Genomic DNA, 135,870 nt, shown 5'->3' on the forward strand with positions numbered 1-135,870 from the left:
AGTGGAGCGGCCCTGAAACCAGGAACTTCCGTCTTCTTAGCAAGCAATCGACCGTTCCACCAGATCAAGGGATGCCAAATGCACGAATTGAGCTAGCTGACATTACGAAGTCGCCGACATATCATGAGTGAGGCGCTTGTTATCGGGGTCGTATGCTGCGAATTAATTAACGAGGCAACACTGTCAATAAGCCTTGCCTTGAACAACATTGTATTTAACAAGGTCAAGGGAATCTAAGCAGCGGATAGCACGTGCAGCTTGGCGTAGCCCGTCAGCACACAAAGCGCTACGTGCCATCTGCCAACTTCCCTCGCTCACCGGCAAACTGCTGACCGCATGCAGCATCGATCTCCCTTCCAAAATAGTGCCTGTAAAGCAAGCGCATGGCATGGAATTTGTTTTGAGGCCCATTGTTACATAGCGGTGGAAGGTGCGTGGCACGGGTTTCCCTACTAGACCCACTGTTTTATCCGAACATTGCCTATTTGCACAATATATATCTAATACATGTCCATACAATGCACCATGCAGCAATAGCTTGAAAGGGCAGTGGAATTATGAGCTGCATGCACGGTATCGTCTATGCCATAAGTTTCGTATGAAGTAATCAGACAGCGTAGTATAAACAGCCGCGAACCGCTTCTTTGTCAACTGATCACCTGCGGGAATGCGAGATGGAGGAGTTGTCAAGTATTTCCTGCAAAAATATCAGTACAGTGCGTGCCACTGAATACTTTGAAAACAGGCTGATCAGGTGTCAAGCTGAGGGGAAGCCATTATTTTTCATGCAGCATCCATTGTTTGCCTGGAATGGCGTAGCTTGCGCGTACCTCGAACAGCTCAAGTCGTTTGTTCTCAGCGCGCCGCAAGGAGGGTGATACACCTTTTGCTGCATCCATTCAAAAGACATCATTTGATCATACTATCAGCTGGTCATCTCAGGATGCTGGAGCGCGCATTCTTGTTGATAAAGCGAATCGGGAGTATCCCCTTTCAACACTAGGCTGCAGTGGGAACATCTGGTTGCGCGGCAAGAAAACACTGTCGTGCTAGCAACGGTGCAGCAGAAGTTCCACCAGAGGCTATTCGTCGATGCCAGACCCTCATTGTATGCTATCAGAGATATATGGTACAAATGTCTCGTTTCTATTCTGCGCTCCCGTAGAAGTGCTGCAAGGGCTTTTGCATGTTCAGCGGAGTCGTTCTGGCCTGAACCCCAGCATACAAAGCAGAACAAAACTAGTACACTCAAAGTTTACCAGAATCAGCTGTACCAACTCAAGGCATGATGCAGAGCAATTAAAGAGTCTATACCTATCACAAAGATGGTGCCAGGGTGCCTTCCGTTATAAAAGGCTCACTTCGCTATCAGATATGCTCGAGTCGCGCTGTCTATGTTACACTAGCACGCTCATCGACTACATCGGTGCCCAATCCATATATGTTCCGCCCGTACGCCAGTCCATCCAAGTGCTGGGCATTTACCTTCAAGCAACAAGTAGGCAATCCAGACACGACGCCCTGTTAACGCAATTCGTTCATCGAGGAGATCGAGAACCTCGGGGAAAGGATACATGCGATTTGCTGGGACCTGCACAATCCAAACAGCTGAACGGGCAGCTCTAGGCATGCCTCTGATCTGGTAATAAACAGTTCGTGAAAACTGTGTATTGGCCTTCAATTGTTTCGTGCCAAAAATATCCAGCTTGGAAATCGCACGCTACAGCCCCTCTCTCCAGAAAGGAATTCTCGGTTCGCTATTAATCAAATCCCGCAGAATCCAGCCAATGCAGTGTAAACATATAGTAGACTTGCATCACCTGATCAACCAAGTAATGCAATGCTAATTATCACAATGCACAGTGCAAACGTACCAGGATATTGCGCTCTTCGGTGAAGGGGGAATGCAGGGAAAACGCCAAATTAACCTAAGAGATGAAGCATTCATCAGTTAGACGGCACAGTCACTAGGTGTGTACAGTGAGGGAACCAAAGAAGCAAACCGTATCATTTAACTCCTACAACTGGAAGAAAAGAAACCGTTGCCGAAGCCCAATGCAAAAGCAAACAGTGTACCGTAAAGTCAAGCCCTTACTACTATCAATCAAATAGTAAGCTCTAGCAGTGAATCGGAGAGCTCGTTTAAACCATTTGCCTACGATTGATGCATCCATGTGTAATTGCAACCCCAGATCCATCAAAACGAAACGATCGCCTTTTCGGTCATACCCTTCTTTACTCTAAGCCAACTGGCTAAATGGCTTTCAGCTCCACGTGCACATAAATGCGTGTGAGATGCTGCCCTGTGCATTCGTATGTGTGCGCAGATCATGCACAGACATCAGACCTGTGGGTGCTCCTCGTTCAATTTCTTAATTCCAGGCAGAACCCCCGAGGTAGAGATACTCAGACGCCGTGCTGAAATACCAAAAGCCCGAGGGTCCGCTAGCAACTTGATGGCATCGAATACGCGGGGGTTCATCAGGGGTTCTCCCATGCCTGCGATAACGGCTAGCAAACAGCTCCGGAAGCTTAATTTGGGGGTCTCACGATGTGCTCTATTCTGAATGTTGCGATTTCAGCTGGGACGAATGTGTTACAAGATAACCGAAAGGGGATTCGAACTCCCTAAACAATTTTCACAGCCGGGCCTCCTTCATCCCACTGACCGAAATCCCATATATCATCCATATATTGATGAGAGCTTGTCTGTCATTGAACTGTCTATGGAGCTCCAGCTGTTAGCAGGCTTGCTTACCCATGAAAGAAATTGAACCTGGGTGCACACCTTTAGATTGAAAGTACAGCACCTGGTCAGTGATTTCATCGACAGTCAACTGTCGCTTAAAGCCAATTTTTCCTGCAAGACAACACATGCACAAGTTACTGGTGGAGAGCAAATTCAAGAGACGCTGTACAAGCTAAAGAAACTGCAGACCTACGGACTTTACGTAGATTAGTAGTCTGATTTATGCAGAGCCCAATCAAGTCGTAGCCACTTGAAGTGATCAACTTACAAAAAAACCTGTTTTTACCATTTTAGACTTGCCTGCCCAGAATTTTAAGCAGCGTGGACGAATTGCAAAAAACTTTTGTGTGTGTATCGCGGCGCTTACCAGTAGCACAAAAGCTGCAATTGAAAGAGCATCCAGCCTGAACATTCAACACAGGAGCTGCGATGGAAAGAGCATCTAGCCGAGGCACATCGGTCCTGTTGCAGCCTCATTTTCTGGCAGTTTTTGTTCAATAACCCGCAAATATTTACAGCAACTAACTCGAGTACCTGCCCACTCTGCACTAATCCTGACTGGGTGTACTAATTGTGTCTTCAGTCATTAATAATCCGTGGAAGAGAGTTGGCATGCGGGAGGCTATTCGGGGTGGCGTCTACTGCGTATACAATGGATGGGGGCTACATCCCACCTGTGACGAAATGCACAGAGAGGTATGAGTGGAGAACTTGAGGGCCACTGCTTCAATTCTGACTCCATCTTTGCACTCAAAAAGCACCTTTGTGGCCCTCGGGGCCTCAGATATGGAGGCACATTTTAGTGTTAGCAAATCTGAGCCAAACTCCCTCTCGATTGTGCTTTGTGCCTGAATCCCAAGGACCTTAAGGTCGGCTACTGCAGTGACTTTCCTTCTATACACCTGCTGAAAAAGCTGATTTAGCCGATAATTTGGGGCTCCAGCCCTTAGCAAGGCGGCCTTAAGAAGACGGAAGCGTCCAGAGCACTCCATAGAAAATACGCCAAAAGGGTCGTACTACCCACCATCGAGCTGGTTTCGAGATGATATTCCCGGGAACTGTGAAAGCAAAGCATCGCCAAAAGGCTTATTCAGTATATAAACTACGCCCCAAAGGCTCTCTGTCAAAGAACGATCAGTTCATTGCAGATTCGTCAGCTCTCCCCACGGGTTCAGCGTCGTACGCCACAGTAGTGATGCAAGCGACCTGCGTCCCGGCATTATAAGCTATAATTACATTCCTTCAGTTCATTTTTCAAAGGTATTTGTTGGTGGGGGATCCAGAAACCTTGGAATCAAACAGTTACCTTTCATTTACCTTTTGCCATTACCACCGCGGACCCATCTCTGAATGCAGGCGTTACCTAACAAGAATCACTGAAAGCCACCACGCAGTCTAGCAGTGAACAATTTATAAGTCGCTGCGCTTCATGAATTTACGTGGCACTTGTATTGCAAATATGCCTAGCCCTCGTGTTGAGTGGCACCATAATCCACCAGTTCTGCTAGCGTGTGTCAATACTTACACAGTTCCTCTTTTAGGCAACTCAAAATTGCCAACAATGCCTCCACTACACTAAGGTAGGTGCGCGTGTTCCTATTTACTTTCTAGCCACGTGCAGTACCGACTACAGACTGATTAACTGCCAAAGTAAGGATATATTCGCGACAAGTCTGAATGTTCGAAATGTCGTGGCTCGTCCCTGCAGAGCCATGCGAGTAATAAATGATCCCAACCAGGGGTACAGCTTTATCATGTTACTACTCCACACTAAAATACAGGCCAGTAGAATCATGCATGCCTGCATGTATATTGCAGGGGGATCGTACACTCATTGCACTAATGAACTGCACAGGAATGCGATTTGCATTTCCATGGTGTCTGCGTACATGAACAACCGTGTGTACAGTCATTATGCCAATTGGCACACTCCCAATTTCAACGAATGGGAAAATATCAGTCGTCTTGGGCTTCATCCGGCTTCAGCGGCCCTCTTGATCAGATGCAGTGTTATCAGACGCATTGGAGCTCAAACTTACTCTATTCGCAACAGGGTTCATAAATTTGACAACAGCCCTTACGTGAACAAAACCGAAATCGGTGTAAAGGGGGTAAGTATACATTCTGTCACCTGAAAACCGATACACATGAAAAGGGCATAGGTCGCATATAAAACAGGGACAGTTATGTCAGCAAGTGTTGCAAGCCACGTAACAAAGACATGATGCACTAAAAAATCCACCGACCCGAGAAAAAATTCGTGAATTCTTGAAGGGGAACGCGGAATTGCGTGGCTAGCGTGAGTTTGTCATCAGACGCCTTCATCTTCTTGACAAATAACGGCTGCAACAAGAAATGCACACCACATTGCTACTTGGTGCCATGAGACGCAGGGCAGCAAACAGCAGTTGAGCTTGCATGCCTTGACAGCACGCAGTGCGGGCCGGGTCGTACATCACAGGAAAATTCCACTAGGGCTATGTAATTCCCTGTATCCAGTGTAAGCTTTTCTGTAGGCACCATAAACATACACAAAAACAGTGCCTACTAAACAGCTTTTCCACGCAAAGATATACACATACATATTGAGGATGAGGGGACTTAAATTATTCGGATTGGTGGGGGCATTCAGCGATTTGCGTACGAGTCAGATGAGCAAGCTCATAGGCAAGCTTTTGACCAGCTTCCTGCAAAAAATCGAACAGCAGATAGAGAAAGCAGCACTCAGATGAAGTAAGAACCAGGGTTGCGGTTTCGTGACCATGAAGGGGGGAGCGTAGCTACATCCAGCATAACCCGGACCCAGATAGTTGATATTGCAAGTACCTCAGGATCAACCTTGATTGTCTTTGTGCCAAGTGCTTTAAGCCCGAACCAGAGGAGGGCCGCCAGCAAGGCTGACCCAACAAAAATGTGTTCGATCATCGAGGGAGAAACAAGCTGTTGAATTGGTAAAGCTGGCACGGATCCATTCTCCTCATAGACAAAAATTCCATCAAACCCATTTGCGTTATTGTTGAAAGGATCCTTAGACGAGAAAGCAAAATTTGCAAAACTTACATCTATGCAAAGGAGGGCGATTGCAGTGTGTAAATAAGTCATAATATCAGAGCGAAATGCGGGAAGGACACGAAAGGTGTTTGGATAGCTGAATATTAAAAATATCGAAAAATCGGAGCGAAACTCAGATCCCTGGTTAAAATGTGATTTCGTTTGTGGGAGAATCACAAAAGGCATCCCGATGCCTTCACCCGGCTGCTCAATGGTTTCAGACTTCGCGATATCACACGACCAACACAGCGCTTCCCTTATCTCCAAGGCTTGAAAGTGCAAATTCGTTGATTAATAGAGCAGCCGCAGCGTATTTGAGCCTTAGGTTGTGCCTATATTCGAATATAGCAAAGGGGAAGATTCCCCTCAAGCAGGGATAATGACTGTTCGTGTGGCACGCGGTGGTATGTGGGGGGTCTGGAACATTGACATTGCACTCTATGTAGAAGATTATTCTGCACTTCAAGGCGTGCTTGATGAAATTCCACTCTTCATAATACCTGCGTCCACTTGCAACTGTTCTTCATTCAGTTCAATTATGCAGTGCAAGTTTTCTCTTGAGGTCTGCAATGGCACAAATGATTAGTTTGTATACCATGTACGCCTTTGCGTGCTCATTTCACAACTAGCTCGTGTTTTTAATCTATTTGAACCCATCCAGAAGCTGTGTTCAGCGTTGGCGACCACTTAGCTCTTGTAGCTAGCGTATTACCAAGTTGTCTAGGGACACGTGCATTCCATGGCAGGTCATGCTGCACCTAAACAGGTAAACTTAAAGTAGTTTACCTTCAAGTAAATTTTAATTCCGTTAGGTAATCGTTTGAATAGTCTACTTGGTGATTTGTGCCTTAGCTTCGAGGCACATATGTCACTGGTGTGTGCGTGTGACTCAAGTTACTGCGTGTAACCCTACGCAAAGAATAAAACTGGTCGAAGGGTGCAGTCCTTGCTTACACGCTGCACTTTTTTAATTGATACCGGGGACCCCATGGGCTGAGGGCAAGGTAAGAGGAGAGCTTTTTGGCAGGGTACCTCATGCTATCGATTACAGTGCATTTTTGTTTGCGTTATCCGTGTAACGGATGGACTTTTGGATATCTTATGACATGGTACATCTCACCTAATCCAAGAAACGTATCCGTTTTTGTTTTCAAATAGGGCTTTTGTAGTGGATTAAGTTGCAGTAAAACACTTTCGACCACACTGGTCATATTAATTCCAGAATTGGTAAATAACAGGTTATTTCGCTTTTTTGTCCCTATGTTTGATTCAGTGAAGAATGCTCTTGGTTCAGACAGGCCCCTTTCTTAAGGCGTAAAGTTCATGTAAACTACTCCAAAATTACTTAGATAGATGCAGCGTAGACCACTATGCAGTGCACGCGCCTCTACACAACCAATTAACACATGAACTCAAAAGAGTTCAGTGGTAGCCGAGAATGAACGCAGCTTCCGATTTGGCTCAGCACAATGCTCCTTCCACGTGCGCTGGATGTTATGCGTACTAGCTGGGAATGGTCGGAGTGTTTAGAAGGTGCAGCCACGCTCCCCCTAGCTGCGCGTCTCCCCACAAGTCGGGAACTCTGAGGGGTTTGGACAGGAGAAGAAAGAAGGTCATTTGAGGCATTTGAATGCTCTACATCAAATTCTTGTTGATTTCGGAGTCACAAACGCTCCTGCGAACACTTTTATTGGGGGTGTTACAGTTGGTAGCACCGCACGGCTTCAAGCAACTGCTCCCTGCTCATCCACTGGCTGTGGATGCAGTCCAAGCGCCTCCCTACAACACTTGCCTAGAGATTATAAAATTACTTGATAATTCAGTTCCCGTATTTTCTCTGGCAACAGTCCGGAAAACACCCCCTTGCAATAGAAGTAGACGGTGTCGCAAGGCCTGTGGGGGCAGCAGAGGCCGCAAGCCGCTGTAAGCGCAGTAACTTCATAGCTTGGAAATGCATGATTTATCATCCTATAAAATATGTGCGGGTGGGTTGACGATGCTATGCCAACCAGAAAAGTATAGCGCCCATTAGGATAGGCATGTACGTGAAGGCTTTTTCCGCCAGTTGGAGATACGTGCCCCGCTCTGACCATGCATATAAAGAGAAAAGATTGATCTGTGCAGTAATTTATCGGGAAAGCGCTGTACCTGTATGTCTATCTATGCAGAGGAAGTCGTTTGTATGGGGGAACCATTACAGTTTAAGCTTGCTGTCAGGTCCGACCCCTAAGTTTCTGCCGAGTTAAGCTCAAGCGCAAACTTTGGGAGGTTTAAAAAAGCTAAGGCGGGTAGATATCTCATTGAATCTGTGTCTAGAGCGAGATGAAGCTTTAGTTTGCAGCAGTCACAACGTATATGACCAGCCGCTTTATCACTAGTCTTCTGTCTAGCCGACGTGTCCTGTTGGGTGGCCGTAGGATTGGCAGCAAACGGGCGAAAAAAATACCAACTGGTCGAGATTCCACAAATGATAAACTGCATTTGATTTCAAGACCAAATGAGCTTAGCGCCTGCATTCTGGGCGAAAAAGGAAGAGCCCAATCGTTATTTAGAACCTATGGATGCTGGGGGGGTGTCGATCGGCCCTAGCCTACAATCTCTGATGAATGGGGAGGGAAAACATGATGCGATTTGCGTTGCTGAGCAACTCCAAAGAGCCTCATGACAATCCAGCCCCTTTTACTGTGGGGGATGGCTTCACTTAATCCAGAAATGCAAGCGCATGCAGCAAGTCCAAGAACTTGACTAAAGGAACTGCGCTCATCGAAACCAGGCCGCTTGGGTGGCGAAGAAAGCGCATCAAAGAAATGGAGCGCCTTGCAAGGGGGTGGTTGCTTAGGGAAAGGGGGTACAGAAGATAGAACTGCAGTTGGTAACCTACCGCCTGTCAAATCTGCGTTAATACAAATCCACATTCAGGGTCAAGAACTGCTGGCGCTACCTGACATTAGACATGAAGTAACTTTTCAGTCCGAGGAGACGGCGGAGAAGTGCAATCTGCATGATCATTCTTTAGTTCAGACTCAGTCCCTAAGACTAGGTTTTTGCTGACGGATGGCAAAGCGCAAGCATTGCCAAGGCTGCGGCAGTTAAATGCCACTTTAAATCGAAAAGAAGTTCCTGTATGCATTGTCCGTGGCTTCTATGCTGTTCCCCTGCACCAGGTCGTAATCCTAAATATGCCATTAGTGACCAACTGGAAGGCGCACAAGCGGCCTTTGCTGTGCAGTTTGGACATAGTGTGGCAGGAAGTACGTAGAAAAAGCAGCTCCTGGACTTCTCAAAATTGATTACCCCACGTGTCGCAGGTAAGGTAAAGTTGATACGTGAACAAGGTGAGGCAGAGAAATCATGCGGGCAACGCGGCAGCACAGTAAGTGAACACAGTTCTGAGCAGGAAAAGCGTCCTACTGCTTTTGCAAGTAACCTTCCTGAAGATATTTGAGCTTTGCCAAGGAGCAGCTTAGGCATAGGCATAGCCTGCGACTGCAGTAGACAACAATGATTATTTGCCAACAAGCTGGCCGCCTGCTGGTGGTTCAGCACACCATATTCAGCCAATTGTTGGGTCTGCCTCAAGCTGTAATCAGCGGTTTCGAACCCCCCTCAGCAGGTAGAGGTGCTTGAGGGGCAGGCAAGCGATTCTTTAAAAAGGGGAAGTGTGGCCATTGTATAAGCGCTTTTCGACATGACCTGGTGCTGTTGCCAAAGAAGGACGGAAGGAAAATCACGTGCGTTAGCTGAAAGTTCTGAACAAGATTACTCTGAAGCGGGCTTACCTGATGCCTCATATTGGTCAATTAGTGCTTGAGAAAATACACGGAGCAGTGGTCTACTCGACATTTGCCTTCACAGAACTTTCTTACGGAATTGCTGCTCACCCAGATGACAGGCGCGCAACGACGTTCCAACTCGCACTCGTCAAATGAAGTACACCCGTATGACTCTAGAGCTGTTTAATGCCATGCTGAGCTGCAAAGGTGAGCTATCGGGAGCTTGAATGAAAATCGCAAGGACGGCTGAGAGGTGGTTTCCATAGACAACGTCGTAGTCTCCTGCCGATGTCTTGAAAAGCACCTACAGCTTTTACTGCATGCATTTCAGCCGTACAAGTAAACGTATGCGTATGTACTCAAGCGTTCGTTTTTCATGAAGACAATTGTGTTTCTGAAATCCCGTGTTTGGGTTGCAGGATTTGAGCCAGACCCGACAAAAAATGGAGAAAGATCAAGGCGTGTCCTGTATCCTTTGGCAGCTTCAAGGATGTTGCGACCTTCTGTGGGCTTGCATGTTATTGCTCGCAGTGTATTCAAATTTTGCTCGTACCACTGCTCCTTTTTGCCTGATTGACCTATAAAAACACAATCTATGATATGGGAACAGGAGGCTCATGCCACAGCAAAGGACGCTGGGTTGCTTAAACTCCTTCGGCGCTCGCGCTACCCGACTGTGAACGCCATTTCTTCCCGAGAATCAATTCTAATTATGTAGCTATGTGATATCTATTTTTCCAACAGGCTACAGACTGTTCAAGCTACCAAACTATTTCTTGTTTTTCGCATCCCTTCACCGAAACCGAGCAGCGGTATCTAGTGGCAGAAGTGAAGCTCCATGCGGCGTGTTGGCGCATGAAAAGAGCACGCATTATTAGTATAGACATCTTATTTCTGTACACACATACCATCGGTCTTTGACGCACGCGACAAAGGGCTTTCAGGACATTGATAGCCCAAAGGCTATTGGCTAGCTCAGGCGCCTCCTACACTACGAGTGTTCAGTGAATTTATCAAAGGCATCACCAACCTAGTCTTCAACGCGCCCTCGCCACGCCCCAGTACTCCACTATTGTGCAGCGCAGTTTCCCTTGTTTGTGCTGATTCCCCTTTCATTATTGGAAACGCTAGTGCTCATGATTTTGACAGTCATGTAACCGCTTTCATTATTAGAGTCCAGGATCGCAAAAGGGGGAAGCACTACTTCGTTGACGATAGCTTGCTGTAATCCAGCACAAAGAGGGAAATCCCTTCAGTTATATAGTCTTACTTCGCTCCGCAGTATCGTCCTGCGCTAAGCACAGAATCATGGTCGTTCGTTACGCGGTGGCATTGATATTACACTATTAATGTTCAAATTTTTTTGATGCCCTGGGATAAATCCCACAGCAGAGAACTATGCGCTCTCGCGCCCCAAATCTCGACAGCTAAAGCCACAAAATTCTTCTGAACCTGATCTTTTGCAAGGGCCTTCGGTACCTTGAAGGATGTGGACTGACCTATTTATGAAAGAGTGTGTTGACCGCTGGAGGTCAAAGCCAGGATAGTATATACGTCACAGTCGGAAAACTCAGCAAATGCGCCAGCTTTATCCCCCGTACCAGCTTCGTCACGGCTCAGGAACTCGCCCAAATAATGTGGCCTCATGTCTGGAAGAACCTTTACGGATCGATAATATGCTCTAGCTCGACTGCGCGGCTCATCTTGACATTTACCGTTTGTAATCACTGCAAGCTTCCTTGAGTCAGACCGCGTCCACCAACCGCATTCCGTTACAGTATTTGCTAGTCTATGGGCACAGCCTTGCGTCTGATTGTATCGAGTTGAAAAGACTCTGCAAGAAATAACGTATACAAGCAGTCAGACCAATAAAACGATGTATTTATTGATGCTTAGTGCAGTATACATAAGGCAGTACAAGGGGCCAGAACATAGCTTAACCTGCTACATATAGTCAATATAATCACATGGATCGAAAGTTTACTTGATAGCAAGCGTGAGAAGGAAGGAAAGGGCTAGGAACAGGGGAGAGTATCTGATGCGAAAAGGGCTGCAAGCAGTGCTCCGTGTTGTTTCTTAACCAACACATTAAAGAAGCATAAAGTCTCACGGCTAGTGTTTAGCGCCTGCCTTGCACGCTAGTGCAAGTGAGGGGCAATGCGTTTTACTTCGTGCACTGCATATCCATGGGCATTTACTTGCTTTCGCGCGTCGTCATCCACTCACAGCACCAGCTGCTTTTTATTGCGGCTAAAATCGACAGTGTGTCTTGTGGGCACCCCAGGTATGCTGCTGCCTTTGCAGTTCGGGGTCTAGGAGACACACACAGTGACGCTCCATCCACGTTCTCCATAAGCAGCGCTTCACTCCAAATTCGATAATACTGAAGAGAGAGTTACTGAGTGTTAGTTGGAAGCGTTTGCTTCTTCTTTTGCCCAAGCCCCTCATAGTTCCCGACATAAGGGGTGAGGAAGGGTGCGGGACGTTCAGCAGACTGCATACAAATCTAGTTAAAACACGAGTTTTCCGACTGGCGTCCTCCCCTTTCTGTGCTGCTCCATCTAAAGCATCCACAGGGAGGCACTAAACTTCACAATGAGTAGAAACTTTAAGGAAAGGTATTCAGCGTCCCAAGTAAGCTGCGAATCCCTCTCCATGTGGCGCTCTAAGCTCCCGAGATGAGGGAAGATGCCCAGCCGGGGTGTGCCCGGCTTTATTCTCTATGAAGTCTTAATATTCACAGCTATGTGTACATAGCATCTAGCGCCTATGCAGACGAAACATTGCATCTGGTTGTATCGCGTTAACTAACGGTCTCGAGTGAACAGGACTCGGCGAGAAATAAGGTAGGCGAACAAACAGAACTAGCAGAACCTACGCACGTTTATAGAATACTATAATTAGTGTGGGAGAGGATGAATACGTGCAGCTTTGCCTTCTACATGCGCTGTTGAAAGCGGAAGTCACCCATAGGGCCGCGTGTAGGGAAAAGGGTGAGACTCCTCTGCACACACAGGAGGGCTCGTGGAATTGGGAAGAGGCAAGGCTGCATTTGGGCTTATACTTCGCGGCCTTAGGGGCTGATGAGGAGTTGAAAGCCGCCTCTGGACGCACGCCTTCTTGAAGGCAGGAGAATTGCTTGCAACTCTATGTGTGGAGGACGGGTTTATGCAGCACGGCGGGGCAGTCAGGCTCGTGCTGCTGCAAATTGGAAGCCAGGCAAGCTGCCTTTGAGTCGAACTCCATATCTTTGGCCTAACTTGAAGCGCGAATGCCTCTCTCGAAGACATGCAGGTCGACCCGTGTGGCTCAGGCAGGGAGCAAACAGTAGAGCAAGCTGGGGCCAGTAGGGCCGACGAGAATACTGACAGTCTGCAAAGTGACTCAGTTGCAGACCCTTTGAACAAAATACTTGAGGATTTACGCCTGGGACCCCAGTAGCAGGTTAGTTGAAAGCAGCGGCAGCCGTAGCAGCAGCCGTGGCTGGGGTAGCGGCCTACAGCGAATGTGCAAATGGACAAATACCCTTCTGCCGCTGTTGCCTCTTCGTGGAGCTTCTGCCCGGTCAATTGACAGGAAGATCCGTTTTGCTGTTCCCACACAAGAACTGAGACTGGCAGAGGGAGCAGCTATGCCCTGGCATCCGCATGTATGCGAAGCAGAGACTAACTTGGCATTGGGTGCGGTGCGGGTGGCAGCGACCCATCCAAAAGTTATCACTTCTTTCTTAAACACCTAACCTTCAAACCTTTACCCTCCGTGTTCGTCTCCCCTGCTGCTCAGCTGTAGCCAGGAGGGGTCGCCTTCGCCCCCACTGCCGCAGCCGCCTGCTGCTGGAATAGGAGCCGCAGCGGTCCTTTAAACTCGCCATCTGGACTTATAAAAGGGAGATACAGACACAGAAACCACCTTAGTGCGGCCCCAAGGTTTCCCAGAGAAGCCGACAGAATCGCAAGCAGCGGAGTACGACCCGTATGAAGCTACACACCCAAAGTCGACGACGCCTCGTGCCGCAGCTATTACGCTGCATTCCAGCCGAACCCCTTCTTCTTTCTGCTGGTAAGAGCTGCACCACACAGTATACTAAGGTATCCCATCGGATACAAGCGCGAAAGGCCTCCTAAGGAATTTGCCCGCGCCATGCCGTAGCGACTTTGTGCTTCTCCCTCACCTGGCAGCGTTCGCACCGTCCCTGAGAACTCTAGCGGCAGCCTTTTGGGCGTATTCGGTCCCCTTTTAACGCCTTGCCTCCTGCACAACCTGCATGTCGCTTCCAGCAAGCTCCTCTCGCGCTTGCCTGTGCAGCTTGTTTCATGGGTAATCATTTGAACGCTGCATGCACCGGCACCACTTGTGTCCCCCCCACAGCACAAAATCTTTCAGAGTCTACAGTTATCGCTGTCTCCCTTTCCCAAGCTCTTGCACATGAGCGACACCCCCTTACAGCATACAGAGCCCCTCCGGCTGCGGCGATGCTGCTGTGTTGCGACTCCATACACGGCATCATTCGCCACTGCACGGGCAAAAGCGGCAGCACATGGCGAAGCAGGCATGCGTGATCTCACGTGCAGGCATAGCCTCTTTCTGAGTTTTAGGGGGAGCCGCGGGGAAAACATTTGCTTTTGTTCCTGTGAGACGTAGTGCATGCCGCTCTCGCTTGTTGCTGGGGGGAGTTCGATGCGGGGAGCGACAGCTGTGCAAAGCCTCTCTGTCATCTGTGGTGTGTGGGTGGTCATACAGGGCATCATGCGGGTAGCCGCTTGTCTTAGCGACAACTTCTTACTCTCTCTTTCGTCCCTCCCCGAGACTCAAAGACAATTCATCGTTGCGATCTCGACGTGCAAGGATGAGGAGCTTCTCAGTCACCTCAGGCCCTTCAAGGTAGCCATGCGGACTTGCATTGGGGATCAATGGGGTGTCTAGGGGACTGAAGAACAGAGCGACTCTTTGCTGCCCGCCTCGCGCGCTTTGCTGCTGCCTGGACGCAGCAGAAAAGCGGTGTACATACATATGTATGTACACCAGGAAGGTGGAAAGGCAGCGAGTCCGCGTGTGCGTGTGGATTGTGGACTGTTGCGTGTTTTTTGCATGCAGGGATGGATGTGGGAACGCCAGGGGGACGTGTCTGCATGGGCTCCTGCATTGAATCGCTTCGACGATCTTCTTACCGCCTATGCAGCGCATACGGGATTGTGCCCAGCTGCTTCGTCTTCATGTGAGCGTCGCCGTGGAATTACATGGCTAAAAAGGCCTTTCTCCCCGCTTTTCCCCCCCCTCCCCCCTTCCTTGTAGTGTTCTCTCCTTGTGCATGCGATGCGGCAACGGGGTAGAGGTGCTAGGCATCCCTGGGGGGAGGTCTCTGCGTTTGCGCGGCTGCTAGCGACTGTCTTCGACGAGACATCTTTCTGAACTTCGCATGCGATGTTGACGTGCGGCGAATTGCAGCGCGTGCATCGGCAGTCATTCCTTCAGAGGCTCTCGTCGTGGCGATCTTAGAGACGTCATACATCATCTTGGAGAATTGTTCCTCTAAGGCAAGAGTTTTTTGGGGTCTATATATATATATATGTGTGTGTGTGTGTGTGTTTCGTGCGAAATCTGGGGTGTATGGTGAGGTCGCTGTTATACCCCTCCTTGGGGGTGTCTAGTAGGTAAAATACATGTATTGAGTCTGTGTCTTCTCTTTGAGCTCATGAACCTATTCCTCGCCACTCTTCGCCTCTAAAAAGCCCTTCGCTATGTTCCTCTGCTGGTTAGAGCAGGCTTCTTCTGTCGAAGCCAGTCGTCGTCGAGAGAGCTCTCCAGCTGCCACGCACAATGCATGCACATGCAGGGGGGGAGGGGGGGGCAAGAAATTTCGACAATCACGCGGACCCTTAGCGTTTGCTTTTCCTGTACGGCATGATGATGTGCGGTGGCTGCAGTTCCTCTATGCTTCCGTGGAAGTCGTCACTTCTCTCTTGGAGTCTTTCTGTCTGCCAATCGTTTGTGGAGCAATTCAGCTTTTGGCCGTGTGCTACGGGTACATCAAGAGGTAAATTTGAACGTTTGTCGTGGGGTATAGATAGGAATAGGGAGGGGATGATAAAGGTAGGAATAGGGAGGGGATGAAAAAGGTAGGAATAGGAAGGGGATGATAACGGTAGGAATAGGAAGGGGATGATAACGGTAGGAATAGGAAGGGGATAGGGATAGGAAGCAGATAGGCATAGGGGGGATAGAGATAGGGATAGGAAGGGGATGATAAAGATAGGAATTGGGATAGCTTTAGGCAGAGTGCCATTTGTGGAGGCTGCGAGTGAGCGGAAGGGAGGGAGGGAAGGTGGGAAGCTGCCCTCTCGCATCCTCTTTCAAGAGCTTCCTTGATCGCCACCTTTCGCTTGGACTCTGTGCGCTGTTGCTACCTTTCAGGAGCCGTCGAAACGCACTTCCACGGGAGTATCCAGAGTTCGGCAGTCGTTTGTCTCTCTTTTGCTTCCGTCCAATCGCGTATGACGCCTTTGTACTCCAGCGACAGCCACAAGTCTCTACAGCACGCGTCGCGCATCGTTCTCCCTCTCCACTGCCTGCAAAGGCACGAGCCAGCAGCAACAGTTCGAGCAGTTCGAGCAGCTCGAGCAGCAGTCCTAGCAATGGCAATCTCAGCAGCGGAAGCGCTCGTGCAGCTGCGCTAGGCGGAGAAGCTGCAGCCAACAGGCTGGATCTGCTCTCGTTCTGTCTTGCGGATTCTCTGCCGTGCGACATCGAAGGCTTTCTCGAGTTGCAGTGGAGCTTGTCGGCGGAAGGGGCAGCAGAATTTGCAACACCAGCGAGCAGCAGCAGCATGTGCAGCAGCAGCAGCAGCAGCAGCAGCAGGAGTGGTGGTCGTGACGCCATGATGGTGGACGCTACGAGGGGCAACAACAACAACAACAGCATCATCAGCAACAAAAATAGCAACAACAGCAGCAATAACGACAGCAACAGCAACAATAACAACAGTAGGAGTCAGCAGCACCTCCCAGAGACATGCACCGTGAGGCTTTTTTGTTCAGAATTGCTTCTGCCAGGATACTGTCGCCGCGCAGTTGCTGAGTATGAAGGCTTACCGACGTGCTGCTTTAGCCCTCTGGCCCCTCCTACACCCTGCAGCAGCAGCTCGAGCAGCGACTGCTGCAGCAGCAGCAGTCGAGACTGCACAGCCTGTGGAGCGTTGGAGACGCATTGCCAGGCAATCCTCCGGAAGTACAAAATTCCGCCTCAGCACCATGCGGTGAGGCTGCGATTGCGGGCTTTTAATCCGGCATAAGAAATATATATCAGTCGCTCTCGCTGAAAGGAAGCCTCATTATGCGTCCTTGCACCCACTGTCGAGACAAAGAGGCGGTGCAATGTAGCGGCAGCTGCTGCTGCTGCTTCGTTTTCTCATGCGTGTGCTGTCGTGCGTCGCAGGCTGTGCGTCACCGCATGCGTTTGCTGCATGGGCTGCGGTGCCCAGCGTATCGGGGGGGTTTGGTGGATGTGTATTTATGCTCTCTGTCGTGTCTCATGATCGTCTCCCCGCAGCAGTTTTCCCAGCTGTTGCAGCAGCAGCCGTTGCTGCTTCCTGAGTTTGCTGCGCTTCTGAAGCATGCCGAACGCATCGGATCGCGCACGCTGCTCTTGGCTGCAGATCTGCTGTCACTTCTCCTTGTGAGGCTGTCGCCGCTTTCTCGAGGCTGTAGCTGAGTCAAAATGCTGAGTCAAAATGCTGAGTCAAAACGCTGAGTCGGTTGGCGACGGGGTAGAGAAGGGCGAGCGAGAGGGGTCGATCTCGTTGGATTTTTTCGCAGCGGATTCTTGCATGCAGAGAGACGAACGAACGCTCGTTCCCTGGATCACGGAGAAATCCGTCTGTGTGTGAATTGGGGTAGCTAGCTAGAGCACTGCGCACAGGCACAGCCCTCTTCGCGGGGGGGTGGTGCTTTTAGCGCATGTATAGTTGTTGGGAGCCGCGTGTGCATGCGTATTTGTTCTTCGCAGGAGGATAAGGCACTCTATCGGCAGACGGCGGGCCTAGTAGGAGTCTTTTCGCCTTACGGGCTCTTCCTCTCTCTGCTGCGGCGACTGTTGTCGAATCCACACATCGATCGACCCTTCCGCGTCTCCAGACGTCGCACGGCTGTACGGAGCTGTGACTCGCGAAGCGGCGGGAGAATATACACGTCACAGCAGGAGATGCAGCAGGAGGCGCACATGCAGCAGAATCAGCAGGGGGAAGTAGAGTACGTGGTTGTGGAAGATCAGGACGAGGCTGAGCTGCGATCCTGGGAGCAGCGAGTAGCAAGACATGGTGCTTTGCGCCGGCTCGAAGACGATTTGAATCGCATGCAAACGCTTATGCATCTCCTTGCCGCTTATTCTGCGATTGTTGGCACGACCCACAACGTCATACACGCCTTCGTGCAGCCGAGTGAGGAGGCAGTAGCTCGGCGCGTAGTCTGGTGGTTGTTTACGCTTGATAGCTGTTCTTCCTAGTCGAAATGCTTCTTCGCAACGGCCGCTTTCGAGGCGTGGCGAGCATCAGTTTGCGGGGGAAGGAAGGAGACGCTGGAGAAGCAGCTTGGGCGGAGCGCGCTTACTCCCGCTTGAGGGCGAGAGAGCAGAGCAGCTTTTAGACTGTATTCGACGACGCGAGAAAGCGAGGCACGTTTTTTTTCCCAGAGTGTGCTGCGATTAGAAGCTCTGCTCAGACAAACGTCTTGGGTGTTTCTGCAGGCTTGCTGATCGCCCTCATCGGCTTCCTACGCCATCGAGATCCACTGCTCGTTCCCGTGCAGATGATCATCTTGCGGGCTCTAGAGGCACACGTTGAGCAGCAGCATAGCAGCAGCAGCACCAGCAACAGCAGTCAGCTCTTGCAGTTCATTCAGGAAGACTTGCAGTTGCCTGAGAGGCTGCAAGAACGGATGCTGTACGATGCTGCATGCATGCAGCAGCGCGTGAAAGACATGCGACGCTACGAACACCTGTCCGGCTGCTGCAGCTTCTCCAACTACGGCAGCAGTAGCAGCAGATCCTGTCACTGTAAAAGCATCGTGGAAGGGAAAAACTCCCCCATGGCTGCTGCTTTCTCTTGCCCCCACAGTAGCAGCTGCAACAACTGCGGTGGCTTCGCTGCAGGGGTTGACTGGACTGAGCGCTGGGTGTATCCTGCGGATGTGCGTCTCTTCCTTCGTCTCCTTCTGTCTCTCCGTCTGTCTATTTCTCTCTTTCTCTGTCTCCTTCTCTGTCTCTTTCTCTCTCTTTCTCTCTCTTTGTCTGTCTCTGTCTCTCTGTTTCTTTCTTTCTCACACACTCTCTTTCTCGCTCTCTCCCTCTTTCTCTCTTTCTTTCTCTTTCCCTCTATTTCTCTCTTTCTTTCTCTCTTTCCCTCTCTTTCTTTCTCTCTTTCTCTCTTTCCCTTTCTCTCTCTCTTTCCCTTTCTCTCTCTCTTTCCCTTTCTCTCTCCCTCTCTCTCTTTCTCTTTCTCTCTCTTTCCCTTTCTCTCTCTTTCCCTCTCTTTCTCTCTTTTTCTCTTTCCCTCTCTTGCCCTCTTTCTCTATGTTTCTTTTTTTCCCGTAATATCGCTGGAGTGTGTGTTGTGGAGGTGTGTGTGGACACTTGCGTCTGCATCTGAGGGAAGCTCCTTCCTCCCCTTGCCATTCGTCTCGTTGCCTTTGCATGTCGCCGCGCAACTGCGCGAAAACGCACCGGCGCCACCTCTTTGTCTGTGTGTGCATACACTGCCTTCTTGGGGAGATCCAAGGCTTTGGAGCTTGCCGCTCGTGTGGCGTCTTGGTGGCATGCAGGCAAGTGATGACGCGCGTCTGCTGTATTGGCTCAAGGCTTGCGAAGTGGAAACGCGCCGCTGCGTGCTCAAAACGGCAGCCAAGCAGTTCTACTTCCTCGCCGCGAATCACAAAAACAAAGCTCCATTCTTCAAAGACATGCTTGCTCCGAGAACTCCCCTGTCTATTCTCTGCGCGGATATCCTTGCGAACCCTGGACAGTACGCTGGGCGTAGTGTTGCGCTGGCTGATGCATGTTAAGCGCTGGTTCTGATTCTTTTGCTGCTGGTTGTGAGTGCCTCGCTTCCTGCTCGCTTCCGCTTCTCTTGCCGCAGCGCTCACGTGCCTGTGGAGGATGCGCGTGGCTGCAGAAATATGCGTCCATGTATGTGTCCACACGCATACGCATGTACATGCGAATGTGGCTGTACGCGAATCGTGTGCCTCTCTGTTTTTTTGTAAATCTGTCTGTGTTCGTGTATCTGTGCATGTGTATGTGTGTATGCGTATGTATGGGTGTGTATGTGTGTATGTGTGTATGTGTATCTGTGTATCTGTGTATGTGTATCTGTGTATGTGTATCTGTGTATGTGTATCTGTGTATGTGTATCTGTGTATGTGTAGATGTATATCTATGCATGAGTATATGCATATATATATGTGAATATATATATATATATGTGTATATGTATGCATATGTGTATCTGTGCATGTGTATGTGTATCTGTGTATGTGTATCTGTGTATGTGTAGATGTATATCTATGCATGAGTATATGCATATATATATATGTATGTGAATATATATATATATATATGTGTGTATATGTGCATGTGTATCTGTGTATGTGTATCTGTGTATCTGTGTATCTGTGCATGTGTATCTGTGTATGTGTATCTGTGTATCTGTGTATGTGTAGATGTATATCTATGCATGAGTATATGCATATATATATGTATGTGAATATATATATATATGTGTGTGTATATGTGCATGTGTATCTGTGTATGTGTAGATGTGTATGTGTATCTGTGCATGTGTATATGTATGCGTATGTATGGGTATGTGTATGTGTATGTGTGTATGTGTATCTGTGTATCTGTGTATCTGTGTATGTGTATGTGTAGATGTATATCTATGCATGAGTATATGCATATATATATGTGAATATATATATATATATGTGTATGTGTATGTGTGTATGTGTATCTGTGTATCTGTGTATGTGTAGATGTATATCTATGCATGAGTATATGCATATATGTATATATGTGAATATATATATATATGTGAATATATATATATATATACATATATGTGTGTATGTATGTGCATGTGTGCATACATGGAAGTCCGTGTGTCTGTCTGTATGGGTGGATACGTGCGTGAGGTTTGCATGCATGCGTATGTAGAAAATGGTGCACTTGTGCGAATGTGTGCCGGCGTCATTGGATCTCATCCCGCTGCCGTGTTTGGGGGTTTTTTGTGCATCGGCATTGAGTGCATGCGCGCTTTGCTGCGATGATGGTGCGTTGGCTGCAGCTTCGGGATAGGCTGTGTGGCTTCTTTTTTCTCTGTCTTGACGGACGCGATTTCGGATGCTCCACGCCATGCGAGCGCGCTTGCGCAACTCCCTGTGGTGTCTCTCCTGCTGGCGTCTCTGCATTCGTCTCATCTGCGTCGGCACTTGGCCGAGAATTACCAGCAGCAGCAGGGAGACAGTCAGCAGCAGCAGCAGGAGAGAGGACTGCTGCTGCGCCGGCAGCAGCTCGCTCAGCAGTGCGTCTTGCTGCACGAAGGAGCTCTCAATGCGTTGGGAGCTTTTCTTACATCTCTCGCTGCACATTCTGCTGGACTGCGGGCGTTGCGTCAAGACAAGGCGATGGAGTTTGTCGAGAGCGAGTTGCAGCAGCTTTCCCAGCGAGCTATTGCTGGAGAGGCTGCTCAGCTTCAGGGGAGGCTTCGTCCTGCTCTACCGCGCTCTGCAGAGGCGTCTGGGGAGCAGCAGCAGCAGCGGCAGCAGCAGCAGCGGCAGGAAGCTGCGGCTGCTGCGGCTGCAGGAGCAGCTGGCTCTGAAGGCGCAGTGTCGGCAGGAGCAGGAGCAGCGAGGGCAGTGGAGGCTTCCAGTGCAGCTGCGGGGGGGGAAGAAGAAGGCGCAATTCTAGCAGCACGTCCAGCAGGAGCTGCGGTGGGTGGAGTGGCAATAAGTGGCGATGAGGCAGCTGCCATGCGGGCCGAAAGGGATGGCTTGTTGCTGTTGAAGCAGCAGCTGCAGTTGCAGCAAGAGGACGTCGTGGCAGCCTCTCAAGGCAGCTTCCTGCCGCACAGAGGGAGCGGTGTCTCCTCCAGCCTGCCCTTCACGCCATGGGCTGCCTGTTCACTTCTTGTGCATGTAGCTGCCTCTGAAGATGTCGTTCTACTGGACCGCTTTGGAGAGGCTGCTGCTGGGGTAAGCGGCCTCTTGCCTCTTTAGGCTGCCTACCTGCCTGCTTGCTTGCATGCATGCTTGCATGTCTGCCTGCTCGCTTGCTTGCTTGCCTACCTGCTTGCCTATCTGCCTGCTTGCATGCCTGTCTGCTTGCCTACCTGCTTGCCTACCTGCTTGCATGCATGCTTGCTTGCCTATCTGCCTGCTTGCATGCCTGTCTGCTTGCCTACCTGCTTGCATGCTTGCTTGCATGCATGCTTGCATGCATGCTTGCCTCTCCATAGGGGCTTAATCAACGCCTCCATAGGCTTGCCGGTGCTCTTAGGGTGCAGCGGGGGGTATTGCCGTCTTCCTTTATAGTACGCTGATCGATAGCTTCCTGCTGGTGTGCATATAAATAAATAAATGTATATGTATATATATAAACTGTTCACAGCAGGTGCTGCTCTCCTGGCTTTGTTGGAGAACGAGGTGGCTGCACAAGCATGCATCTTCTCGAGGGTGTGACTGTGTCTCCTTTTTGGTCTCAGCTGGGGACGGCTCTTGATGAGGTTCTTGGAGCAATAACGAATGCCTCGGGAGCGACGTCGGATTCTCTGGGAGGTTCGGAGGCGAGGGATACGTTGGTGCTGCAGTCGCTGCTGCTGCTGCAGCAGCTCATCCTCGCAGCGCAGAAGCTGCCGCCTTGGAAGCCAGTTGCACCCGAAGTTGCTGCAGAGGAGACGCGCAAACGAGCAAGGCAGCGTCCTATGGATGTCTCGGATCTGCAGGTGAGGAAAGATGCAGCTGCTGCTGCTGCGAGAGAGATTCTTCGGAGGCGCTGTACACGGCACGCACTTTGGGTGCAGCTGGAGAGAGACAGAGAGATAGATTGAGAGAGAGAGGTAGATAAAGAGGTAGATAAAGAGATAGAGAAAGTGGGATATAAAAGCTGTGTTATCTCGAAAAAAGCGACCGCTGCTGCTTTACGGAGGATGCGCTGCGACGCGCGTGCTTCCTTTTCATGACTTATTCTCCGCAGTGCAGCAACAAGGAACCTGTTTCTGCAGTGTGTATATGCTTTCCTGTGTGTGTGCCTGTGTGTGTATGTGTTTATATGCGATGTTTATAGCTGTATATGCGTGTATGTGTGTATGTAACTGTGTGTATTTAACTGTATGTGTGTATGTAACCCTGTGTATGTGTGTATGTGTATGTGTTTATATGCGATGTGTGTAGCTGTATGTGTGTGTATGTAACTGTGTGTGTGTAACTGTGTGTGTGTATGTAACCCTGTGTATGTGTGTATGTAACTATAAAACCCTGTGTGTGTATGTGTGTATGTGTGTGTGTACGTAACTGTGTGTATAAATGTGCAGCTGAGGGGATCTTCTTCTGACTGGTTGTTAGATCGATTAGCGAATACGGGTCGCTTTTTGTCGGCGTTTTTGGCATCGACGGAGACGCAGCGCACATTTGTGACGCGTGGAGGTATTGTGTTGCTGTTGCAACTTTGCGACAGCACCTGCTTGCCTCCAGCGTTGCTGTGTCTGTTCCCCCAGCATCCCCTCGTCCAGGTGTTGCGACACGCAGCTCCGTATGATTCCACGCTGCAGCAGCAGGCAGTGCAGCAGCTGTTGCTCGATCGGATGCTCTGCGCGTTGCAGCGCTTGCTAACCCTCAAGCAGCGCTGGCGCATGCGGGGTTATTGGCCGTTCGCTGAGCAGCGGCAAAGCGTGGCAGCAACGCACCCTCCAGCCTCTTCAGGTGTGCTTCCACAGCCGCTTAGAAGTATTCCAAGAACGGAAAGAAAGGAGCTCGTCTTCGCCTTGCACGCTTGCTGCAACGCCACCACCCTCATGCTGTCTTTACACCGCGAGCTTTGCCAGGCCTATGGCACGACGCCTTCCCGCGTGCTGCCTTTTGCGCAGCAGCAGCACAGTCACCAGCTGCTGCTGCTGAATTTGAGTCAGCTGCTGCTGCTGCTGCAGCCGACCGTCCCCTGGCTGCTGCGGCTGCTCTACGCGTGCGCGACGCCTGCGGAAGGCGAAAATCCCTCCCTCCTCAACCAGAAACACAACAGTCACGAGCACCCCTCCGTGAGGGCGAGTAGACTCCTGCACGAGGAGCAGCAGCAGCAACAACAACAAAATAAAGGCTCGGCTGCACAGGCAGATCAGCCTCTGTCCAACAACGACATGCTTTGGAGTTCTCTAGGGGAGTTCGCGTATTCTTCGCCTCCGCCGCTCCCCTCAGGCTTCAGCAACGCTCGAAGAAACAGCGACAACAGCGGCTGCTGCAGCAGCAGCAGCAGCAACAGCAGCAGCAGCAGTAGTAGCACCAACGACGACGGCTGTAGCAGAAGCGGTGGAAGCAAGAACGCTTTGGGCAGTGTATCGAAGTTTGTATCTGATGAGACTGCAGACAGTCCAGTGGTTATTCAGGAGCTGCTGCGCGCGGCTTGTCTTACGTGTAGAAACTTTCTGTGCATGGTGAGCATTGCGCTTTCTTCTTCATCCGCTGCTGCTCAGCCTTTGGTGCGCTGTGCCACACGAAAGGCATGCATGTCTTGGAGCTGCCGTTCGGCTTGCTTTTGTGCCGCAGGTGAGCAGGCAGATCAATGGAGGCGGGCTGAGGATGGGACGAAAATCTCCGCAGCAACAGCAAATGGCATCAGCGCATCTCTTCCTCATTTCGGATACTGCACGAGGACTGCTGGATTGTACACCTGCAGTGCCTCTTCCAGTGTCTCCGCTTCTTGACCAGCTGCCGCCTGCCACCGCTGCAGCTGCAGACGGCTGCAGCAGCAGCAGCTCTAGCCCAGCACTGTACACACACCCCGAGGCAGCGGCTGTTGCAGCGAACGCTGCGCGCGCAGCAGAAGCTGCACAGGCGTGTAACTTTCTCACCGGCAGCTGCTTGGATGCAATGCAAGTCGACAGCAGCTCTCGCAGCAGCTCTCGCAGTAGCAGCAGTGTGTGCTGCATAGAGGGTATGAGTGTGGCTCAGTCTCTGGCGTATTTGGCTGACGTGTGCGACATACTGTACAAGCTGCACGTCGACGAAAAAAATAGAGGCGTGCTCATGATTCTTAGCTTTGATCTTTTTCACAAGGTAAAGGCCGCTATGCAGCAACAGCAGGGGCAGACTTCTGCTGCTGTGCGCAGCTGTAAATGAAGCTCAGGAAGGATTTTTGTGGGTGTTTACCGAGGGGGCGAACATCTGTTGCTCCGACAGCAGCGGCAGAACCTGCTGCGGAGCGTGGCTTGTTTGTGTATGTCTGTGTGTGTATGTGCGTCTGTGTGTGTATGTGCGTCTGTGTGTGTATGTGCGTCTGTGTGTGTATGTGCGTCTGTGTGTGTATGTGCGTCTGTGTGTGTATGTGCGTCTGTGTGTGTTTGTTATTCCTCAGGTTGGTGGCTTATCGGCCTTGCTGCGGTCGCTGCATTACGGCGCAGCATGCAACGTGGCTGTATCTGCACTTCTGGCGACTCGTGTCTGCACGTGCTGCAACCCCGTTGCAGCGCTGCAGGCTTCTTCGAAGGCATCATCTCCTTGTCATCCTAAGTCGCAATGGCATGCGCAAGAGCAGAAACAGAGGCAGCAGCAGGAGCAGCCGCTTTTAGAGGCTTTAAAGCCGTGCGCGCATGTGACGATCCGGAAGATGTTGCCGCTTTCGTTGTTTGCTGCCGTAGTTGATCCCTCGTTCAACCGATGCTCGCAGCAGCAACGGAGGCAGCAACTGGACGAGCAAGAGCAGCGGCATGCAGCCTTCCTGAGCTGGGTAGAAGCTGCAGCGGCTCGCATCGCTGCAGAGTGCCCCTCAGTGCAGCAATTGGTGTATCTCCGCAACGTCGCTGCGCGCCAACTGCAGAGCTGCCTGACTTACCTCGATAGAGTCACCTCGTGGAAGCGATGCTTGAACTCAGCCTTCACTGCCCATGCTCTCAGGTTTGTCGGCGAGAGAGTATCAGTAGAGGGAAGGCTGGGGTGTGGCAGGAGTAGTGGTAATAGTGGTTGTGGGGAGGAAAAGAGGGGAAAGATTGGAAAGGCGGTAAAGGTACTTGTCTCTGTGGTGGTTGTTGTATGGTCTTTTCGAGATAGTAGTAGGAGTAATGCACTGCTTTTAAACTCCCTGTGGGGTTTTGTGCTGATGCTGCTGCAGGCACTACACACGACCCTCTTACTGCGAACCTGTGGCGCATGACGACACGCAGCCGCCTGCTGCTCCCCCAGCCAGCGAAGGAGAGCTGGCATCGCCTTTAGGAGTGGAATTCTGCTCCTCCGAACTAGCAACTAGCACCACCAGCAACAGCAACACCAGAAACGATGTGCGCAACAAAGTAATGCGGTTCAGATTCTCCCTAGAGAGCCTCTCGGCTGCCTACTCAGAGCTCCATTTCCGTTGTTGGACTCACCAAGACAGCACACCGCTGCCGTTCGGTGCAGGGGACGTGCCTGAGCAGCAGCAGCAGCAACAGCAACAACAGCGTCTGCAGGAGCTGCTGCTGCAAATCATTATCCACCCGGATATCGCGTGCATCGACGTGGTGGGTCTGTTGCGCAGCGTGGGCTGCGAAGCCGCTGCGCATGCGTATGTGTGGTGGTCGTTCGTCTCCCGGTGCGGCTCGTGCATAACGGAGAGGCAGGCTCAGCAGCACATTCCTTTGCAGAAGCAGACAGCCTTAGGCGCTGTCGGAGACGGTGGCGGGGGGGGGGCGGCAGCAGATCCAGCAGCGGCAGCCGGCTTCATCCCGCGAACGCTTGGTTCCGCTTACCGCAGAGGAGGCAGCTCAGCGAGCATTGCGAAGCGGCGAGGCAGCAGCCGCAAGGGGCAGCAGCATTTCTTTTGGGGGGGTTCCTCCTCCTCTATCGAGGATGCCTCGGAGGATGACAACGGCGATGTCTCGAAACAGTTGCAGCTCCTCGTCGCCCCCTGTCTTCAGCGCACTATTTTGTTCTTCCCCCGCATCTTCTATCACCTTCTGGATACACAGGTATGTGTGTACATATGTACGTAAATATGTAAATGTGTATTCATGTATATATGTAAATATGGATTCATGTAAATATGGATTCATGTAAATATGCATTCATGTAAATATGGATTCATATAAATATGGATTCATGTTAATAGGTTTTTATGTAAATATGGATTCATGTAAATATGAATAATGCCTTTATGCAGTGGGGGGTTCGCGTGTCTCGCGAGTAAAATGGTGGAGGCTGTATCCCAGGTGTTGTTTTTGGGAAGTTAGGTGTATGGTGGCTAGGAGGATGAGTTGGGGGTATTTAGTCGGCACAGCACGGTGCTTTTATTCAAGCGTCATTGCATTGCGTCTCCAGTAGAGGCGGCAGTGAGTCTAGCGGCCATGGCGTTGCGTTGCATGCAGCGGCAAGCAGCAAGCAATTCTGTGGGGCTGGGAGGGACGTGTGCGCGTGTTTGGGGTGTACAGACACCGCAGCGGCGGCAGCAGCTGCGGGGAGTGTATGGCGGAGGCTCTCTCGCAGAAGGAGGCGGAGTGTCTCAGCAGCATTCCCATCGCGGAGGTCTGGGAGACGGTGGCGCAGTGACGGCTGCTGCTGCTGCTGCTGCTGCTGCTGCAGCGGCAGCGATCCAGCAGCAGCACCAGGAGCAGCAGCAGCTGCAGCAGCAGCAGATCGAGCAGCTCGTGGAGATGGGCTTCCCGCGGTCAGACGCGCAGCGCGCTCTTGAGGCTGCAGCAGGTCGGGGAGTCGAAGTGGCGATGGATTTGTTGCTCGACATGCAGAGGAGAGACGCTGCATCGGGAACGCGAGACGACAGCAATCGCAGCAACAGCAACTCGGTTGGCAGCGAGTCTTCTGGCGGCAATCCAGCGGCGTTCGCTGCAGACGCTGCAGAGCCGCAGTCAGCACCGCCACCTCCCACGGAAGAGCAGGAAAGAGGAGGAGCAGGCAGCAGCAGCAGTAGCAGCAGTAGCAGCAGCAGCAGCAGCAGCAGCAGCAGCAGCAGCAGCAGTAGCAGCCTTCCTGCAGCAGGGCTTCCTGCAGCGGACGACACGGCTGTGAGCAGACGGGATGGCAGCAGTCCTCTTCCTCCGGAGATGATGCATGCATGCGGATCGCTGGGGAGGGCAGTTGAGGAGAGCACGGCTGGCAGCAGCAGCAGCGTTACAGAGCAGAGGGAAAATCCTCTCGCGCGTGCAGCAGAATGTCTGCGAGAGGAGCTGTCTGCAATTCCAGAAGGTCCTCTGCCTTCCGGCTTGGTGCGCGCCGCTTTGGAGAGAGCAAGCTACGCGGCTCCCTCTCTGCCGCTGTGTCGCTCTTCTCTGCAACTGGCAGGAGACGGCGAGCTTCGTTGGAGCTGTGGAATGCTGCGAGAACAACTTCAGAGACGCAGTGCAGCGGTGTCTCCTCCCCCCCCCCGCGAGTTGGTGCATGCTCTGCAGCGTATTGCCAGCGCCAACAGCCTCCACGCGTTGGCGGCAGCAGCAGCGTCGCAAGAGGGACCGTCACAGACAGACGGCATGCGGCTCGACACGCAGCACACCGACCAGCCTCCCCCCTTCATCGACGAAATCATCACAGACGCCGCCGCAGAGGCTCGATGGGCAGCGCTGATGCAACAGGGACGGCTCGTGCAGCCTGTGGTGTCGCAGCAGCTGCAGCATGAGCTGCAGCAGCAGCACGAGCAGCAGCAGCACGAGCAATCAGAGCAGCCAAGGGGGAGGAGTATCCCACAGAGCACACGCGATGCCACGGAGTTGGAGGTTCTTCTGCGAAAATCCGACGAGGAGATGCTGCTCTACCAGCAGAAGCAGGAGGACTATGGCGGGTATGGCGAGCTGCCAGCGCGCACGGGGGGACGAATGCAGCAGCAGCAGCAGCAGCAGCAGCAGGAAAAGCAGCAGCAGCAGGAGCAGCAGCAGCTGCTGCAGAGGCGCTTACTGCACGGTCACTTCAGCGATGCCTTCGCTTTGGCTCTGGGAGCTTTGTTGCGTCGGCGGCTGCTCTCCGACATTATTGCAACTGCGTGTGTCTCTCCGTTGGGGGTGCCAGGCTTGTGTGAGCTTTTCGTGAAGCTTATATGCTCGCCTTCAGATCTTCGACCCTCTCCTCTGCAGCAGCAGCAGGAGCAGGAGCAGGAGCAGCAGCAGCGGCAGCGGCAGCGGCAGCGGCGGCGAGCAAGTGCTGCGGAAGCGGCTGTAGAAACCTTGCAAGCAGTAGAGGCAGCAGCACCGGTAGAAAGAGAAGCAGCAGCTCGGCAGCAGCAGGCGCAGCGGCAGCAACCCTCTTGGGAGCTGCTTGATGGAGATATCGACAGCGCCCTCGCCGACATCAACACCATTGCGAATGTCGACAACACACCTAGCAGCAGCAGCAGCAGCAGCAGCAGCAGCAGCAGCAGCAGCAGCAGCAGCAGCAGCGTCGTTCGGAGTTCGAGGCCGTTAACGGCTGTCGAGCAAAACGCTGCGGCTGCAGTAGAGATGCTGGTGTTGCGGCTTGTGTCTCTGCGTGCTGTTGGGCAGCATATCTTGAAGGTTGATTGTACTTTGCTTGGTCGTCGCAATCCTTTTGCTCCTGGCATAGGGAGGGGTATCTCGAATTCGAGCGAGCGGCAGCGCGCCGTTGGCGTATACGTCTGCATGCGCGCGCAGCAGCAGCTGTATTGCTGCAGCTTCTTCTTGGCGCACCTTTTGCATCGGCGGCTCTGTTGGAAACGTCTGTTGCAGCAGTCCGCTGAGGCAGCCCTCCTGCAGTGCGAGCCAGGCAGTGGGAGTGCAGCAGCGGCAGCCGCCGCGGCAGTCCATCCCATGTCTCTCTTTACCGCGCTTCTGTGCAGTTTTACTGCGTCCAACAGTCACGTGACTGCCTCAGCAGCAGCCGCTGGCGGCAGCGAAGCCTTGCTAAGCGACGCAAAGGGCTGGTATCTGTACCCTGAGATGCTGGACGCTGCTGGCGAAGCCAGTGGCTCACCAGGAGGGGCGGCATGCGCAGGAGGCTGCAAAGCCTCTGCGCTGCTCCCTGTACCCGGCTGGTGTCTGCTGAATCTTCCTCCCTCTCCCTATCTGTCTGTTCAAGAGCTGCGAGTGGCTGCGGCGGTGCCTAAGTATGGCCTCCTGCGCCTCTCTCCTGTCGAGGGATTTGACGCGCAAAAGCAGCAGCTGCAGCAGCAGCAGCGAGGCTTGCCAGCAGTCACTGCTGTCTTCGCAGCAGACACTCCAGGCGGGCTTGCAGCTCCCCCCGTAGCCTACCCGCCTGCCTTCCTTCTCCCCGCTCTGGTGTGCATTGAGGAGATGACGCAGATGTACTTGCTGCAAGACACGGCAGCGACACACGACTCGCAGCAGCAGGAGCCGAGCAGCGGCGGCAGCTGCTGCAGTAGTGCTCCTGGAGGCGATTCTTTCAGCTCGATTGTCAGCGCAGCCGCTGCTGCGGGTGCCACCACGAATGCGAGTCTGGGCAGTCCGTTGCAGGCTGCAGTGGGAAACTCGCAGCAGAGGAGCATGGGAGCTCCGAAAGGCTTCCGTCCTGCGTGGGGAAGTAGCAGTAACAGGAGCGACATCGCGTCGAGCACTGGAAGTGCGGAGGGGGACCACTTAGAAGAGGAGCTGCTGCGCTCTTTTCCTGCAAGCGAGCAGCGGCAGGTGATTGCTGCGTGTCTAGACTTGTTGCTGCTCTTCCCCGCAGTGGACGGCGACATGGTGTTGGCTGTTCTTCAGCTCCTGCGACGTCTCACAGCCATCTACAGCAATGCGCTGATGCTGCTGCTGCATCAACCGAAGGGCCGCTACCGTTCTGTGCCGACTGCGACGAAGCCGCCGCAGCACCAACAGCAACTGCAGCAGCAACTGCAGCAGCAACTGCAGCAGCCTTTAGGGTGGGGGTTAGGCGTCTTGCTGCGTCTCCCTAGGACTGCAAGCTGCACGGGTTTTGTGTCACTGCTCTGTGCGATTGTCACAAATATTTTGGAAGAGCCTTCTTTGATTGCAGCCTGCGTGGAACGTGGTCTTAGGGTTGCTTTTGGTGCGGGAACAAGGTTTGCGCGTCAAACGCATCTTCGGGTGAGAACGACCTTTGGGTAATAGCAGCTGCAGCAGCTGCGGCTGCGAGGTGTTTGCGCAGTGTTCGGTAATAATGGTTGTTGTTGTTGTCTGCTTTTAGACGATCCTCTGTGCGTGACGTAGGCATGCGAATAACTGCTGCTTGCTGCTTGCTGCTTGCTGCTTGGCGGGGAGGGAGACGAGGCATCATGCATGCATGCATGCGGGGGGAGGAGGAGGGAGGGGGGAACCTGCTTTTTCTGCTGCTGTTCCTGCTGCTGCTGCTGTTCCTGCTGCTGCTGCTGTTCCTGCTGCTGCTGCTGTTCCTGCTGCTGCTGCTGCTGCTGCTGTTCCTGCTGCTGCTGCTGTTCCTGCTGCTGCTGCTGCTGTTCCTGCTGCTGCTGCTGTTCCTGCTGCTGCTGCTGTTCCTGCTGCTGCTGCTGTTCCTGCTGCTGTTCCTGCTGCTGCTGCTGTTCTTGCTGCTGCTGCTGCTGCTGCTGCTGCTGCTGCTGATTAGGCTCAAGGCCGTGTGTCTGCTGTCTGTTTTTTCGTGCATTTTTTCCTCTTGCTGCTCTTCATAGACTTGTGCAGCCTCTCTGTGGACTGACTGTTTTGGCTTGTGGTACTTTCGCATGGTAAAGGTGTAGACGCGCATCGGGAGTTTGCGGTGTGCTGCAGTGCACGCCGTCTCTGTCTCTGCTCACATGCGTGTGCAGGTTCATGGAGGTTCTCTGTGGGGTGAGATTCCCCCCCCTTTGCTGCCAGTAGACTCCGTTTTACAGTCCATTGCTCCCCTTCTGACGCGCAACCCCACTCTTGTCGAGCAAGTGCTGAGCTGCTGCTGCAGCATCCACAGGCAGGTGTTGCTGCCACACGATTCCCAGAAGCAGCAGCAGAAGCAGGAAGGCGAAAAGGCGCCTTCCGAGTCGCATGCAACGCAAGCCTCTGCAGCAGCAGCGCCAACGACTGCCTCCGAACGGCATGCAGAGAGCACCACCATCGCTGCTGCTCACAGCAGCAACAACGAGCGTTCCGGGTGTACTGACACTGCGACGGCAGTCGTTTCCGACCCCTTGCCGGCAGCAGCAGCAATGGCAGCAGCCACTGCGACTCCTGCCGCTCAAGGGGAGGGCGGCAACAGCAACACCAACGGCAGCAATGATACAAGCAGCATTGTACCACGCCAGTTTTACCCCAGCAGCATCTTTGTGGGGCCTAAGGCAGGGTACCTCTTTGGACGTGGCTCAAAGGGTATTGGATATTATTACTGCAGCAGCAACACCGATGAAAGCAGCGGCAGCAATGGCGAGGGAGGCGGGCGCTCATGGCAATGCGCTGACAAGTCCTTCCAAGACGTTCTGTTGGTAGGATTGCTGACGGACGAAAAGCGGCAACAACAACACCAGCAACAACAGCCACAACAGCAGCAGCAACAACAGCAGCAGCAACAACAGCTGCAGCAACAACAGCCACACCAGCAACTGCAGCAGCAGCAACAACAACAGCAACAGCAGCAGCTGCAGCAGCAGCAGCAACAACTGCAGCGCCGCGTGCGGCGGTTGCTGCAGGCAGCCACCAAGCCTCCTGTAGTGGGGCCTGTTGTGTTGTCGGTGTTATTGGATCATTTGATGTTGCTTTTGAATGTGCATGCGGCGACTCTGATGGCTCCCGTGCAGAAACAGTCCCAAGAAGCGCAGCAGCAGCAGCGCGAGTGGAGGCATCTGTCGGAGGTGGAAGACGGTCTTGGGAGCCATGTCGAGAAGCCCAGCTTCCCGTTTGTCGTTACAGCAGATCGTCTGCTGTACATCCTGACGCAGCTGGTGTCTCTGTTTCCACACATGTTGCCGCTGCTGCTGAAGCCTCTGCTGCTTTCGTCCTCCATAGGTGCTGCAGGGCAGGCACAAGAACTCGCCTTCGCAGGCGGCAGCAGCAGCGGAGCGGCGTCGGCGTCTCTGGCTGCTCCTTTGACTGCAAGCCGCAGTGCAGGCCGTTCGCGGCAGAAGCAGCAGCAGCTGCAGCTGCAAACGCCAGCGACGGCATCGAACGGCGCTAAAATGGAGTCTTGCGTCTTCTTGAAGCAGCACTGCCAGCAGCAAGTGGTGCAGCATTACCAGCCGGAGCACAAGCTGTACATGGACACCTCTCCGCCTTGGCCGTTTCGTTCCTCTTTTCCAGAGTTGCTGCGCTGCACTGGAAGTGACGTTCGGCTGCTGCTGCATCACGGATCGAAGGAGACGCAGCAGCATCAGCAGCAGCTCCACTGCGGAGGGGTGTCTCCGCCTCGCCTGTCGGTTGTTGACATTCTGCTCTACGAAGTGCTGCCGCGTCTGCTTTCCATCGCGCAGATTAGCGCCTGCCAGACGTACGCCGCTACTGCGACAACCGCGCAGCAGCAGCATCAGCAGACACTGCAGCGCAAAGCCGCGGCAGGGATGCTGAGTCAGTTCTTGAACTTACTTGCCTCCATGGGCAGCAGCAACGCAGAACTGCGGCTGGTGCTTTTGCGGCATGTAGTGGCTTTGTTGCATGCGGCTAGGGGGCCCACAAGTGCAGTTACACCCGGTGAGAGCAGCGGAAACGCAGCGGCTGACGCCATCGAGGCACTGAAGGGAGGCGAGGAGCTGGACGTTGGCACTGTCTCTGTGCTAACTGGTCTGCTGCAAAGGCTGCTTGTCAGCTGCCCTCCAGTTAGTGCTGCGTCTACCCACGTGCAGACGACGCGAGGAGGCAGTGCAGCTGCCGCAACGGACATAACCTCCGGGTGTACAGACACCTCGCGGCCTCTCCATCATCATTCTCGCCCGGACGGAGATGGGGGGGGGGGAGACGCTGGCGTTTCTGAGGCTTCGGGAAATCAGCTGCAGCATCAAAATAACGGCAGCAATAGCAATAATAGCAGCAATAGCAGCAATAGCAATAATAGCAGCAATAGCAGCAATAGCAATAGCAGCAGCGCCACTGGGCGCAATAGGAGTGGCGAGCCTCTTGCGAGCGGTGCAAGTGGTAGCGGCAGTAGTAGCAGCAGCAGCAGCAATGCAGCTAGCGGCTGTGGCGGGTCGAATGATGGCGAGGATGGGAACGATCCTCCGTCGAACCGGAGTGGTCGATTAGCAGCAGATGCAGCGGGAGAAATCGCGAATTCTGCAGTTGAGGGGCAGCAGGTGGCTCGCGTGATACCATCGCTTTCTACTAAGGAGCAGCGAGGTCTAAGGGAGCTGCTGGCTGGGCTTTTGTTGCAGCTGAATCTCCAAGCGGAAGACAGCTCGTTTGTGGCTTCGTGCATCATCAGGTGTCTGTTGCATCTCACGAGCAACCCCAACGCGACGCTGTCGGGTGCACACGGGAAGCAGCAGCAGCAGCAGTTGCAGCAGCAGCAGATGCAGCAGCAGCAGCAGCTGTTTGGAGCAGGACGAGTTTCGCCTCGGAGTCCTCTGAGTGCGGGAGATGGCGGCACAGCTGCGGATGTGGCAAATGCAGCAGCAGCAGCTGCAGCAGCAGCTGCTGCAGTGGAGAATGATGAAGAGAGTGACGATTTGGACGGTGCAGAAGAGCTGGTAGACACGGAGGGGGAGGAAGACGATGAGGAAGACGATGACTTGGAGTTGGTTATTGACGGCGGAAGCGACAGCGGGGATGACTTAGGGGACAGAGACTCCATAGAGGAGGAGGTAGAGAACGACGACGAGGAGGCAGACAGCGAGACAGGGCTGCCTTTGGTCACTAGGGAAGATGGAAGAAGTGGCATGATGCAAGGAGCTGAAGAGGCAGAAGATGTGCATCCTGAGGAAGAAGATGATGATGACGATGATGATGACAGACTTGATGGCCTCTCAGATCTTGACGGTTTAGGCGAGGATGATGATGATGATGATGATGATGATGATGATGATGATGATGATGCAGATTCAAATGACGACGAGGAATATGGCGGTACGACCTCTCACGGGTGCACATTTATATATATATATATTTACATTTACATATATATATATATTTATTTATGTTTATATCTTGGACGGACTGCTACACACTGCGACGGCTGCTTTTGCCGTCATGTGCTGCCTCTGCGACCACTTCCAATTTCATAGCCGCTTCCATATATATATATATGCATATGTATATCGCTGTGCTGTGTTTGTGAGTCTTTCATGCGATGGGGAAGAAGGAGTTGTGGTAGATGAAAGGAGGACGTAGAGAGGGGCGGCATGCATTTGGGAGTGGGGTGGATTTAGGTGTGCTTGCCACGGAGGTGTTTGGGTCGGAGTAGTTGCAGAATCTTTTTCCACGTGTCTGCATTCTGCGTGAGGTGGTCTTTTATTTGTTCGCTGTTTGCGTGGCACTTGTACAGCTGCCCTCGCGCGCTTGTGCATATTGCGGATTTTTCTTCGTATGTGCTCCAGAAGGAGTGTAGTGGCAACCTTCTCTCTTCTCTTTGTTTTCCGCGTCTATCCGATTGTCTGTCTATCTGTCTGTCTATCTGTCTGAGTGTGTATCTGTCTGCCTGTCTGTCTGTCTATCTGTCTGAGTGTGTATCTGTCTGTCTATCTGTCAGAGTGCGTATCTGTCTGTCCGTCTGTCTATCTGTCTGAGTGTGTATCTGTCTGTCTGTCTGTCTGTCTGTCTGAGTGTGTATCTGTCTGTCTGTCTGTCTGAGTGTGTATCTGTCTGTCTGTCTGTCTATCTGTCTGAGTGTGTATCTGTCTGTCCGTCTTTTTGTCTGTCTGTCTCTACCCGTCTCTCTCTCTCGCTGTGTTTTTGTGCTTTGGTGTTTTGTAGAAGGAACGGATGACGAGGAGAATGAAGGCGTCTCTTCGAGCAGGGGAACCTTCCTAGCTGCTGGGCAGCTTCCTCATGAAATCGATCTTGAATCAGATAATCGCACTCTGCCTCTTGCTGCAGATGATCGTCTCCTAGTTGCGGGGGAAGTTCGCTCATTGGAGGAAGATGACGATGACGAAGAAGATGACGATGACGATGATGATGATGCTCCTAGAATTCGAGTTAGAACTCACTCTTAGCGTGAAGGGAAAATGTAGCATACTGGTGGTGATTGATGTGTCGTGTTGCGCGTGCTATTGATTGCTATGCATGCTTTTGTGTCTCGAACTGTTTTCTTGTTTTCTTTATCTTTCTGTCTCTTTATCTTTATGTGAATCTATATCTCTCTGCCTATGTCTCTCTCTCTCTATGTCTATGTCTATTTATCTCTCTATATCTATCTATCTCTCTCCATGTCTATGTCTATTTATCTTTCTATGTCTATCTATCTCTCTCTATGTCCATCTATCTCTCTATCTCTTTTTCTCTCTCCCTATCTTTCTCTTTCTCTTGAACTGTGTTTTTGTTTCGTGTCTCTCTCGCGGCTTGCCTTGGTATCATTTTGTGTGGTGCTATGGGGAACGCCTCCTCCTTGGCGTGAGATGAAGCCTTGTCGAGCTTTGTATTTCCTCTCCTGCTCGAAAGCTGTGCTTTGTGTGTTGACACTTTCTTGGCACTTCCTTAATTTTTTCGAAGTACACTTCAGAACCACTTACATGCGCCTGCTCTGCCCGTCTTCATGCCCTCCCTCCCACTCCCCCCCTTGGCACGGCAGCTGTCTGTCTGTTTTCTGTCTGTCTATTATCTGTCCATCAATTGTCTGTCTATAATCTGTCTGTCTGTTTTCTGTCTGTCTATAATCTGTCTGTCTGTTTTCTGTCTGTCTATAATCTGTCTGTCTATTATCTGTCCATCAATTGTCTGTCTATTATCTGTCCATCAATTGTCTGTCTATTGTCTGTCCATCAATTGTCTGTCTATTATCTGTCCATCAATTGTCTGTCTATAATCTGTCTGTCTGTATTCTGTCTGTCTATAATCTGTCTGTCTGTATTCTGTCTGTCTATTATCTGTCTTTCTATTATCTGTCTTTCTATTATCTGTCTTTCTATTATCTGTCCATCGATTGTCTGTCCTTTTTCTGCAAGATGCATGCGTCCCTTCTGTGAGCCTCTCCGCTGCTGAACACACCGCATGCCGAGCTGCCTGCCGTGGCGTCGCTATTCTCTCTGCCTGTGTGATCCTCAGGAACGTGGGGAGATCGACTATTTGGATGGCGCCGAAGACGATGAGCTCGACGGCGTGGATATTGTTGATGGTCTTCATGCATTAGGAGAAGCGGCTTCTCAGGAGCCGCTGCTAGGGCATCCGTATTTGCAGGAGTCGCTAGCCGCTCGCGATACTTCTCCTCTTTCCCATCCTCCGCCTCCTCCGCCTCCTCCCCCTGCGCCAGTGTTGCTGCCAACGACAGCTCCATCCTTGGCAGCAGCGGCAGCAGCAGGGGGCCCCTCTGCTGCTGCTGCTGGAGATTCCCCACTTGCGGAGGGAGCGAGAGGGGCCCCTCTTCGCGTAGAGCCTCAGTTGGCGATGCCTCTCGACATAGAATTGCGTCCTGAGCAGCAGCTTGTTGCCAGCAGCCTCGGAATGTTGGCTCCTGAATCCTCCGTGCTCGCAGCGATGGCAGAAGGAATCGAAAGGGAGAGGCAGCAGCGGCAGTCTTCCAGTGACCCTCTGCAGCAACAACAGCAGCAGCAGCAGCAGCAGCAGCAGCAGCAGCAGCAGCAGCAGCAACAGCAGCAGACGCTGCAGGGGGCCTCCTCAGGCTCAAGCAGCAGCAGCAGCAGCAGTGCGGCGGGGAGTCTTTTGCATGCTGCAGCTTCAGCTGTCTCGGCAGCAGCCTCGAGCATGGGTACTCGTCGGGGAAATAGAGGTGTAGGGAGCATCAGCGCGACACTTCGCGTGCGTGGCGCAGGTTCGACGTGGCGAGCTCTGGGAGAGAGTCGAGGCAGCCGCGAAGCGCACCACGTTCTGTCGGGCTTGGGCAGGGGAGCGGCGGCTTTGGTGCTTGCTGAAGAAGACGACGACGAGGAGGAAGACGACGACGAGGAGGAAGAGGAGGACGAGGAAGAGGAAGAAGAGGACGAAGAGGACGAAGAGGAAGAGGACGAAGAGGAAGAAGAGGACGAAGAGGAAGAGGACGAAGAGGAAGAGCAGGGGCAGACAGCGCATGCGTCTGGCACAGCGGCTGCGGTGCAGGCGACAGCCGAGGCTTTGGGAACTCTTAGTTCGGCTCTCCAGCGAGACTCTCGGGGATCGTTTCGTCTGCAGATTGACTTTGGCAGCATTCAGTCTTCGGAAGACGCCGCCGTTCTTCGCTCCGTTCTGCAAGAGGCTGGCGAGAGAGGTCTCGCGATCGCTCCCTTCCCTGCAGCGCATCACCCCGCAGGGGGAGGGGGTCGTCGAGGAGGCATGGGGGGGGGGGGAGGCGCATCAGGAGGAGCAGCAGCAGCAGCAGGAGCAGCAGCAGCAGCAGCAGGAGCAGCAGCAGCAGCAGGAGCAGGAGGAGGGGTAAGCAGTAGCAGCAGCTCTGCGGAGGACGGCGGCGGTTCCGCGCTTTCTCCGCTGGATCCAGATCTTCTCCCGCCTTCTGAGCATCCCCTCTTCGGCGCTCTTCTCATGCGCCGTCCTCCAAGCAGCAGCAGCAGCAGCAGCACGTCTACCACCACCAGCACGACTACGGGGAACCCCTTCGCGCTGTTCAGCAGCAGTGGGGGTGGCAACGCTGGCAACGGCGGCAGCGTGCTCACCACCTCGAGTGGGCTCGCCTTCGGCGACAGGCTGCTCGAGTCGCTCTTCGACGATCTAGCGGGAGGCCTCTTCCGCTCGCCAGTCACTCGGAGGCAGCTGCAGCAACCGCGGGGGGGGGGGCTGCAGCAGCAGCTGCAGCAGCTGCAGCAGCTGCACCACATCAGGACGAGTCGGGAGTCTGACGCTGGGGCTGTGGCTGCAGCAGCGGGCCTGGTGGCTGATCGGCAGCAGCCTGCGTCGGCAGCAGATGCTGCTTCTCCAGCGGCGTCTGCTGCTGCGGCGGCTGCTGCCATGCAGCAAATGCTCAGCAGCTTCGTCCGCGAAAGACTCGAGCAACGCGTCGTGAACCTCATCGAAGTTCACCCGGCTCCCTTGCAGGCGTGCCCTACCCCTGCGCTGCCGTCTGCAGCGGGAACTCCCCCAGCGCGATCTGCAGCCGAGACGGCAGCAGCAGACGCTACGGCTGGAGTCTCCGCAGTCGACAGACACGCGGAAGGAAGGCAACTCGCCCCCTCAGAAGACGACGACGCCATGGCCGTTGAGGGGCCCCTCCCCGAGGCACCAGATGCCGCTGCAGACGCAGCAGCAGCAGCAGCAGCAGCAGCAGCAGCAGCAGCAGCAGCAGCAGCCATACTAACGTCTCCAGCAGAAGAGGCAGCAACAGCAGCAGCAGAAGAGACGACAGCAGCAACAGCAGCAGCAGCGGGAGAAGCGACGACAGCAGCAACAGCAGCAGCAGCGGACCTCATGCCTCCTGACGACTCCCTTGCAACACAAGGCAGCGAATCTTGTGGGGAACCGCTGCAGCACCAGCAATCTCGAGAGGATGGCAGGAGCCGTGGCAGCGCAGGTTTGTATCAGCAGCAGGAGGAGTTGCGAGCTGCAGAGGCGGCAGCGTCACCAGGTGCTGCCCTCAGCGTGCCTGAGGCTTCACTCGACGCAGCACGGGCAGCAGCAGCAGCTGCTGCTGGACGGACAGACGAATCCGACGCTATGGATATCGACACTACGGAAATCCCTCAGCCACCCAGCAGCAGCAGCAGCAGCAGCAGCAGCAGCAGTAGCAGCAGCAGCAGCAGTAGCAGTAGCAGTAGCTGTGAGCCATCGTTGGCAGCGTTGGCACGTGCTCTTGGGCTGTCGGAGGCGTTATTATTGGATGCTGCTGGAGTAGATCCGTCGTTCCTCGAGGCGCTTCCCATGGATTTGCGGCAGGAAATATTGCAGCAGCAGCTTCGGCTGCTCACGCTGGAGGCTATTGCATCGCGTCGCGCTGCGGCTCGATCTGCGCTGACAGGAGGAGGCGAGGCAGCGGGAGGGGAGGCAGCGGCGGCTGCAGAGTTATTCGCCCAGGCACCTCCAGGCGCATCCGCCGCAACGGAGTCTTCTGCCTCTGGAGCACCCCAGGAGACTTCAAGTGGGGGCGAAAATAGTGGTGGCGCGACAGAGTCAGCCGCATCTGCAGCAGGAAACTCGCAGCCCTCGCTTCGAGAAATCCCCGTGGATTTGCTGAATGCGCTGCCTGCTGCAGTCCGTCAAGCAGCAGTTGCGGGGTGTCGCGACAGCAGCACTTCGGGGGACGCATCCTCCGCTGCAGCAGCGGAGGATGCTGAGTTCGACAACGCGACTTTTCTTGCTACTCTGGAGCCGGCGTTGCGGCAGGAAGTGCTGCTCACTGCGGACGCCTCCGTCCTCGAGGCTCTCCCGCGAGAGCTGCAGGTGGAGGCTGCGCTGCTGCGGGAAAGGGCGATGCAGCGGCAGCAGCATCGGCAGCAGCAGCAGCAGCAGCGCGCAGCAGCAGCCGCAGCGGCGGCGGCTGCGAGCAGCATCAGCGCAGCTGCAGCGACTCCTGCGGCAGCGAGCAGCGGGGAGCGACAGAGCCGAGGCACCAGCCGCCCTGCTGGGGGAGCCTCTAACGCGCAGCACTCGTCTGCCGCGGGAAATTCGCCTCTGCCTGCTGCCTTTGTGGATGCTTCCTTGGCTTTGTTCGGAGGCTTCGAGGGTCGATGGGGATCTGTGGTAGGAGGCTCTCATGGCAACGCAGGCGCGCGTCTGTTTGGTCTGCCTTCGGCGTCTTTGCTGCCTCGCAGCATCCGCCTGGGACTGAGAGAAGCTCTCCTCGACGAGGGGGGTTCGTTCGGGAGAGACGCCGATGGCTTGCGGAGCGGCGGCAGCAGCGGGGGAGACACGGGGGTTCCTCTTCTCGGCAACCGCGGAATCCTCTCCTCCTCTGCTGCTGCTGCGCGCGCAGCAGCAGCAGCAGCTGCTGCGGGAGCTGGCGCGACAGGCGCCTCGGGGGCAGCAGCTTCGTCGGGGAGGGGGGGCGCTTCCTTGTTTGGCGCAGTCTCCGACGAGCTGCTTCTGCTGCCGAGTGAGCGGCTCATGCGCGCTCCTGCCGCGCTTTCTGCTCCTCCTGGCTTGGCGAGCGGGCCGCCTTTTCCAGGAGTCGTCGCACTTTCGAGTCGCGTAGGCACGAGTCGGCTGCTGCGGGGGGGGGGAGGACGTCAAGGGAGTGGAGGGGGAGTCATTGGCATCGCGCAAGGGGCTGCTGCTGCGGCGGAAGGCAGTGGGATCGCCGTGCCGAGAGCAACCGACTTTATCTCCTTGCTGCTCAACGGAGGGGCAAGTGCTGCCGCAAGCAGTGCAGCTAGCGCCTCTGCTCCCGCCCAAGTGCTGAACGAGGATCTCTGGATCGGCTTCCTCACCGCCGCTGCAGCGGGGGGCCCCTCCGGGGGCGGGGGAGGAGGGGGCCCCCCTGGAGGGGGCGGGGGCCCCTCTGGGGGCCCCTCTGGGGGCGGGGGAGGCGGGGGAGGAGGCCCCCCCCCCTGGGGCAGTGGGGACCCTCACGGGGCCCCTCACCACAGGGGCCCCGCACGAAGCGGAGGAGGGGGCCCCCCCCCCATTGGGAGCGCGCCGATCGACACCACTCCTCTGAGCTTGCAAGGCGTGATGGCTGTGTGTCGCGTTCTCTTCCTGCACCGCGGAGTCAACAAGCGGCTCTTGTTTGGCCTTTTGGCGTCTCTGGCAGCCTCGCACGTCGAGACGCGAGATGTGCTTCTGCTGCTTCTTGTCTACATCTGTTGGGTTGCTATCCCCGAGTGCTACACTTCACTTAGGCCCTCCTTCCCAGGGAGAAACACGCTCAAGTCGCTTGGACTGCCTCCCGTCCCCGTGTTGCTGCTCCCCGAAGGCGCGCAGCAGCAGCAGCAAGGGGCTTTGCAGTGCGAGCGCTTCTCGATGGGAGGCGCCGCAGCGGAACGCGTTCTCGAGCAGCTGCGCAGCCTCCTCACAGTCCTCCCCCAAGCCGCCGAAGTCTTCTGCATGCGGCTCCCTCACCCCCGCTCCCTCACCTTGCAGGATCTGACGCTGCTGCAGCGGCAAGGGCTGCAAGGGGCAGCTCCCCTCCAGCAGCAGCAGCAGGATCAGCTTCAGCTGAAGAGCGAAGTGGCGCAACAAGCGCCTGCCACGCGGCAACCCTCGCTGCAGGAGCAGCATGTGCAGCAGCATGTGCGGGAGAGTCTCCAAACAGGGGATAGCAACGCAGCCGATGGGGGCGAAGATCTTGCCTATGAGCTCCGCCGCAAGAAAAAACGCAGAGAACCCTTCAGCAGTGGCAGTAGCAGCAGCAGCAGCAGCAGTAGCAGCAGCAGCAGCAGCAGCAGCCTGACCAGAAGTGAAGGTGTCACAGCAGTCGGCCTTGAGCTGCAGAAGCATCCGCCTGAGGAGCCTGTAGACGGCGAGTATTTAATAAACGTCTTAATGGTGAGTTACACTTGCTGCATTCGCAGCTGCGTGCCTGGTATGCTGCGGGCTATAGGAGGGGGTGGTGGGATCATTCGCTGTAGCTTGGCGTTGTATTTGCGGTAAAAGCTAACTGTGATTCCACGTGCTGATTCGGGAGAGAGAGAGAGAGAGAAAGAGACAGAGAAAGAGAGAAATTGAGAGACAGAGAAAGATAGAGAGACAGAGAGAGAGACAGAGAGAGACAGTCGCTTAAGGCGTTTTTTGTTTCGAGGATATGTCTGCTGCAGGAGCTGACGGGAACTTCCCTCTTTCAGGCATCTCCACGACACATGGCGCATCTCTTGGCTGCTATATATCTGCTAGTCAGCGGTGGAGGCAACAGTAGCAGCAACAACAGTACCAGCACCAGGCTTCACCAGAACAGAATAGCAGCTCCTGCTGCAATCAACAGACCTGCCACAGCGGATAGCCATACAAGCAACAGCAGCAACAACAACAACACAGCTGCGGCAAGCAGCAGCAGCAGTAGTAGTAGCAGCGCTGGTATTCCAAGCGGTGCTGCTGCAGCCAGCAGCCCCTCGGCTGTTCAGATTCAGCCTAGCAGCAACGCCATGAGCAGCAGCAGCAACAGTAGCAGCTCTGGTCTGTCTAGTTCGACAGTAGAGGATATCGTTCCAGACAGCAGGGGGGCTGGTAGCAGCAGCGCAAGTGACTCTGAGAGCATTCAACAGCGTATTCTGCGCGTGATTTCTCCGAAGGCGGGGGGTTGCATTTGCGGCTTGTTGTGCTCTCCAGAGGTTGCTGCTGCTTGGTCACATGGTCTCGGATTCTCGCTGCAGCAGAGGGATGCGCAGCAGCAGCAGTTGGCGGTGGTTGCGAAAATCGTGGGGTGTCTGTACAGCTCCCCGCAGCACCGTGGTTGGGTGGATGAGGCGCTGCGGCGCAACTGTGACGCTTTGAGTGACGTTTTGTCTCTCGAGTTGGGAGCTCTCTCCCGCACACTCCGTGACGCAGCGCAGCAGCAGCAGCAGTTGCAGGTTCATGACGACATCTGGCCTAAGCGGGAGTCGTTGGAGCCTCACTTTGCCGCCTTCTACCGTCTGTGCGGGACCTTGAACGAGGTGTACACGCATCTCCAGCAACAACAGCAGCAGCAAGAGCAAGAGCAAGCACAGGCAGCAGCAGATGCAGCAGCAGCAGCAGCAGCAGCAGCAGCTTTAGCCGCATCGGGGAGCAGCGCAACATCGAGTGGGGCAGAATCTGCTTTGGCGGCAGAAGCAACAACGCCGTTGGGGTCTGCCGTTTCTCTTGCTGTAGATCTTTTACGAGCGTCGCAGCCAGCAGCAGCTTCCTCATCAGCAGCTTCCTTATCAGCGGCAACTGAGCGAGGCGTGAAGGCGGTAGACATGCCAGCACTGGTGCGGTTCCGATCTTTCTTTGATGCCTCTAAAGCTCACAGGATCTGGGAAAGTCTCGAGGAGGTTCTCTCCGCAGTCGGAGCTGCGTACCCTGCTCTGAGCGCAGAAACGGCAGCCATGCAGCACCGTCACCGCATGCAGCAGCAGCAGCAGACGTTAGCTGCTCTGGCAGCCGAAGCAACAGCTGCTGCATTGCCGATCCTCTCCCCCTCCCCCCCAGGAGGGGGAGGCGTCGCTGCTACCACTGCAAGAGGGCAGCGGGGAGAGGAAGCGGATGAGGGAGTCGTTGTCGAGGAGAGAGAAGCTGCAGCAGCTGGATCTCGTGAGCTTGCTGCTCCGCTGGTCTTGACGCAACTGCTGCCTCTCTTCGAATCCTTCTTGCAGGTGCAACAGCTCTCGATTGCCGCCGATCTTGGCTTGGAGGATGTGGCACTGCTTCAGGAGCTCGATCTGTTTGCCGCGGCTGCAGAGAAGGAGAGGAGCATTGCAGATCGCGCAGCTGCTGCTGTTGCTGCTGCTGTAGACTCCAAGACTGGCATTCCGGAGGCATCGGCTGCTCAAGCGGCTTGCTGCAAAGCGAGCGACGAACTGCAAGAATGCGAGCAGCAGGAAGAGGATGGAGGCGGTGCCTTCGGCGTCAGCTCGCGTCGCCACCTCTCTCTGTGCTGCTTCTGCGAACGGCATGTCTTGTGCATCAACGCCTTGCTGAAACAGAATCCCACCCTTCTCTCGGGGCCCTTCTCCCCACTCCTCAGACTCACCCCCATGATGCTGTCTTTTGAAAACAAACGCCACTACTTCCGCCAAAGAATCAGAGAAATACGGCATGCAAGCCGTGCAGACCACGTTCGACTCTCCGTTCGGAGGCAGCATGTCTTCACGGACTCGTATCATCAAATCCGCATTCGATCAGGTGAGGCTTCCATCTACGGCTTCCAGTAAAGGAGGAGGCGCGAAGCAGTGCAATCGTATTGTGCATGCATGCATGCGCTAGAACATGCCTCATGACGGGGCTGACAAAAAGCACTCTACTCTTTGGCTTCTTTATAAACGGGCATCATGTGCCGTCCTCGGCTTTTTGAACCCGCTTTCCTGCTTCACGATCAAAGAAGCGTTGTGCCCAAAGCCGTGTTTTGACACCGCCTCTACTGCGCAGGAGGGAGATTGCATCTAAATGAAAAAAGCAGCTGGGGTGTCTTCGGGGATCCTAGCCTTTTGCATAATTATATATCCATTCATAGATATGTATGGGCATATATATGTATGTCCACTATGTATATAAAATACCTCTTCTGTGTGCATGTATATAGATGAACATATATATACACATACAGATATGTATGTTTCTATATATGTATTCATGTATATCGATGAATATATATACACATACATATATGTATGTTTTTATATATGTATTCATGTATATATATTTATATACATACATACGTACATATACTTGTACGTGTTAGAATGTACTTCTCTTTCTGTGCGATTCCAGGAGAAGAAATGAAGGGAAAGTTGAACGTCGTTTTCCACGGGGAAGAAGGTTTGGATGGTGGCGGTCTCACGCGTGAATGGTTCGGGTTGTTGGCACGTGAAATGTTTAATCCGAATTATGCCCTTTTCACAAGGGAAGGCGCAAAAAGCGAATTTAATCAGCCTAATCCACTCTCTGCCATCAACCCCGAGCACCTCTACTATTTCAAGTTCATTGGAAGAGTCATCGGTAAGTCTCGTGACATGCGATGAGCACCGGGCAAATAACACTATTTTGCAGCTACAGCTCCTCTTTTGCTGCTCTCTCCTTTCCCTTCATGGGGAAGAACTTATCTGCCTTACCCTGCCTGCAACGCACCAAGGTGACTGCCTCTCCTTTTTAGGTACCTATACATATCTGTAACTTTGTGCATATGTTTATGATGGAGATATACATATATGTACATATACAGCATATATACATACACTTCTGCACATAAAAATAGGCCTAGATACATATAACCTATACCTACCATGCCTATGCATGCATGTACATTCATAATTTCATATCCTCACCTAGTGGTGTCTACTCTAGAGATCGTTGGCTTTCGCATAGCTTTTTGCCTCGCCTCGTCAGCCATTTAAGCGGCGCGCGTGTCGGTGGTATTACATTGGATTTTTTGCGGCTGGCTGTCTGTCTGACGCATATGCCCGCTGTGTGTTCAGGGAAGGCCTTGTTCGATGGTCATTACTTGCCCGCATATTTCTGCCGTTCGTTTTACAAGCACATGCTGAACAAGAAGTGCTCGATGCGGGATGCAGAGTCTCTAGATCCTTCCCTCTACTCCAACCTGCAGAAGATCCTCGAATATCCGCTTGAGGACCTGGCACTATCGGACTTGACGTTCAGTGTAGAGACAGATGAATTTGGGAAGCACAAAGTCAACGATCTGCTTCCTGGTGGCAGACACATCACCGTAACCGATGAAAATAAGGCTCTCTACGTCCAGCTCATGTGCCAGCGCAAGATTGCGGGAGGCATTCAGAGACAGCTGGAGGCTTTCCTAAGCGGCTTCCATGAACTTGTGCCGCCTTCCCTGATCTCTATTTTCGATGACAAGGCACGTGCATGCCCTTTTTGCGCGCCATTGCAGCTGTTGACTGGAATGCTGCTACGCTCGACGCTCTGTATATCCATAACCCGCTTCATTGCACGGAGTGCTGTCCCCTCTTTATTCCTTCTGCCGATGCCTCCCTCTGCCTGCATCTATATTGCTCTTGCTGCTGCCCCTGCGTCTCCTGATGCATCTTGCTAGAAATCTTGCTATGCCCATTTCACGTTTTTCATGCGCTAAGTCAGCACGTGCCTCGTTCGCTGTACAGTCCGTGGCCTCTCCGAAGCTGTTCTTACTGACTTGCCTCCCCGTCAGTAGCCTATGCCTTGTGCCTTTTTTTTTCTCTCTTTCTCTATGTATGTGTGAGTGTCTGTGTGTGAGTGTCTGTGTGTGAGTGTTTCTGGGTATGAGCATTCCCTTCATTATCGTCTGGCCCTTCATGGACGATGGTGCGTAATGTCTTTCCCCGCAACTGTTCTGCGTGTTTCTGCGCTTAGGAGTTAGAATTGCTTCTGTCGGGGTTGCCGACAATCAATGTGGCAGACTTGCAGGAGAATACGGAATACGTGAATTATCTTCCGAATGAGCAGCCAATTCCTTGGTTCTGGGAGGTGCGATCAGCATATGCACTGCCTGTGCAATAGGAGCCGCGCAAGGGGGTGTTTCGAAGTAGCGGATAAAATCGCTGGGACACATACACAGTTGCAAATAGGGGAAATCGAGTCGTTTTGCACACAGAAAGAAGGGGTCAGAGTTCGGCTAGAGCACGGGAACATAGCGACGCATCGTATGCATCCTAAATTGTACGCTGGCGAGACAGCGGGAGGTGGGGTAGTCGAGACATTGCATGCAGGGGTGTGCGCATGTGGCGTCTCCAGATAATGGAAGAGTTCGATACACCCCAGAAGGCAGCATTCCTGCAGTTCGTGACGGGAACTTCGCGAGTTCCGATCGGAGGTTTTAGGAATCTTGTGGGGATGCGGGGCCCTCAGAAATTCTCAATTCAAAAGTGAGACGTCGAAAGGAGGGGGCAGCATGCTCTGTGTGCGAGGGAAGGAGTGACCTCTGGATGATCGACGTGCCTAAAATACTCAGTGCCTTGCGTTTTTTGTCTGGGGATATGGCAATTCCACGCTTCTGGACGTCCTTGATTCGATTTCGCTTCCCTCATTTATGGCTGCATCGTCTCTGCTTTCCCGTTATGTCTCGCTCTTCCCCTCTCTGGCTGTGCCTCAGTTACACTCCTTTATGACCCTATTTCGCTGTTTTCCTTTTATGTCTGATTGAGTACTCTGTCTGGCGTCGAAATCAAGCTCCTGTCGCTGGAGCTGCTAGTTTCATCATCCTGCTCGTCCTCTCTTTCGGTGTCTCTGCCTTGTTAGGGCCTATGGAGAAAACAGACTGCCTTCCGCGCACACTTGTTTCAACCAGCTGGATCTCCCTGCCTACACTTCTAAGGCTATCTTGAGGAAGAAACTCCTCTTAGCGATTACGGAGGGGAGGGAAGGCTTTGGCTTTGTATGAGGCCTGCCTCGTTTGTCTCTTTCTCGTAGCGAGTGCTCTTTCAGCTTCCTCCGATGAGAGCCTAGGGTTTCAGCACACCTAGGCCTCATAGACGCCAGGCAGCAGCAAAAAACTGCACTGTCAGGGCTGCCTTTCTACGCACAAATACAGTCGTCATCCCCCCGTGTTCATGTCCTGCAGGCTCTGCAGCAGACAGGAGGGGTGACTGCTGTGTCAGCCTGCATCCGTTAACTTCGTTTCAGAATGGCCTCTAGTAGATACACATATGTAGTGTACATAGGTATATATACACTCAAGTATAAATATATGTATATACCCACTTGCGTGGGCTCAAGCACGCCCACCATGCACAGCGTGCTTGTAGGAGGAGCGTAGACACCGAGTACTGCATGAAGAGGTGGCGCTGTGGCCTTAGAGGTTATTGTAGTGTATCGTAGACGAGAGCACACAAGCGAAGCTCCTTCCCAGCCCCGATAGCTGCGCGTCTCTCTCTGCACGTATCAGTAGGGGTGGAGAATTCGGCCTTTGGTGCCGCATAGAGTCACACTTTTGGAATCCCATTTGTAGCAGGAGGAGTCTTAGAGATCGGATTGCACGGCTTCCTTTGCCCAACGTCAGTTGCTAATGTTCAGCTGGGGTTGCTTGGTGCGTTTTCGTGCATCCGTCGACAAAGCCGATGCACCGCTTTCTAGACTTTATAGGCTTATTAGGGAACCGTTTTGATCGTTTTTGCTTATTTATGGGGTTGGCACTGGCCTAGGCGTGCTCTGAGAATGGTCGTGCGGGTGTGTGTCACCTTGCTATGAACAGGGGGGGGCAAATTTTCATGAGCTTTATGCGAAGCTGGCGGCTTTTGCTGCTTTGGTGCATTATTTATTTGCTAAAATCCCATTAAAGAAGGCAAAAGCAGTTGAAACGGCTTTGCCAAAAGGCAGAAGACGCCTGCCGCTTACCCTAGAGTACCAGGCTGCGTTTTGCTGCCTGGGCTGCCGAGGTCCCCCTGAGTGCACGCAAAGTGAGAAATCTGTCGCAGTGGAAGGATACACTGGAATCAGTGCATTGATAAGCGGTTTAAATCCCGCATTCGTCACGATTAAACAAAGAGAAGGGGGATTGCCCGTCCCTCTGCCTCCCGGAGCTTCTTGCTGGATTCTAGGGTTCAAGCTCCAGTGGAGGGGAGGCCAGAGAGGCCTCGGGTGGTGATGCTGGCCCTCTCTTCGCACGAGGTCTCCATGCATACACTGCAAATTCGAGTTGTGTTGTATATTTTGAACCGGCAAAATACCTTTTGCTTCTTAACTGCTTCCGCAACAGCGACACCCCCTAACACTCGGAGATCTTCAGAGGCACACTGTCGAGCAGCCGTTCCCACTGCTCTTGGTGTTGCTCTGCCGTCCCCTCGCGATCCTATTGCGCAACAACTCGTATCCGCGTTGCTTCTGTTGTTTTAAAATCTGTTGTAAACACTTTTTCACCCAATCCCCCCGCTACAAGCAGCAGCACATATACGCCCAGGCCGGCAGGAGGTTGCGGTGATGCAGGAGTGCAGTTCCGCTGCCTTGGCACCGTTACCTTTTTCGCTTTCAGCCTTTTGCTTCTTCGGCAGGTCTCTGAGCTCTTGTGTCTGCTGTCTGCATCCTGAAGCAACAGCTTCAGCTTAATCGCTTCTAGCCTCTCTTGCTTCGCAGAACTGCCGGTGCTGGCACCCGCGCTGCACTTTGATTACGCAGAAGAAAGGGACCGACAGAAAACAGCCAAAGAGGAGGAGCGCTTCTTGCTTCTGCATGTACACAGCGCAGGCAGCGAGGAGGAGGAGAAGAAGAATGCGCAGAGCAGCAGCATCCAAGGAAACGCCACATGGCCACTGGCATTTGCTGAGCAAGATCAGCATCTTTGGTTCGTCGTTCTTGCTGCGGCAGCAGTAAGACACCAGGAAACAAATGCGACAAGGAGCTCCGCAAGACGCACTTGCGGCTGCTAGCGGCCCTCCAGCGCTGCAACCGAAAATTACGCCGATGAATGCTCAGCACTTGACGCAGCAGCAGCTGCTGCAGCAGCAAGCTCTGCAGCAGCAGCTCCTCCTGCAGCGGCAGCAGCAGCAGCAGCAGCTCATTGTGCAGCAACATCACCAACGCCTTCAGCACCAGCATGCTTTGCACCGCCAGCAGCAGCTGATGCTGGCTCAGGCGCAGGCCGTCCACCCCTCCGCCCAGGCTGCTGCGCTGCTTGCGTTGCAGCAGCAACAGCAGCAACAGCAGCAGCAGGCGGTGTCTACGGCAGCAGCTTTTGCTGCTGCAAGTCTCGGAGGGGGCAACAGCGCAGCAGCCGCTGCAGCGGCTGCAGCGGCTGCTCGAGCGCGCGCCGCTATGGATAGCGCAATGCAGCAGCAATTGCAAGAGCAGCTGGTGCGTCTCCATCAGCACAGGGAACAACATTTCTTCGAGCAGCAGCAGCAGCTTTTGCAGCAGCACCGGCAGCAGCAACAAACTACAGAAGCGTGGCGCCTCTTCGCAGGTGCTGGTGGGAAAGCAGCTGGTGAGCCTTGTTTCTTGCGACTCTTGTTGTTGCTACTGCTGCGGCTTTAGCCCCCGCTATGCGTCGTACGAGTCTTCTCCCATAGAAAATGCTTCTTTCTCGTTCTTGGCAGTGCTGTCTGGATACATCCAGAGCCGCGTCTGTGCACTCACTCCATACAGCTGCCGCTTGCCGTCGTTTCCTCGAAGCTGCTGCTGCTTCCCTTTCATGACGTTTTACCCCTTTTCGGCAGGCGGAAAAGGTGACGGGCTGTTGCCGCTGCTGCTTTCTCAAAAAGACAGCCAACTGCCACGCACTGCTGCTGCTGCTGCTGCTCCTGTGGCTTTGTGCTTTGCGTTCAGCGCTCAGCTTTGCAGCGCAGCAGCAGCAACAGCAGCAGCAGCAAGCGGCCGCGGCAGCAGCAGCAGCAGCTGCTGCTGCTGCTGCTGTTGCTGCTCTGAGTGACGCAGCAAACTTGAAGGTTTCGCAGCAAGTATCTGCAGCAGCTCCTGCTGGATCTTTGCCGCTCTCAGACGCCGTCCTGTCTATTGCAGCATCTGCGGATGCTGCAAGTCACGTTGCAGCAGCAACAGCGGCTGGTATTACCCCCAGCACGCATGAGGCGATGCCTCCTGATGGCAGCAACAACATGACGGGGGCAGCAGCAGCAGCGTCTTCAGCAGGTGTCTCCCCTGCTCCAGCGGCAGCAGCTCCTGCTGCGCGTGGCAATGCCTCTGCGCGAAGTCGCAATAATAATCGCTCAGCATCTAAAGGATCTGCTGCTTGTGCGCGCCGCGTCGGGCGTCCTGTGCGCAAAGGCGGAGCAGCCTCGTGTGTCTCCGTAGCCACAGCAGATGCAGAAGCGGCAGCCGCAGCAGCGGCTGCTGCAAGCGCAAGCATCGACAAAGAGGCAGCTTCAGATAATGTGCACCAGCCAAGAAGAATTCCTGCAGACGCCTTTCGAGTGCCAACGGTTCCTGACGAAGACTACTTCTCCACAGTCCCAGGATGTTACTATCACTTTGGTACATTCGTTTTTTGTGTATATTTATGCGCATGTTTAGGGGTGTATGTGGGGGTGTTGTGTTAAGAGGGGGCTGTGTTTGTATGTATGTCTGTGTGTGGATGTATATATGTTTGTGTGTGTATGTATGTTTGTATGTATGTCTGTGTGTGGATGTTTGTTTGTGTGTGTTTGTGTGTGTTTGTATGCACGTGTGTGTTTGTGTTTGTATGTATGTATGTTTGTGTATGTGTGTATGTTTGTGTATGTGTGTGTATGTATGTGTTTGTGTGTGTGTTTGTGTATGTGATTGGTTGCGCTTGCCTCCGTTTGATTGTTAATGTGCTTGTTTTTGTGTGCCCGTTCAAACGATGGACTTGCTCTGCCGCTGCAACATGCCCATGCATCTTTACTCTATCTGTCAGGGTGTTTACTTTTGGTCAGTGCCGCTGCCGCTTAGGCGTATATATTTGTATATATATGTATTAGTTTGTATTAATTATGTTTATTAAATTTTTTACGTGTTGATTCAGGCAAGCGGGAGTGGCGCGTCGTATACCGGGACCCCCAGAATGAAAGCAAACGGCGGCAAAAGACACATTCCATCAAGAAATATGGCTTCTATGCGGCGCGTTCTAAGGCGGAGGATCTTCGTATCGAGCTTGAAAAAATCAACGGGTGGTCCGACACAGCACAATTTCCAAGCAGCAGAGCGAATAGGGTCATGTGAGATGCCTGCATGTCAAGGCATACCCTTGGGAAGGGAGGAGGGGGGAGCAGCGAGGCGAATGCGTAGCAAGGGAATGGGGGTGTTCGGAGTTTCAGGGTTGTTTCTTTGGGGCTGTTACTGTGCTGCCGAGGTGCTCGCTGTCACGGGAAGCGCGTTGCCTAAATTCTCCAGATCCCAAGCGGACCGGATGAACGAACAGAAGTAGCGAGAGAGATTAAGACAGGTCGCTGTGGGCGTGAGGGTGAAGCGGCGTCTGCGAAGCGTTATGCTGAATATCCTTCTGTCTGCGGTGTGATCGCGCTGCTGCGGTTGTGGGTGCTGTTTTCGCTGCAGGCCTTTGACAGTGCCTCCTGCCAAGAAGACGGACACAGCAGCGACGCGTTTCATCAACTTTGATCGCGTGGAGAAGGAGCCTGCGGGAGTAGCTTCTTCAGTGGAGGGGGAGGGGGAGGACGAAATGACGCTTCCCCCCGCTGCCGTCTCTGCGGGGGGATCAAGTAGAGCGTCTGTCCGCAGAGCGAACAAGCAGCGGCAGCAGCAGGAGCAGCAGGAACGCAGGCTGCAGCAGCCGCAGCAACTGCAACAGCAGCAGCAAGAAGCGGGAAGCTCTGGCGGGGTAGCAGCGGCAACGGCGCCAACTTCCACGGCGGCGTATTGCGGTGTAGCTACAGCGAATTCTCCGAGGGCTTCCGGGGGGAGCCGACGGAGCGATAACAAGACTGCAGTTAGAGCGAAACAAGAAGCTGCAGCAGCCGCTGCTGCGATTGTTGGCGATGCCGCTGCTGCTGCAATGGTTGGGGCAGCAGACAGCGTCAACATCGGGGGGACTGCCATCAACACCCGCAGGAAGCGCCGCATGCAGCAGCAGCAGCTGCTGCTGCAGCGGGTGTCTTCTGTATCCGAAATGCTGCGAACAGCAAAGGATCCGACGGAAGGCGCGGGTCGAGAGGCTGCTGGTGGAGTCAACGCTCACGTCGTCGGGCAGACTCCGGAGGGAAGCATGCAAGCAGTGGCATATTTCCATGGACCTCCCCCCGAGCTCCTGCCCAACGCATCCATAGATCCCCTGCAGCAGCAGCAGCAGCAAGGAGGGTCTCTCGCGGGAGTAGACGGGGGAAGCAGCAGCAGCAGCAGCAGCAGCAGCAGCAGCAGCAGCACTGGTGACGACATAGCGTCAGGAGACGCTTCGGAAACAAAACACAGAGAGGAAGACGGATACTTACTGAACGGAATAGCGGCGGCTTCTCTTGCCGCCGACGGTCCCCTTACCCCCCGTTGGGGGCTGCTGCAGCAGCCATCCGATGGCGACGATCTGCTGCAGCAACAGCAGCAGCAGCAGCAGCAGCAGCAGCGCGAGATTCCCACCACTCAGGCATACACCAGGTCTGGAGGGCCGCCCTGCCGTGTGGGCAAGGATGTTGTCGCAGGCTCCATGGGGGGGGAAAGCTTGTCGCTGTCTACGTCTCCTTCGGCTCTCTTTCTCCGTCCCGGAAATCTTAGCACTTCCTTCAGTAGGCTGGTTGCAGACGAGCAGCAACAGCAGGTTCCTCGCCACAGCGGCGGCAACAAGGTCGACATGATGCAGTACTTGTTGTCGCCACCCACCAGTCTGCATGCCGCTTCTCCTTTGGGGCCCCTCGCCAGCAGACGCTTAGCCGACATCGCGACGGAGGGTGCTTCAGGCACAGTTGTTGCTTCGGGAGCCTCTCAACGCAGCGGCGGAGAGTGCTTCGAGGGACTGTCAGCGCAGCATTCCATATCTGGCTTGCAGGAGGCGTTGCTCAACTTCGTCTACCTTCCCTCCTGCCCGGCTACGCCCCTGCTGTCGTCTGCTCCAGTGTCTCTGCTGATGGATTCCATAGATCAGCAGCAGCAGCAAGACGCTTCCACCAGCAGCGGCAGAGCCGCTGCAGTGCGCGCAGCCGCCACAGCGGGTGCTTCTCCGCCCGCTCCAGCAGGCGGCTCCATCCTGAAGGCGGCAGCAGCAACAGCAGCGGCAGGAAGGGGCCTAGAGGAGGATAACTTGCTGCGTCTCTCGCGCAGCAGCAGCTCCCAGCAGCTGCCTGCAGCGATGGCTGCTCTCTTGTCTCCGTCGATCGTTGGCATCGACAGGGAAGAAGCGCCGGGAAGCAGGGGGCGAGACGCGAGCGGTCCTGCGGGGGAGGAGGAGTTACTCCGCAGTAACAGCAGCACCAGCCAGTGTTCAACAAGCAACTGCAGCAGCGGGCAGCAGCAGCAGGCAGTCAGCAGGGATCTTCCCACGCAGGTTGTGGCGGCAGTTCCTGAGTCTCCGCTCTGCAGCAGCAGCAACAGCAACAGCAGCAGCAGCAGCAACAGCAGCAGCAGCAGCAAACCGGAAAAGGGGTCTTCTGCGAACTCCTTGTCTGGAGTAGGGGGGGGCCCCTACTCGGGTGCTTGTTCCCTATGGATGACTGTGGCAAACGGCAGATCTGGAGTTGGGGGCCCCTCCCCCCTGCGTCGCAGTGCTGCGGCTCCTCCCCCCCCTTCGCCTCCGTTGAGGCTGTCTTCCTTCAGGGCAGTAGACACTGTGCTTTCTCCCCCGTGTTTGCTGAAGGCTCGAGGGGGGGATGATTCCGCGCTGCTAGCTCCCCTAACTCCCCCGCAGCCACACGAGGGGCCTCAAGGGTGCTCCTCTTGGACTCCCTCCTTGGGATTGCCGTCTCCGTTGCAACAGCTATCCGACGATGCACTGCTCCCACTCAACAGCCGCAGGATGCACGGATGGGATAAAGATTCCCCGTCGCTTGCTAGTGCTACTGTGGCTGCCGATCCTTGCGAACAAGGGCCTCCGCCAACGCCGAATGCATGTAGCAGCAGCAGCAGCAGCAGCAGCGGCGGCGGCGCCAACGCCAGCAGCAACGCAGCTTCAATTTCAGCGTGCAGTAGCAGCATTGCAGGTGCTGGAGGAGCAGGAGATGCTGAAGCGGCAAATACAATCCTCAGCCGTATCAGAAAGCACTTGTTGCCCGTCGAAGCGGAGGAGGAGGCCTAATGGGTGGGTGTGGCTACAACTGGAAAAATGCAGCAGCAGGAAACGGCGGAAGTAGCAGAGCAGCAGGGTCGTGCAGTATTGTTGAAGTTGGAGGGAAGAACGCAGCTGCGTTTACTTACCAACGCGATCAGCACATGACTCCGAGTCAGCAGTTGTTCTCGCTGCTTTGTAGCAGTTGAGGATGTAGCTGGCTGTCGCTTCTTTCCAGCCGATAGCTGGCGAGTTCACTCCTGCCGAGATAGGTGGCTAGCCATCTACAGGCAGGCTGCTGGCACAGGAGGGACCATGTGCGTTTCCTGTACAATAAGGGTATTTTTAACTCTGCTTCTCATTGAGATGAGACATTTCGAGGCTCTGTTTGAATGCGAGTGCGTTCATGTGAAGCCCGTTTCACTTTATGTGCAGGCAGCCTTGTCATATCACCTAGCATTCGCATGCAAGTTGTCGGTTATGTTGATTCTCCCCAGGCTTCTAGAAAAAGTACATGCTTGCGTGCATGGCCTCAACCTAGACTGTATGCTTACACGTGTGCTCGGGCCGCAGTCGATTCTTGCAGCTTATGCATGCATGCACGCGTTGGCTGTCGCTTTCGACATCCATGCATTAGTCATTCGTATTTGTGTGCATGCGTTGGCTACATGAACTTGCGGGCATGCATGGTCTGCATGCATGCAGTGGCCATATACATATATACATATGCATTCATGCGTTCGCTGAAGCACGCGAACGTGATGCACCGGCTCTGGCACCGCCAAGGTAGCCGCACTTCATGAGGAAGCGGCATTCGCTGCTTCATGGGGGAACAGTGTCTTATGAGGGTGGGAACGCTTCTGCTCCGGAGGTACAGCCACTATGGGGGAAAGCAGACCAGCACAGGGAAGCTACCAGGCCGGCAGTTGCTGGCGGGGAGTTAGCCGGCTGGGTGGCTGGCTACACAAGAATGTGGCCAGTGGCATTGCCTCGCAGAACGGCGACTGTAGTGCCCTTGGCGCACATACTACTCTTTTCACTGTTTAACGAATAAATGTCTTCCTGGGTATTACTAGGATCCACGAGTCCTGAGCAACTCTTCTTTGGACACGGTGCAGGCGTATTATTAGTAGCTGCAGCAAGCGCAGAAATTGTACAAGGCTGACAGCCTGGAAAGTAGAGTAACTGAAGGGGAGCTGTATCGGTAAAGGGCCAGCCACAGCTCATGCTCGACGAAAGTGGCGATCTCGACGGGCAACTTTTTGTGTTGTTTTTCTGGATCCAAACGTATTCCTGCCAAGCTTTCCCTCGGGCCCCTCTCAAGCGTCCGAAAGAGACGAGCTAGAACAGACGAAGTTGCAATACCTGGTAGACCCTCGTTAAATGCGCATTTCGAACTCTTTCTGCTGTCTTTTTGTAGTTGGTTGCCTTTGTCCACTGCTTTTCTTGCTTCGTGTGCCGCTAACGAGTTTCCTCTGCCTTGCTGTCTGCTTGCAATTCTTTCTTTCTCTGCTTCTACCCCTTTCTCGCTTTACATCCCATCCTTCGGATCTTTCCTCGTTTTATCTATCTTCCCTATGTTGATTTCGTCACCTTCTCAGTGCCAATTTTACCGGGATAGCTTTATGCCAGCCATTTTACGGGACCAGAATTGTGGGCACAGCAAGGTGGATGGCCATAAGCTCAAAATACGCCACCATGTTGAGGAACAGTGTCCTTAGCTGAAAACTCCTCCCTGATGTTCATCCAAGAGCTCCCAGCTTCCTATTAGTTTTGCCCCGTCTTGGCCTCTGGCGCGTTGGTAGGTCGACGACGTAGGCCACTGTAAAGCACTTTCTGATACACTGCACATTCACGTAGGACTAGGAACTTTCCACCCCACTTGTCGTACTGAGTAAAGGCTGGATTAATGATTTTTCGAAGTTCGTATACTTTGGTCAGTGTAGGATAGCATTAACACCATGCAATGAGAGATGCAGGGCTAGACGCGCGAGCGGCACATGCTATGTGCAGCTACACGTGAATGCTCGTATAGTACTTGAACGATGCAGCGACGCGTGCCCTAGGCGTTCCTCTGCCTCCTTAGAGGAACCGTTACGGACGCGGGAAGAGGAAAAGGGGAGATGTATGGAAGGGCATTTGGTAGTTTTTATTAGCTTGTATGAATGTGGCTATGAAGACCTGAGATAGGCGCTACAGGTAGGCAGCTCTGATGTTCTAGTAGAAATATACAGTTAAAAACGATGTGGGATCACCGGAGAACTAAAGTGAGCGGTGGTAGGACTTTTTGGTTTGCGTATTTCTTCGCCTCCTTCAATATCCCTGCAGCTGCAATAGAGGTAGCAAGTGTCAGTGCCCACTATGATCTGCCTACTCCCCTTTTTAGCTCAGAGGTCCAGGATGCGTTCTTGTTTTCTGGGTTAGCCGGCTTGATGTATTCCTTGCGCCTCTCTAGACAACATTATGCGAAGGATGCAGTGCAGACACAGTTTCTGGAGCTCAAAGTGTCCTGGTAAGACTTTTTCACACACAGATCTGTGAGTTGAAGACTCATTTAACGCATTTCAGTTTGCATGTATTACCACTAACCGCTTACCGCAAAGTCCAAAACGAAAGCTTTCGCCCCTGACAGCATGCCGCAGGGCTCTACGCGTAGTGATTTACATGAAAAGGGTAATGTTCGAAGGTGCTCGCCAGCAAATTCTTGTAATTTTCATTTGTTTGCTGATCTGGGCCTCAAAGGCAGGGAATGTAACTGAGGGCTTAAGATCTGTGGGGCCGTGCCAGGTGGTGTGGTCTGGGTATAGTTGCCGACCATGAAACGGGGAGAATCTGAAGCTGGGAGGCAAAAGAAAGAAATCGAATGACAAGGAAAGTGCTACATTGAAATAGGTGAATGTATAACCGAGGCTATGGAGGGATTTTTTTAGGCCGGGCTGGGCTGTCTGTGCAGGTGGCGCTCGTCGGGGGCTCTGTGTTTAGGGTTTTTCGCTGTTTCTTTGGCCTTGATACCAAGGAACTCTTGGTGTTTGCAAAATGAAACAATATTAAAGCCATTCATTCATGAGGGAGAAAAGATTTTCACCCGCCAGCACCCTTCTTTTGCGTCTTTTTTCGCAGGCTCAGCAGGCTCCGCTGTGTCCAACTGTAGCCCTCTAGGGTCACCTTTTCCTGCCCAGCGGTAGCACCAGCAATCGACGCAAGCCTCTGTGCTCTTGGAAGCTTTTACGTGGTATTGCTTGTCTCTCGCGGAATAGCACAGAGGGCTAAACACCCGTCGTTTCGTGGAGTTTCCCGCCGGCGCCCCTATTCCCACTTGTGTTTCTGAATAAGAGCACTGCCTTGCGCGTAGAACCATCTTCCTTCTGTAGCAATTCAACTCCCCGCGGCGTTCCTATGCGTCGCTGAAGCCTTCAGCCGTTACCCCCCAGTTCTTCCTGGAAACTCCAGAGGCGGTGCTCCCGCCTCCGCTGCACTGCCGAAAGGGGGAAGCGCACCAAAGGAGTGGAACCGAGCGGCAGCGGCAACCCCACTCGAGAAAACCTCGAAGAAGCGTTGCTTCTCCCTGTCCACGAGACAAACGTTCCTGCATGCTGCGGAGAGAGACAGAGCCTCAGGGGGCCTGCCAAGTCAGACAGCTGCACCCCAGGCACAGCCTCCTGCATGGGATTCCCTACGCAGAAGCAAAGACACCGGGTGCCTCAGACGGCGCCAGACAGCTCAGCTGCGCACCTCCCTTTTGCAGTTGGCGCGGCTCAGCCTTCCCGCGACAGCGCTGAATGTCGATGCTCGGATATCCCTCCCCATGAGGGTCCCTTTGCCCCCCACCTCGCAGCCGAAGCAGTGAACCTGTGAAGGGTTTGCGCACGCTGGCGCTTCTATCTTCGAGCCGCTTTCCCGTCTTGCGTGCCGCTGTTTCTGCTGCTTCTTCTTCGCCGCGCTTGAAGTTCCCTATGAGTACTTGGTGGAAGAGAGGCGTCGCGGCAGCAGCAGCCTTCCGCTGCTGCTGCTGGCTAGTCGGCGTGGTACAATTTGTTCAGGGGGAGGGGCTTTTTTCCCCTGGCGAAGGCAGCTTATGGGATGCGGAATCTTCTGGACCGTGGGATTTCGAGCCAATCCCAACGCCGTCTTCGTTCGCGAATTCGCATTCCCCCCCCCCCGCACGTGCCGCTGGCGAAGTAACTCTGGGAACCCTAAGAGAAGCAGCCTCTAGTAGAGCAGTGGCAGAAGTCGCGGCAGCAACGGAAAGCCGCAATTCTGCTACTCTAGATGCGGAGGTGCCTCCAGATGCGTCGTGGGTACTGAGAGAGAAGCAGCGAATGCGTCTTGGGGGATCGCAAGGATCGGAGAAGGTGGTGTTGGCATATTCTCTGGAAGGCTGCCAGGCAGCCTTGCCTGCTCCTGAGGGGTCGGGTGAAGGGGAAAACAACGAGCAAGATGCGGAGCTTCTGCACGGACAGGAAGCTCGATTTGCGGCAGTGTCTGCGCTCAAGTTCAGTGTGTCGCAGTTGCTGCGTCAGAAGCAGCTGAAGCACACGGAAGCTCTAGACACAGACTTGCTCCAGGCAGCTCAAGTCGCAGCCGTGAGTCCAGATGTGTCTTCCATGGAGACGCGCTATCTGTCAGCTCTCGAGATGGAGGTGATCACCAAGCTTCCAGAAGGGCTCTCGACTGCGGAGGTGCTGGGGGTGACCTCTGAACTCCCGTGCGTGCAGCGAGGCTTCGCAGACTCGAGAAAATTCCTCGAGGAGCCTGACATGCCGCTTTCCGCACGGGAGCACGGGCGTGCCACGGAGGAGACACGCGGGAAGGGGTTTTCCCCCCCCCAACAGACGCAGAGAAGGGAGGCAGAAGAACGAGAATCTGCATCCCCTAGGACCCCCTCAAGTGCAGCGTCGCGAAATCCAAGGCGCTTGCAGGGGTTTGGCATATCTGAGTTGAGTGCGCGTGTGATGGCGTCTGTGTCTGATGCTGCATCGCCTTCGACTTCGAGTGGCGCATCGACAAAAGCCTCGGGACGGGTTCCACCGAACGACCCCATCTTCAGGAAACAGTGGAATCTGCACGATGCATCGCCTTTCGGAATCCACGCGGAGAAGGCTTGGAGACTGTGGAATGGCGATCAGAGACCTATGGTTATCGCAGTCATTGACAGCGGCTGCGACTTGAGTCATCCCGACCTCAAAGACAAGCGCTGGAAAAATCCCGGAGAGATATGCGGGGATGGAATCGACAACGACAACAATGGATTTATCGATGACTGTTATGGATGGGTAGGGTTTGTGCCACCTTGCAACGCTTGAAGCCTGGGTAGACAGTGTCGTAGCCTCTAGAGAGAGATAGATATACATACATATACATACACATACATACATATACATGCATATACATATATGCGACGAGACAAAGCCACCAAGCGGCCTCGCCTAGAGCGCCTTCTTCTCCTCCTTCCGCTTGCTTGCTTGCGGCGTGGAGAGGCGTTTGGGGGGGAGGTTGTGTGAGTTTGTGGGTGCTGGCGTGCTGCGCTGCGAGATTCGCATGCATTCTGCGCGTTGGAATGCACTTTGTTGCGCTTGTTAAGGATTTTGTAAACAACAACGGAGAAGTGCGGCCTGACTCCTCCGGGCATGGAACGGGTGCAGCTGGCGTTTTAGGATCGGTGGCGAACAACCTCGTCGGCATGGTGGGAGTCTGTTGGGGTTGTCAGATCATGTGCCTGAAGTTCATCGGCAGAGGTCAAGGCTCCGTCAGCAACCAAGTGCAAGCCATTGACTATGCTGTCAAGATGGGGGCGTGGATCAGCAACAACTCTTACGGAGGCTACGGGTAAGCAGCGGGAAGAGACGTCGAGCATGCACAGCACTGCAGGGATTTCCAAGGTGATGTGCTGCTGTCGTGTTTATGGTGGCATTAAGGGAAGTCTTCATGTGGCGTGGTGATGCTGTCGTGTTTATGGCAGCATTAAGGGAAGCCTTTGTGTGGCGTTGTGATGCTGTCGTGTTTATGGTAGCATTCAGGGAGACCTTTATGTGGCGTGGTGATGCTGTCGCGTTTATGCTAGCATTGAGGGAAGCCTTTATGTGGCGTTGTGATGCTGTCGTGTTTATGGTAGCATTAAGGGAAGCCTTCATGTGGCGTGGTGATGCTGTCGTGTTTATGGCAGCATCAAGGGAGGCCTTTATGTGGCGTTGTGCTGCTGTCGTGTTTATGGTAGCATTAAGGGAAGCCTTCATGTAGCGTGGTGATGCTGTCGTGTTTATGGTAGCATTAAGGGAAGCCTTTGTGCGGCGTGGTGATGCTGTCGTGTTTATGGTGGCATCAAGGGAAGCCTTCATGTTGCGTTGTGATGCTGTCGTGTTTATAGTAGCATCAAGGGAAGCCTTCGTGTGGCGTTGTGATGCTGCTTTCCCATTGTCGCGTTTGCTGCTGCTTTCTTGGGATATATCTTTTTGTATTTTTTGACGCTGTCACGCCTGGTGACAGCCTCCACGTAGCTCCTGCAGAGGGTGGCGGTACGGCTGTCTCTGCCCACGTTGCTCGTTCGCATCCTTCCGAGTAGAAAGAAAGGACTGCTGGCTGCGGGGAGGGGGGCGTCTATTCGTTGCTTCAGCAAAGCCGATCTAGAGCTCGAGGCGATTCAGAGAGCGCAGCGTGCTGGTCATCTCTTCGTAGCTTCTGCGGGGAACCACAATCTGAACACAGACCTACCCGAGTGAGGCTGCATCGACATCTTTCAATTCTGCACGCCTTTTTGTCGCATGTGCTGTTTGTGCCTGGTGCTCTCACCTGTGAAGTCTTCCTTCCTAACCTGCCTTCTTCTGGCTGATCTACGCCGTCCTCCTCTTGTCTGCTGCCGCTACGGCTGCTGTTGCTGCTCCTGTGCGCTAAGTTACCCTGTTCTACCCACCCTGCATGGTTACTCTCTAGCTTTTCGTCTTCTGTCTTCTGTCGCACGCGTTTCCACCCCTCCATCGCATTTTGGGCAATTCCTCTCCTTCGCCCTCTCCTTCCTGCCCTGTGGCTGGCCTTCTTTCGCCTTCCGCCATCCCTCTGGTTTCCAGTCAACGCCTGCAGTTCGCCTTTTCTGACGCTAATATTTTTATTATTGCTGTCCTTTCTTTGACCTCCCAAGGAATGATCACACCCCCTCAACATACCCCATCTCCAACATCGTGAGTGTAGGCGCCCTCACTGCGGAGGGCCGGCGTGCAGCTTTCTCCAACTACGGTGTACGGACAGTTCATCTTTTTGCACCTGGAACAAGTGAGCGCATAAACCTCCTTTTTCCCCTCTCTTCCACCTTCTTGACTGCTCATACAGTCTCGCGCCTAATCGCCGTGCTGCCGACAGATCAGGGGTATTGTAGGAGCCACGTTTCTTGCAAGGAAGGCTCCTTCAAAGCCCCAACAACAAGCTGATCTCGCCAGTACAACAGGCATGCACAGCGTGCTGGCCACGCCGAGCTAGCTGAGTGCCTAAGCGCCTCTTTTTCACCCCACCCTCCCCCTCTATATGGAAGCTTCGCCATGCGCTGCTGTCTCTGCTCCCCTTTGTCTGTTTTCCGCCGAGCACGCGCTGCTGCTGCATCTGCTTTTCGATTATCCGCTCTCTCGACGCACAAATGCCGCAGCAACCCTTTTCTTCCGCTTCTCCTCCACCTGACAGCTCCTACCCTATGCTGTGTGCTGCTGGCCTTTTTTCTCAAGGCATCCACACGACAGACGGCTCTGCGGGATACTCAGACGTGAACGGCACGTCCTTTGCCTGCCCCCATGTTGCTGGCGCGGCAGGGCTGTTGTGGTCAGCCTTTCCGAACTTAACTTACTTGGAAATCAAGAGGGCATTGATGGAAGGCTGCAGACCTAATGAGGCCCTTAAGGCATTTTCAGGGTGTGGGGGAAGTCTCGACATTTACAGAGCTTTAGTTGTTGCCGGTATGCATGCACGAGCGCAGAATCAAGCGAGCCACCCCCCCCCCTTTGCCAGCTGTATTATTTCCCGGTTCAAGCTGTCTCTCTTCCCCCCTCGCTCCTCCCTTACCCCCACCCCACCCCGTCTCGCTCCTCCTTTTCCTCCGTCGATTTATATATATAAATATATATCCTGATGCCTCTGCACCCTTCTTTCTACCTTATATGCAGCCCTTTCCTGTAGCTGTCTCACACTGCGCTCCGATCTCTGTGTCTGCTCTTAGACGCATTTCTCCCGTCTATTATGCGGCCCCTGCCCACGTTTTTCGTGCTCGTCTCTCTCTGCCGCTGGCTGCGCTGCTGCTTGGTGCATGCAACTGCTTTGAGGCACAAAGCAAACTCTCCTGCGCTCTCTGCAGAAGCTCCTTTCTTCGCCTTAATCCATGTGTCTTGTCCTCACCCGCTTTTGTTCTTTCTCCCCTGTGCCGTTACACGTTGTGCCTGTGTGGGGGGATGCTGTTGAGTCCTCTGTTTGCTCCTCGTTTGCCTCTGCAGCACATATTTCGAGCGGCACTCCCGTTAACAATGCAGCTCTCAATCGCGCTACTCTTCAGCTCCCTGCTCCACATGCCGCCGCTGCAGCTGCAAATCGGACGGGAGCCGCTCTAACGCAGCAGCAGCAAAAGGAGAAGCGTGGAGGACGCACTCAGGAGCTCCCCGCACCGACTTCTGCAGCAGCAGCAGCACCAACGGGAAACTCACAACTCTCGCTGGACCCCCTTTCTCTGCTGTCAAGCGTCATTCTCGCTCCTCTGCCAGGGCAGGACGAGAGTCAAGTCGACAGAACCAACGGCAGCAGCAGCGCAGGAAGAGGCTCGCGGAGCTCTCTACTCTCGCTCCTCCCTTTGGCGTCTCGGGAAGAATCTGCCAGCCTGGAGGCGCACGAGGATACTCTCGATAGCGTCTTGGCGCAAAAAGGCGGTGCTGAGGCATCGGAGAAGCAAAGCGAGGCAGTCCACGCAGAAGCCCTCCTGCAGCAGGAGCAGCAGCACCAGCTGCGGCAAGGTGAAATTGCTGTAGATCAGTACATCGACCCCGTCACTCTAGCAGCACACCTTTTAAAACAGGCGCAACAACGCCCCCTTACAGCTGAGTCCGCTGCAGCAGCAGACACGCGCACCGATGCTGTCACCTTAGCAGCACTTCTAGTGCAGAAGCACCACGATCAGATGCTGCAGCAGCAGCAGCAGCTACAACAGGAGCAGCAGACTTCTGAAGAGCAGTTTTTGATCTCCTCTCCTCAAGTCCAGGATCTGACACTGCAGCAACAAATGCTGCAGCAGGTAAACCTGCAGCAGCTGCAGCTGCTGCAAGAAAGGCAGCACATGCAGTTACAGCAGCAAATGCAGTTACAGCAGCAGTTGCGGCAGCACCAGCAGTTGCGGCAGCACCAGCACAGCCACAACCACCTAGTTGGTGATTTCTCAAGCCAGCTACTAGAACACCAGCCGAAGAAAAAACATCCACAGGAGCAAGAGCAGCAAGCGACGCTACAGTGGCAGCTAACAGACCTGTGGCAGCAGGTGCCACAACTTCTCGCGTCTGGATCGCTGCAATCCTCGGGGTTGCGTGCGACGTTCCCTCTCAGGGGAAGCTCTCCCCAGGATGCCTTTAAAAAAACAAGCAGCAACGGCAGTGAGTAGCCTATGGAGGAGGAACGCCTGGGCCGTTCAAAGGTTAAGCCGCCCACACGCTGCTCTGAGGAGAAGCATTTTTGTTTGCTGCTGTTGCGAAGACAGAGGAGTTCCTCGGCATTAGTGATAGAGGACGAGCTAGTAATAGTCGAAGGCTGCGCTGCCGCTGCAGCACCCGATATTATTAGAAGCGCGTAGTGGTACTTTAAGCTTCAGGATGCACGGTGCGATCAAAGACAGGGAAACGGTCGATGTATGTGTGTAGCGATAGAAGCGAAATTACCACAGTAATCGCAGTCAACAACTGGAAAGACACAAACACCCGCCCAACACGGAAGCAGCGTAGCGTGCAAGCTTTAGAAGGCACGCACCTTGGTGCAGCGGATCACGCATTTCAAGTTCGCTATGGCAGCAGCAGCACCAAGAAATCATAAGCAGAAAGATCGACTGCCTAAAAAATAACCAAGAGGAAGTCTATGCAGCAGCATGCGAGCGTCAAAGACGCGTCACCCTAATTGAAAAACCATTTACTGAGTCTCCCAAGTGATGGCCAAGCCCGTCTGCCTTACGTGTGACTCTTAGGGGCGCATGGCTTAGCCTCTGTTGGCACTTGGAAAGAAACTTCCTCTGTGACTCCCTTCTAGGCGCCTTCCGCCTCCAGCTGCGATTTATTCCCTCGCCTTGGGAAAACACAAAAAAGCCCGTCAAGGGCAGGAGCACCAATAATGAAAGCCGTCTGCTGCCTCTCTGCCTGTCCCTCTCCTCCTGTTTGTGGTAGTGCCTACATCCTGTGTCGCGTAGAGAAGTTCTTACTGTTCTTTTCTCTCAGGTGCTCATCATTGGAGTTGGACGCACTGCATGAAGTACAGTGAGGCTCCCCGATGAGACCATTGCGGCTTCACTCTAGGAAAAGAGCAGCTACTAGTGAGGCGGCACTAGCAAGAGTTTGACGATCGTAGGGATTTCAATGAAAAAGGTGGGATGCGCAGAGACGCCGAGAACGCATGTGCCGCATGCGCTGTGCTTGGCATGGGCGCCTAGTCAAACGCGTGTGTCTCTGAGTCTGCAACGTTGAGAGGCCGAAGCAGCCACTGGCGTTCAAGTGTTCGCTTTTGTGCAAGATGATGGCACAGGCAAAACTGCATAGACGCCATCAGGAAGACGGAACGGTTCAGGCGTGAGAACACAGCGAAACGCTTTCCCGTTACCCTAGAAACTCTAAAGCCCTCGGACTTAATGCAGCAGTAGCAGAAAAGCACTTCAAGAAGCAGGAGGACGATGCCACGCTGGCACCTGAGGCGTGCTGGCTTTTCAGTCTCGCAGTACTTCCCTTTTCGCGGACTTGACAGGCCTGCTGGAACCTCCCTGTTCCTGGGCTGCCTCTCTGCACAGAGTGCATATTTTTCAAAGTGTTTGTACTTTGAAGAAACGTGTGTAGGCCAGTCTCTGGCGCTTAGGTCCGTGGCTGCCCATGGGGGACTGTTTTATGAGGAAACACGGTTTTTAATGCATTAAAGGCCCTATTCGTGCAACTACAGCTACAGAACAAAGTGAATTTCTGCTGTTTCCCCATTAACAGACATACGTAAAGTTGTCTTCCCAGGTCGGCGGCTTGGTTGGCGCTGGAGCCTCGCGTGACGCAGGGGGGCCTTCGACGCTGCTGAGGACGGCTACTTTCGAAGAAAGCAGCGCTGTTTCAGCAAAATAATCCGCGTGTCATGCGCTATTAGCAGTTTCAACAAATCAAGTAGCACACTCACTCCCAATCGGTGTCGGGCAGAAGCGCTGCGTTGAGCCGCTGCCGACGAGCAGCAGCAACAGCAGCAGCAGACGTATAGGGCCCCTGCATGCGAAGAGGGTCGTATGGGCGCTTATGGTGTCTGCAAGAATTTATTTTGCGTGCCCTGGCTGCTTCATGGAAGCAGCGTTGGAGCGACACTGTCGCGGTGTGCGAGCAGCAGCGTCTGTGTGCCTCCCCCCTCTCTTCTCCCCCCTTCTCTTCTCCCCCCTTCTCCCCGTGTATCGGCGAGGAACCTGGTGGGACGAGCGACAAGCGAGCAGGCAGATAGAGAAAGGGGGCAAGGGGTGGCGTCGCAGGAAGGCAACACGCAAGATGTGAATGTGTCGGCCTACACGGCGCAAAACGAGAGGCATGCACATGCGTTGCAACACCACTACATTGCTGCGCCTGCTGCCGTGATAGCTTCTGCAATTGCAGGATTCGCAAGGAACGCGCTCGTACCATATTTTACAGCAGATCGGGGGACCCTTTGCACCACGCTCCCGCCTCATGCATGCACTGTATGGGCAACTGCTCGGCTGCTTACCGGCGAAAGCAGCCGCCGTAGACATCCAGGTACATCTAGAGCTGCCTCCCCAGACGCACCACAATGGATTCCATACAGCAGCAACAGCAACAGCAACAGCAGCAGCAACAACAGCAGCAAGAGCAGCAGCAAGAAAGTGCAGCTTTTGGGAGCAATTGGCCACCTTTGGAATTCCAGAGCAGTGCAAGCAACGACGCCGTTGCTCCCTCAGGTCTAAACGCGGAAGGCCCCCTCTCGAGTCGCACAGCAACAACAGCAACAACAACAGCAGCGAATACAACAACAACAGCAGCGAATACAACAACAACGACGAATACAACAACAGTAGCAGCAGCAGCATCATCATTACCACCATCACCAGCAGCGGGGCGATACACCCTCTCCAGGATAGCAGCCTTAGACATTGATAGCAGCGGCAGTTCCGATGAAGAAGGCGGCACTGGAATACTGCACCGCGTGGGCAGTCTCGGCTCTCAGCTTCGTCCTGTCAGTTCTCTTGAAGGAGAAACGTCGAAAAGAGCGGCAAAAGGCCTTTCTGCTGCTGCCTGCCTCGCGGCACTTGAAGACTCTGACGGCAGCGGAGATGAGGAGTGGCTTCAGTAAGCAGGCAGACGCTGACTGCAGCTCCACCTTCTGCTCATGCAGTGTTGCTGTTGGTTCGGTGTCTGGCGAGTGCTGTGGGGAGTTTCCTGTCTCTTGTATGCTCCTGAACTAACCAGGATGGGCCTATACGACGAAGGTAGAAAAAAAGAAAAGAAAAAAAACCGCTGCTGCTGTGGCAGCACCCTCTTTTCTGCATATATATATATATATTTATATATATTTATATATGTATATATATATAGTCGCAATATGTCGCTCCGGTGCTGCTGCAGCTGCCTTTTTTTTTCTCGCCGACAGGGTATGGCGGGTTGCATGGACACCAGCTGTTGAGGCTGGAATGCATGCATGCATGCATGCGTGTTTCTCAGGGGGCTGCTGCAGTCTGCAGCAGCTGCGCAACAAGCGCAGCACGCCACGCGTATGCCTCCCGACAGTACAGACAGCAGACCTAGCACACCATCGCCTTCGCCGCATCGACCGTTAACTGCTGCACATGCTGCTTCGGCAACAGCTTCGCGTGAAAGCAGCAGCGGGAGTGCGCTGATGCAGCAGGAAGTCGAAAGCCAAAACGACCCCCCCCTAGACTCCTCCCCGCCTCCTGCTGCTTTAGAGTTGCTCGATGCGAACGGAAGTGCCGAGCGTGAAACGGATGCGCAGAAGTCGCTTGCCTCCATGTGCGCAAGAAGGAAGGCTTTATGGGAGTGCAAGGCTCTTGCAAGCCGTGGCGATGCTGCTGTCGTTGCTGCACTGGAGCTTCCGCCTTCCAACGCAGCACCAGGCAACACGGCACTTACAACAGACATCCTGCTGCAGCCTCTCCAGGCAGTCGTGCAGGAGCTTGCTTTGGCCCCTCTTGGCAACGCAGTCTCGCCAGCGGAGGCTGCAGCGGTGGGAGTGTCTGAAGGAGGAAAGGCTGCAGCAGACGGGGGAAGTGCTGCTCTGCCTTTAGAGTCTTCTGCTGTCAGTGGAGGGCAGCACCCTGCATGGGGAGCGCTCCCTCCCTGCAGCACTGGGTAAGCGATTGTTTCGTTTTTTCTCAGCTGATCCAAGCGAATTCACACGCAGCCACAGCCTCGGCAACTGGACAGACTACACACGAGAGGCAGCTGCACACCTACACAGCTACTGTTGGATGGTGGTGCTTGTCGCTCTGTGCGTGTGCCTAGCTAGCTGCATGTTGCGCATCGACGTTGAGTGCGTGTCGCGTCTACACGCCTTGTTTTCGTCCGTCGCTTTGTGATTGCGACTGCGCAGTTTTGCTGCACTGCAGCAAGTGACTCGGTCTGCCGGCGTTATGACTGCTTTCACGCGCACTGGTGACTTTGTGGCGATTGGTACATCTCGAGGAGCTTGCGTGTTGTCTCGACTGATCTCCTCCTTACCTCCGGCAGCAGCAGCTGCTGCTGCTGCTCCCGCTGCGTCTGGATCTGCAGGTGCAGCAGGAGCAGCGAGCAGCGCTGCAGCGGGCAGCAGCGACGTTGCAGCAGCGGCTGCAGCGTTTCGAAAAAGGTTCACTTCATCCCGCTGTCTGCTGAACGCCTCTCTGAGTGCCTCGCATGCATTTCCTTCACCCAAGGAGGGTGCAGGCGCTGTAACTGCCCTTGCCTGCAGCACAGATGGAAGCCTCCTTTTCGTCGCTTACAGGAGTGGTATTGTCGCATGGATGGCCATAACCTCTTCTCAGGAGTCTGCCGATACACCTCAGCAAACGGATGCTCTAACGCAGCAGCAACAGCAGCAACAGCAGCAGCAGCAGCAGCAGCAGTTCTCGCTCCGACTGCTGTGCCTTGCCCGCACGGCGTCTCCCTCGGCTGCTGCTGCAAGCTCATCGCCTCACAGTGCCTCAGCAACGAACCAGGAAGGGCAGCAGCAGCAGCAGCACAGCTGCCTGTGCTCTGTGCGCTTCCTGGAGGGCAGCAGCAGCAGCAGCAGCAGCAGCAGCAGCAGCAGCAGCAGCAGCAGTGCCGGCGGGATCAGCGGGGGAAGTCGAAACTCTAGCACCACTACTACCAGCAGCAGCAGCAACACTACAAGGGGGCCGTTATTACACGGCGGAGGGGTCGGCGCTGTCATTGCTGCCGATGAGACTGGTACTCTCGTGCTGCTGCGACTGCATCGACGACTGCTATCCTATTCAACAGAGGAGCAGCTGCTCGCCACTGGCATTCGCTCGCTTGGTGCGTCTCTTCCTGTGTAGCGACAGCCGGAGAGCCGTCTCTTCTTGAATCCCTCAAACCTTCTCCCCCTCCCTCCCGCGAGAGCAGCGCGCCTATCTGTTGCATGCAGCTCTGCTTTTTTTTGCTGCTGCCGCAGGAGCGCTGCTCGACGTGCGGCCTATGCCAACGCTGTTGCCGCTGCTGCCTGAGTGCAGCTGCACAGCGAGAAAATTTTTCCAGCCTCAAACGCCGCAGCGGCAGGAGCTGGTCGTTGCTGGTGTGGCTTGCAGCAACGCTGTAGTTGTCTTGACGATTGCAAGCAGCGCTCATCTCGCCTATCGCTTGGACGTGTGTGCCCTTCAGTATATTCGCAGCAGAAACACAGACAGCCACTCCGGCTGCTAGAGTCTCTCCGTGCATCGCTGCCTTTTGTCGCGCTCAAAAAGCGGATAGTCCACTGCAGCAGACACCCCTGGCAGTCAAAGCAGCGGCAGCAGCTGGTGCTGGTGCTCCAGAAGCCGAAATCAAATGCGCCGAGCTTGTGAGACGATTGTGCGCATGCAGCTCAGCGAGAAGCCGCATCGGCAACAGCAGCAGCAGCTGCTGATGTTGCAGCAGCAGCAGCAGCCGGAAGTCATGCAGAATTTTCCGTGCATCTCTTGGCTAGCCAGTGCAGACCCTTTGCGCCGCCTCTTCGCGTCTCCTGTCTTGGCGGTTAGCTGATTGACACGAAATTCCGTCGTATGCAGCAGCCTTTCTCGGCAGTAGTAAAGCCCTCGACTGCATCTTTTACTTCGATGAGAAGTGTCGCTCTGCGTCTCTTTCCCGGTGTCTCAGGTTGCGGCTGGCACCTTGTTGCTGCTGCTTCAAGTGCACAGCAACGAGGTCAAGCAGCTCGAGCGTTCCTTCAATCTGTGTGCTGCAGCGCAAGTAAGCGGCACTTCCCAAGGGAAGGGGGAGGGAGAAAGAAAAGGATTGGGAGAGGGAGAATCTGCATGTTTTCGCGTAAGAGAAGCAGCACTACGAAAGCCTCCTACTTTGCGGTAGCATTCCCAGCCAGCCACTAGGCTACATCTCCCCTCCGCATTGTCAGCTTGTGTTGAAATGCATCCTCAGGCACTGGAGACTCTCGAAGACTCCGTGATCTGTGTGTTGCACTCTGCCTCGGTGCTAACCCTCTATCAGCTTGTTCAGCAAGAGTATCCGCAGCAGTCGCTGCAGTTGGTTCTCCTGCAGCACATCGACGTCGGGCATGTCAGGCCCCTTTATTACAGCTTCTCGACCACGTCTGCCATCATGCGAAAGCATCAGCAGCAGCGACAACAGCAGCAGCTGCTGCTGCAGAGACAGCAGCAGCAGATTAAGAATCACTCTGTACGCTCGTTGCAGTCTGAAAGCGCATCTGCTTTTTCAGTTATATCTCTTTTTGGCGGTTGTCGGTGATTGTAGTTGCACATGCGGCTGCCTCAACGCCACCAGCGTCTTGGCATGTCGCTTTTTTGCTAAAAAAAACGGCTTTAAGGAAGCTTCTCTCGCGCCACTCCAGCCGCTGTCGCTCGCCCTGCTGCGCATGCAGGCTTCCTTCGCTGTCGACAGCATGGCGTCTCATGCTTCCGCTAGCCAGGCAGCTGTTGGCTGTTGGGGGGGGGCACACCGCCTTGTTGCGCTGAGCTATGCCAGCACACTCATCGCGTCTCGCAGCAGCAGCACTGCAAGCGCTTGCGCTGCAGAGGATCTGGAGGAGCTGCGTCGCATTTGTCTGCAGCACCAGCAGAAGCAGCAGCATGTTCAGCATGCACCCTGCTGCAGCAGCTGCTGCGCCTGCCTCTGTGCGGTGGCAGAGGCTGCTTCCCGCAATACGTTTCAGATTACGGTAGCTGGACTGGAGGCAAGGCTCTCTCGCGAGTTGCTGCTGCTACTGGGGATAATGATGATGCTGCTGCCGTCAATGGCGATGATGATGCTGCTGCTGTTAATGGGGATAACGATGATGATGCTGCTGCTGATGGGGATAATGATGATGCTGCTGCTGCTGCTAGTGGGGATAATGATACTACTACTACTACTACTACTACTACTACTACTACTGCGGGAGATAATATTGCGGTCCTCTGCTACTCCCCACCCCCCCTTTTGACTCTCCATGTGTCATGTGTGAGAGCGGTGTGTTGGGGGAGGGTGTGGCGATTCGCTGTACAACAGAGGGCTGCGCAGAATTAATGTGTGCAGTCGATTTTTGTGCGACTATCCTCCATCTCATGTTTCCTCCACAGGGAATTCTTGTTCTGGAGCTGCAAAGTGTATTTAGTCTCCTGGGGTTTGCTCTACGCAGCAACCGCCAGGATCTCCCTCTCGCTATTGCTGCAGCAGCGTTGAAAGTATGCTGCCTTTTTTGCATGCTTATTCATGTGAAAGAGATCGAACTTTCCCCCTCCTCCTGCGAGTGCCAGTCTTCCAGATGCTGCTGAGTAGCCTGCCTGCAAGGCTAGACTCTCGTGTATTCTTTTCCTGTCCGTTGTTGTTGGTTCTCTTTTCCTCTGTGCTGATTTTGCCTCAGGGATCTGCGCCTCCCCTGCTGTCTCTTCCCTCTCATCCAGAAGCTCGAAGACTCCTTGCGGAGACAATCCTGCCTCCCTTACTTGCTGCAGCGGCTTCTGCATGCACTGGCAGTGTGCTAGGAGTTTCTGTGCAGGAGGGGCAGCAGCAGCAGCAGCAGCAGCAGCTCCTTGCAGTCGCCTTGGAAGCTGCTAGAGCGCTATCCTGCTGCTTCGACGCGTGCGATCTGCTGCAGACACCCGCACTGCTGCCGCCATTGCTGCTGCAGTGGCTGCTGGAGCAGCAGCAGCTGCAGCATGCACTCTACAACAAGGCTGCAGCCCTCCAGCAGCCGCCTCCGCTGCTGATTGCGGCAGATAAAAGATGCTCCGCTGTGGTGTTCGCGTTGACTACGCGGCAGATACTGCTGCAGAGGCTGCCTGCTTCTGTTCTACCCGACAGTTTGCTCCTGCGGCTGCTATCCTTTTACGAGTCTCAGCTTGAGACCTCTACAGCAGCTGCGTTCGGCAGCGATCCCCACATATCGCCTCCTGCAAAATCTGCCACGAGTGCTATCTTTGCGGCTGTGGATCTTCTAGGGCATGACGCAGTAGGAGAATCTGCGCTGATTCAGTGGCTGCAGCAGCAGCCTCGGACTGCTGGTGTCGATACAGCAGCGCAAGATCGCTTTTCTGCATTTTCGCTGCTGCTAAAGACTGTGTGTGGGGGGACGCCTACTCCCAGAGCTGCCTCTGCTGCTGCTGCTGCCTCTGCTGCTGCTGCTGGATCGAATAATAGCAATACCAGCAGCCGCGGCAAGGATTCTTGTGACGAGAGCGTTGAAAGGAGTTCGACAGCAGCTGCCATGGACGCTGTTGCAGAGTTGCAGCGCATGCGCCAGCTGGTAGAGTCGGTGCTCATCTGTCTAATGCAGCAGCAGCAGCAGCAAACGCCGCCTCAGCTGGATGTACACTCCATGACGCGAGTCGCTTGTGCGCATCGTCTGTGGACAGCAGCAACAACTCTGTTATACCACGGTGAGCCGCAGCGCATTGCATGCGCATGCTCAGCAAGAGGGGGGCAGCAGTAGCTGTAGCGGCTAGTGCGATGTTGCAGCAACGCGCGCAAGCTTGCCTTCGCGATGTTTTTTTCTCAGGATTCTCTGATTCTGTGGCTCCCTTGGAATGGCTGCTCGGGGAGCAGCTTCGCATACAGCGCGTGCTGCAGCAGCAAACACGGCAGTTTTTATGTTCGCCTCTAGAAGCAGCAGCAGAAGCAAACAATCCAGCAGCAGCAGAAGCAGACAGTCCAGCAGCAGCAGCAGCCGCCAGCGCTGCCGTTGCTGCCTTGAAGCGACTGCCCCTATTCGTGGCTGAGGCAGACTGGCAGCTGCTGCAGCTCCATTCGCTCGTTTTGGGGTATCTGGAGTGTATCTTCCAGCGCAAGAGCTTCCCCCTCCACGCTGCAGAGCCGTCTCAGTCTTCACCCGTAGCACTTCCAGGAGGAACTGAGTTTTCGGAAGAAGATCAACAGAGGCTTCAACGCGTGGTGAATTATCTTCTAAGGCGTCAAGGAGCTGCAGCCTCTGCACCGCGTGCCCTCTCCTTTATTTCGCCTCCGTCGTTTCGACACTCACAACACCCCACCAGCGAGCTGCACGAACCACCCCCTGTGTTGCAGCGGCTGCTGCTGCTTTCCAGCAGCAGCTGTGCAGCCTTGCTGGGGAGCTTGCTGCTCCTGCCTCTGCCGCGTGCAGCCTTGGCGCAACAGGCATTTGCAGCAGCTGCTAATGCGGAGTCGAGCTGCTATGAGGCTGGGATGCTGCAGCTGCTGCTGCCTGGCATAGCGGATACACTCACGTCCCTCCACCAGCAGTACACAGAGCACTGCGCCGCAAAGTGCAAACTCACGATCGCGGCTGCAGCGAGCGATTCATTCGAGAGCTCCAGCTGGGCATTGCAGAGTCTGCTGCAGCAGCAGGTCGTGCAAATGCAGCAGCTGCATGCGGGGATGTGGCAGCTTCTGACCGTTGCTGCGTGCTGCTGCACGCAGCAGCGACTGATCCACGATGAACAGCTGCTGGTGCAGCTGACGCGCTTCCTCGTCTCCGGGCACCCATGCAGTCTGCTGCTCCTGAAGGCATGCAGTAGCGGCATGTGGAGTGATGAACTCGAGACAGAAATGACGCAGCTGCTGCTGGATGGCGCGCTTCATGAGCCGGGTATGGCAGTTGATCTGAGCAGCAGAGGCACTACAGCAGCCAGAAATCCTGCTGCATGTCTCTGGACCCCTCGGCAGAGGGAGAGACTGCTGGTTCGGCTCATCGAGAACGTTGCTGCCTCAGCAGCAGAAGCAGCAGCAGCTAGAGAAGACGCCAGCGTACTAGCGCAAGTGCGCGCTGCAGTTGCTCCTCTGCAGCAGCAGCAACAGCTGCTCGCAGCCAGCGGGCTGTATGCTGCAGCCGCGCGGCTCTTTGAGGTCAATGGGGCCTATGATGACTTTCTCGGCTGCTTTCTTCTCACTCATACCCAACAGCAGCAGCAGCAGTCGGAGCAGCAGTCGGAGCAGCAACAGCACCAGCAGCAGCAGCACCTGTGTGCAGCACCAGAGCCTTGCTGCACCTCTCCAGCCGTGTCTTTATCCTGGCTCCAGGACGGCCCAGCGGATGTTTTTGTGGAAATACAGAGTCTCCTTTGCAGCAGCAACTGCAGCAGCAACTGCAGCAACTCGGAGGCAGGCACATCTGGTTGTAGCAGCGGCAGCAAACGTTCGTGGGGTATCTGGAGGCTGCGCCTGTTTGACAGCCCAACTTTTGCCAAGGCTGTCTGCCGCTTGTTGCCACACCTTCTGTCGCTAAATCCTGATCGCACGGGAAGCCTTATTACCGCTTTGCTAGAGGCTGGCGCGGGAGTGCAAGACGAGACTCAGCAGCTGCAGCACGCCTCTGAGCTGCTGAGGCTTTTAGAAGGCAGTCCTGAGCTGCAGGTGCAGCTGCTTGATCAGCTCCTTCTGCCTCTCGATAGCAACGGCAGCAAGCGAATTTACACACGCTACTTCACTTCCCCACAAGGTTACGCCAAGTTTTTGCAAGCCGAACTTCCCAGGCAAGTGCCGCTTGCAGCAGCGCCGCTTGCCGCAGAGAACTAGCATCGCCATGAGAGACGGCCCTTCACGCCTACAATGCACGAGCGACAGGATCATGCAGACTTATACTGAGTGTGCAGCGTTTCGCGCTCATCGATTCGTGAACAAGATGCGTGATTGCTGCCGCTGCTGCAGATATTTCTCCCTCCTCTGTGAGGTGGACCCCTCAAGAGCTGCGGCTGCACTGCAGCGGCTGTTGCCTCCGGATACGGCAGTGCCTCGCCCCTTGATGGATTCGCTGCTTCGCCTTGCAAAGGAATACAAGGCAATTGAAGCGTCCGCCACTCTCTTGGAGCTCAGCGGAGCAGTTGAGGTACGCCGTCTACGCCGCTCCATCTGCCGGCTTGCTCCTGCTACTGCTGCTGCCCGTCTCCTCCGATTCCTGTCTCCGAGGAGGAGAGCCTTGCGTCTTCGAGCGGCGCTTCGCGCAAGCGTGATGCGTGTTATCTTGTCTGTCTGTACATGTGTGTGTGTGTGTGCACCTGTTGCAGGGAACTCTGCGCTTGCTGGAGAGCTCCTTCACGGAAGTCTTGGAGGATTTCTGTGTGGCCTTTCGCGCGGCAAACTTCCCCGTAGCACCACTGCTACGCTGTCTCCGTCGGCGAGGCGACGTTGAACTCGCATTGCTTGCACCTTGTACGAAGTCTGCAGCCCCAAGTGTCTACATGCAGCACTGCCTCCTTCCTGCCCGCGGCGGGATGCATGCAGCGACTGGCGTCTGCGACGCTGGCAGGCAATGCGCGTCAACGAGAGGAGGCCCTTCCTCAGGATCAGCAGAAGCAGCAACAGCAAAAGCAGCAGCCGCAGGAGGGGGTTCAGCGGGAGACAGCTGGTGGGGAGACTGCAGGGAGCTGGCAGCAGTTTTCACTGTCTTGCATGCTGCAGACCGCGTGTGCCGCAGCAGCGGCCACTCACTGACACCCCGCAGGCGCCAGCAGCTGTGGAGACACCTTGCTAAGCAGACAGTGAAGGCTTATGAGGCGAATCCTTTGATTCGGCACTTCTTCGAGAATCAGCTGCACCCAGAAGGCCGCTCAGAGAAGCAGGCAAACGGATCTGCGCCAGCGGCAGCACCTCCCACTGCTGCTCTGGTTACTTTTCATAACGTGGCAGCTTCTTCTTCTTCTCTTTGTGGGGGTGGAAGACCGCAGCAATCGCTACGCTGTACTTTATACACAGTCGTGCTGGGAGAGGTGTTGGCTTCTGTGCTGCGCTGCTACACTTCCTGCACAACGAGCTGCAGCAGCAGCTTGGAGCGAAGAGCATGTTACCCGACAGAAGCAGCCGCCGCAGCTGCTGCTCTGAGTGACCTCTCCGAAGGCGTCCCCGATGCGCACATTGCAGTGCTAAAGCAGGCACTTGTGGGTGGCATTGCTGGTGTTTTTCTGCGGCTCTGCTCTTCTGACTTCTCCCCTCGCCCTCTTCTTCTGCGCTCTGGCCGTTATCTTGCTGGTGCACAAACTCCTGGGGTGTTGCGAGTTCGAAGAGAATCCTGCACATTCTTTAGAAGCTGCAGCCCAGCTGCCGTTGCCACGCTGCTCAAGCGGCGTGACTGGCGCCACGTGGGAAAGCTGCCTTCATGCATGAACAGGGCGCACCCCACTGAACACCGTTCCCTCACTGCCTTCCCCTGCTCCGTTGTATTGCGATAAGGCTGCTGCTGCTGCTGCCTCTGTGCTCAGGGTGAGCTGCTGTGTCACATTGAGCGAGATCGCTCGTTCGTTGCTGGAGTCGCTGACTCTGCAGCAGAAGACAGCCACGCGCTGCTGAGACTGCTGGTAGATCACCGCTGGAGAGGCCTCCCTGTGCGCCTTTCGGGAGGCAGGGGAGGCAAGGCAAGACAATGTTCGCTGTGCATAGCCTGTGGAGGTCCCTTACTCCTTCCACCCCCCAGTGCTGCCTCCGTCACTCCTGGCTGCAGCGGCGTCAACAGCAGCAACAGCAACAAGAAGTGGGCTATTGCTGCTTTCCCATGTTCGCACCTGTATCATAAGGCCTGCCTCTCAGACTGCTTCCGCTGCCGACTGTGTGCCTCCTTCCAGCGTCCCCCCATTAAACAGAGCAGCGGCACTTCTTGATCATTCTGTTTCCACTCTCGGGAGTGTTTGTTAGAAGAGGCCCACACGGGCTGTCATCAGGTCCGACTATTGGCTCATCCAGGAAGTGGCGACGCATTTTCTCTGCTGCTGCCTCCTCAGTGGAGGCAAACAACCGATCGACTTTTAGCATGCGTATATATATATCTGCCTAGGGGCTGTGTTTCTTTCTCATCGTTTTATTGGCTGCTCTGTTCTATAGGCAGACTAATGCAGGGATTCTGCCTCCCTGGTTTACACGTAGGTAACTGGATAGATAGCCCTTAAAAGGCGACACGGAGGCAGAATAGGCGTTAGAGAGAAGAAGATTCTGCAGTTGCAAGAAAGTTTTCATGTCAACAAACGCTAGGACAGCTCAGGGCTGAGGACGCGCCAGGCGCTTCCCTCGACTGAAAAGGAGCCGTACGGCGAGTCAGACGCAACGTGTGCTTTAGCGTTTGATAATGCAAGGAAACCCCTCAAAATAAAGCTACTCTTTGATATTTACGGCTAAATAAAGAAGGCTGCCGCAAGCTACGTGCTACATGAAGGCGTCTGCAGCCCATAGTTGTCTGTGTACACCACTTCCTAGGTGTGAGTTGTACTGCTGAGGCCTACTACCTCCAAGCACTCGTAAGCAAGTGAGTGTGAAGAGGAATATGGTGCTCGCACCGCGTTCCAGCAGTTTGTCCATATAGCTGCAGTAGCGGAGCTAAAGTTAAAATTTAGGCATGTACCGAGCGTGTGGTGTAGCTACACCTGCACTGCAGTTGCTGCCGAGCAAGATGACACCTATGCACTCAAAGAAAAGGTGCTGCATTCAACTGCTCACAGTGAGCACAACAGTTTGCGAAGGCCCAGAGCGCTAAGAGAGTGCAGCTTTGTGCGCCATAGCGGTCCTTCCCTTCCATATTATCGTGGAAGGAGGGCAATGAATGAGAGGGGGAATCTGAGAGGATACATTAAACAACTTCATCGTAGGATTTAATAGCGCTTTGGCGTACGATTCTTCCTATAGAAGCACACAAACGGGCGTTAGGCCTGAAAGCACGGCAATGGTTCAATGCAGCCTCCTCCAAGTTCATGCAATGGGAGCGAATGCAGTGGGGTACAAACGTTCGAGTTCACAATACCATATTTGATGTCGTTAGGTCCAAACCACTCACGAATCCATCATTTCGCCATCGTTTTGGCAAGCGCTTCTTGACAGAATACCCCCATAAAGTTAATTAAGCTGACAGCGGTGCAACACCCACTTGCATAGAAGGCCTCCCTGCAGGCCGAAGAAAATGGTGTAAACCAAAAACTCACTGAATGCTATCACTTCGCCTCCCACACAGTGCATTCAGTACTGCAGGCCAGCAAATCATATTAGCCACACATAGATGAGCTGACTGTGGGCAGTATGTCGCCAATGTGGAAAAGCATAATAACTGGTCGCTGTGGATCCCAAAGTTAAGACATACTAGTGTTACTTGTATTGTGCATGCTCGTAAGAGAAGCGCAACAATGTGGGTTCTATTTATGTAAAGCAAGGCAAGTCCGTGGGGCGATTACGTTAATACAAGTCCATCTTTAGCTGCTCGTGCGTACTCTGGAGTCTGCCCACTGCGTGCTCCCAGGCTATTCTTGCATAAGCCAAAAGATTTCGAATATTACAGTAGTGGGATATATGCTTCTTCTAACGTTACCATACGCTCCAGGCTACCGGGGTTAAAGCTCAGCATTTAAATCGCACCTCCAGTTGCTTTCTTCGCACTTGAATGCCCTCTCTAACTACTAACGCCTAATGCACCAGGTGCTCTGGACGCCCATAGTCTATCAGGACCTGTGGTTCCTAAAACGGATTAGTGCAGATGCATTCTCGTCTAAATCATAAGCAAACACGTTTTTGTGTGATACAATCGCGAGGAATGCTACAACTCCAGACTGGGTTGTGATTGTGTGTCAGTCCCCTTGTTAAACTCAACAACGAAGTTGTGCTATGGAGCAAGTGAAAAATTTGCTTTTTCACTGAGCTGCCTGTGGCTGAAGCTTCACATTCGCACACCGGGCCGAGGGCGAATCTAGTACCACGACCCCTCAACCTGCCTTGCAAGCAATGGTGCATGCAGGTAATTATTGATGAGGGAGCAGTCATTTAGTGCAAAACTTCGCACACATTTGGCTGTTCTCTTGAAGTACTGAATCGCTTTCAGTAATGCACGCCCTTCATGTATGCGTGTGAATATATCAATAAGCACCAACTAAAGAAGTGCTGGCGCCTGAAGAATCATTAAGTCCTTTAGAATCACTTGTGACCCTCATCAGTAGCCTGAAAGCTACAATACAATGCACTATCGCCAAAGCCATATCCTTGACAAATGCGAGCCTCAAAGAGCAACTCGGGCCCTAAATAGCTCCAGCTGTTGATCTGGCGGTAAGCTCAAGGTCCTCTCGCACGATGAATGCGGACATGTTGAGAGCCAGACAGGTGCAGTTCCCATGATAGTCGTGAGCAGCCATGCATATAACCAGCACTTTAATCCTCTATCAATTGTACGAAATTTGAAAGCCCCTGGCTTTATTCTGCGAAATGCTCGGCAGGCTGAAATATTGCTGGCTCTTTTCGCCATTCCTAATCTACGCGTATGGGGCATCCTTTTAGGGTCCGCTCAGCAGATTGCTTCGGAGTCTGGTGAGCTCCTGTAATCCCCAGTGAGCAGCCAAAATGTGTCTATAATACAATAGAAAGGCGGAACCAAGTATTGTCCTTCAGCATGGCGTTTCTGCTTTTCACCACGCACAGCCAAGAATCCTTTGTTCTCCGTGACCCACAGCCAGCCTACTGCTTTGCAAACTAGCGGGATTTAAGAATTTTATTTCCTGACAAAAGTCTTTAGGCGCTCAAGCATTGCTTCTAGAAAGTACTTAAGGCTGCATGGGCTGAGGAGGGCTCACAGACTTCTTCATACCACCATGCCAAGCTCACGAACTTCAAAAAGGCAAAACCCCTTAACACAATCGACCCTAATAATATCATTAAGTGAACACTTTTTTTTAAAAAGCGTTGAATTGTTTGCTTCATTTAGTAAGATTCTGGAACCTACTATCCCAAGGGCAAAGAGACCATGACCACTTTGCCAGCAATGAAAGCCGATGAAGGCTCCAAATTCCACCCTTAGAAAAAGCTCCCAAAAGCATTTGACTGAATATACCATGAGCATTAGTGTTGGACTGCTGAATGTCAGTATTTACGTCGCTTTCGACGGACGCAGCAATGTGCCCTTTCCATGCTCCAGCTCCGTCGCGGCTCAGCAAGTTGGTCAATCATTCTTCATTGATCTCTGAAGGCTTTATAGAGTCCTCATAAGTATGAGCACTCATGGGGAGTCAGTGCTCATAAGTGCGCTTTGGAGCGTACCTTCATGGCCCGCCTACACATTGACCCTTATATGACCACTGGGTATCACCTTGAGGCAGATGGGCAGACAGAGTGTACCAACTGCACCCTTCTGCATTATTTGCGACTACTTGCTCTCGCGTATCCAATTGATTGGCATGATAGTTTTTCCTTGTGCTTAACAGGCATCGAATAGAGCAGTACACTCGACTAACCCTTTGCTCTTTTTCATCTCTGGTCTACACTGAGGAGCTCCTTTCCGATCGGGGCCAGGCAGGGTGGTTCAAGGAGAGCATCCACCCTTAGCAGCAGAGAGATTCAAAAGACCAGCTGGTTGGTGCATGCAAGTACATGCCCAAAGTTCACGAAAATTAAGCATGGAATATTGTTAAGTGGTGGTGAGCTATGTGTTTCAAGCCTGGAAAATTAGTCCTGGTGGACCGGCAGGCTTTACGAAATGCACCCGAAGATTGCCAAAAGAAGCTTGTGGCTAGGTGGTTAGCATCATGTGACATCCACTCACAGCTACTCAATCTATCTATTAGTTGGACGTTCCACAGAGCCGTCAGTACAGCCTTCCTAAAGAAGTCCCGACTCTATCCGAAGTATTCTCAGACTGTGCCGCCCCGGCAAGTAACCCATGTAGCGGGGAAGGATCCACAGGAGGCATTTAAGGTGCTCTATTCTTTGGCTATTGAGCACTGAGAACACAGAGACGTTCTAGTGAAACGGGCTGGGTAACAGCAGCCACAGTGGATGACGGAGGAGCAGTTGCGGGGCTTGTTGCATGCGGGGGTTTGGGTGACATCGCTGATAGCCATGGCCATACTCCTTGTTATCCTTGGTGATTGCCCTTTCCCAGCGCATGCTCTGCCTAAAGTAGCTGCTGTTGTCTACGGCTTTTGCTAGGAAAACACGAGTAATTATTGTTTAGGTGCTTTACACTAAGGCTTGTGCGCATACTTCCTCCGGTATGCTGGCCATAAATTCTTCCTAGTGCCTCTTTTGGAGCGTAGAAATCGACCATGTTGCATGCACCTGCTGCGTGTATATGCAAAGGCTGCTTATTGAGGGACCACTAGGTCATGCTCTAATTCCCTGTACAAAAACTACTTGTCTTCTGGTTTCTCTTGGCAGGAGCTCCCCACATATCAGTCCTCCGACAAGAAGCCACCATCTTACTCGAATCGTGCTGATTTGGCTTCTTGTTTTATTTTTGCTAGTCTGTGTCATTAGTGTTCTCTATTTCACCTTAGCGGTTTTGCATTCTCATTTGCACTAGGCTTACCATTTTTGTGGGCGTGGGGAGCAACGACATAGCGGGAAATCATCTGCTGTCCTGTATACAGTTGATCTTAATGTACAGGTCTGGAACACGAATGGCGTGTGCTTCAGATCGGGGTAAGATGCAGCGGGTAAAGCTACCCCTAAACACTAGTGCACTTGTTATGTTATATTTGTGTTGGTCACAGATTGTGTAGATGGCTTGCCTATTTGCTATTTTTAAAAGGAACATTTACTCGATGCAAAAACACTCAATGTTGGGTGCACGCGGGCTAGATGCTTTGTGCAACTAGCTGTAGGTGCTCGATGTGCTTGGATGGTGCAGCTACATCCACTGTAGCTGTCCTTCTCCCTATACGTCGGGACTAAGAGGCAAGCAGGCAGAGGAATGTGGGAGCTTTCTGAAATAGGACCTTATAGCGCTCTATCAAGTTCGTAGTGGGTCTGGAGTTGAGTTTCACCTGCAAAGACCTTCGATGCACAAGGGTCACATTTTTCTCTTGGTCCATGAGTGTCTGGAGTTATTTTCCTGCGGAAAAGATGGACGGTAACACTGCTCGCTTGCTTGCAATTTCACTGTGGCAGTACAGTGCAGCAGACACCAGCTACTTGGCTCCACTGGATATCCCTACGATTGTCCTGCGGTTCCTTTCGTCAGCGCTCACCAGGCTCAGCTCATTATTCTATCTTGTGCTTGGCGAGTCCTTGGAGCAAGTAAGCGGGAAAGCACGAAAATACGTTAAGCAAACGAATACAAACAGAGGCGAACGAAAAGTAACAAAAGACACGCACAGCAGAAAGCAGTGCAATGCAAGGGACAGCAGCAACCGAACTCGACCTCAGCCCCACAACGCTCACTTATTCGGGATCTCTCAAGCTATGCAGCGATTTTGAGAACAATCTTGGCTTAGTTGAAACAAATACCAGTCACCTGCCTAGGTGGCTGTGTCATTCGCCGGCTTTCCTGCTCGTTGTCTAGCTAGTCCTAGGGCAGTTAACTCCCTTGTGTTCTGCTTTGAATTTTGCATTTGCTGTTCATTTGTTGCCTTCCCTGCATGTGAGCTTTCTATTAACGAATCTTTTTATTCAGAAGATGCTGGGTGGTCTCAAAGTACGGGGCCTTTCTGCCGCTTTGCCAGCATGTTGCCTGTGCCTCATTTCTTCTTGCTACTGCATCCCCAGATAAACAGCAGCAAAAAGTACAGAAGTGTAACTCACAGGAAGAAGAAGCAGCAACAGAAGAGTCACGGGAAGGAACAGCAGCATCAGGGCAGCATAGCAGTGGTGATTCGGATGGTCCAATATTGACTGAAGGAAATGACGAGCTACTCGAGGCCGCTTGGAACATTTTAAGAGTATTAGCCAGAAGATACACAAACATCATTCATTAATCAAAAAGGTTGTTATTGCTAAGGTCGTCGTTCTTGTACTACTACACTTGTCTTACCTTCACTACATAAATTTTCAAAGGCCAGAGTCTACCCACGGAGAGTGCACATGAGGTTAGCGAACTGCCTTTTATCTTATAGACCAAGGAATCAAGTATAGCTTTACGTCAGTGTCCGGTTCCAGTTCTTCCTCAAAGCTTTTCTCCTCAGGAGCTACCGGAAAGAATTGCCGAACTGCTTCCTCAGAATAGCGGTTTGTTTGTTTTCGATTTGAGGGTTGAAGCCACGGGATTTGCAGGTTGCATCTAGCTGCTATGAGATCATTTTAAGACATATTTTTGATAAGTGTACTACTTTTCGTTTTTCCATACTACTAATCATTTATGGGACTCCTTGCCTTGTCCCGTTGGCCACCCAGCACCCAATGTTTGTGTGTCTCCATGTATTTCCCCCATGTAGCACTGCACTCAGTGCGACTTGTGTGTGTCGTTTCTGTCTTTTCTGTCTAATGCGCAGAAACATTCTCAATACTCAACACACAGCACTTGCCTATTTTCTCTCCTATTAAAACAGTGAGGCAAAGTAATCGGGTTTTTTCTCCCCTTCCACTGGAGTGCCTGCTTCGGAATTTGCTCCCTTAGACACCTCCTCGCATTCCCCTTCCATATCCACCAGCAGTGTCTGCAGTGCCTTGAATTTTCCCCCTTAGTTTCTCATCAGGGGCAGTATTGACGTCGAATATGTTGCTTTTATGGAACTCAAGAGCATTAGGTGATCACGGAGTAAATCTCATGTTTTATGAGTCAGGGAAACAAACATTTCTGTTTCCATGTCAATTTACATGAGTTGAGTTTCTAACGTTGTTGTTCACGGGTTACTTGTCTTCCTTCTCTACCCTGTGGTGCTTCCTCCGTGTCCTAGCAAATTTACTAGCTGAAGTTGCACGCACGCTGGCGCACAGACAGATATGAATTGTGTGGCGCTGGATAGATCACTTGGATGCTTTTGTGCAATGTTTCCACAGGCCAACTTCGCAGCGTTTGAGAGCAAGCTGAACCCTATAGAGAAAGCTGAAGTCATTATGAGAGTTCAAAAGCAGCTTGAAAATGCTCTCCCACTGAAAGCCACTGAATGTAAGATGCAAACGGATTTCCCCTTCTGTCTATCGACTTTTATTCTTAGAGCGTGACTTTGTAGACTCTATGTTTCCTATGGCTGTCTCCACATCAAGCCTTTTCCTTCTAGTCTATATCTACATCTTGGCCACTGGTCGTGTCCCTCTTCGTGGGATGTATTTTGTGACGTGCCGCTCACATGTGTTACAATATGTATGATTATCTATTTCTTTAAGTGATACGCCCTCCCCGTCATCTCATTTGTTGATCTCTGCTTGGTTACTATGGTACAAAAAGACTTGCTGTTAGCTGCTGGCTGCAGTGGCGGGGCGCGTTCGGCTTGCATTGCAACTCGCCACCGAGAAGGAGACAAATTACGGTACAAATCGTTTGTTTGCATATGTGAAGCAAGAGGTTTTACCCAAAAAAAACATTAAGCGCTTGATCAGATGAAAGTCAGGCACCTTCATAGGTGAATTTGGTCTATAGTTATAAGCGTCGGCGGTGATAACGTCTAAGAATGTCCGAGCGTGATAAACAAGTGTCTTTCCATTTTCTTCATCTCTTGGGACTGAGCCCACCTTTGGGTGTCTCTGAATATCAGAAGAGAAGAGAGCGTCAAGTGTGAACTGCAGTCACGCACAATGCTAATTCATCCAACAGACCTTGTTTACGAAAGAAGATACTACACAATTTAGGCTTCACTACTCCGTCTTTTTTCCATCATTAGTCGAAGGTTCTTATAGGAAACAGACTTGAAGGCCGCAGAAGCAGACTTCCTCTCTTGAAGCTATCAAAATCATGTCGCTCCTTTGACGTTTTTCATGGTGCATATACAGTGAAGCTTACCGTACCTTCTTATAGAGACCTCAAGGTCAGCTGGCCCAGGAGCCCCTAAACTATCATGTGTAGAAACAGCTGAGGGTTCTTGGGTGACCAAACCAAAGTATATTTGCCCTGATGTTACTCCACACCTTTTGGTGTATGGGGCACTCTGGGTGTAGCAGCCTAGGCAACTCATAGGCGCATTCAAATACTTGCCATAGTTAGTGAAGAATTTGTAGAGAATTTCCTATTTGCTTTGGCTGTTTGCATATCTTATTTGCTCCAGAGTACTCTTAGCTTAATTCAATAAGACGCAACGTTTAGTGTGCGCGCTAGATGCTATGTGCAATTAGCTGTTGGTGCTCGGAGTGTTAATGGCTGAAGCAAAGCGCACCCTAGCTGTACCTCTTCCCTAATGTCAGAACCCTGAGGAAAACACGCAAGGCCGTGAGGGATTTAATTTGAGACGAACAGCAACATTCTTATATGCAAATCGACGTGAGGCTCTTTGCCAGAGAGGCTATTTCGTGTTGTCCAATTTGCCCGACGAAAGCGCGTCAAGACGGTGCATTCGATGCGAGTGTCCTTTTGACATCAACTCCAATTAGTACTGCAGCTCTGAGGGGTCCGCATAATCGGTAACCGTCGCAGCCAAATAGAAGCACATACAGTTATCCAGAGCCCGCATGAGGGTTAACAGCTCTTGGTCGTATACTGCATTGCACTGCTTAGAAGCAGACATCTCGGTACTCACGAAAGCCGGCAGCTTCTCATTCTACTTCATTATTTTATCCACTGCATTCTCTCATGCATCTTTCGACAAAAGATAAGGCTTTTCGGTCTGGAGTCCGCAAAGTCGTGAAGTGGAAGAGACTGTGCTCTAAGATCATCACCGTTGTTGCGTGCGTCTCGGTCCACTAGAGCTTCACCCCCTTTCCTGTGAGCTCCACAAGGGCCTAGCTAAATCTGCAAGTGCTGGCTCCCCACGGCAGTCACCCACATTGTCGAGGAACTTATTCAATAAGGAGCAATAAGGAGCCATTGTGAAGCATCCTTGAAAATATTTCGATAGCCTCGATCTTTGACGGCCTAGGTGCTATTCCGTCTGCTGCAATCATGTAGCAGGAGAGCTCAATTAGGAAGTTATAAAATTGGCGATTTCGAGCTTTGGACATATTTTTGTAGGCGCGTGAAATGTCCAGCACCTATCCCAACAGCTTGACGTCAGAAGCTTCGTTTTGCGCTGTAGAGCAAGACGTCCTCTTGGTAAACAATTACTCTTCTGTCGGTATAGGGCACGTACATTTAATTTACTATTGCTTGAATGCGCTTAGAGCTCATCAGAGGCCGAGGGGCACGACCTTGATTTCAAATTGGCTTCTGTAATACGGATCGTGGTATCTAACTGCTCCTCCGGTGGTGGGCGTGTTTGGTGCTAAATTTTTTTTATTCGTCTTCGTATATATCTTAGCCCCACAGAACATGTCAAGTATCTTCTTAATCACGGGTATTAGTTACCGGGAGTGAATGCCCACGGCGTCGAATTTCTCGCTATCAATCACTTCACAATATTGCTGCTTGCCCGATGCTGCATTTGCCTTGGCCACGCCCCTGGATGGTGAAGTGGAGAAGAGATGTAAGGCACCGCTACTCATTTGTCCTTCAGGACGTGCAGTACCCTTCTTTGTGATTCAACCACTTCGGTAATCAGCCGTTCACATTGTGCCTATGCTTGGTTTGCAAGCACCAGCGTGAGTGTATGACTGATGAGCGCCTCAGTGGACCAGCCTGAGGGTAACTCATTCGGAGACAAGTGGCGGTAAAGGCGGAAGGTTTTCTTCATTGGTCATGAGTAATTTGTCCTCTTTCTTAATTGCTATCCTTCAAGAGCCAAAAGCTTGCCCCACAGGCCGGCCTTACACTGCAGACATCCTCAGCTCCTGCCTTCTCCGTAAACTCTTGGATTCCATGTTCCAGTGCAGGCTGTTGTGTTGCCCCAAAGCGTCAATCCACAGGTACATCTGCCACTGCCATCTTTCGCAGCCTAATCATTCTTAACGGTCATGACGAGGCTGAGCTGAGGCAATAGGTTTGCTCCTATGACTTCCGCTGCCGCTATCAAATCACCCTTCGTATTGAAACGATCTTGCAACGATTATTGGACGCATTTTGCCACGTGGAAGCAGAGTGTAGGAGGCTCGCCGTTTGCTTTGCGCCAATCCTTTCCGCTTGTCTCTGTGCATCAGCTGCTATGTACAGTGTCTCGCGGCCGCCGTAGTCTTTGCAAAGTAGCCAGTTGGTAAACCCTTCTCTCCAAATCTGCAACGGTTGCTCTCTCAACTCCCACACGGCTCGACTTCATGAGGGTCAGCAGGGTTAAGGATTATTGTGTGCGGCACCTGGGCAACTAAGTGGCTGTAGTGGCTCTGGGAGCTATCTCATAAGAATGCAATAGACTCAGCAGCAAAATTCATAGCAGAGTTTTCCGCGGAAGTAGCACGAAAGTAAATGCTATGGTGGAAGTTGATGGTGTCTGGTGCCAAATCCCTGATCAGGCTTGGTGTCAGAAACGACTTGCTGGAGCCCGTGCTCACCACGGTTTAAATGCTTGGTGCTGCACTGCACCATGCTATTGAGCACGCGCATTCGTCCTTCGGAACCTAAAGCGACTGAGAATTATTAAGAACGGTATTCTTGCATCAAATATATCAGCGCATCGCCCCTATGACGGAGGACCAAGGTCTTGTTGTGCCTGCCTTTTGAGAAGTGCACTGTCAACGCCGGCCTTCAAACATTTTCATCGTCTGCAGCCTCATGCTATCAAGAATCTGAAGTCTGGTCGTGTACACAACCTCCTCGCTGTTAGTCCGCTCTATATCACCCTTTTCATGGTTTCCTTGCTGTGAACCGTCTGCCTGCTATCTGTGTGGTCTCTCGCCAAATTACATGCTCCATCGATATCTGGTTATAAACGAATCTCTGCTCATTCATGCGTAGTCTTGCGCTGTTGTTGGCACATTATTGCTGCTTATGTAGTCTCTCTTCATGGCTCAGTCTGCCTTTTCCAAGATTGCACTTTCATAAATAACCATGCCCTTTTCTTGTTCCCTCAAGGCTCTGTAGACCACACGTTGCTGGCGTCTTTTTCCTCTGCAGAAAACATCCCTCTGGTGATAGTCTATGTCCTGTGTCTCCAGACCGGCCGAAAGATTTAAAGAAATAGTGGGCTCGCGTGCTGCATTATCCTCGGAGAGGGGATCACGAATGCATGAATTGAGGACACCTACTTGTTTGAAGTCAGACCATGGCCCTTCTTCAGTCCCACACTGTCGAAGTGCTTTTTCCATCAGTTTCTTTGTTCAATCCCAGCACAGATGACTGGCGTCTCCTTCGCTTGTAAATGGGCCAGCTAACTTGCTAGTCTCGGTACTAATCTGCTCGCTTGTTACAGTGCCCTGTGGCTTAGTGTATACTTTTGTCTATCGGCATGTTGTAGGCCACTTTTACCTTGCCTTTTGCTTTGCCTTATTAGGTCGTTCAAGCCGAAGACGTCTTCTATACTTGGCTGCTGCTGTGCTTGAGGAGATATGTAGCTTCAGAATCAGGACAAACTGGTTGAAAATTTATCCAGGGCTATTTAAAAGGAACTCCCTTCATTCATTGCCCGCTTTCCTCAGCTCTCCCAATATGAGAGGCACCGGGCAGTTAGGATGCGCTAAGTTGCATCCTTTAAGCACTTTGGGCACTTGCATTTAGGTACATATACTATCTAGTGCACACGCACACCACACTTACGTCTCCTTGTAGCAAGCTGACAGTGCTCTGCATTATATTTGGTTTTCGAACAGACAACCGGATTCGCCTATTCTTTGCTGATCATTCATTTTTAAAAAACTAAGGTAGTAAAAATTGTAAAAGTGTAGCTTTAGCTCGCTACCTCAGAGTGCTTGGATGGTACAGATACACGCGACCTAACTGTCCTTACACCCTAATGTCAGTAATCCTGGGGACCAAAGGAATGGAAAGAGGGGAGCTCTCTTTCTAGAAAACTTAGTACCTTGCTATTTAGTTTGTATTATATGAGGGTTAAAGCCCTCCCTGTAGAGGCCTTAAACAAGTTTTTACACTCGCCCTCCTTTCTCTCCCATGCCAGACCTCTGAGGGGCTCGAGCATGACGTAGGGAAATTTCGTATGTAAACGCACATTAAAAGATTTTCATCAGGCTCTAATGGAGCCTGGATTCAAAAGGATCCCCCTGCGGTGGTCCAAATTAGAGCGTTACAGGTTTAGCATAGAGACGCACGGTTGAGTCCTACAATACGGGAATATTCCGCTGAGCAACGTATGGAATAGGTGAACAGCCAGATCACGCAGTCTTTGATTGAACGTAAATCAAATAGACTAAGTTTTTGCTGTGCAAATGTATCTAGAAGTAGGTACCGCCTTTGCGTTTAGCCACAATGAATGTGCTCGAATGGGGTGGAGACATCCCTACTGTGCAGAAACCACGGTATATAAAGGCCTTTACTCACGCAATCAGTATTAAGTGATCCAGAAATAAATATATATGATGCAGGAGAGACACCTTGAGCGTAGTGGGGGATGCTACAATGGTGGTTCGTAGAATGAGGGAACTCTCCTACCTATGGGGCCCCAAAGGCGTGCACTGAGCCTCCGGCGACTGCAGAGTGGTGGGGTCATTTGCCAGGATGAGGCGCTGCCCATATACGCGATTTTGGAGGCACTGCGACTGGAGGCTTGGGCTGTAGCGTCTTGCCAACACCTGTCTGCATGGCGGCAAACCCCTGATGTGTGCCCCCTGCCTCTTGAACTTTCTAGTGGCCCCTTCAAATCTAGTTCTGTTAACAATTTATTTTCTATTGGACGCAAAACGGCGCAGCGCAGCCATAAATGTGGCTTCTGCCGTAGGCTGCTGTGGTGTTTTTCTCCAGCGGCAGCAAGCCGGCAGCCATTGCCGGGGCTGAGGGGCCCTCCGTAGCCGAATCCGTCGTCGAGAGGCTTGTGAGATGAAATGACGATGTTGCGGTGTACAGATACTGCAACGTTGTGGCTAGTTGTGAATCGCTTAATGCTGTAAGCTCTTCGTACACCCCAAGCCCGTAGGGCTGCTGCTGCCCCTCATTGGCCCTTGAAGTTTTGCCTCTTAATTTTCTCCCTTGAATACGTTCTAGAGGAAAGTAATTTAATCCGTACTTGTACGTAGACAACCCGCGTTGGAAAGGAAAACCGCCGCAAGGTTCAGAAGCTGCATGCGCAGGGGCCCTGAGGTGTACAGACGGAGATCGAATCGAAGCCCTCTGATTCAAAGGCTGAACAAGGACGAGGATTTGCTGATGCATAGTTGCGGGCACCGAGACAGCGGCAGAGGACTCATAAGCGAGATCGGAAAAGGGCTTCTGCAGCGTTTGAGCGGCCCCCAGCTTCAGGTTGTTTGATGCTGCATTTTGTCGTGTGACAGCGGAGGTCGCGATGCTGCAGCAGCAGCATCACTGTCTACGCAGGCAGCAGCAGCGGCAGCATCACTGCGATTAGCGACGGCAGCAGCAGCAAAAACTCATGAAGATGGAGGGTAACAAGGATGAGGCGGCCAAGTGTGTGGCCCTCGCAAAAAAGGCCATGTTGGCTGGAGACTTTTCAAAGGTGCGCCATCTTTCCCCGGGAGTCTAAGGCTGGTGCTGCAGCAGCACCAGCCTTAGACTCCGCTGCACGCACTGCTGGAGTTGCTGCAAGAAAGAGTAGCTGCTGCACATGTCTGCGAGCCACTGCACACAGTGCTTGTTCGGGGAGGCATCTATCATCCCCTGTTGAGGTCCTTGCGTTCGCTGTGGATGTGTGCACCGTATGCAGGCGCAGCGTCTGTTGGACAAGGCGCAGCGCATGTTTCCTTCTCCCGAGATTGAGTCTCTTGCTGCTGCCTGCGCGCACAAGCAGCACGGTGCATCAAACAGCACCAACGGCAGCAGCGAAACTGGGGCTCAAGCTTCGTCTGGCTCGCGCCAGCGGCGAGCTTCTCCGGGCGTCTCCCGCCCTTCGAACACATCTGCCTCGGCGCCTCATCTCACGAGATCGCGGAGTGCAGCGTCAGGGAGCTGCGCAGCAGCAGCAGGTGCTGCTGCTGCCCCTGCTCATACGCCTGAGCAAGCCAGGCTGTGTGAAGCTGTTTTACAGGAGAGCTGTTACTACAGGGTCCTTGGAGTCTCAAATGACGCCTCTGAGGAAGTTATCAAGAAAGCCTACCGACGGGTGGGGGGCTAAGGCTTTGTGGCTGTGTAATTGACAGCTATAGGGCTATTTCCCAAGAAAAGATGGCTCTTTTTAATCGCATTTTAGAGCCGCTGCACCACACATTAACGTTCTGGGGTGGATTGCCTGTGTCTCCTGCAGCTTGCGCTGCTGCTGCACCCCGACAAGAACAAAGCCCCCAAAGCAGAAGATGCATTTAAGAAGGTGAGGCATCTCAGAATGTAGGAGCGCGTGGAGGGCATAGCGGAACGGCTTCTTCCCTTCAATTTGCCTTTTTTCGTTTTATCTATTGTCTCGGAGGGGCCGCATTTACTCGGCTGCTACGTGCTCGCCGCTCGCCGGCCCCACCAAGGCATTGTCTACCGCCTCCTCCCCTCGGATCTGCATCTGCCACTGTTGCACAATGCTTGCGATCAGGTTAGCAAAGTCTCAGGCACCCTCCTGGACCCCAAAGAGCGGCGAGTCTACGATATGGGGGGCCCCCAAGCGGTGGAGGGGAGGGCGGAGCCTTACATGTATCGGGGAGACACCTCTCACCCCGATGTTATGACTGCAGAGGTTCGTCGCGACGTTCTGCCCTTTCTCCCCTTCTTTCCCACTGATGCTGCCGTCACTGCTGTTGTTGCCGCTGCTGCTAAGAGCAAGAGACGATGCTGTGCGGGTGCTGCGGCTGTTGCGCGCAGGATTTGTTCCGCGTTCTCTTTGGGCAGAGTCTCAGAGATCACGGCAGAGGGCATCATGGCAGGGGATCTCGCACCCAACAATACCACCAAGAGTGAGCTCTTTCTCTCTCTTTCTCAGCGTGTTGCGTGCGTGTTTGAACTTTAAAGCTTGAGCAGGTTTATTGTCTTTTTTTTGAGCGAAATCTGGGGACGGTGGGTGCGCTGTGTCCGCAGGAATGGCTTGCACACGTTTATTCAAGTGAGGCACGAATCACCTTTGGACGCAGGTGCCCATGCGTTTTCTCGGCTTTTCGTGATTAATTTTCAATCCAACCCTCACGTATTTCAATTGTGCTCTGCGGCTGCCCCTGGCCTTGCTTTCGGCGCGGCGTTAAAGGGCCTTCTGTGGGGGAGCGGAAGCGTTTGCCTGTCTCTTTGTGTATACATCTGGTAGTCTGGCTGGCTGTCCATACTTCTCTATCGTTGCCTGTGTGTCTCTATCTCTCTCTCTCTCGCATTTTCAGGGTGCATGTACATGTGTATTTATTCATGTGTATATGCATGTATGCATATGCGTGTATTGGCATGGATTTAGCTTGGCTGTTGCTAGGTTTGTGCTTCAGTTCTTGCCGATGTTGCTTTTATTTGTATTGATGTTCTTGTTTAACTTCGTCCCTCAAGAGGGGCAGTCTCCGGTACGTCCACATGGGGTGGGACCTTTCTGACCTTCTGTTGTCTCTTCTCTTCCACTCTGCCCTTTAATCTCAACTTTTATCTCCAAGGCACTTCCTAAAGGCGGGTGCTTTTCTCCTGTTTTTTGCGCTTTTACACTCTCGAAGTGTTCCCAAAGCCCTCGTCTGCCTTCTGCGACACCCGCCTTCCCCTTTCTGCTGTTTCTCTACTTCGGAGGCTAATTTGCATGCTTCTGGCTCCTTCCTCTCCCAGTGCATTTGCTTGATTATACGGAGTGCGACTGTTCGTTGCAGGCTGCCTATTACTCCTTCCGCCAGACTCGCGAGTTCCCCGTGCCCCGTATTACCCAGCTGCATTCCGTTCGCTACTATGTGGGAGACGGATTCATGAATGAGATTCTTCCACAACCAGACAAAGTCAGAGAGGTGCGATCACAAAGGTGTCTGCGGATGCGGTGCCACTTCCCCGTGAGATGCTTGCCTGTGCGCGCGAGGCTTCTGCTCATTTGTGCTCCGCTGTTGCGCGTGGTGCGCTGTGCAGTTGGAACGGAAAGTCGAGGTTCGGCATTACCAAGTCGTCTGCAGCTCGGAGAATGACAGGCTTAACAGGGACCTCACGACGGCGCATTACCACATGGCCTCCAGTAAGACGGATTCCAAGATTAAGAGCTGGAGGCTACTAGTCAAAGACTTCGAAATGCATGGCTCAGAGCATCGAGGTTGCGAAGATGTATAGCTTAGAGCACTTGATGTGCAATGCGTCCTGCTCGTGCTTCCGCAGATGAATCGATCAAGCGGCTTCTCGACCGCCCCAGGCCGGGATGCAAGAAGTTAGAACTGCTGCAGGTATTTTTTTCTTTTTTAATTCTGTTCTGTTTCTATTTTTCCTGCATCGTTCTCTCTTTGTTGGAGGTATGGTCTCTAATTCAAGTGCCTTCTACCAGAGAGGGCATCATGTCCGTTCAACTTCAACTCCGGGCAAACGAAGCAGCTCGAGGATGTCTACTTTCTGTATGTCTGCGCTGTTGCGGCACAGAGAGCTGCAGGCGGGGTGCAGCCCGACACCCAAGGGCCGTAGGTTTGGAGGCTCTGCACACAACATCCAAGAGGGGTCCTTGGAGGCTGCTAGCATGGGTGCAGCTAGTGCGGGGGGAGAGAAAGCGCAAGGAGCGCTCCTGTTCTCTGTAGTGTTCTTAGAGTGTTAGACGATTCATGGCACGACGGAGGCCTGCAGCAGCAGAGCGCCCCTCCATAATGTGCAGAGCTTGTTTCGATCAACCTGAGATATCCCATACCCATGGCGGCACTTTTTCCCTGGCTCCTAGACACCGCGTGGTTGAACAATAGTGTGCTGCTGAGACATGTGTACACCCCAGAGAGGTAATTGTTCGAATTGGCCAGTAGGCGTGTACCTTCAGTAGCGTATGTTCACACTGCTTGCTTGCCGTCGAGACTGCACGGCATGCGACTGGGAGACTGCGACGCGCAGCGGCCACCGATAGGAGTCCAGCTCGCGTGCGGTTCTGCGTGTGTCTGTGGCAACAATGGTAAAGCTATGGAAATTATTTGTGGGATATTTGTGCAACGACAGTCAGCACTCTAACTTTTTAGGGAAGCTCTCTTCCCGACTCTGCGTGTAGTGGCATACACTGCGTGTAGTGGCATACGTATCACACGAGACGCTGCTTTCTTCTGGCACGCTCGAAGACAGATAAGCGGGCAGAGGGAGCAGATCCATCCTACTTCAAGGGCAAACCCTCTATGTTGCCCCCTCTCGAACTAATAAACCAAAGTAATAACGACCGCTTGTTTCCCCAAGCACTGGGAGGTAGGGAGGGGATCTGCATAGAGGCCCTTGCAAGCCCCAAATCCCTTTGTGCATGCGTGTTTAAACGGTGTCTGTTGGACATCCGAGTTCACATACGGCGCCGTATGGGAAAATGGATCTCATGAAGACCTTGACACCCCAATACATCTTTAAGGCCGCCGTCATGTGTTGGGCTGTCGCGCATTGCAGTACAACTGTTACGGCGATACGGCGAGGTGGGTTTGATCACTTTAAGGGCGAGCTTTGTAGCCGTCGAGCACGGAGATTCGCGAATTATTTACTACAGAAGAAAGCGCGGGAGGAGCTTTTGTTCGTTTCGACCAGTAAAAGGAGGCCCCTTCCCCCTCCCGGAGCCCTCCCTCCAAAATGGCGATGTGCAGAAAAGGGAGAGAGGAAGCTCTTCACGTACATGAGGAACGCGGTGGGAGGGGAAGCTATGTGCCGTATTGCAGATATGAAGAGAGACGTGTACATGTACTGCGTGGTGTTCATGAGCCCCCTGTACCTCCTCCTCTGCATAGTCCTTCAACCTTCTCGCGGTCCTTCCCTCTTTTACCAGTGGTGCCTCTTTCCACGCTGCCTATCAGTCGTTTGCATACCGGGATGAGGCTGCTTCCTATATGCCTGTGGCTTTGGTTATTTATGACGCGTGTGCGCTTCTTCCCTTCGATTACAGCGTCCCTTTCTGCATGCGCCTCCTCTCCTCCGAGCAACTAGTTACTGGCCATGTTCTTTTCAGCAAATCTCTGGCCCAGCCTTGCGGAGAATTCCATGAATTTCCTCACGCAGGATCCAATGCAAGCCATCTCTTTGGAGTCCAAATCCTTTGCCCGGAACTCTCTTACGCATTCGTTGAAGCACCTCTCCACCAAAGAGTTGTATGTGTCCATGCTGTCTTTGAGCTGTAGACGATTCAACTCCGCCATCACCAGTGACCGCTCCTTCGCAGGCAGCTGCTCCAGCCCTGGAATGTTCGGCACTGCGGACATCTTGCAAAGTGGGAAGTGACAGGGAGTATTTCTGAGTTCGGGGAAGGCGCCGAAAGCATACGCCTCCGGCCTTGTGACGAGCAGCTGCTCTCAGGGGAGTGCAGTAATCCAAAAGGCACAGGGTACTTACTGGGGGAAAGCTGGGTGAAGGTGGGGCGCAAAAGGGAAGGAAAGCTTGCGTATCAGGAGGCAAGGACGAAGGAAAGACTAAACAAGAAGCACCTAGGGAAAAAAATGAAGCAAGGCGACAATTCGTGAAACCCTCGTACACTCCCGCTGGTGGGGGATAGCAGCCAGGGGGGAAAGCAAAACGAGCTGCCAAGGAACACAATGAACGGAAACAAAGGAGCGCCGAGAAAAATCATTCTTTAGGGCAAGTGAATGGGGGATCTGCCATTTAAGGGGCCCCTACCCGCAGTATCGGAATAACAACAGCTCACAAGCCCTTCTCCCTCCTCCTGGGGCCCCACACGTCGTAGCTGGGGGGCCCCTTTGCAAGCATGCATCTCTTTGCCTGTCCCTTTGCACGGCATATATTCTTTTCTTTGATTTCACGTTTGGCAGAGACGCCCGTTGTGTCGCTAGCAGCTGCGGCAGCCTTGCGGCAACGCTGGGGGAGTCCCTTCGCTCCCTGATGCGTGCTTTCGCGGAACCTTGCGCGAAACGCTCTCAACGTTTTTTCATAATTCGCCCCTTATACCCCCTCAGTGCGTATTTAGGCAGATCTGCAGCAGCTAATTCGCGGAGGCTTCGCCGAAGCAGCTGAGGGGCCCCCGTCCTGCCTCCGTCCTCTGGCGTGCAGATCACCCCCCTCTCCCCCTTTCCCGCCTCTCTTTTCTGGCATTTTTTTGAGACTCACCCGATGTCCAGAGAGGTAGAAGTTCCTCCCCACAATGAACATGCGCCTACTGAACAAGTAGGACGGCCTAGGGGCCCTCCCCAAGGGGACGGTGAGCCTCAGAGACGCTCTGATGGTCCCCAAGACACCAGGAACGGAAAGGATCCTCTCTCACAGCACAGCGCGAGTGCTGCCTCGACAGATAAAGCTCAACATGATGAGAGGAGCCAAGATCCTGGCACTGCGCCTCCACAATCCACGCCTCCACAGCCTCGAGGCGCCTCGCCGCGACAGCGTGTGGCCGTTCGCTTTATGCAGGGGAGGCGGGGGGTTCAGGAAGATCGGCATGTTGTGGTGTCTGACCTGCGGAGTCTACTGGAGAGTGAAGCGCAGACAGTTGTCGACTCGTGGGGATGCTCCTCGAGTGAGGCCTCTTACACTGCTCGTCTTCTTTGAAAGCTCGTTGAGATCCTGTTTCTCTCTGTGTGTCTTTGTCCCTCATCTCATGGGTTTCTCTGCCACGCACCTTCACCCGATGCTCGAAAATCCTTATGCAGGTGTTCTCAATCCCCTGCCAAGTCATGCACGCAGTATTTAGCGTCTCCTTCGCCGTGAGATGCACGGCACCAACATTTGAAATCCTCTCAAAACACGTTTTTTGTTGTTTCTGCAGCCTCGCTGGTTGCTCTTTTTGATGGGCATCGTGGAGTCTGCTGCTCGGACTTCTGCTCCTCTGTACTGCCCTCCAAACTCGCGGATCTCCTTACGCGAAAGCTTCCGCAGCAAGCAGCAGCAACTCCAGCGGCTGCGGCGAAGTCGAACACGGGATCGTCTCCCCCAGGATCGTCCGTAGGAGCTGAGGGGGCGGGCACCCCCGAAAAAGGAGGCCTCAAGAAGACTCAGGAGCTGCAGTGTAACGACTCGACAAGCGCATCGAGTCTCTTAGCCCCCCTTTCTGCTGCTTCCTTCTCCAGCCTCGCACCCCAAGGCTCCCCCCAAGACGCTTGTTTGTGCCCTTCTCTGAGGAATCTCCTCCCAGCCTTACCAGAAGGTCTCCAAGGACTGCTGCCTTCTCTCTACCACCGCCTCTTTTCCGTCTACAAGCAAACGGACAAGGAGTTTATCGCCAAGTACAAGACGAAGGCGAACGCGGGATGCACTGCAGTAGCCTTGCTTACTGTGGGGCCCCTCGCGGTTGTCTCTTGGGTGGGAGACTCGCGCGCTGTCGCAGGGGTGAAGAAGGCTCCCTCTCAGGCCTCCTCTCCGAAGATCTCCCTCGCAGGAGCTTCTGAGGATGCTAAAAAGGCTGCTGGAGAGGACGACTCTTCTGCGCTGGTGGCGGTGCGGCTGACAGAAGATCACAAACCGAGCAGGATCGATGAGAAGGCGAGGATAGAAAAGGCTGGGGGTCATGTGTTGATGGTGGGGGGAGTCGCTAGAGTGGCTCCAGCGGACTACGAGGTATGCAAACTTTGCCTTAGTTTCCGAGATCGCTTGTGTTAGCCTTCGCGTTGCTGCATTTTGTGGGGTACTGGTACTGCAGGCAGCGGTGCGGGCTTTGCTGCTGGTGTGGCTCGTGTTGCGGGTTGTGAGGGAGACGCTATATTGCAGCGCTAATGGTCCTCCTTCTGCGTCCGACACAGGAGAGGACGAAGCGCTTGAAGCACGAGCAGTGCACTATAGGGGGAGCTTCTCAGCAGCCCTCTACTCTCCTTGCCGGTGAGTTTGTGTCTGTGTCTGTGTGTCTGTCTGTGTCTGTGTCTGTCTGTGTGTCTGTCTGTGTGTCTGTGTCTGTGTGTGTCTGTCTGTGTGTCTGTGTCTGTGTGTGTCTATCTGTCTCTGTCTGTGTGTGGTGGCGGGCTGCTGTTACTCGCGTTGCATATTTAGAACTGGCAAACATTCTGCAGCTGCTCGTGCAAACTAGCGGTCTGTCCCTAGACCCTTCACTACGGGGGCGTGCATCCGTGGAAGTCTCCAAACAACAGCCAGGGAGAGACGCACAAGGCATTTGTTTGTTTCTTGCGCCTTGTCAATGCAGTGTCTCGATCCTTTGGTGACCGAGATCTTAAGAGCGAGGGCCTCATAAGTGCAACACCCGAGGTGGTCCTTCTGCCCCTCACACCTCAAGTCCGCTTTGTGCTCCTTGCATGCGACGGCATTTGGGATGCTCTTACAGACCAGGCAAGGCGAATAGTTTCTTCTTACTGTGTATAGATACTCTGTCTTCAGGCTTTGAGAATCCCTCTAGGCCTTCCACACGGCCAAACGCCAAGTTGTCACTTTTTGTGCGTGTTTGCGCTTCCGACGAGACTTTCACGCTGTGTTGTGTCTACATTTTAGGAAGTTGTAGATCTTGTGGCCATGCATCTGCACAACCCAGAGGAGGCTACTAGTCGTGTTATCAAGACCGCTTTTGAGAGAGGCAGCCAGGTCTGTATATAGTCTCGCTTTAAGAAGTTTTCCCGCCGCATATTAAATCGGTCTGTGTGTATCTCACTTTGTTGAGGTTGCTTGCCGCCCCGTTGTTCAGTGCCAATTTGCACTTCTGTCGCCGACCTTCTTTTACTCTGACTTCTCCCTCGACGCTATCTGCCGTTTTCCCTTTCTCTTCCTTCTCATTCTCGATTTTATTCTTCAACACATCCTTTGCATGCCTTCCGGGCCCCTGGCTGGTATTGTCGCTAGGTTCCGCATATCTGCTCTTTCTGCCCACTTCTCTTCAGTCTCTGCTCCTATCTATTCATGTTTCGTCCTTGCATGCTTGACGAATGCCTTCTCAGGATAACCTCACTGCAATGCTTGTAGTCTTCGACACCGATACGCAAGCCTCAGAGACTTCTTGAAGCAGCCCCCTCAGCGACCAAGTTTTATGCTGGGACGCTGGGAAAAGGGCAGTAGTGCCCCATCTCTTCCCCTCGATTGCCTCTTCTGCTGCTGGTTCCTTTAGGCTCTTCGTATGCTTTGCTTTCCCCTTAGTGCTGTGCTCTCCGAAGAGCTGCTGCCTGAGAATTCATGTGCATCTGCGCATACAACGGTGTGCACACGTGCCACTCGGCATTGTCTGAGTACCGTGGGAGAGAGTCTCTTTGGCGGACCTGATATATTTAAACGTCAAGGCCTGTCACAAAGCCACTGAAGCCAGGCTTCGAACGTGGGGTTGTCAAACGAGCTGAGGGGCTGCTAAGCAGCTACTGTAGCAGTGCATAGGGGGCTGCGTAGATTGCAAGGGGACCTATTTCGCTCTGCTGACGCAATACACTGGCAGGGTAGCTAGCTACAGTCGCGCCTGCGGCTCTCGATACAAGCGGCAAAAGGCTAACAACGCTACACGACTAGACTGCTGCCTATAATATAGAAAAACAATGAGGGGCAGCTGCAACCCCAGGCTAAGGAAAGAAACTCAGGAACCAGTGGCAACACACTTGGACTCTAGAAAATAGCACTCCATACAAAATTGCAGGGACAGTTAAAAGGTGTGTTTCCTCCCCTTTCCACTCCCACCCCAAAGAAGTCGGTCTCCTGGTGCTAACGACGCCGCGAAGGCCGCAGCTAGCTGAGTGACTCGCAGCTAGCTACCAAGCCACCCAGCTAGCTAGGCAGGGGACCTCCAACCACAGCGCGCTCCCAGTGATGCTGCTCCGCATCACCATTAGCCTGCAGTGCGCTCCCCTTCCCATCCGCCGAGGCCCTTTTTGCCAGTACGCCCAGCTCCGCACAAAGGCGTCCAATTGCAGAGACACCTCGCACCAGCCAACGCGCTGCCCTACTAGAGAGCGCAAGAAGCCCGCGGAAATAGCGCGAAGGAGAACCACTCCGGGAAGAAGCCAAGCGGCAAGGTACTTCAGGCCGCGTGTAACCCCCAACACCAACTGTGCTGACGATGACTGGCTGGGGAATCGCTTGTCGATACAAGCGAACAAGACCGCCATTGCAAATGGGGCCAGCTGCTTTTGCCGACAAACGAGAGAGAAAGGAGAACAGGGCCTCTCTAGGAAGGCTATTACGGAGCACGCTGTCTCCGTATCTTCTGAGGAATCCTTGCACTGGCATGTGTACTGACTGAACGGCATCAGCAGCAAGAACATCTTTGGCAGCAGCAGCAGCACCCGCGGCGAAAAGCCCTCTTACTGCAAGGCTACTTCGGGCCCTAGGGACCCTCACACCGTCCTCCCCCTTGCGTTCCCACTCTACCCCAACCCGCCTTCCCAAGCTGGGGAGCGTTTATATGCTGAGCTGTTACTGCTTCCTCCCGTGTTCCCGTGTTGCCTGCCACCCCTCTCCCGTCCCTCTGCTGCTCTGCCCACAGTCCCTCTGAGGGCCCTCGTGCGGTGTCTCTGCAGCACAGCACCAAGCCAATGAGTCCGAAGCCGCCGAACCGGCTACGCGGGGCCCCTCTGCCCGCCCGCCTCCCGCCTCTGCACCCCCTAGGATGCTTCTACACCCCGACTCACTACCAGACACTAGAACGCATGCAGCCCCGTTCGCACGCACGGGGGGCCCGCTAGCTCGCGTCGTCGCCGGGGGGCCCACCAATGCAGCAGTGGATGCCTCCCCCTTACGTGCTGGCGCCGTGCTGCTACCCGGTGTCTCTACTGAGGATGCGACGGTAGAGGAGAAGCCTCCTGAGGGCCCAACAGTGCCAGGGCCCCTTTGCCCCAATGCGATGCGCAACCGCTTGAGGGGAGGTGGCACTACTACAGGCGCTCTGCGGCCACCAGAGGGGCCCCCAGCTGCGCGCTTAGGCGCAGCTGGGGCCCTTTTAGGGACAGGTGCATTGGCACCTCGCACTGCTTCTGTCACGTTACCTGGAGGGGCACCCCGCGATGCTGCTGCAGATGGTGGTGCCTTTCTTACTGCCGCTGCCTGCCCTGCTCTTGCTGCCACGCTGGGAGGGAAGGGCCTCTTAGGGGACGCTGCTGGTGCTGCGGCTGCTAATGTGGCGATTGCTGGGGGGGGTACGTTCGGGGTAACTCTGCCCTTATTTCTAGATTCATTAGCGTGTAGACTGTCTCTCCTGTTGCTGCTTCCGCTGCTCGCTGACGATATTTCTGTGACCTCAAGTCTGGAGGCTCCCCGGGGGCCCGAGTTTGCGCGCTTCAGTGCTTTGATCTGCAGGCGGCGAACATGAAGAAACTGCTCCTCTGACAGGAAAGGCAGGATTGCGGTGTATCCTAAAAATGGATTCCGGGGGTTTGGAGGCTTCCCCGGGAGACCTAAGGGCTTGGGGCCCCCTGCTGCTGCTACAGCAGCGACTTGTTGCTGCTGTTCGTCGGTTGGGCACGGTGCGTTCGAGGCAGGCAACGGAGCAGCCACAGCAGGAGAGGCAGTGTCTCCGGGCACCCCTTCCCCACCAGCAGGAGCAACAGATCGAGACGGACTGCTCCTTGCTGTTGCATGCACGTCGCCTGCTGCCGGAGCGGTTACTGGGGGGGCCCCTAGACCTGTCTGTACAGTGGCGGGCACGATTAGAACAGCCCCCTGCCTCCAAGGTTCATTTGATCTGCTGCCGTACTGCACATAGTCTCTTACGCAGGAGAGGACTTCTTCGTATTTGGTGGAATCTACTGCAACTTCTAAAGAAAGCCCCAAAGCTGTGCGTTTTAACACCCCATGCCCCTGTGGGGCCCCCCCCGTGGAGGCGGTCCCCCTTCGGGCCCCCCCAAACAAGCCACACAGCGGCTGTTTGCGAGCAGGGAGCATCGGCAGGCGCCCATACTTCTCAATCCAATTAACCCTGAGTACACATGCAGGTGTAGGTACACCCGAGGGGCCCCCCCCCGCTGCGTACGAAGGACTCCCCTGCATCTGCCACTGAGACAAAACATCTGCAGCTGCAGGGTCTGTCGAAGGCACCCGATTAAGGGCCCATAGACGAACAAAGCCCCCAATGGAAAAGGAGGAGCCCCCGCCACAGAGGCAGCAGGGAACAACGAAGAACTCTTCCGCTGCTGTTGGCGCTTCGGCGGGAGCAGCAGCAGCACCTGCAGCAGGAGCAGTCTCTGTTTCCCGCATGCACGCGCTCGCGAGGACTGCAGCTAGTTCAGAAGCAGCATCCACCACCATCAAGTCGAAGTCTCTCATGAGTTGCAGATTCTTCGAAGGCTGCAGATAGACAAAATGACGAGGGCCCCCTGCTACCGCCGTCCCAGGAGAATGCGGGGGTGCCGCAGAGGCCCCCGCTGAAGGGGCCCCCCCCCCTTCGCTGACTGCCACTCCTGAAGAAGTCGTTCCATTAGGAATGGTCTCAGCACTTGCCTCCTCTTCAACAGGCAGCGGGGGCCCCTCATCGGGGGGGCCCCCCCCGTCTGCAGCTGGAGGCTGCTGCACGGGCCCCTCCTGTGCTGCTGCCTCTCCAGTTGGGGGCTCCGGATGGGGCGCACCCGCTGGATCCGTCTGAGGAGGGGAAGGGGGGCCCCCAGTTCCCTCGGGGGCCCCGATTTCGGGGTCCCCCGTTGGGGCCCCCGGGGCCCCTGGGTCTCCAGCGGCCACTGCATTCGGCTGCTCGTAATCGTCGGGATTAACGTTTTTGAGGATCTCCTCCAGCCGCTTGTTGCGCATGATCTGGCGAAAAGCCGAGAGACAAAAGGGGCATCTGTGTTGCTTCTTCAGTTGAACCTCAATGCATCCTCGACAGGCGGAATGGCCACAGTTCGATGCACATTTGACTAAGAGAGGCTGCCGCATGATGCCCCCACACAAGCCACACACCCACTCGGGAGGCAGACGCAGCTTGGGGCCCCTGAGGGGCCCCGCCTGGCTCCATTCAGCAGCAGACAATTCCGTCCGTGCACTGTGTTGCAACACCTCTTGACCGCTAGGGCCCCGTATAACCACTCGCTGCAGCACAACCCGCGAGAAACTCTGAATCGGCTGTTCTTCCAGTTCCGCTTCCACAAGGAATTCCCCTGCTCCGCCCACTGGATCGCACTCATTCTTGCTACTGGTGGCGTTGGTGTTGTTGCTGCTCGGGGGGGGGGGCTGGGGGGTGGGGTCGCTGCTACTTGAGCTGGTGTTCACAAGGAAGACTCGAAAGTCGATCTTCCTCCTAAATTCAGCAGCAAAGCCGCAACGCCGAGCGAGAACTTGCTTCAACTCAGCCACCGTCACTGTGGGGCCCGAAATAGGGCACTCTCTGTACGCCCCTGCATGCTCAGAGCTTAGCCGGTAGTATATCAGCATTCTAGAGGCCGCGTTCTGTGTGTTTCTCTAGCTCCGCTCCTCCGTCCTTCTGCCTCTTGGTGTCTGCCTCTCTTTGCCTATATGCCTCCTTAGATGCCTCTTTAGATGCCTCCTTCCGTCCTTTTTCGCCGCCGTCTTAATGATGTGTTTCCTAATATCTGTTTCGCTCAGGCTCAAGACCCCTACCAGGAGAGCCGTCCACAGGTATCTTTTCCCTGGCAGAATCTGGAGCACAGAGCCTCTAAGGCTGACGCGAGGCCACCCACAGGCTGTAACAGGAGGAGAAGAAAGACGAGGCAATGAGGAGCTGACGCATTGGGATGGCAAGGAGGTGGGGGAAGATCGGGGCACCAAGGCTTCAACTTTGGTCTTTAAAAACGTTGGCATCACCTACCACATCGTCAATATTCACACGGCCAGCAGTCAGACCGTTGGCATTCGCTGCTGATGCTTCCAATCATTCCTTTCATGGTGTTCATTCAATTCTGGTGTGACAAGACGATGACACGTCGCAGAAAGAAGGCAGGGAGGCCCTCAAGGGCCTTCTGCCTCCTCCGTAGCAAAAGAAGAAGCATACAAGCCGCAACAAGTATCCTAAGACCAGAAAAATGGAAACTGTGTCGCTGCTGCTGCTACTACTAGTGCTGCTGCCAGTGGTGCTGCTGCGCTGCGAACGCAAGCACTACAACAATTGCAGGCACCAGGCAGGCAAAGAGGAAAAGAGGTATCCCCAGAGTGTCTGCTGCTTAAGCGCATGAATGCAATAAAACAAAAGTGTAAACTATATTCTCCTAGGCAGGTAACAGCAGAAGAAGAAGCAGAGAAAGAAGCGCATGAGAGCAGCAGCAGGAGGCGAAACAGCCCTGACTGCAGCATCAGCAGCAGCAGCAGTCATTCTCTCCCCTCTACTATGTGCTGAAGCAAGCTCTGCAGAGAGGGCCATTCGCCGTTTGAGGGATTTTCTAAGGCCTTTTTCGTTTAGTATAATCATTCTAAACTCATTTGGGCCCCATTTCCATCTTTCTCTGCATTTCCCGTGCGGGGTCGAGCGTTTTTAGGCTTAGCTGCTGCTGTTGCTACGCTGCAGCTGTTTTGGAGTCGCTCAGACTTCCTCTATCGACTTGTTGCAAGGGGTTTCAATCTAATTCACTCTGTTGTCTTGTTTCTTCTCAGTCGTATTAAAGGAGGGGTGAAGGGAGGCAGCAGGGGCGGTGTTGGGTTGATGCAAAAGTCCTCCTGATAGCACTCGCATCACAGCGGCTGGCACTGAAGGAGCATTTTTATTGACTTGGAGACTTCATACCCGTGGAATTGTGCCCCCTTCTTTTTGAGGCGTCCTCTGAACCGTCTGTATTGGAGGGGGTGCCGCGTTGCCTGCGCTTGCTTAGACTCGCATATACCTCTGGCAAGTGTATTTTGTGGGCTGACGCCTCGGATCCTCGCGTGTAACGCCGTTGCTGGCGCATGTTAAGAAGCGGAGGGAAGGGAGAGAGAGCGGTAGGAGGGGGAAAGCGCGAGTGGAACGCCTGGCGCGAGAGTCGATAGGGGGTGGTGAGGCAACAGGGGGATCAAGCAGGGAGGGCGAGTTAGGTGCCCTGTTGTCTTCCTGCGTGTTGAATTTCGCCTCTCGGCATGATGCCATCGTCATTGTGACCCCAGATTGATCCCTATGCAAGCCAGAGAACAAGAAAGATACAGACGGGAAAGCAACGAAGGCAGAGGCAGTCAACAGACGAGAGAAGATGTCGACCTTGCGGAGCGAGCCGATGGTGCGGGGTACGATGGTACTTCCCTCCTCGCTTCCTGTCGCTCATGAAATGTTGGAGAGGATAGGGCGCCTGTCAGCTGTTCAATTTGTAGATATGCAGGCGAATGCTCTCGTCAGGCCGTATAACAACTACATTCAGCGAATCGAGGAGATGGAGAGGATCATTCGCTTCCTTCACGAGGAAATAAGGTGTTTGGAGCTAGCCACGGCAGCGACGAGAGGAGGGGATACCGCTCCGCTAGTGGTGAAGGCGCCGAAAGGCGGCCAGAGTTTCCTCGAGAACGGAAAAGGGTATATCCTGGATCGCGTGGAGGAGGCGCTGAGTCGTCTGTATGCGCAATTCGTGCTATTCAAGGGCAACAATACAAATTTGCAGAACGAGAAGAATGCAGCGTTGGAAGAACAGTGCGTCTTGCAGGTGGCGGTGCAACAGCTCAGGGTCGGTGGGGCCGGTGGAAACACACTGTACGGACAGGGTCCTGGAAGGGGTTTTTCGGGGGGCCCCCCTGCTGGGGGCCCCCGTGGGGATTTCCAGGAAGATACGGAAGACATTGAAGACGGCCGCAACTTGTTGTTTCCGCAGTCAGGAGATGAGTTCATGAGTCTTTCCGCTTCTAGCAAGACGGGAGAGAACGCGGCTGTGTCTGCTGTCGCGGGGATGATTGCACTTCAAGACATTCCACGCTTCCAGCGCACGCTCTTCAGGTCTACTAGAGGCAACGCCTTTTCCTTCTTCCAACCGACAGATCAGAAGTTCACGGATCCCAAGACAGGAGCAGATCTCCAGAAAAACGTCTTTGTGGTGTATCACCAGGGAAGCACGCAGTCCCTTTTGCATGAAAAGATCAAGAGAGTCTGCTTGGCGTTCAACGGCCATTGTTATCAGTGGCCTTCCACTCTCCGTCAAGCGAAGGAAAGACTGGACGGTGAGAAGGCAGGGGTCCTTTAAGGAGGATTGGCATGTCTAGGGGGCTTCTAAAGCACTGCTCAGGTTCATGTGGCTTCATCGCGTTGCTGTAGAAGTACCCTTCTACCCCCCTTTCCTCCCCTACTACCCCCCTCCCCCACGTGGTGTTCGTGTTCTCGTATCGCGCTCTCTGTCTAACGCCCGTAGATGTATCTTATAACTCCCAGCAGCTCTTTTCTTGCCTGAATATGCTTCCTAGTCGTGTGGTCGGTGTCTGTTCGCCGTGCTTGGCGCGTGCTCTCTGCTGCCCTCAACATCCAGTGCCTCTTGTATCTTAAAAATAAGCCATCTGATGTGTCTTTCTGCGCGCTTTTCTTTCGAGAAACTGGCACATACAATACTCTCCCTGTCGCAATCTGCCGAGCCGTTGCTCTGATGTCGCGCGTGTCTTTTTCCTCCGCTCTGCTGTCTCTGCTCAGCATTGACGGATGTCATACGGGATAAGGAGAAGGCCCTTGCCGCATACGAAAACTATTTCCTGGGGGAGATCTCCACGCTTTTAGACATTCCAAGGGAGGGCAGCTCCTCACTCATTGAGGAATGGAGGATGTTCTGTCAGAAGGAAAAGGCCATTTATGCGGCGCTCAACTGCTTTGAGGGTAGGCAGTACTCGAGGTTACGCTGTGATGCATGCAGTGTGTGAAGGGGCCTATTCGGTCGTGAAAATCGGGAACTGAGTGCTTTCTACGATTTATTGACGGAGCAACTGTGTTTCTGGATGTGCTCTAGGCAGAGATATGACACTGCGGTGTTCATGTTGGATTCCCAAGGCGAAGGAGGAAAGCGTGAGGATGGTCCTCAAGTCAATGAAGACGGAGGGCGACGAACAGGTACTTCATTCGGAGAAAGCACGTGTTTTCTTTTCTGCTGCTTGTTCATGTTTTGAGACTCTTGCCTCTCTAATTGCCTCTTCTCATGCGCCTTTTTTCGTGGCCATTGCTGGTCATGGGATGCTGTTTCGCGATGGAATAATGCAGATCCTCCCCTTTAGCACACATGTCGGGCCCCACAGCAAAGCGTGAGGCAAGATCGTGAACTAACAGCGCCCATATGAGGCCTCATCTGCATGCGTTTTTGGCTGTCCCCTTTTGGTGTTTCTTAGGGGTCGGCGTTCCTTCTCACAGAGAAGCAGTTCTCTAACGCAATGCCGCCAACCTTCTTCAAGTCAACGGAGTTCACGGACCCGAGCCAAATGCTTGTAAGAGAGAGCAAACTCCAATTTGTTATCGTATTATTATTATCTGTTTTCCATCGAAATCCCCGACTTTTGTCGCTGAATGGAGGCGTCGAAAGAGTCTCCTGAATTGGGGTCATCTTTTCGTGTCCGTCCGACTGCACTGTCTGTCCACTTCAGTTGCCAGCCTCTCCCTATTCTGGATTGTGTTTTTAAATTTGTATGTTCGCGTGTAGTGTCACATGTCTCCATATGTCGTTTCTGGCGGGCTGTCTTGTTCAGGTGGATACTTACGGCGTCCCCCGCTATCAAGAGGCGAATCCAGCCTTCCTTGCTTCCGTGACTTTTCCCTTCTTGTTTGGCGTGATGTACGGCGATATTGGGCACGGTGGTATTGTCTTCCTCCTCGGCCTGTATCTTCTTTTCTTCAGTGACTACCTCAAGAAAAACGGAGGCATGTTTGCGTCGTTTGTACCGTATCGATATCTCCTTGCTCTGATGGGTTTCTTCGCCTTTTATGCTGGCTTCCTCTATAATGACTTGTTCGCCTTGGGTGTCGATATATTCGGGACTACTTGGACGGAAGATGGACACGAGGAGATCAACGGCGGTATCAGACTACGACGAATTGTAAGCCGCGAACGGTGCTGGTCTTAGTGCAGTCTTTACGGCCTCTTTTGCCTTTCAGCCTTCTGTTCGCCGTGCCTGCCTCCGCTATTTGTGCCTTTTTCTGCTCCCGTCGAGGATTGTGTTTTCTTCTGTGTCTGCTGCGTGGCCATATATAGTCTTTCTCGTCTTTCCACTTGGCGTGTGGTGGATGTATATTTGTGAGTGTGTGTGTATGGGGGTGTGTTGTGCTGCTTAGTGCGAAGGGGAGGGGTGGGGACGCACAGGGTAGAAGGGTGGTATTAGTGTGGCACCAAAAATATGGCTGCTGTCTCTAGGGTTGAGGGGTCAGTGTTTGCGCGTTCCCTTTATGCTTGGGAGCTCAGGGCGAGAAGACGTACCCGTTTGGAGTAGATCCTGCGTGGAAGGGAGCCACCAACGAGCTGCTCATGATGAACTCGATCAAAATGAAATTGTCGGTTCTTATTGCGGTGGTGCACATGGGGGTCGGCGTGTTGTTGAAGGGTTTGAATGCGATTCACTTCAAGGACAAATTGGACTTCTTCTTCGAGTTTATTCCCCAGTTTATTTTCCTCATGACCCTCATCGGATATATGAACTTCATGGTGCTCTACAAATGGGTGACGCCTCTTACCCACAACAAGCCCAACCTCATCAGTGCCATCATCAACATGTGTATGATGGGTGAAGTAACGCCAGACGAGGAGCTCTACCCGAACCAACAGACCGTGGAGAGGGTCCTCTTGGTGCTTATCGTCCTGACGGTTCCAGTCATGTTCTTAGTGAAGCCGACGATACTGCTGCTCAAAAGCAAGCAGAAGAAGGCCAGCAGCAAGAAGATCGACATGGCTCTAGGAGATCACGACCCCGAAGCTGGAAGCAACAATGATCACAACTCTGGACTGGCGCACCACCAGTCTTCCGGAGCAGGCGGAGGCCAGGGTGACGAACACGAAGATGCAGGAGCGGGAGACCTCTATATCTTCCAGATGATTGAAACGATCGAGTTTGTGCTAGGCACCATCTCCAACACGGCTTCCTATCTTCGTCTGTGGGCTTTGTCGCTGGCTCACCAACAGCTCTCTCTTGTGTTCTACTCCCAAACAGTTGTTCGGGCACTGACAATGTCGGATAGCACCGCGCTTGTTGCTGTTGTGTTGTTCTTCGTCTTTGCCCTCTTCGCTTTCATCACCTTTGGGGTCATTCTCTGTATGGATCTGCTAGAGGTCTCTCTCCACGCCCTTAGGCTGCAGTGGGTTGAGTTTCAGAACAAATTCTTCAAGGGAGACGGCTACAAGTTCGATCCCCTGGACTTCCTTGCCGTTGTTAAGCCCAAAGCATCATGAAGAGGCATTTGAACTCATCAGCCTGCCCGAGTGTTGCCTACCTCTGCTTTCTTTCATGGCCTTTTATTTCGTCATTTCCGTTCTTTCGGTGTCTCTCTGTCTCTGCTGCCAGCTTCCTCATCTGCACTGCGCAGAGAGGAGGCCAGTCAGTGCAGTTACTGATTGCTGGCATTCTGTTTGGGCTGGAAGCTGGTCCACCCAGACGCGAGAATCCGAATACCAACAATTAGCAAACAAAAGACAGGCAGGCAAGCGAATATTGTCGCGTCTGCTTGCTTCTGTTTTATGGGTAGAATTGCACGTCGTTCATCGGCGTCGCAATGAAGGCTCCTCGGAGGAGGGCAAACAAAGTTTCTTTGCAGTTTGTTTTGCCGACAGCCGGACAGATGTCACTGTCAGCCTGATACGTCCCTTTCATCTATCTGGGGGGTACTCAATTGTGCAGGGGGGCGAATCGCCGAGACTGACTCACAGCCACCAACAAACAAAGTGGCAGCATGTGAGCAAGTTACTCGATAAACGATCTCATCTGATTTCTTAGTTCCGTAGATTCCTTTTGAGCATTGCGAGACATACAAATGTGTGCATTTTTCGGGACCTACGGAAACGGAGCCCCCGGCTCGGAAAATATGTGGAAAAAGAGGATCAGCGAGCCTGCTACACGCCGCAGCGGAGTAATGCGTTGAGATTAGTACGCGTAGACAACGAGAATGCTGATTCATAACAATTCCGGTTCACGCCTTAAGCAATATTTGCTTCTCTCATCATCTAGCTCTTGAATTGGTCCGTATATATTCTATTTTTCTGCATTTTATAAGACATCTGGAGGCACGCCTGTGATGCATAGGCGTGCCAAAGGCAACTTGAGTCCAACTTCAGGGCGTCTCTCATAATCGCCATTAAACAGCGCCCCAAAATGCGCGCTGGTGGAAAATGGAACAAGGTCGGCACGTAGAAGCGCGACATGGTAATCTCGACTTGTAACCATGAATGTCTGAGCTGCACTGTAAATACTTCTATGGCTAGTCTAGCGGTCCAAGTTACACTGTGTCAGTTACATTCCTGATGTATTAACTCACTCGGTAAAGCATTATTTGTGGGCATGACTGTCCTTGAGCTCTCTGCCTTGTAGGTGAAGATCCTGATGTGTGGCTAAGCCATATCTGCAGCAAACGCTTCCTGTGTGCTGCTGGGCGCAAACACCTTAGCTGCTCAAAGGGCTCAATCACCAGCATGCACCCCCCACTATTCTCTAGCTCACATCACGCTTGGTTTCTAGTTGGCTGAGTCTGGGGACTGGATGTCTTATTGTGGAAACTCCGGAGGGGAGTTACACTGGGCCTTCTGCTCCAAGGACCACCCCTATGACGTAGGGAGTATACATCCGGCCATTTGTTCGCAGTCCTCGGCTTTGAAGTGTGAAGCATATTTCTAAGGACTTGCATGCTCAATTCTGCTCTGACTATGGCATTTTGACCCTGGAAATATTTCTGGTAAGGCTTCCGGAATCTGGTGTAGGGATTTACGGTCTCATTTGCCCGTGATATTTGCGGAGCCCTGTTAAAATCCACACATATAGTGAATCCTTATTATATTCTGAAGCCTTATAGATAATCTTTTATTCATGATCCAAACTTGACTGGCTGCTCAGTCCCTAGCATTGAACCCAGGCGAGCAGGCGCTTGGGGCCGGGTCTGTACCGTTCTCGCTCTTAATGTTTCTGTCTGTTCCCCCTGTTTGCTTCTAGAAGATTACATAGGGTAGGTTTTTAATTCATTCTTCTTAATTGGAACCTAGAGGTCAACCACCCGTGAAATTGGTGTGTAGTCACCGGTCTCCAAACACTTGTGACAGCTGCGACTCGCTGTCGGACAGCACAAAGCATTCTTAAGACCCCGAGGTTCTGCCATTCTCTCCCTCCTCTCGCTTAACGTAGCAGCAACAGCAAAGCCAGCGGGGTTAGACGTAATGATATCTCATAGCACGACCTGTGCGAGTGGGAGGGCCTCTGTCTCCCCAGTCCATGCAGTCTCTCTTTCTTGCACTTCCCCCCGTGCTTCATCAGCGAGTTCCTGCTTCTCTATGGGTGTTTCTGAGCAGCAGAGCGCCACCTTCAGCCGCTTCGCGTTATTTTCTGCCCATTGCACCCCGGCTCCTCCCACGCGTTCTAGAGGCCTTTGAAGGGCGGTGTCTCCTAGTTCTTTTCTTTTCCTCATTGCTTCTTAGTGGTTAGAGTGAATCTCCGCCCATTGCCGCGCGTTTCGAGGGCTCTAAGGTATATGAATTGTGGCTTGCTGCCCTTTGGTCTCGGCCATGGCGAGGAATGCCGAGAGCCCTGCTACGCTGGCTACGGTGACCAGTTGGATGGGCTTTATGTCTGGAGTCTTCACGCTAATACTGTGGTGCTTCCTTCTACCAGCAAGCAAAGTTCGGCTCTATGTTGAACCGGGAAACTTCATGGGGGACGTAAATCAGGAGAGATGGAGGCAAGCGCTCTTCTCCTTTACCCCTGAGGTGTTTGTAGATGTATGGACACCGTTTCTCTTTGGGGCTGTTTCTTTAGTTGCCCACTTTTCCAGCTTCGAGTTGCCTCTCGTGACGGGGGACTATTTTCGTTTCTTTTGCTGGAATCTGGTCATGGCCCTCTTCGCAAATTTGGGGTACGCGGGGGGTCTTGGGATCATCTGCGGCAGCTATACGCTCCTCGTCGCTTTCTTTTCCCTCATTTGCCTTTGTGCGTGCAACGGGTGTGCTAAACTCAACCTGGACCCCTTTAGCCAGCAGGAACCTCTAGACTTCTAAGGGGAATCACAAAAAGATGGAGGGAGGAGGGGATGGGTGGGTTGGAATACGGGCATGCAGGGAAGGAACACGATACAGACACAAATCCAGGACCATTTGAGCTTATTATCGAGATAAGCAAGCTACACAGTCCAGAAATTCTTACCACTAGCGGCCAGAAATGAGGGGGCCCACGCAAACCCCGTACCTCAGCTGTCAATTGTAGCAACTGAGCAGATAGACAATACAGTGAGTTCAAGGACCTCTTTTTGAAGAGAAGAAGTCTGCCAGCCTTTTGATGAGGACTCAAACAGTTCTCTGTTTGTGGTGATTTCGGGCAGCCAATGGCCCCTTATAGTGTTTTGGATTCCCCTAGAGATCTTCGCCAGATTCATGAATGTGTATGCGTAGGTGTGCCTCTGTGGCACGCGTTTGCTGCGCCTTATTCTTCGCGTTTGTGCACTAATTGATCTTTGAAATTGGTCGAAAGAACGCCAAGGATGTCGGTGTGCTCCTTTGGTCAATAGGCGCCAAACAACATTGCATCACATTCAGGGAACAGAGCTTTGTTGCTCCGAAGCATGACTTTTGAAGTAGAGAACAAGCCGGCAGGCTCAGCCTTCTTGCACTCGTATTTTGCGCTCAAATAAGACTGATTGGCGTACTTTAGTGCTTTGCTTCTCCTTGCTCTGCTTCTGGGGGGATAAAAGAGATAGAGGCAAAGATACAGAGACACACATGCATGCACGCTGTCCCCACCCCTTCCCCTCCTAAAAAGTAGTCAAGTTCGCTGCTATATAAAAAGACAAACGGAACAGGAGAACAGTGTGTAGCAAGCAGCCGCACACACGGGAGCAGTGGAAGTGTGATATGCTTCCTAAAAGAAGATAAACAGCAAATTTAGCATTATGAGGCGGATTTTCGGGGGCTTTGTGTCACTGTAGTATGTAAATCTGACTTCTACGGTCATGGAAGAGGGTGCCGGTCAAATTCCTAAAAGCTTTGCTTCCTTGCTTGGTGACGCTTGTCAGAGACTCTTAAGAATATTGTATAGGCACTCGGCCCCGGTATGGCCCCCATTGTCAGAAAATGGACCTAAATAATGTTTTCGTTCAGGCCGCACTGGATTTTTCATCAGGTTCCAAATCAAGGTGCGAAGCATGCCTCAGGCTTCATTAGCTTTCCAGCTTGGAACCGTGTCTTCGAGCAGAGTGTTGCAGCTCGTGGCCTGCCAAGAAACCGTCTCCTATGCGGGATTTTTAACGGTAGATAGATGGATTTGAAGTCTACCTAACCAGTAGGAGTTTTGACTGCCTCCTGGAAAGGGCCGTGTAGTCGACGATTCTTGAAAACTTCGCCTTTAAAATGTTTAGTGCTTACCCTGCAAGCGTATCTGTAACGCTCTACATATGCTATGCTCCACATGGGGAGCACCCAACTCCAAGCCAGTGCAGAGCTTGCTATGGAATACTTGACTACGCTTCCCAAACACCTAACCCTCCTTGCTCACCTTCAATAGGCTTTTGGCTGGAGGGAGAGGCAAGCACAGTTGCGGTACATGGACGTTATATCTCACATCCGTTTGCACATTCCAACCTCTTGCAATAAGTGAGCCGACTCTACTCTACTGCAAATAACGTATTCGAAGAAGGAAACCAAGCATCAAATTTTTCACCGAGTTTCTTCAATCTTATCAGTGTAGTAGAAAGTCCTGAAGGTAGTTTAGGGCTCTACAATCGCTCCACAAGGGCCCTGACCTTCCGTACCATCCAACGCTGATTGTGGCTGCGTATTGTGTAGAGATATAGTGTACAACCCAAGCACGAGTCGCTTCCTATATAGGACTCCTTGTGTCAAAACCGTGTGGCAATACTGTTGGAGGCGTGAAAATTTGAGGTTTGCAGGCCTAACTGGATAGCTGTCGTGTGATGGCTTCTGTGCCTCAGGGTTATAGAGCTGCAAGGATTCCTTCTTGTCACCATAATCCTGGTACCCAATGACATCATAACATAGCCGACTACTTAAAAAGCCTTTTATTGCGGAATGATAGGGAGATATGAGATTTGGCTAGCTACGACTGGGGGTGTTCGCCCCGGCCTGAGGAAATCAAAAGAGACACCGAAGGAGACAAAATGCAATATCCGATTGTGCTGAATAATTTTCGTGGCTTTCGAATAGCGACCCTATTTAAGCACAGATACACAGCTCTTGGGCTTCTTATCTACCCAGTCTTCATCTCTTTTTGCTAAGGTTGTTCGTCAGTTGGGTGGCTGTTGCTGCTGCCGCTACCGGAGAGGTTTCGCGTTACTCCTTATATATTTACCTCGAGTTTAAAAGCCCTATACTAATTACGCTTCTTTGTGTTTCATCTAATATTTGTTCTTCCAAGGGCCATCCGTTAGCGAGGGCGTTTGGCCAGTGGTCTGCCTGTCCGTGTGTGGATGGAAGTCCAGGCACTGCAGTGTATACGGAGGCTTCATTTCAGTGTGTAGGACAGTCCTGCCTCTTCTCCCTCCACTGCACACAGTACGAAATCTGATCGAACAAGACGGCTTCTTCCTGTTAGCAGGGCATTGGACATTTTTTCCTGCAATTACCCGTGACGCAGTACCCCGTGCTGCAATGCCTCGAGGTCACTCCAGCGAGGGGTCTCCCCATAGCATTACCAGCAGCAGAGGCAGTAGTACACCACCAGATGGGCTGCGGTTTGCCGACAGGCCACGTCTTTGGCAGTGGCGCTTCAGACACGGAGGGCACAGTTTGCCTCGCTACGCCCCCCAAATTCCCCATTTCCTGGAGGCACACGACCCAGAGGACGAAATTGGACAATTGCTACATGCATTGACTCTTAATAAGCGACTGCCAGATCATGCACAGGAACTGGCGAAACACTTCGCAGACACCAAGCACCAGCTCGAAGGGCTTCTCCAAGAAAAGGAACTGGTGAGGAGCACAGGGACAGCGACTACAGGCGAGATGCATGAAGAGAGGAATACGGAAGCACGCCCGGACTATATTTTATTGTGAATGCTTCTCCGCAGCTAGAATGGCACAACAGCAACACCAAAAAAGAGCTTCTGTTGAAGCGCAGCGAAGCCAGAGCACTCAATCAGAAGGTCACAGCTGTTAAGAACAAGATTTTCGTAAGCTGCATTTTATGCACTCTGCTCTTGCCCCTCTACTGCCTTCGTGTGTTACTCTCCCAACAGGCCTTCCAAGCCAACCCTTCGATTTTACTCCATGCCATGATGTTTCGTAGCACGAGATTAATTTCTTGTTGGTTTTCGTGGGATTTCAAAGTCTAGGGACCCTGCCAGGGTTCTGTGCACGAACTTCCCTATTCTACCACATAAGCCAGAGCTTTTTTGGAGGCGCGCATTAATATAGAGCTTTCTCTCCACGGTTTATGCATGTGCATCTGTGCTTTCTTTCAGTAAGTGGACATGATGTAAAGTTTTGCGTGCACTCGAAGTTGCAAACAATTACCTGATCACACACGCATACATTCGTGCACAATAAAAGCTTCGTAAAAAAAATTCCTGACCTCATGAAAATATATAAGTGCATGTGCCTGATAATGCAGCAAAATAGAAGGACCACAGAGAGATTCCAATATGAGCACAGCCATATCCAACGGGCGGCCGCCAAGCTTGAGGCTATTGGTAGAAACCTGCAAGCTGGTGAGGTTAACCAAAGCAATCCAAAATTCGGAGTGTAAATAGTCAATCTTGTCCGTATTCCATTTATTCCCTGTATGCCTGACGTAAAAAGCTATGCACTTTTGCTTGCTGGACAAGGAGAGGAAAAGGCAACGCCAGAACAAAAGAGCTGAAATGATTGAAAGACGCACAGCCCATTAAGAGTGCTTTGAAATTTGTGTCGTTTTCTGGCTGCACCGCAGAGCGGGATGGAGTGGCTCAAGAGTATCAGCAGGTACGGCTCAAATATATTCTTTTGCGGTTGTGAATCGTAAGCTAAGGTATGGGACTAGCCGGGGAACCAGCAGACTGATGACAGAATGCCCTTTGTTGGTGGTGCAGTGGATTGGCAAAAGAAACGATTTCATGCATAAAACTGCCCAAGAAAGAAAGCAGGCTGATTTTGTCAGGGTGAGGAAGAGAACACATACCACTATTTGCATCGTTGCCTCCCGGTGTTGTTCTATATCACGGAAAATTTATACCTAAGCTGAGTAGGAGGAAAAGGGCTGAAAGCTCAGCAGAAATGTAGAGGCACAAATTGAGAGAAGAAAAGAGAATGGGAAGGACTGTCGTACAAACATTTTCCTTTTGATACATCCAATGAGGCTGTATCTGACGCTAGAATCCACCTGATTCTCCACTAGTTTGGAGGGGTAATTTTTTCTTTGCAGAGACGACGAAGCCGCCAACTAAGGAGACTGCAGTTGGCAGTTAATCGTGACAAGCGTGTCCATGTCAAGAGTGACCTCCTGGTTTGTCTTATGGCCCTCAGGCAGCCTCCTTTGCCTTTCTAAGCTCCTCCTCGTCCTAAACCATATTTATACTTACGATAATCATTTTGTCCAGCAGACTCGCGCTCACATACTTGTTGAATATGCCCATATCTCTTGCCTTTTTCTCTTAATCTGCATCTCACAGCTGGCTCCTCTGGTAATCGCTAAACTGAGTGTTTGTGTATGTCTTTTGCTACATTAAAGAGGTCTTGGGAGGCATTGCATCTACAAGCGCAGGGGCACGCTGAGGGAAGGAAGGCAGTGAAGTCAGCAGCCCTCAGACTTCGCTCATAATCTTTTCGACTGTTGAGACCAAAGGTAAGTAATTAACTAGCAGGTAGAATAAAAAATTGTCCATTACTCCAATCCAAACAAGTTGGTGAGGGGGGCAAGGGTTTTGGGGGATTGCACTTTGAGCAGTTATTGTGCCATGAATGAGGGTATTATGGCACTGAAATGTTCGTTTAGTCAAACCTGTAGCTTCGCAAAGGCATACACGGTTCATCAACAAAAGCTTCTTTGAATGCTTTTGCTGTTTGCTGGCCTCGATTCTTTGTCGCAGAAGGCTGCACAACACAAGCACGTCAGAAGAGGTCCCTCCACAGAAGACATCCACGAAAGATAAATACAAATATCGAATTGTTGACGCCTTTCTGCAAAGTAAGGCAACGTAAATAGATTCGTTTGCAGCCAAGGTGAAAGCCGCAAAAGCTGAACCTACATGGAAGGGCTTTCTGATTCGTCGTATCCTTTTGCATTAGCTGTTTCTACCGAGAGGAGGGATATTTTTCAGCCTCGACTGTGCGCGAGGCATTTACCTACAGGCCTAATCCTCAAACTAAGCCCTACACCTTATACTTTGGGAGTGAGGCTTGGGGTTAATTGTTTAAAGTTCTCATGCCCTAATTCAGCAGTCAACTCTGTCAACCGCCAGTCCCCCGACCTTTCGAACTACAGCATACAGTCTTGTACAAAAGCTATACAGTAAGTCTAAAATTCGAGGATACATCATTCAGCTCGCAAGAAAAGCTAAGCCTTAAACCGCAAATCCTTTGCTGCCTTTGCTCTATTTGCTTAGGTTATATAATGGGAGGGTTAACACTGTAACTCTTAATGTAACCGCAGGAGTGCCGAGGAGGGGGGAGGGGCAGAGTACGAAGATTGCCAAACAGACAAATTCCTGAAAGTTAAAAACAATAAACCTTGGGTTGGGCAGTTTGTTCTTGCCGCCATTATTCTAAATGGTGCATATTGCCACCAAAGCCGCAACAACACGTTATGCGTAGACGCTGCAGCCACAACACTGACCACAGTAGAGTTATAGTATGCAGGAACCTCTGCTCGGATATACGGGCTTAGAGCGAGGTCGAGGCCTTTGAGAATCAATTCCGCCACTCTTCTGAGTCTCTGCAAGAGCAGAGCCGCCAGGACACACACATCACTGCACATCGCGCGCCCCCTCCTCTTTGGGCCCGGTAGGGGCATTAGCAGCAGCTGCAGTACCATAGCAGACCAATAGGGTATGCTTGGTCGCTTGCTGCTGGATTCATGCTTCCTTCCTGCTGCTCGCCAAGCTCATCGGAAGGCCGGGCGGCTAGCCCCAGAGTACCGATAGAAGCTTCAGATAGCGCAACTGAGGTGCAAATTTTGCATTACAAGCGAAAACAAGCTGTCTCAAACGACGCTGCTGCCGCAGAAGGCAGTAACCCACAACATAAAACAAAAAGGCACAAACAGAAGTGCCCACGAAGCGGGGTCTATCCGCCAAGAGGTAAACCAGCCGCTCGGCCTGGATCAGCAGCTGCAGCAGCAGCGGCCGCAGCACGAGCAGCAGCAGCAGCGGCCGCAGCACGAGCAGCAGCAGCAGCGGCATCTTCTGTCAGCATCCAAGCAAACACTGAGTGTGCACTGTCACATTATATAAAAGAGGGTCCATCATGGGGGCTGACAAGAGTGATGCAATGCCCGGCAAAAAGCCGGGATCACCAAGAGCATAAACAAGGGAAGGTATCAATAGCCAATATCAGCAACCGCAGTAGGAACAAGCACAACACAAAGAGCGGGAACAAGCAGCTCTTAGGCCTACTGCATATATCCCATTTGGAGTCTCGCATTCATCCAGTGACTCTTTGTGTCCCTTCTTGACACAGGGACCGTTTTATGCTGTCAAACAAACAATATTCTGCAGAATTGCTGTTCCGACAGAACAGCAACCCCTGCTGGCCGTAAACCCCCCCAAGGCTTTTCACGAAATTTTGTTGCTCCTAGAACCCTCCTGCTAGAGCTGAAACTGTTGCTCCTGCTGATTCCATTGATTCATTAAGGCAGAAGCGAGTCACACAAGGTGAATGCCAGGAAGAAAAGAGGTCTTAAGTGGCACCTGTTCGGCGTTGCTCCTATCGTTCTCTGCGGGGAGGCCCACTAGTCCCGTCGGGGAAATCAAATCGCACAGTTGTAATGAACGAGAGAGGAGACCTGACAGCTCGTCCATGTCCTTAGACACTGCAGACTGTGCAGCCGTTGTCTGCTCAGAACTAGGGTGCCAGCCACCCAACAACGGACCGCGCTGCTGCTCCCCAACCTGGTGCTGGAAGCCTAGCTGCAGTTGATGCTGCTGCAGGGTGTGTTGCAGCTGAGCGTTCTGCAGCTGCAAGGCGTGCAGCTGCTCCTGCTGCTTTCCCAGGTCCTGCTGCTGCTGGCGCATCAGTGCGTCCTCCAACCTCTGCTGGAAGGACTCCTCAAGCAGCGCTGCTACTGAGCAGCAAGCACAGCAACGCACAGTTTACTAAACGTTAGGGTGGGATTTAGGCGTATCCGTAAGTGGGGACCTGTGGAGGGGAGGGGGGGGAAGGCGGTACTCATTCTGAGCAGAGGCCTCCTCGACACTTTGAGAAGAAACAACAGCTGCGGTAGGTTTAGAGAGACGAAGACTCAATAATGGGCGCGATTCTGTTCTTTGTGAAAGGCTTGTGCCCTTAAATGTAAACGCTTAAAGCAGCTTTGCGCTGCTGCTTACTGGATCCATTTTTAGCAGCGATATCTAAAAGGGAGGCAGCGAGGGTCTGGGGATCTTCCTGTCGAGTAGAACCCCCGAGGAGTTGCTCTTGTGGCAATAGCGTGTTATGTCGATCTAGGATGACATTTTCTAGCATTAGCGCCTCCTCGTATGCCTCTTCTGTTTTTATCCGCACTTTCAGACGCTTGCCGTTCACCTAAGGCGAAACAACACATAAGGACCGGCGGCCTTGAATAGCAGGCTTCTACTAGTCCTCAGAGAGCAACGAGATGGATACAGAAATTCGCTAGATGGAAGAAGCCAGAGGTGCCGAGGAAAAAACGGCAAATTGGAGAGGAACACATCATGCACATGTAAAGAGAGAATTGCTAGGAAGTGGATACCTTAGCCTGAATGAAACCACTTCTTCAGAAGATACGGCGGCGTGTATATATATACCTGATATCCATCCATGATGCTGACGGCTGCAATGGCTGAGTTGACATCCTGGTAGTCGACAAATGCGAAACCTCTGTTTCTTCTCGTGTGTCTGTCCACTGCAATCTTGGCACTTCTAAGGGCGCCGAAGGGAGAAAAGTGTCGCAGCAAATCATCCCCTGTCCATTCATTTGGAATGTGCAAGATAAACAGATTCGCACCAGGAGGCCCATGCGACTTTTCCTCGTGACAAAGACGAGACTCTGTGCCCTCATAAGACTCAGAGGGGACTGCGGGGGAGCCCACACCATTCCCAGTCTCCACATCAAGACCGGGACGGTTAGCAAGCAGCAGGGAGGGAAGAAGAGTTGACTCCAGACCTCGATTCTGCACACACACAGCCAAATCCTCTTCCCTAGGCTTGCATCCGAGGTTCAAAGAAAAAGGGCGCACTCACGGAATTTCCGCAAGATCCGAATATTCATACGCGCAGCTGAGTACCTTATGTGGAGCAATCCAATTGCTGAAGTCAGCGGGTCTGTCGAGAATGGCTCTTTCACTTAGAATGGTCAGGTCAAGAGAGACGCGACAGCTTACAGGTGAAATCGATCCTTCGAGAGGCATGTGTTCTGTCTTCCCAGAATTCGTCTGTTGCGGGAAGCCCAGCGCTTCTCCTGCCAGAGATAAGAGCTCCTCCCATGGCTCTGCTTCAAGCCACGCGTCTCCTGTAGTGCTTTCGGGGACCCCCTGTCTCGCTGAAGCTGAGAGGGTTTCCCTGTCTAGATTCTCACTGGGAGCTTCAGGCAGTGCATGCAACCCCGATCCGGTAGCAACAGTGTTGGATGCTGGTTGGCGCCGTCTTGCAGCCGCGAAGCGAACTTCCAGTCCACGAGCAACATCTGAAACGACCCGGAGACACAGTGGCAATCCCCGGATGTAACTAACTGCAGTCAGGAATGGGTGATAAGAAGCAACAGGTGAGAGAGAAAGGTATCAAAAAACACGCAGAAAATGGCTGTAAGTAAGGAACACCGATTGGGAGGAGGAAGAGGAGCGGCAAAAAGCTTCTGGAGTTGCTCTTTTCTTATGTGGACCGGTATGGGCTCATGGCTTTCAAACTGACTCGGCATGACATATCTCCCTGCTAGGCTTGAAATCGCGTGTAGCGCCTGCTCTTTGTATGCAAATCGCACAAATGCCGAGCCGCTTGGACCCTTTTTCGGTCTACTACCGCTGTCCCCATTGTTATGGCGTAGCAGGAAGACTTCCTGCACGGAGCCATACTGCTCGAAGAGAGCCCGTACCTAAGCACAAGTGCCACCCCCAAAAAAAGCTCGTCTTGATAATAAATAGCCACGCGAAGTGAACGCACGAACTGCAAGAGGAATGCGCTGCACCGCCCGAGGATAAGCATCCTACAAGGACACGAGACAGCTCTTCGACGCGTTTGCAGAACTTTCTCAGGCTCTATTTCGATACACCGCAGACTTTACGCCTGCTAAAGAAAAGGGCAGATTTGAAGACGAAGAACAGGGGGCGAAACGAAGCGACACAAACAAAACAGACACTAATGGGGCTGCATCGAACGTAATGGACTCTGAGCAAAAGCAGAAGACTCCAGCCGCTGCACTATATATATGTATATAGAGTACCTCGTGTTCTTTGACATCTTTGGGGAGAGACCCCACGAAGAGTTTTGCTTCATCAACGCCAGGCATAGCGCCCCCGCCATAGCCGCAGGAAGGGAACCCGAGTCGCTCAGCCTCTCCCGCGGCGTAGCGGACGGACAGCGAATCGAGAGGCTGCGCAATTCAAGAGGATAACATCAGAAATCGACCCTCTTCTGGAGCCATGGAGAGACAAGCGCTGAGCGGCAGGGTGACTGGAGAGAGGCACAGACACAGTAGGAACAGTCCGATATGGACCAGGCAAAACAAAAAGGAAGGGGAAAAGCACGAAAGCGAGAAAATAAGGGAAAAGATGTATCAGGCGGCAGAGAATCGAGAGAGAGGGAGAGAGAAAATAGGAAGATAGAAATACAGAAAGTAGAGACTTACAGGCCCCAGGTTCTGGGTTCTGCCGAGTTCTCTAATGGCTCTGTCAGCATCTGTTAAGGATCGCATGCGGACGAAGGCGCAGTTCCTGTGCCTATTGGAGACTTTGTCCCTCAAGACGACCACTTCCGTGACAGATCCAAACAAGCTGAACAGCTAAAAGGAAGGCAGAGCAGCACGGCGGGGGAAAGAAAGGAATAAGCAAACCGAGGGCAAGCGTACAGGAAAAAGCCTGGCAGATGACGAGGAGCATACAGACGCTGTGTAGGGAAAGATGGACTCTACTCTACTGTGGCGCTGGAGTGTGCGAGTTCTCTCCCTCTCAGGCTCTTTGTGAGCCGATGAAAAGTTCAGCACTGCGTGAAGAAGAAGCAAACTCGAAGGCGCCAAGTCAGAAGCCCCCTGCAAACCCCTCGCCGCTCACTATTCGCAGAGCTATTTCGTCTACACTTGGAGGCAGTCCCCCTACAAAGAGCTTGATCTGCACGGGAGGCGCTGGCGCAGCCAATCCTGGAGCCTCAGAGCTACGTGACCGAGGATTGGAGTCTGTTTTCCTCAACTCGATAGGAGGCGGAGGTGGAATGAATGGTGATGATGGGAAAACGCCGGGTGTACGTACGCGGGAAAGCGGCGCCTTCTCATGAACATTCCCAGCTGCCAGCTGCTTGTTGAGTTCCGTTACCTTCCCTCCTACTAGGGGAGCACCGAGAATGGGGAGACTACGACGCTCATTCCCATTAGAGGCTCCTGCCCCTCCCGCTTTGAGGCTAAGGCAGAAGTCTAGGCCCGGCGGAGTGAGGCCGAGGAGTGAGGAGACAGTAGAAGGATTGTTTCCTCCCTCGTGACTCATCTCCGCAAGTAACAGCTGCCGTATCCGTGTGCAGTAAGGTTATTATGCACGGTTGTAGTCATACAAAATGGAAAACACGAAAAGGACCTGATGCGTGGTGGTAGGCAAGGCCTCCCCGTTTTCGCACTGAGCTGCTGAGGCGTGGATTTGGTTTGTTGCGAGAGAGAACACAGTGCCGGGGAAGCTCTCTTCAGTGCCAAAGAAAAAGGGCAGAATTCTGTCCACCTCACGCACAATGTTTCATCAGACAGAACACTTTATGGGCAGTCTGAGGCCCCACTGGCAGAAGTGGCGAAGGAGGAGGGTTGCAGGGAGAGAACGGCTGTAAAAGGGGAGGAACAGGGGGTGAAGAGTGGAAAGATACTACAATATTAACACATATAGACAAGCATGAAGACCATGCAGGCAGGCAGGCTGTTGTTGTTGAATAAGGCGACAACGCGGATATGGAGGAGGGGGCCCAGTCAGCAACGTGTAGCAAACAGCAAATATTGATAGCTACCTTTGACAATGCCGTCCAAGTTGAATCAGCCTTCAGGAGCAACACAGCTGAGGCCGTCAAGGGACGAAAAGGGGATCTTTGGCGTCTCAGCAAGCAATACCAGAGGACGAATCCTGATAAGCGGGGGGCACATATATAGGAGCGCTGCAGCCCCTGGCTGGGAGAAAGAACCTGCCGTGTGGAGGCACCAGAAAGAAAAGGAAGCCTCGCAAAAGGACTTCGAAGCCTCGGTAAGATAAGATACTAAGCGCTGCCGCGATAGGCAACACGGATTGGAACCAGCGGGGTGCCAGAGGGAAGCAGAAATGAGGAAGAACGAGAAACGGGGGGGACACAGGGAAAGGGCCCTGGCTGTTTAGCAGCTTTCTGAGGGCTTCGTGGCATTGCAATGCAGCGACATAGAGAGGTTTTTTCAAGCTTAGGAAGAAGAAGGCGGGTTGAATCACACCCAGGGTCAAACAAGAGGTCCCTCTGACAGCGGTAGAAGAATGAGAGCGAGGGGCAGTTTGGGGGGATTCTCTCCGTGTTGTTCAAGGGCCCAAAGGGAGCGTACGCGGCGTCTCCTTTAGACTTCAGGGGACGCAGAAAGTGTGCTAGGACGCCCCTATTCGAGGCGGCAAAAACTGCTAGGCACACAGAGAAAGTAATCTTCTTTTCTATACAGATAGGGCCCTCCTTTGTCCCCTTTTATATCCTCCAAGTAAAACGATTCTCTTGGTAGCTCCCTTTGGTGTCGAAGAAAAGAGGCACAGAAAGAGCGAGGGCTAATGGCCAAAGTGGGAGCAACAGGAGAGGGAGCGGCAGGCTGCCCGCACCCTAATTGGATCAGGGGAACGACAAATGCAGCTTGAGCCCTTTTAGGATCTCTCTCTCATTTACTTTCATATATAAACACTTGAAGAAGAAGTGGGGAAGGACGGAGTTCCGGCGCAGCAGCGGGGCGGGAACTGCGGCTTAGAGCCGGTGCACTGTGGGTCTCCTTAGGCAGCCCCTTCTAGTGGGACACTCAGATCTGTCTCCTGATTTGCAAAGAGGCTTTTCATCTTATGGAAAGTCATTGAAACTTATTAAGGCATCAATAAGCTTGAGGTTCCTGGCACAGGAAGTCAATGGGTCTTAGTTCAGCTAGTGATTGTTCATGGTTTGCTTCCCTCGGATGCCAAATTCCTCCAAACGCAACCGCTCAGTCCCTCCGATGATTTTCCTGTGGGGGCCCCAGGTCCCCAGTTCTTGATTGATTCAATTGGAATCATCAGCTTAAGTTGTATTTTTTTGGCTAAGAGAGATTGGTGGTACTCCCGGCTCAGAGAGTGCAGGAAGCAGCAGTCGCATTGGTCTCCCATATTGTGGACCTGCCGTAAATTCAGCTACACGAAGTTGGAATAGACATTCGTTAAGAAGGCACTAGAAACGTGAGTAGGGGAATTCCCAGGTTTCATTACAATACACTTTGTAGAGGGCAGAGATATGTTTAATAGGAAGTCAAAGAGCAGAGGCATCCTCTTGTTCTCGAGCAGGGAGACGCAGCGGCGCCGTGCGACCTCCCCCTGGCAGGCCACGCTGCACCCACCCCATGAAGATGATGCATGCAGAGAAGAGTGACAAGCTACTCCATGCGATATGCTTTGCCTTTACGCCAAAAATGCCATTATTTGTTGTATATTGACAGGCAGAGTCCGCCTGTGTGCAACAAGCGGGCGAGCTGGGGAGCGAGCGAGCCTATCGATCATACCGCCGTGCACCGGACACTGTGCTGGTAGGGGGATTACCCATCGGGAAGGCACAAAATCCCGTTTTGACGATTCTCCATATTTCATCGCTATTAGGTAATATTTTTAGCAATATGGTATGGCATGAATGCAATATAAGGGCGTTTCATTCAGTCACCCCTGAGTGTCGCCAGGATCGATGATAGCCAAATGGGCAGGTGAACTGCATTCAGAAAATGCCGGGAGAAGGGGGGGAAACTTGTTATAGAACAATACCGACTACATTGTCGTGAACTGCTCATTGTTCACTACTCGAGCAATACACTCCGTAGTGAAATGGACCGACGGGCGCATGGCGCGACAGTCCTTTTTAACGCTCTCCATAAGGAAACCCGCAATCAAATGCGAAGTAAGAGTTGAGGAATATTGTTTTTTTTCGTTTCCCCAAGAGATGCGCCCCCTCCTTGCCCTCAGCATACTGGGTCCTGTCACTGGGTAACGGCCGAGCGCGCGGCTCGCCTTTCGGGGATTGCAACATCGCTGCCCTCTAGGTTTTCGCACATGCGATCTATTCTTCTAGCCTGAATCTAGCCTCGCACCACAAATGAGACGGATTATCAGCCGTGCGGAGACGCTCCATCTAGGGCCTCAGTAGAGGAAGGCATCTAACTCCAGACTCGATACAAACTAGATAGGAAGTCATTGGGTGTTCCTCAGAATAAATGTCACCCTCCGTTGCCGGCGCCACTTCGAGAGTGTGACATGAGTGGAGAAGGATAGACACTTTTCCGCGTGGCTGTACTTCTCTAGGCCCGCCGAGCGTTCGCAGGTATTTGCATATAGCACCTGGTTTACATGCAGACATGGATCCTTCTTGAATCAAGGTACAATAACTCTGCAACAGATTAAAGACATGAACAAAACAAGCTAATTAATCAGTTCCTGACAATTTCTTTGTGAATAAAACTAGAGTCTTAGAAAGTGGAACTTAGTGTACTACACGTGTCGTCAGGTCGTAAAGCTGAATTGAGACTAAGGGATTTGGTGGCAACTGCCAACGGGCACCTCGGCTGACTGCAAAGGAATCCGGTTGATACACAAAGAGTCGACCTGATCCGGCCTAAGAGCAGGCTGCACTGGGAGCGTGCTCTCCAAGCAGAGTCATCGCCATTCAGCCTCCTTCGTAAGATCGTGGTCAACCCTCCTTCTCCCGGAGTTACTAACAACTCTAAAGGCTCAATTATTCCTGTGTTTTCAACTTCCTCAAAGTTGGGATATTTTCGCCTCTGCATGGTTTACGCTACTGCCTGGGGAAGTGTGGTCTACAGCCTCACGGTTACTCTGTTCTATTAGTGGGTGCGACAGGTTGCAGAAGCGGCTTCATCTGCCCTCAGCGGTATCCGGTGTAACTATGCAACTTAAAAATTCACGCAAACCCCATGTTTAACAAACAAAGTTCGCTAAAGCTTCAATACAATTCGCAAAATCCACTAGGTATATTGATACGGGTTCAGATATGGTTGCCTTCCTCCGCACATCCAGCCAAGCACATGCAGCAGTTACGCCCACATACACGGATTCGCACACTCACCGGTTCATTCCATTGAGCCTATGTTTTCGAGGGCACGTGTGGTAAAGGTCGGCATGGCTCTGTACACATGGCTAGCAAGTGCCTAGACAGTTGGGTCTCCGCAAGTAGATGTGCGTATGCATGCACATTACTATACACATTCATCCATGCAAGCGTGTGTGCATGCACGACACTTATGAAAGGATGCGTAAGTGCCAAGTTTCGTTTCCGAATAGCGGCCGTGGCAAAAAACGACGAGGGACTGACTACATCCCAATATTTGCTGATGCCTAGCACCCCTCCTCAACAAAAGCTTTCAACAAGCATACAGGAGGATTAAGGCCTTCTTCGCTTCTGATGCAGTGGATAAAATCCCCCACTGAAGGGTCATGAGTATCCCTTCCCGGCTCTACAAATCCGCAGCTGCCCCAACGTGCATATATGACGCCAAAACAACCACATAAAATAGCAGAGAGAACCTGGTCCAGAACCTTTCCTCTCTTAATACTGCTAGGCCTATTTATCGAGAGAACACCAGTGCAGCTACCAATGAGACCCGGCTCGACACTGCTGAGGTGTACATGCACCTCAGAGCTCTATGGGTGCCTTTTCGTGTAAGGCGAAAAGCTTCGCTTGCAACCAAAGTTTTCCTGCCAGAAGCTGGGGATCCTGTTTATGGACAGGCCCCTGAAGGGGCGGCAGTAGAGCCTCGACTGCGCGGTTGATGAGCTGCCTTTCTTTCTCTGGGGACAGCATCAAACGTCGCAGGGCAGGCAGAACGCCAGCCTCCTCCTTCCATGATAAGCCACGAAGCAGCTGCGCCTTTTGACCAGAGTTCTCGCACTGCATGGATGCAGCAAGATGCTCTGCATCGCGTAACAACGACATCCCGGCACGGCTCAAACAAACGGGTTCCTTAGTAGGGAGTCCTGCTGCAGGGGCCTCTTCTGCTTGGCCCTTTGTGGTCATGATGGAAGCTGCTTGCAGTTCATTCGATCGTGGAGCACCTCGAACCACGGTAGCTGGCTGCAGCAGTCAAAGCGCTGAGATCAGGGGAAATCGGTGAGCGTATAGTCCGTATTCCTATGGGGCCCTCTTTAGGGGCAGGTGGACCCCTCCACCACCTATCTTGCCAGGGATGGCGCCTAGAACCCCCTGGTAGGATACTCAGGCCGGTAGGCTGTATTTGTAGCCTTCGTGCGGGGCGACCTACTTAGGATTACGGCTACGATCTGAAGTACGTGCCCAATGGTGGCGCAAGGAAAGCCTTCGGAAGATGCGCGAAGGGCTCAACGAAAAGATGTGAATGCACGGGTTCCTTTGAGTGCGGAAATTGAGACGGAGTGGGACGGCAGTTTGCAGAGGGTCCATACACCGGAACGCACGGCCGGCAATGGTGAAGCAAAAGTCCACTGTAACAGTGCCGGAAAAATTCGTGTTGGTCCCTCTGCACTCTTAATAAGCTAAAGTGAACGTATTTCCTGTTAGTTCTATAGCAAGGAAGGGCAGGGGAGTAACAGCGGCGATTCGGCTGCCTCTGCAGCGGTTGGAGCGTCTTCTGCTACTGTCAGTCTCGCGCTCATGCTGCTGCTGTTGTAGTTGCTTGCGTTGTTTTTCTTTGCTGTTTTACCATTTACATGTGATCCTCACTTGCCACCGGTGTTGCGTACCTTCTGCTACGTTTAAAGGACAGTTAGCCGGTATACCTTGAGGCGACTACTAGCAGAACTGTTGGAGCCACTGTCACTGCCCCGGCTCAACGCAACGCAGACGAGTGTCTGTGCGGCCATTGGCGCAGTCTCTGCCTTTCTTGTAAGGCGCAAAACTCGGAGCACCTGCTCGCCGTGTTGACAGCAGCTGTGGCAGCAGCAGTTGGTGGCAGCAGCAGTCTCAACAGAGGACTTTGCAATAACGGCCAAACCGGGAACGACACCATCGAAAGCACAATTGAACGGGGCCAGCGCTGCAGCGCAGCTATAGAGGGGCTTTCAACAGATGCCCTTTCCCGTCAGAGCGCCACCACACCCGACACGCGCACGACACCCCCTTGTATCGAAAAAGCCTCGAGGTCTTTTGGGAGCCATCTAGCCCATACACATTATCTCACAGGCCACATGGATTTGAAGAAAGCGTAGAGGGTGAAGTGTTCGAGAGGAAGCCCTCGAAGGAGCCAGGAAGACAACGGAGAAGCGTCTATTGCAGCAATCAAGAGGTGGACAGACCTGCTGCTGCATCGCGGTATACTCCGAATTTTTGCCGGAGACAATGTCGTTCTTTACATCAAGCTCGATGGACAAACTGGGGTCTCGTTTGGCCTCCTTGGTGTCCTCCGCCTCGGAGAAAGTCAAAGAGGCGGCAGAGCGCACGTGAGCTTTTTGGAAAGACAACATCTTACGATCTGGCATATAGAGGCAAAGGACAGCTAACGGCTATAAGGTGGTGCATGCGTCTCATAAAATATAAAAGATCCGCTTTTTAAGGGTCTCATCGCAGACACTTTTCTGTGGCTGTTGTACTGTTGTCGGAGTGTACAGACTCACCAATACATGCATTGCCGCACTCCACCCGTATATACACAATCAGAATCTCAGAAGACTCACTTACAACCCCTTCAAATCTCAAGTCCGTGTATGTGACTGCTATGGGACTGTCTCAGCATAACCAAGGAAACTCCACTGGAGAAGAATCTGCGGGAGGCATTGAGCGACAAGAACTGGGGTTGCGCGACTTCTATCTTGTCAGAGATTGCTAGAGCTTCCTACAACTAGTAAGATGCTGAGTCTTACTCGTTCAGCGCTGCCACTTATGAATGCTTTCTCTGCGCCACCTTTCTTTGCAAGGCTTGCAATCTGTGGTCTCCTGCTCTCCCTCCCTACAACCCTCTCAGTCCCCTTGTGGACCCCCCGTAAACCGTGTTTGCCACCCCATCTCCGCATTTTCCTGCAAGCTTTTTGTTCCTTGTTTGTGTAGCTCCGACTGTGTTTCCATATCCAAGACGATGTGGGATGCCATAGGAGAGCCTCCAAAGCGGTGGCGCAGGATATTTAAAGTGAGAGATATTTGTGATTGGCGAGATAGATGGGCGCGTCAGGCCCTGCTGCCCGCCCTTTGGGTGTCCATACACCTGAACCAGCCACCAACAGATACCGAAAGAGCACTTAGATCACTAGGATCTCTATTTGTTCGCGGCGGGGTAACACAGACAGCAGCCTCGTCATGCGTTAGAATTTGTGCCTAAGGGTGGTGCTGTGCGTCTTCAGGGTCTGACAATGTTGGAATATATGCTTAAGAACGGTACAGAAAAGTTTGCAGAAGAGGCGAGAGACAGGAGTTATCTCCTTCGGACTCTTCAGAGTCTCAGTTGGTCAGAGGAAGGAAGAGACAAGGGCGCAGGCAGTGAGACATGCCGGTGCTTGCTTTCATAGCTGTCTTATCGGATGGCAAGGCCCTTTAAAAAGCCATGTGGCATCCAGTGCCCTCTTGTGGGTGCTTTCTCTGTTTGTTTCTGTTTCGTGTGTTAAATATCGTCTGGTGATGTCCCCTGAAATTCGGTTTCTTTTTACTCCTTGTGCTTTTGAACCCGGCGTGTCTCCTCATGATCCACTCTTTCCCGTCTCACATGTTTCTGTTGTGCTCTCTGAGATGCGTTTGCTGCCATTATGAGTCTTACCACGCGTACCGTAGCTGCTCCTTTAGCGTAAGGGGGAGCAGCAGCTGCTGGAGCCTTAGCAGTAGCGGCATAAGCAGCAGCACCGCGTCTTGTGCGCTTCAGTTCGGGAGAAGGCAGGGATCTGCACCACTCTAGTATTTGATGCCGCAGAATTGAAGGCAGCACGAGAAGAAGCGGCCAAGAATCGAGACAAATACATCGGCATCTCCTCAGCTTCCTCCATGGCATGCCGCAGTAGCAGCAGGGGCCACACTGCAGCAACCGGACTGGGGAGCGACAGCCGTTATTCTTCAAACAGAGATCCGTACGAGCGTCGCACAGCTTCCTTAGAGGAGAGCATGGGGTTAGGATTAGCGAAACTTCACCAAATCGTCAAGACAAAGAATTAGGATTCTTTCGGATTGCTTTGTGCTTCAGGTCCAGTCGCAACAGTCGAGGTGAGGAGAGTACTCCGCGCGTTGCAGATGTGCCGTCTTCTGCGAACAAAGAGAAGCACAGAGCCTCCGGAAAAAAAGAAGGAGCAAAGAAGAGTGACGCAGCCTCTCCAGAAAACTCGAAGGCCTCTCCCGTGGCAAAGTCTCGGGTGTACGTACACCCGAAGTCCTACACCGTCAAAACACGCCACCCCCAATGGCTCCATCCATGGATTCAAAAGCTTAGGGTCTCCTGTGTGTCTCAAGGAATCTTCTTCAGCTCTGTGGCATGTGTGAAAACAACGAAACGCTGATAGTGTCGTATCACCGTTTTGACGGATGTTGCGATCTGCAGGCAACAGGCAGATCTTCTAGGATTCGACAGTCCGCCTATTGGCACGCAGGCGACTTCCGTGGAGGCCTCTTCCTTCGCGTCAGGTAAGGCTTTTTTCCTTCCCATTTTGTTGCTTTCAAATGGGGGTGTGGTTGCCGTACAGAGAGAGCCGGACTCCTCTCTTCTTAGCCTTCATGCCTCTAGAGTGCAACTGGATGTTTACGTAGCTGTGTCAGTTACTGTTTATCACTACTGCCTCTGCATATGTCACTTCGCGCTGTCACGATCCCCTGTACTTAATGCACCGCGTCCCTTGTTTCTCCCGGATGCAGGAAACGTCTGGTGCGAAGCTCCAGCTGCTGCTGGGGATCTTTCGCTGGACTCGGCTTATAACTTTGAGGCCTTTCTGCCTCCCCCTCCCCCCGGCGCAGGAGCTCCTAGTGGGCCCCCCCCCCCCGCGGAGCTTCCTGGAGCCCCTCGGACTACTGGGGATATTGGATCAGATGATCTGTTTGGATGCTTTCAAGCAGCTAGTCCTCCCACAACGACGGGAATGTCAGGCAGCAGCAACCCACTAGATGCAGTGGCTGCTGCATTTGCTGCTCCTGCATCGCCTCCTGCAACAGCAGGCTGGACCAGTGGTTAGTGTGCTTGAATGATATTGCAGCAGCCTTTGTGCTTGCTGGCATGCTGGATAAGTTGTGATTCTCTTCGTTTGCAAGTCATTTCTCGCCTCCATCCACTGCGGTTGCTGCTAGGAACCACTTTTTGCTGTCGCGGATAATTCATGGTATCTCGAGCATGCTCGAGTTCCCCTTTTCCACAGCTGCTGTATGTATGTATGCTTATCTGTGTGTATATGTGTGTGTGTGTGATAGGTACGTCTACGGGGGGTAAAGGCCTCGGCACATCTTCTCATGATGCCTTACAGGGCCTCCAGCAACTCAACACAGGTTTGTGGTCGTTTCTCTCACACCTACCTAAACGGGGTGGACTGGCTAGGAAGAAGGCTTCATGAATCTCTTTGCAGAAGCCTTTCTTGATTAACCCTCCCACTCTCAGGTTGGCGTTTTGTGAGGTCACTATAGTTGCGTTTGTGCTGTTGTGTGTAATAGAACCCCCTACCAACACGCCGGCGCTCTTCACGCTTGCAAAGCCCTCCCCTACCCCTGCTGCTGCACCACAGTGGCAGCAGCCGTTCACAATGGGAAACAGGAGCAATCATAATGCTACCAACAGCATCAATGCGTTACCGGATCCATTCAGTGTCAGCAGCAGCGGCACGACGTCGCAAACTTTCACCATGGGCACCAGCAGTAGCAAGCAGCAGCATGCAACGGGAGCTAGACATTTAGCTTCACGCCCCTTAGCCGTGGTTGGAACTGCAACGCAGCCTTGGCAGCAACAGGCGGCTGCTGGCAGCTTCGCGTCTTTGGAGCCTGGCCTTTTCTAGGGCTGTAGCACTAGCCAGCGCGCACACGCGTATCTTCACGCATGAAAGAAAAACTCGCGCGCTGCTGCTTTTTTTACATGGGTGTAAGCCGCTTCCTTCTCCACCCTCTGCTCTGGCGCATCAGGCGCAGTAGTCCAGCCCCTCGGGTGCAGAAATTTTCTCTTCATGTTGCACGCAGAGGTCTTTTTCCACACGGCAATGTAGTAGAGGCCACGAATTAGTTTACGGTTCGTCACTGTTTAGCTTGTACGTATTAACTTTAAAGAATACCAAAAATATGAACCAAATGGCCTCGAAGCTATCCCCAGACATAATTAACAGCGCAGCCTCTTCCTCCAATCCCTCTGAAGCTGGACTTGCCCCTCGGTCTCTGCATTTGGGTTTAGTTCTCGGTGGGCCAGAAAAATCCGCAACACGAAGTCGTAAACAATTGAAAGATACGTTATTGTTTGAGAGAAAGTTGCACAAACCCCGACCTCACCAGCAATTGTAGCCTGCAGTGAGGAGGGAGCAGTACTCTGCTGCGTGCTGCCGTTGCTTCAGCAGAGCTCATATACTGCAGTCTATCTGCTTCCTCCCCTACTCTCGTTAAAGGGGGACAAAATGCTGCTAGAGCTGTGTAGATAACCGTGACAGCAGCATGCACCATTTCAACGGGGAACGGCGTCGTTCGCTCACGAGTAGAGAAGGACTGCGCTCATCATGACGCAAATGATGCCGAGAAACTCGAGAAAGCCCATACCAATGAGGGTGTATGTGAAGAGGTCCTCCTTGATAGAAGGGTTCCTTGCAGTGCCCGACACCAGAGCAGCAAAGAGGGAGCCAATGCCTTGTGCTACACCTCCAACAGACATCAACGCAACGGCAGCGGACAGCGTTGCTACGCCTGCCTCGTGGCGCACGGCGCCGTAAGGCGAGAGGACGGCAGATGGCTGAGCATACACAATAAAAGCAGCACATCCATGCTCCCGGATACATACGCAAGGAGAAAATTTGAAACGAACCAGAGGGGGGAGGAGGTATGTGGCAGCATGTCTGGCCGTCAGCACGACGCCACGAAAAAGCATAATGACAGAGCCGCCACAGCTTCTTCGTAATAATAAGGTATATTCAGGTGGTAAGCTATATGTCTGTTGCAAGAAGGGGTGGTCGCTTAAAACTAATAACAACCTTGCTCCAGAAGGCATGGCCCTCCATTAGGGGGGCGGGCCATGCACCCAACTCCCCTTTGTTTCCTCCTATTTGAACCACGGGGATGAAGAGTTTGTACTTTGTCATATTTACGGGAATAGTTTCAAGGTAAAGTTAGATACTTACGCCTGTGGCTGCGGGCAGGAGGGCACTTGCAGGGAGGCGGGTGCCGGGGGTCTGGATGGCGGCGCTATGCCTCTGCAGAAGAGGAGCAGTGCTGAGGGAACGGATTGCAAGAAAAGGGGAAATAACCCCACATAAACCTCCGCTGGCAGCAGACAACTGGGGAACAGCAAGGCCAAAGGCCCTGCGACACGCAGCAGGGCGGAGCATCATCATGCCCCTCGCCGCTGCCGCACCAAAGAACGTCATTTTGAACTCCTAAGAGGAACTGTCGTTACAGGTGGAGAATCACGTGCCCCCAATTCGGCCCGAAAACACTGGAAAACCTATAAAATGATGCACGAGAGCAGAAACAACAACAGAGGTCCGCAAGAGGCTGGCAGCACCGGCAGCCCCACACACCCCCAGCGAGGAAGTTCGGTCCTTTTCCCTCAAAACTGTTTGCTTGCTGCCTTATCCTAGCAGGAAGAAGAAACAGCACTAGTTGTCAGCACACTAGCAACTGTTTCGATGAGCCAATGGCATATGATATTGATGAGAAAAAATACACATTTGCTGTTTTTGTTCCATCTTACATGGAGACAGACACGCTAATGCCATAGGCGACAGCGGGGAATTGCAGCAACACAAAACATATTCTCTGTCTCCTTAAAGTTCCACTTAAATCCGGCAGTCATACTGCTTCGTTTTGATCTGGGTACCTGTATGCACGTCGTGGGGGCAACGGTTCAGAGAATCCATTCGCAGTCAGCACATAGCAAGCGCCACATAGCAACAAAACTACACAGTACGGTGTTGAACAGGAAGCGGGCATGTTGCTCAAATCCCATGGACTCATTGTTATTCAGGTCCACAACTAGATCTTGTTTGGACAACTTCTATAAGCTTAGAGAGCTTTATAAATTTGAAAGGGGTGAATTCGTGCATCGAGTAGTGGGCGGAGCTAGTAACGCTATCTGTGCGGTCCGTATAGCGGGCTAAGTTACATTTCACCTCCTTCTGCAACACTAGTTATATATGACGAAGGGTGATTAAATAATTGGCTAATTGGTGTGTATGCTTGTGTGTTCTTTGTTGCAGGGTATCGTTCGCTCGAAACAAGATGCCACGTATGCATGTGTGCCAGATACTATTTGCAGTTATGCTTGAGTGCTCGTAGTGCTTTGGAGGTGCAGATAAACGCAACGTATCTATCCCGCTCTCCTTGCATTGGGACTTTTGGAGGGCTCGGGCAGGTAAAGGAGGGAGCTTATGGAAAAAAATTGTTGCAGCCGTCCATCTTATAGACACGTAACTCCTGACTCAATACGAACTTTGATAAAGTTGTTAAGTTCTTTCTAAAAACAGGGTTACCCGCAACTGCTGCTCGGTCAATCGCTAAGGTTGGCGCTCCTCACCCGGATTAAGTAAAATCTCCCGTCTAGAGTGTCGTCAGCGCTATGAGTCCCCAAATTCAGGAATTGCCTGGCTCACTATGGATTGTCTGCCCTCACACGGGCCACTGGCCTGCGCGGCGAAAGCAGAGATCATGTAGGAATCTCTAGGTTTCTTTGTGGAGGCTGTGGAACATCCAACTTTGGGGGAATCGATACAGTAAGAAAGAAAATTGACCTGAAA

The 135,870-nt window shown here is 52.9% G+C and overlaps 13 protein-coding genes across 13 annotated transcripts; 9 read left to right on the forward strand and 4 right to left on the reverse strand.

The window, feature by feature from the left end:
• Positions 1 to 102: 102 nt before the first annotated feature.
• On the reverse strand, positions 103 to 3,741 carry LOC34621684 (ribosomal RNA large subunit methyltransferase Cfr). The gene is made up of 10 exons (XM_026335985.1): positions 3,424 to 3,741; positions 3,205 to 3,326; positions 2,759 to 2,886; positions 2,348 to 2,499; positions 1,486 to 1,591; positions 1,102 to 1,209; positions 831 to 889; positions 660 to 697; positions 319 to 368; positions 103 to 155 (listed from the first exon to the last, which is right to left on the reverse strand). Exons 1-10 carry the CDS (start codon positions 3,739 to 3,741, stop codon positions 103 to 105), a joined length of 1,134 nt encoding a protein of 377 aa, XP_026191770.1.
• Positions 3,742 to 25,340: 21,599 nt separating this feature from the next.
• Positions 25,341 to 39,134, forward strand: LOC34622830 (AF4/FMR2 family member 4; the record flags this gene model as incomplete). The annotated part of the gene is given in 9 exon segments (XM_026335986.1): positions 25,341 to 25,445; positions 25,681 to 25,856; positions 25,933 to 26,258; positions 33,941 to 34,417; positions 37,351 to 37,398; positions 37,800 to 37,825; positions 37,856 to 38,887; positions 38,978 to 39,072; positions 39,074 to 39,134. Coding segments are annotated over 9 exon segments (2,346 nt in total), but the record flags the coding sequence as incomplete, so codon positions are not given.
• Positions 39,135 to 39,166: 32 nt separating this feature from the next.
• LOC113146991 lies at positions 39,167 to 45,327 on the forward strand. The gene is made up of 4 exons (XM_026335987.1): positions 39,167 to 39,452; positions 39,714 to 42,178; positions 42,448 to 44,516; positions 45,048 to 45,327. Exons 1-4 carry the CDS (start codon positions 39,167 to 39,169, stop codon positions 45,325 to 45,327), a joined length of 5,100 nt encoding a protein of 1,699 aa, XP_026191772.1.
• A 5,529-nt stretch (positions 45,328 to 50,856) lies between these two features.
• Positions 50,857 to 64,508, forward strand: LOC34619223. The gene is made up of 12 exons (XM_026335988.1): positions 50,857 to 51,072; positions 51,744 to 51,989; positions 52,112 to 52,237; positions 52,787 to 52,826; positions 53,060 to 53,108; positions 59,188 to 60,196; positions 60,505 to 60,749; positions 61,534 to 61,635; positions 62,056 to 62,186; positions 62,630 to 62,883; positions 63,358 to 64,009; positions 64,327 to 64,508. The coding sequence occupies exons 1-12, from the start codon at positions 50,857 to 50,859 to the stop codon at positions 64,506 to 64,508; spliced, it is 3,252 nt and encodes a 1,083-aa protein (XP_026191773.1).
• A 2,409-nt stretch (positions 64,509 to 66,917) lies between these two features.
• On the forward strand, positions 66,918 to 74,534 carry LOC34619221 (AF4/FMR2 family member 4). Its single transcript, XM_026335989.1, has 6 exons — positions 66,918 to 67,092; positions 67,288 to 67,453; positions 67,826 to 68,470; positions 68,712 to 69,433; positions 69,771 to 69,963; positions 74,477 to 74,534. The coding sequence occupies exons 1-6, from the start codon at positions 66,918 to 66,920 to the stop codon at positions 74,532 to 74,534; spliced, it is 1,959 nt and encodes a 652-aa protein (XP_026191774.1).
• A 16,411-nt stretch (positions 74,535 to 90,945) lies between these two features.
• Positions 90,946 to 94,185, forward strand: LOC34621392 (dnaJ homolog subfamily B member 14). The gene is made up of 11 exons (XM_026335991.1): positions 90,946 to 91,023; positions 91,231 to 91,626; positions 91,768 to 91,830; positions 92,044 to 92,184; positions 92,310 to 92,401; positions 92,523 to 92,547; positions 92,912 to 92,983; positions 93,275 to 93,406; positions 93,522 to 93,624; positions 93,762 to 93,826; positions 94,027 to 94,185. The coding sequence occupies exons 1-11, from the start codon at positions 90,946 to 90,948 to the stop codon at positions 94,183 to 94,185; spliced, it is 1,326 nt and encodes a 441-aa protein (XP_026191776.1).
• Positions 94,186 to 96,659: 2,474 nt separating this feature from the next.
• Positions 96,660 to 99,478, forward strand: LOC34621394 (probable protein phosphatase 2C 51). Its single transcript, XM_026335992.1, has 6 exons — positions 96,660 to 97,059; positions 97,309 to 98,096; positions 98,279 to 98,354; positions 98,674 to 98,816; positions 98,976 to 99,065; positions 99,416 to 99,478. Exons 1-6 carry the CDS (start codon positions 96,660 to 96,662, stop codon positions 99,476 to 99,478), a joined length of 1,560 nt encoding a protein of 519 aa, XP_026191777.1.
• A 1,304-nt stretch (positions 99,479 to 100,782) lies between these two features.
• LOC113146992 (nascent polypeptide-associated complex subunit alpha, muscle-specific form-like) lies at positions 100,783 to 103,814 on the reverse strand. Its single transcript, XM_026335993.1, has 4 exons — positions 102,984 to 103,814; positions 102,060 to 102,890; positions 101,042 to 101,879; positions 100,783 to 100,967 (listed from the first exon to the last, which is right to left on the reverse strand). The coding sequence occupies exons 1-4, from the start codon at positions 103,812 to 103,814 to the stop codon at positions 100,783 to 100,785; spliced, it is 2,685 nt and encodes an 894-aa protein (XP_026191778.1).
• Positions 103,815 to 105,553: 1,739 nt separating this feature from the next.
• Positions 105,554 to 109,696, forward strand: LOC34621396 (V-type proton ATPase subunit a3). The gene is made up of 6 exons (XM_022734611.2): positions 105,554 to 106,508; positions 106,969 to 107,148; positions 107,279 to 107,379; positions 107,652 to 107,747; positions 108,006 to 108,353; positions 108,716 to 109,696. The coding sequence occupies exons 1-6, from the start codon at positions 105,557 to 105,559 to the stop codon at positions 109,694 to 109,696; spliced, it is 2,658 nt and encodes an 885-aa protein (XP_022593204.2). The 5' UTR covers positions 105,554 to 105,556.
• A 2,313-nt stretch (positions 109,697 to 112,009) lies between these two features.
• Positions 112,010 to 112,498, forward strand: LOC34621397. The gene has a single exon (XM_022734612.2). It carries the CDS (start codon positions 112,010 to 112,012, stop codon positions 112,496 to 112,498), a length of 489 nt encoding a protein of 162 aa, XP_022593205.1.
• A 7,428-nt stretch (positions 112,499 to 119,926) lies between these two features.
• On the reverse strand, positions 119,927 to 122,507 carry LOC34621399 (CUGBP Elav-like family member 1-A). Its single transcript, XM_026335994.1, has 6 exons — positions 122,442 to 122,507; positions 122,037 to 122,186; positions 121,391 to 121,688; positions 120,886 to 121,283; positions 120,406 to 120,804; positions 119,927 to 120,163 (listed from the first exon to the last, which is right to left on the reverse strand). The coding sequence occupies exons 1-6, from the start codon at positions 122,505 to 122,507 to the stop codon at positions 119,927 to 119,929; spliced, it is 1,548 nt and encodes a 515-aa protein (XP_026191779.1).
• A 6,827-nt stretch (positions 122,508 to 129,334) lies between these two features.
• Positions 129,335 to 132,939, forward strand: LOC34621401. Its single transcript, XM_026335995.1, has 9 exons — positions 129,335 to 129,435; positions 129,726 to 129,836; positions 130,040 to 130,118; positions 130,330 to 130,465; positions 130,842 to 131,082; positions 131,157 to 131,322; positions 131,470 to 132,127; positions 132,365 to 132,439; positions 132,602 to 132,939. Exons 1-9 carry the CDS (start codon positions 129,335 to 129,337, stop codon positions 132,937 to 132,939), a joined length of 1,905 nt encoding a protein of 634 aa, XP_026191780.1.
• Positions 132,940 to 133,613: 674 nt separating this feature from the next.
• Positions 133,614 to 134,502, reverse strand: LOC34621402 (ATP synthase lipid-binding protein, mitochondrial). Its single transcript, XM_026335996.1, has 2 exons — positions 134,257 to 134,502; positions 133,614 to 133,871 (listed from the first exon to the last, which is right to left on the reverse strand). Exons 1-2 carry the CDS (start codon positions 134,500 to 134,502, stop codon positions 133,614 to 133,616), a joined length of 504 nt encoding a protein of 167 aa, XP_026191781.1.
• Between the last annotated feature and the right edge of the window lie 1,368 nt (positions 134,503 to 135,870).

This window comes from Cyclospora cayetanensis, unplaced genomic scaffold, assembly GCF_002999335.1.
Source record: "Cyclospora cayetanensis isolate NF1_C8 unplaced genomic scaffold, CcayRef3 CcayRef3_contig_89, whole genome shotgun sequence".
In the NCBI taxonomy this organism is placed as follows: domain Eukaryota; phylum Apicomplexa; class Conoidasida; order Eucoccidiorida; family Eimeriidae; genus Cyclospora; species Cyclospora cayetanensis.

Coding starts and splice junctions, on each gene's coding strand:
- LOC34621401 (XM_026335995.1), top strand. CDS start 129,335: ATGTCGTTCTTTACATCAAGCTCGATGGACAAACTGGGGTCTCGTTTG. Junction 131,083..131,156: donor TCCTTAGAGGAGAGCATGGG/GTTAGGATTAGC, acceptor TTTGTGCTTCAG/GTCCAGTCGCAACAGTCGAG. Junction 131,323..131,469: donor CTCCCGTGGCAAAGTCTCGG/GTGTACGTACAC, acceptor AAACGCTGATAG/TGTCGTATCACCGTTTTGAC.
- LOC34619223 (XM_026335988.1), top strand. CDS start 50,857: ATGACGGGGGCAGCAGCAGCAGCGTCTTCAGCAGGTGTCTCCCCTGCT. Junction 51,990..52,111: donor GAAGGGAGGAGGGGGGAGCA/GCGAGGCGAATG, acceptor TAAATTCTCCAG/ATCCCAAGCGGACCGGATGA. Junction 64,010..64,326: donor CGCTGCAGCAGCAGACACGC/GCACCGATGCTG, acceptor TTCTCAAGCCAG/CTACTAGAACACCAGCCGAA.
- LOC113146992 (XM_026335993.1), bottom strand. CDS start 103,814: ATGCTGATATACTACCGGCTAAGCTCTGAGCATGCAGGGGCGTACAGA. Junction 102,891..102,983: donor CGGAGCCCCCAACTGGAGAG/GCAGCAGCACAG, acceptor GTTGAAGAGGAG/GCAAGTGCTGAGACCATTCC. Junction 100,968..101,041: donor AGGGGGTGCAGAGGCGGGAG/GCGGGCGGGCAG, acceptor TGTGCTGCAGAG/ACACCGCACGAGGGCCCTCA.
- LOC34621392 (XM_026335991.1), top strand. CDS start 90,946: ATGGAGGGTAACAAGGATGAGGCGGCCAAGTGTGTGGCCCTCGCAAAA. Junction 91,627..91,767: donor TCAAGAAAGCCTACCGACGG/GTGGGGGGCTAA, acceptor TGTCTCCTGCAG/CTTGCGCTGCTGCTGCACCC. Junction 92,984..93,274: donor CTCAAGAGGGGCAGTCTCCG/GTACGTCCACAT, acceptor TGTTCGTTGCAG/GCTGCCTATTACTCCTTCCG.
- LOC34621399 (XM_026335994.1), bottom strand. CDS start 122,507: ATGCGATCCTTAACAGATGCTGACAGAGCCATTAGAGAACTCGGCAGA. Junction 121,689..122,036: donor AAGATGTCAAAGAACACGAG/GTACTCTATATA, acceptor ACTTGTGCTTAG/GTACGGGCTCTCTTCGAGCA. Junction 120,805..120,885: donor ATTGGATTGCTCCACATAAG/GTACTCAGCTGC, acceptor CTCGGATGCAAG/CCTAGGGAAGAGGATTTGGC.
- LOC34619221 (XM_026335989.1), top strand. CDS start 66,918: ATGGATTCCATACAGCAGCAACAGCAACAGCAACAGCAGCAGCAACAA. Junction 67,093..67,287: donor CGCGGAAGGCCCCCTCTCGA/GTCGCACAGCAA, acceptor CCGATGAAGAAG/GCGGCACTGGAATACTGCAC. Junction 69,434..69,770: donor CAGCAGTGCCGGCGGGATCA/GCGGGGGAAGTC, acceptor CTGCTGCCGCAG/GAGCGCTGCTCGACGTGCGG.
- LOC34621396 (XM_022734611.2), top strand. CDS start 105,557: ATGTCGACCTTGCGGAGCGAGCCGATGGTGCGGGGTACGATGGTACTT. Junction 106,509..106,968: donor AGCGAAGGAAAGACTGGACG/GTGAGAAGGCAG, acceptor GTCTCTGCTCAG/CATTGACGGATGTCATACGG. Junction 107,748..108,005: donor CGGACCCGAGCCAAATGCTT/GTAAGAGAGAGC, acceptor TGTCTTGTTCAG/GTGGATACTTACGGCGTCCC.
- LOC113146991 (XM_026335987.1), top strand. CDS start 39,167: ATGCCTCCTGACGACTCCCTTGCAACACAAGGCAGCGAATCTTGTGGG. Junction 39,453..39,713: donor AATCCCTCAGCCACCCAGCA/GCAGCAGCAGCA, acceptor CTGCGCTGACAG/GAGGAGGCGAGGCAGCGGGA. Junction 42,179..42,447: donor ATTTAATAAACGTCTTAATG/GTGAGTTACACT, acceptor TGTCTGCTGCAG/GAGCTGACGGGAACTTCCCT.
- LOC34621394 (XM_026335992.1), top strand. CDS start 96,660: ATGTCCAGAGAGGTAGAAGTTCCTCCCCACAATGAACATGCGCCTACT. Junction 98,355..98,673: donor GCCCTCTACTCTCCTTGCCG/GTGAGTTTGTGT, acceptor TTGTCAATGCAG/TGTCTCGATCCTTTGGTGAC. Junction 99,066..99,415: donor CTTTTGAGAGAGGCAGCCAG/GTCTGTATATAG, acceptor ATGCCTTCTCAG/GATAACCTCACTGCAATGCT.
- LOC34621397 (XM_022734612.2), top strand. CDS start 112,010: ATGGCGAGGAATGCCGAGAGCCCTGCTACGCTGGCTACGGTGACCAGT.
- LOC34621684 (XM_026335985.1), bottom strand. CDS start 3,741: ATGGAGTGCTCTGGACGCTTCCGTCTTCTTAAGGCCGCCTTGCTAAGG. Junction 890..1,101: donor TCTGATAGCATACAATGAGG/GTCTGGCATCGA, acceptor GAATGGATGCAG/CAAAAGGTGTATCACCCTCC. Junction 369..659: donor TCCATCTCGCATTCCCGCAG/GTGATCAGTTGA, acceptor CTTGCTTTACAG/GCACTATTTTGGAAGGGAGA.
- LOC34621402 (XM_026335996.1), bottom strand. CDS start 134,502: ATGACGTTCTTTGGTGCGGCAGCGGCGAGGGGCATGATGATGCTCCGC. Junction 133,872..134,256: donor TCCTGCCCGCAGCCACAGGC/GTAAGTATCTAA, acceptor GTGTATGCTCAG/CCATCTGCCGTCCTCTCGCC.